General features: G+C 44.7%; 2 protein-coding genes and 2 long non-coding RNA genes across 18 annotated transcripts; 2 read left to right on the top strand and 2 right to left on the bottom strand.

The window, feature by feature from the left end:
- The first annotated feature begins 8,310 nt into the window (after nucleotides 1–8,310).
- On the top strand, nucleotides 8,311–17,962 carry LOC108351893 (uncharacterized). 2 transcript variants are annotated; one of them, XR_015629422.1, is made up of 4 exons: nucleotides 8,311–8,440; nucleotides 9,750–9,919; nucleotides 16,380–16,544; nucleotides 17,438–17,962. It is a non-coding gene; the product is annotated as an uncharacterized LOC108351893 (long non-coding RNA). The 2 variants fall into 2 exon arrangements; XR_015629423.1 differs by having other exon boundaries at nucleotides 8,350–8,440; nucleotides 17,441–17,962.
- Nucleotides 12,762–50,903, bottom strand: Cdc5l (cell division cycle 5-like). Of its 2 annotated transcripts, NM_053527.2 has the most exon segments (16): nucleotides 12,764–13,185; nucleotides 13,836–14,048; nucleotides 25,145–25,342; nucleotides 27,981–28,223; nucleotides 28,511–28,591; nucleotides 31,281–31,445; nucleotides 32,384–32,546; nucleotides 33,618–33,766; nucleotides 36,223–36,411; nucleotides 37,293–37,437; nucleotides 40,029–40,247; nucleotides 44,367–44,466; nucleotides 45,685–45,812; nucleotides 46,375–46,536; nucleotides 48,273–48,376; nucleotides 50,742–50,891. In NM_053527.2, coding segments are annotated over 16 exon segments (2,409 nt in total). In that variant the 5' UTR covers nucleotides 50,787–50,891; the 3' UTR covers nucleotides 12,764–13,080.
- A 271-nt stretch (nucleotides 50,904–51,174) lies between these two features.
- LOC148003628 (uncharacterized) lies at nucleotides 51,175–60,630 on the top strand. Of its 3 annotated transcripts, none has more exons than XR_015629419.1 (3): nucleotides 51,175–51,676; nucleotides 53,425–53,560; nucleotides 57,743–60,630. It is a non-coding gene; the product is annotated as an uncharacterized LOC148003628 (long non-coding RNA). The 3 variants fall into 3 exon arrangements; XR_015629420.1 differs by having other exon boundaries at nucleotides 53,425–53,877; XR_015629421.1 differs by lacking the exon at nucleotides 53,425–53,560.
- Nucleotides 53,555–92,713, bottom strand: Spats1 (spermatogenesis associated, serine-rich 1). 11 transcript variants are annotated; one of them, NM_181376.3, is given in 8 exon segments: nucleotides 53,555–53,896; nucleotides 65,950–66,065; nucleotides 69,181–69,243; nucleotides 70,439–70,559; nucleotides 72,712–72,873; nucleotides 75,760–75,938; nucleotides 79,717–79,867; nucleotides 88,502–88,583. In NM_181376.3, coding segments are annotated over 8 exon segments (846 nt in total). In that variant the 5' UTR covers nucleotides 88,518–88,583; the 3' UTR covers nucleotides 53,555–53,858.
- Between the last annotated feature and the right edge of the window lie 26,205 nt (nucleotides 92,714–118,918).

The following is a 118,918-nucleotide window of genomic DNA, read 5'->3' as shown; positions in this document are numbered from 1 at the left end:
AAAATTAGCTTGCTAATTTTTTTTTTCCGCCAATGGTTTCAGGACTTGTTTTTCATGTGAAGTCTTTAAAACAATTGGAATTTGTTATTGTGGAGGGTGTGACGTAGGAAGATACAGAGACAAAAAGGGGGTTTTAGAAGGCAAGATAACAGCAACTGAAAAGTATTTGAAAAGTGCAGTTATGAAAATGTGTGTGAGTGTGATAGTCTCACTGTGTTACCAGGCTAGCGGAAACTCCTGTTCCTCCTGCCTGTACCTCCTGAGTGCTGCAATTCCAGGCATGTTCCACCACCCCTGGGCCCGGCTGTTTCTTTCTCTTTCTAGTTGTCACTGCGCTGTGATAGTTGAAGACAAATAGCAAAGCTGGAAGATTCCCCTACCTGAGTCTGGGGCATGAACATCTCCCAGACCTGCATGACTTTGAAGAGGTATGAACTTACTGTCCAAATGGAGATGTGTGGCAAGTGTCAGAGACCAGCTATGTAACCAAGCCCTCTCCAAAATGACTTGTCCGTGCTTGGTGTGGCTGACAGAAAGAAGGGAGGAACGTGTTTCCCCCGTGGGTCAGAAATTATACTCAGGTTATTTGTGGACTGGGGTTTTGCTATTGTTGTTGTTTTATTTGTTTTTTGAGATTATGGTCTCCCACTCTAATTCAGAATTGCCTCAAACTCATGGTAATCCTCCTGTCTCAGTCTCCCCAACTAAGTGTGCCACTGTGCCTGGCTCACACAGCTTTCTTTAGATAGGCAGCACTATGGCTGTGAGTAGGCCAGGGACATGAGGGCCAGGAAGACAGGGGGCCTGACAAGACAGCACAAAGTGACAACAGCTGGAGCAGGCCTGGGGTGGAGGACCAGTGTTGCATCATCTGAAGGTGCTGCTGAGTATGCACTGTGGACATTTGGGCTCCTCCCTACCTTCACTAACAGGTACCATGTGGGTCGCCCTTCTTGTTCCTACATCTACAGACTGATACCTAGCGATGGAGTTCCTCAAAGAATGTCCCCAAGTGTTTCAGATAAACCCTGTGTTGGCAGGTTAGATGAGTCTGCTGCCCTGATTATGTTGTCTTAACTGTCAAATAACAACCCAGAGTCCTTTGCAGTTCAGTAATGTGGTTGGTTATTTGTATCCTGGTTGTATATCTGAAGAAATGGTAGAGGAGTCAAGTCCAGTGTGCTTACCCCCTGACAGTTTCAAAAGCACTGGAGAGCAAAGGAGGTCAACAAGTTCCCACCATGGGCTTCTGGACAAGCGAACAATCTCTTTCTCCCCTCCTCCCCACACGCCATGAGATTTGCTGATGTGTGCAGGTTCCATTTCCAGGGCTGGCTTACGATGGTGCAAGAAGATATATTAGTCATCTTCAAAAGGAAGAGAGCTGACGGATGAGTATGTGTATTAAACGGGAATTTATTAGACTGCCTTGCAGGATGTGGTCCCACTAGTCCAAAACTGGCTGCCTCCGCATGGGAAGGGGGAAAGCCAAGAATCCAGCAGTTGTTCCGCCCGTGAGGCTGGATCTCTTGGCAGTCCCAGTCTGCTGCTGTATCCTAGATGGTTCCTGGAGAGATAAGGCCATCTTCGTCAGTTAGAATCCTGAAGAAGCTGGACTTGATACCGACCACAGAAACATGACAGATGAACTTGCCACCAAGAGTAGGAGCAAGCAGGTACACACCAAACACTCCCTTCTTCCATATCCTTTTTTTTTTTTAAAGATTTTATTTATTTATTATATGTATGTATGTGAGTACACTGTAGCTGTCTTCAGACACCAGAAGAGGGCATCAGATCCCATTACAGATGGCTGTGAGCCACCATGTGGTTGCTGGGAATTGAACTCAGGACCTCTGGAAGAGCAGTCAGTGTTCTTAACCGCTGAGCCATGGCTCCAGCCCCTTCCATATCCTTTTAAGTGGCTGCCACCAGAAGATGACAGATTCAGAATGGGTCTTGATGCTTCACATACTCTGATAATCTGATGAAGAAAATCCCTCAAAGGAGTGCCCAACATCTTGGGGTTTAGTGGATTCCAGATGGGGCCAGGTCAACAACCAAGATTAGCCACCAAAAGAAGACACACACACACACACACACACACACACACACACACACACACACACACACAAAAACAAAACAAAAAAAAAAAAAAAACAAAAAAAAAAAACAAAACAAAAACCTGCATGTCCCCAGACTGTGACAATACTGAGAGCTTGTGGTGTCAGACACAGAGCTGATCTGAACTGTGGTTCTTCTAATCTCTTCCTCAACTGTAGATCTGATGGGCATCTCTCATGTCTCATCCCCGAGAAGTATGTCCCTGCTTTGGCACAGTAGCTACGGGGCGTGAGAGCCACTGAGGCTAAAGTACTCTGAAACCCACTTACAGAGACTAATGCAAAGAACATTGAGTCAGTGCCACTGTTACCTGCACACAGACAGTTGCAGCCTGCAGCACTGACAGTTGCAGCCTGCAGCACTGACAGTTGCATAAACAGATTACGGTCCTTTTCCTGTTAGGGAAGCTACTAGGAACATGAGAATTGACTTTCAGGCAGGTAACTATATTTTCTCTGTGTAAAACCTTTGTGTAACATGAGGGGCAGTATACACGTAGTTTTATGTCAACTTGAAACAAACTAAGTCATCGAAGAGGAGGGAACCTTAATTAAGAAAATGCCTCCATAAGATTGGGCTGTAGGCAAGACTGGAGGACATTTTCTTAAATGATTAATAATTTTCTTAATCTGATCAATAGAGATGGGCCAGTCCACTGTGGGTGGTGCCATTCCCTGGGCAGGTGGTCCTGGGTCCTATAAGAAAGCAGACTGAGGGGGCTGGAGAGATGACTCAGCGGTTAAGAGCACTGACTGCTCTTCCAGAGGTCCTGAGTTCAATTCCCAGCAACCACATGGTGGCTCACAACCATCTGTAATGGGATGCTCTCTTCTGAAGTGTCTGAAGAGAACTACAGTGTACTAACATATAAATAAAATAAATAAATCTTTAAAAAAAAAAAAAAAGCAGACTGAGCAAGCTGTGCTTGCAGGCCAGCAAGTAGCACTCCTTATGGCCTGCATCAACTCCTGCCTCCAGGTTCCGGGCTTGTCTGAGTTCCTGCTCGGACTTCCTTTGATGACGAACAGCAGAGTGGACATGTAAGCCAAGTAAACCCTTTGCTCCCCGACTTGCTAGTAACCCTAAGGTAAGTGTGCAAACACCTTTGTATTGAAGGTATCATTTTAAAGTGAGGAGGCAAGGTGGCTCAGAAGATAAAGATGCTTACTGATAAGCTGTCACATGAGTTTGATCCCTAAGACCCACAAGGAAGAAGGTGAAATCTGACTCCTGCAAGCTGTCCCAACCTTCCTATGTGTACCAGAGCATGCATGTACACAGACATACAAAACAGATGTATATTAAAATATGTATATGTATTAAAATATATTTTAATTTCAAAGATAAAAAATAGTAAAATACCATTTGCACAGCTACCAAACTTTGGCTTTGTTACGGAAAACAGCCTGCATGTGACTCCAAGGCAACTAAAACAAAATCTCAAAGACCCTAGGAATCTCATACCACCTCATGGTCTAATACCGGACAGAACAGCATTCTCTAAGACATGGAAACACACATATCGCCAGATGGGCACAGAGACCAGTGGGAATAGCTTGCTAGTGTTTTAGTTGCTGTTCTATTGTATTTAGTGAATGAGAATTCCTAAAGGTTTTCACCTGCTAGTCACTGACAGTGCCTGGTCCTAAAGAAACCAAGTGTCAAGGTAGGAGAGCTAGCTCGATTGGTAAAATGCTTGCTTTACAAGCATGAAGACCTGAGTTTGAACCTCAGAATTCACATTTGTGATGTGCGCTTGTCATCCAGTCCTGGAAGATGGGAACAGGTGGCCCCCTAGGGCCAGCCTACTTTGTGAGCTTCAGGTCAATGAGAGACGCCGTCTCAAGAATCAGGGTGGACAGTTTCTAAGGATTGACAACTGAGGCTGTCCTCCGAGTTCCGCACACATACAGACATGACTTTACACACACCGTCACAAGCCAGGGGAAAGCTAAGTGTGCTGCTGAGTATCCAGTGGCTCAAGGAGATAGAGACCAGCTCTGATGCCAGGGAACTCAGCACACACATGCACACATGCATGCATGTGCACATACGCGCGCACACACACACACACACTCACACACTCACACACATCACTCACACACAGAAGCATGCACACCCACACAAACATGTACAGAAGCATATGTGCATGCACATGGATCCATGTACATGCATGCGCGCACGCGCGCGCGTACACACACACACACACACACACACACACACACACACACGCATGCACACAAGCTCCCTGTCATGTCAATGGAGGTTGCAGGCAGGAGAGAGCAGCAGAGGGAAGAGGCACAGACTCCCGCTTGTGCTGAGGGAGCTTTCCCAGACTGCAAGGAGCCTCTCTGGGCATAGGCAGGGAAATTCTGACCCAAGAATAAACCATCACAATCCAGTAGCCAGTATCACAACCTGACATGAATATAATATTGAAAGTTTGGGCTCCAGATTAAAGGTACTATTTGAGTAAGTTCTAGAAACCTTGGGAAATGGGCCTAGCTAGAGGAAGCAGGCAACGGGGGTCATGTCCTCGGGAATTTTGTCTTTTTCTGGTCCCCTCTCTCTCCCTCCTTGTCCCACATTGCTTCTGTGACCTCCGTTACTCTGCCTCACCATGAGCCGATAAGCACAGAGCCAACGACTACAGACTCTAAAACCTTAGGGACTATGAACTGAAATAAATCCCTTCTCGCTTGAAATTATCCTCATTTTAAACTGTACTGTCCAATAGGAAAGTGGCTACCAAATGACTTCCTGGAGTAGCACAGCCCAAGAGAACGTTCTGTGATGGTGGAGAGGCGGCTAGGGTAATGGAGAAATAATGTTTGATTCTACTTAAACTTAGATGTCCTTTAGGCTGCATGTAGCTAGCAGCTATGGTGTGGGAGAGCAGTTTCCAAAGAGCCAGCAGCTTCTTGGACCTGTCTTTCCCACTGGCTCTCTACACACAATCGTGGGGACTGTGGACACAGCTCGTCTCCCACTTTCAGTCCTCTTCCACCCAACTTATCTAGAGTTTTCCAAGACCAAATATTATTTCTAATAACAGAGCTTTCTTGCTCCAGGTATAATTAACAGCCTCTCTGGGGAGAAGGTCTTACAGGCCAACAAATGGCCTATCCAAAGGTTTCAGAAATAATTTTTTAAAAATGCTTTGGAGTGGACGATGCAGGGAAATTAAATAAGTATCAGGTTGGTTTGAGTAAGTTATCACATCTGCCCATGAGCTTCAGGGCGTATTTGCAGACGGCTTTTTTCCTGGGTCTAAAGAATGGACAAATTGTTAATAGGTGTGTTGGAAGAAAGGCCAGAGCAGGAGCAGGAAGGCCACCACAGGGAACAGAATATTAATCAGGACTTCTCAAGAGTGCAGAGCAACCAAAACAAACCCAAACTGCCTTTTTACACACGCTCAGTTCCACGGTGAGGTCCAGTAGCATTCCCCAGATTTTAGTATGCATCTTGCATTTGCACACTCACGCAGGCTCCAGGGCTGGAGAACTGGCTGTGTGGTTAAGAACACTCGCTGTGTGGGTTGTGGTGGCGCACGCCGGTAGAATTTGCTGAAGGAGGCAGAGGCAGAAGGATCACGAGTTCGAGGCCAGCCTGGGCTACACATTTAAAACAAACAAACAAACAAAACAAAACCAAAAAACACTTGCTGCTCTTGCACAGGACCAGAGTTTGGTTCCCACCACCGCATCTGGCATCTCATAAGCACCATAATGCCAGCACATCTGACACACTCTTCCAGCCTTTAAGGACACCTGCGAGCATATGGGTAGACACTGAGGGGGGGCTGGAGCCACTAGTCTCAGCTGGGTTGGAGCAGGGCCTGGATGGAGGCCTTAGGAGGCCCTAAGTCCACAGGCAGAAGCCAATCAGAGCAGTCACACAGCAAGTGATGGCCTCCACACTGAATCTCAGATCCACCTCAGCACGTCGAGAGCTTGATTCCCTTGAAATGAGCATTTGGAAACCTGCATCCTTCAAGGTATTCACATTGCTTAACAAACTCTCCCACTGCAACTCGTAATCGGCAGACCTCCAGGAGGTGTCACAATCTACCCACACTTAACAAAAGATCTTCTGCCTTGGTCAGTGTTCTGCTGCTGTGAAGGGACACCATGACCAAGTAACTCTTAGAAAAGAAAGCATTTAATGGGAGCAGAGATTTATCAGCATGACAGAAAACACATGCAGGCTTACTGGAGATTCTTTCTCAAATAAAAGAATAAAGTAAAATAAATCTTTAAACAGAGGAGGATGAAAAGAAGGTTCTGTGGTTAAAAAGAACTTGCTGCTCTTCCGGAGGACCCACGTTCAATGCCCAGCACCCACACAGCAGTTCACAACCATCTCTAAGTGCAGGTGCAGAGGATCCAATGCCTCTTCTGACCTCCATATGCACTGTATGGACGTGGTGCACAGTACATACATGCAGGCAAAACACAAATACACGTAAAATGTAAACTAACGATTTGGGGGGGGTTGGTTTTTGCTCCGTTTTTTGTTTGAGACAGGGTTTCTCTGTAAACCCTTGTCTGTCCTGGAGCCCGCCCTGTAGACCAGGCTAGCCTTGAACTCGTAGAGCTGCCTGCCTCTGCCCCCTGAGCACTGGGATTAAAGGCGTGATGACTATTTTACTTTCTGCTACAGTAAGTCAATAGACGTGACTCCAGACACAGAAGTGAGTGAGTTCTCACCTTTTAACAGTTACTCTGTGAGTTCAAAGCCAGTCTGATCAACAAATCGAGTTTCAGGATCACCAAGGTACACAGAGACACTCTGTCTCAAAAAACCAAAAAGAAAACTAGCCAATACACACACACACACACACACACACACACACACACACACAATTTTTAAGGATTGAAATTATATAAAATCACATAAGAAATATTCTCAAACCATAAAGCAATCAGAAATCAGTAACAAAATATTAGAATAGCACAGCACAATAGATACAGAATGCAAGCCTGCAAACATTTTAAAATGTTCTACTATCCACAAAGGGAAAAGAAATCAGCGAGCCTGTTTATTCAGCCTGGCAAGGGCAAAGAATCTTTTTTCATGCCAAGTCTCTGACGGTTACCAGCGCACCCATAGGAAGCTGCAGCCCCTGGGGAAGTGCAACCCTACACAGCAAACTAATGCATAGTCAGCCATTGGAACAGCGCCGATTACTGAGTTGTCACTGTATCTTCCCTCAAAGGAGACACAACCTTACCTTATGACTTGACAGGACTTTGGAAACAGCCTCCTGACACAGTGCCGAGTCACCAGTGGATGCTGCTAGCCTGTTTTCAAACTCCATCTCCCAGTACTAGACAGCAAAACCCTGTTCTTCCAGCCACAGTTCCTACACTGGTCCATCACATGACGATGAGCACCTGCTGGCTACTCTGGTGTCCCGTGGTCTTCAGGCTACCGTCCGGGACCAGCCTCTGCCCGCCTTCCCTACACAGGCACTAAGGACATGCGGGACATGAGGCCTGGGCCCATGGCAGTGTATGCCGTTTATATCACATTTTGCTTATCCTTCATTAGAGTTCATGTCATGGAGTTAAGCTACAGCTGCTACCCGAAACTTTGGTTACTCCTTTTATACGGAGTGGAAAAGTTTTTTCAGAAAATATTGTATCACTGTCACAGAACTGGACTCAGTAAAATATGTACATGTTTCAGAGATTTTTAAAAAATGAACTTTGCCCTAGGAAGCGCAAGGCCCTGGGTTCGGTCCCCAGCTCCAAAAAAAAAAAAAAAAAAAAAAAAAAAAACCAAAAAAAAAAAAAAAAAATGAACTTTGCATCCTCCCTGGCCCCAAGCACTAGGGTCAAAGCTAGGATCACTCCCTTCCTCAGCCTTAGTGTACCCAAAGAAATAACAAAAGCAGATATCCTAATAAGTGATTCGAACACACGAGTCTGGGCAGACACAGAACCTTCAAATTCAAACCCAAAGACAAAATCCTAAGGGAATTAAAACCAATCCAGTTAACCGCCATGCTCATAAAACCTCCAATTCCACTTTCAAAGTAATGGTAGCCGGCAAGGGTCTCAATTATTTCTCCTGTGGCTATGACAATACTATGATGAAAGCCACTCAGGAAAGAAAGGTTTGACCTGGGCTCCCAGCCTAGGTTTCAGTCCATTGTGACAGGACAATCATAGCAGTAGCAGAAGCGGCAGCAGCAGTCAGGAAGCAAACAAACCAACTTATCATCGATCTTTGCTCCTTCTTACGAACTCCGGGATCCCAGTCTGGGGCTGGTGTCACCCACAGTGGCACTTCAATTAACCTAACCACGGTAAGATCTTCCGGTGACTGCACACCTCGCTAAGGGGACCACCACCACTAGGCGCACCCTTCCACAGGCAGCCTTTTGCTCTACTGGAACCACAACTCAAACACACTCTCCCTTTGCCAAAGATGTCTCTGATCCATGGGGCTGCAACAGCTACATGAAGCTGGACAATTTACAAAGAATCTTTATTTCTTAGTTCTGAAGGCCTGAAGTCCAAGGTCAAAGGGCTATACCTCCAGCAGGAACAGACCTTGCTGACCATCTCCTATCAGGAAATCAAAGGACCACAGAAGAGGGACAAACCCACTCTTCTGAACCTACTCCCTTGGTAACACAGCATGAATCTGTGCAGAAGACGGAGCTTAGGGGCCTATCCACACAGCTGCAACAGGAATTCCTCTCCGAATCGTAACTGAGATAACTAAAATAGAAGATAATCCTGATTAGGAAGCTGTTGTTGGAGTGAGATGTTCGGACAGCCCATCTCAGTCTTGGTGGACAAAGTTGGTAGAAGGAAAGTAAACCTGAAGGAGACAGACTCTCACCTCAAACCTCTACCCTAGAATCAAAATAAAAGCGCAACAGCGGCGTTTACGGGGAAATGGATGGGTGAGATGGCAGAGAGCCCATGTGCTGGGCAGGGTCCTGGTCAGCGGGAAGGTGCCTAAGCACATCTGACCTCCTTGACCAGAAGGGCTGGGTCCCCAATGGGTTAGAGGGAGGCAGAAAGCCAAAGATGGAGGGAGCGGGTCAGGGGATGGACTGAAATCAATCCTCAGAAGAAATACGCTGTGCAAGTTAAAAGTAAAAAGAAGACAATTAGGCAAGTCATCATAAACGTGAGAAACCCTGTAGTATTTGAAGCAAAATTCATAGCAAAAAGCAGAATCAAAATATAGAGTTCAGAATAGATAAACAGAAATAACAATAGACTGACTGTACAATCTTTCAAAAGTTAAATAACAAAATTTATTGTTTACCCATCACATGTAAACTAAATAACCCTTCACTTGAAGCATCCACAGGGGTCAGCACTTGCTGTCAAGCCTGAAGCCCTGAGTTCGATTCCCAGAACCCACATGGTAAAACGAAATTACTCTCACAAGTTGTCCTCTTACAGACTCTAAAGCCCCAGCAGGCAATCGCACTTTGGGAGACATGTATCCCAGGAAGGTACAGCAGTCCCAAGCCACATGCCTGCCATCCGGACACTGTGCTTACTGTCTTGTTAAGTACTAATGAGTTTTGAAGAAACGCATGCATGTTGGCACACTGGCTCATACACATTTAATTTCTGTCCCACATATACCAGATTTCTAAGAACCCCTACTACCACTTGACACATGCCTGCACTGAATGTCAGACCTGCTAAGAAGCCTCCATTTTGCCGGGATACTGAGGAAGGATGATGGCAGGCCTACTGACCAGTGAGCGTGGTTCTGCTACGACGAAGGCATGCTGGTGTTGAAGCTACAAGTCTTGGTGAGTCTTAGGCTGTGAGTACATCTGTCCACATTTTAGACAGTGAGTCTTTATTAAACAACTGTTTAGCCCATATACTTTAAAGTCTACATAAAACACAAATGAACTATAAGTCTCTCTGTTTTAAATGAATCTAACTGGGTCCAGGAGAGATGGTCTCAAAGTGAAGTCAACACCAGACCAGGTGAGAACACAGCAGAGCCTCAAGAGAGACGCCAACAGCTCCACACCTCCTTCCTAATTCACCCTTCTCTATATAAAACTCAGAGCCGAGGGAGAAAAGGTATTTCTAGAGAGTGTCTATGTCAAAAAGCCAACTTAAAAACACAGAAGAAATCCCCACTAAAACCAGAAATAGAACAAGACTGTCCTTATCATTTAACATAGTTCTAGATATGAGCCAACAACACATGCAATGAAATTAAAAAAAAAATCATTATACAAAGATAGTATCAAGTATTTCCTTAAAAACCCATGAGAACTTACCAGAAATGGCATGAAAGCTATGACTAGATACCAGAATAGGGACTTATGGTCCATTCCTGCAGAGGGAACTATTAAGATCCCCATGGGTGTGCATCCATGTTCTGACCCAGGCAGCTTCTTACAACTTTAATTTTTTCTATTCCTAATTTTAATGATAGTTCCTGAACACTTTAACCTCCCTTGTAGCCCACCACACAGCAGAGGTGGTGGAAAACAAAGGATACAGGAAAAGTGGACCTGTTTAGATTCTTTGGAGCAACTCCCATCTGTGTTGTCTGGAAATCAGCCATTCAGTTCACAGGTCAGCAGGAGGCGGCAGCTCGATCCACTCACAAACACTTCACAGATACACCAGCAGTCCAGTTCGGTCCAGTTAGCAACAGCATTGACACAACCTAGCAGAGATAGCCAGGCCTCAGCCTCAGCTCCAGTCAGCAAGAGGGACCAAGAGGAGCCCCAGAAGTTCTCGCTGTCCCTCTCGGGGAAGTGAAGATGAGTGAAGATGCACGATCCACTTGCTATGCTGTCTCCATCACTCCACGGAGTCCTAAATATACCCTCCAAACATCACACGTCCTCCATGTTCCTTGCCTCAGCACATGGGTCCAGTCAGCCCGAGTCCTTGGAAGCGGCAACAAACTGCAGTACACCACACTTTTTGGTTGTTTCGCTCTATGGAGTAGCGACAAACGCAGCTCAACTACACAGTGTAAGGCGGACCAACACATGTGTGTCCTCAGCAAAGAATCTTTCATTTAGCAAAGCATCCTCTCTCCTGTGTCTGCTTCAGCTAACCTTTCTTTCACAAGTTGGCCTTAGACTTTCATATCTGTGTCCACTTTAAGGAAACGTTACATCACATGTTTGCCCCAGCAAAACCATTCAACCATCAAAGAACCCTCAACTTTCCACTTCACAGGTTCCCCGGCATTGTCTGGATCACTGCATCAAGGCTCCTAGGGGAGTCACCACCCAGGTGAGACATTTCATAATATGGCCACAACAATGAATCTAAACCACAGATGACCTGTCATTCCTCTGCCTAAAGTATTCTCGTGGCTTCCACAATTTAAAATAAAGCCCAATTCCCTCCCACGTGGGTCCATGTATGTGGTCAGGCCCTGTGCTAAGGCACTCCTGACGAGGAAGCCACACTGTCCTCTTCTTGCTCCCCCAAACACACAGCAGCAGCAGCACGGGGCTGCAATCCATCCTGGCGAGATGGTCTTTCCTGGGTCTGACAAGGCCCTGGCTTTCTGAAGTGGCGACCAAGTATTAGCTCATGTTACATCTCTTCAAAGTGACCTCTTTAGCCTCGATGTCGCCCTCTTTAACTTCCTCACAGAATCTGAACTTCATGACGCTTCTTTCCCCTGTGCACGTGCAGTATACCCTAACTAATGTCATCAGCAAGGGCTCTGCTATAAGTAACATGCATCTCTGACACTTGATGTATTTGGATTCTCACCACACGTCATATAGAGACTCACACCTGTAATCCCAGCACTCAGGAGGTGAGGCAGGAGGATTACTTCACATTTCAAGCCAGTCAGGACTGTTAAGTTCTAGATCAGCCTGGAACACAGAGTTAGGCCTTGTCACAAAAAAGTAAAAAGATGTCTGTCATTCTCAAGAGACAGTCATGCTCAAGAAAGCAGAAACAGAGCCTATTTTATCTATTGTTCTAGCTCCAAGACTCTGGGACAGGGCATTTACTCAGCAATACCTGGTGAATGACTGCTTCCTCCTGCCTTTAGTCCCTCAGAGGCTATGGTTAGGCAAACATTTCTGCTAAGTCCAACTCACTGTTGGCCTACACTGTGGCTTTTGGTTGTTAGTTTGGCTGTTATTGTCGTTGAAGCCTCAGCCTCCCTCCCAAATGCTGTGGTCACAGGCCTGGACCAGCACACTCTGCTACTAAGTCACCGTATGAGTTATGATGGTCGCCCCACATCTACCCATCCTCAAATCCCCAAGTTAAGGAAGTATATTAAGGTAAATGCAAAGCTTTACAAAGTTTGACGGCCTTGTTAAATGAATCTTTAAAACTGAGTTTTAAAACCTTCATGTAAAATATTCAGAGTCAAAACAAGCAAGTCTTTTGAGTTATAATCCACATGCTGTCATGTAATAGCCAAAGGAAAAGAAACTTCTCTAAGGAAACACTGGAGGGGAAATGTCAGGTTTTAACGAGTCTATCCATCTTGCCAGTGGAGAGAAATGAGCGCTAAGGACTTACACTGAGTCGGGCTCTCTCTTACTACAGAGGTGCTCATTAAGTGTGGCACACATAAGCACAGTGGCAGGCTTGTGGGCACCCTAAGTATCTAATTACTTCACACAAAAGGCTACACTCGATTCTTCACATGTTCTTTTTATTCAAGGGTTTACTTGCAGGCAGTATTTAAAATCAGGCTTTTTAAATTAAAGGCCTAAACTACGAAATTTTGTAAATATGACACTGGCAAAGAATGAGCATCTGGATAATTTAAACCCTCATTATCCTGGAGTCCAAGTTTGTAACACAGAACACGCAAGATCAGTATCATTCAAAACAAGCAACCGAGAGCCCACAGGTGCTGGGTGACTTTGTCAATGAGGAGAAAGGTCAGTCTCGGCCTTGCTGAGTACGAAACCAGCAACTAGTTCTTCTGAAGCAGAGCGTCCTCTGTGCTTCAGAACTTTGCCTGTAAAGTCTCTTTCTCCATCAGCAAATCCGCATATCTTTGCTGAAGCTCTTTCTCTCTTTCCTGTTGCCGCTGCACATCTTCCTTTAGACACTGAAGAGAGAAAAATATTCCAGTTACTTCAATCCTAAGTCCACTTACGGCAGTCTACCTTACAAAACAGCTGTGTAAGCTCTCAGGTTCTCACAGTTCACAGAGAAACCAACAGCCAGTATCTTTGCTATCAAACTAGTACCGCAGCCACTCGTTGCTCTGGCTGTGACTGCCATCCTGTAAGAGCTCTGCAGTCTTCTCCACACCCACACACACTGCAAAGAGCCCTGACTGCCCTGAAGCTGGGCAGCGGCCACAGTGCACACCTAGAAGATAAATCTAAACCCAATTTGGCCAAAGGACCTGATGTTCTGTGATGTGCAGCATCTTCAATCATAAAACTAAAAGATGCGGGTTCCAAGAGCCACATATATATGACAAGCCACTAAGTTTCAAGAAAACTAGTCGCAAAATTGACTTACTCTCCCACACTGTCTATCCTTTAACACAAAAGAAAATGAGCAGAGTCTTCAGAGCGGCAACCGTTTGCTTGATACCCATCTGAGCATAGGCAGGGCTAGATCAGAAAGTCAGAACCCACTCCAGTCTAGATACCTAGATACCTTAGAGATACCTGCTAGAAGGAGGGGAAAGGAAGGACCGGGCAGCCCTTCACAGCTCCTGAGCGATTAGGCAGCCCATGCCGTTACCTCTAGCCTACGGGGAATAGCAGAGTCTTCGTGTTTCTTGAGTTCCTCAAAGGTGCGCAGCTCCAGGTGCGCCTGCTCGATTTGGTCCCACAGGTCGTTCAGCTGCTTCAGGAGCCCCATGGCGCGGGACTGGTAACCACCCAGCAAAATCTTCATCTTTTTTTCCATCTTTGCAGCTCTCTTGGCTTCTGTTGTCATGTGACCCCTGTTTATCTGGGGAATTGGGGAAGGAGCGGAAAATCACGTCAATATACATGAAAAAACAGATTACTATGTAACAGGGCTAAACTAAGTACCTAAAGCAAAACACACCAGAGTTCCTCCCACCTTCACTGATACAATGTGTAACACAAAATGGCCTCAACAAGGAATTACCTTATACCCAAATATTCCATAACTTCACCCAAAATTCACTCCAAAGAGGGCTTGAATTTTGGAGCATGGAAAAACTGCTCTCTACCTTGTGCAAATGATTTCTGTGACCATTCATCAGTCATTCTAGACTGCCACCTAGCCATCTTTTACATACCAAAATTCACTTCAGTAGCACATGTATTCCTCGTCTTACACCGACCAGTATTCCACCCGAGTGCAGCAGGCCACTTGAAATGGTACTGTACCCACCCACCTCCAGATTACTGCACTGCAAGGCTAAGTCAAGTGAGCTAACAGGGGTGGGGAAGGATACTGCATGTGTGCATGTTGGAATATGGGATGGAGCTAAAGCTACTTTAAATAAAGCTCCTTTAAAGCCATCGTTCTCTCAACATCTATACAGGCTAAGCTTTTATGCTTCTGCAATTGACTTAAACCCAAGTATACTGCTACTGTTCCTTATTTTCCCCTCATGGGCAGTAAATCAGTAAGTTCACAGCATAATACATCTGCCAAAGGAACCAACAACTACTGTCAGGCAGGCAGCTCAAACAGTGGGTAAGAAACAGTGGGACTACCCAGCTGTTCCAACGGAGCAGTTATCCAACCTCTGTGCCTCCATTTCACCAGCAGTAGTAAAACGGTGGTCACTGCTGACAGTTAGCTGTGAAACTTAAAGGAGATGATGTACACAAACCCCAGACATGCAGAACCTGGCAGAGAACAAGCAATCAACAGTTATGAGCTGATTACAGTGATGGCTTTATAGACAGGAAGAGGCCAACCTTTCATTCCTCTGTAATCAGTAAAGGACTGAGAAAAAGACTTGAAAATCTTTAAATTTCAACTTCAACAAAAGACCTGTTGTGGGGGAAGAGCAGAGAGCAGCTGTGCTTTCTTTTGGATGAGCAGTGTGCCTTCTGCAAATCACCATATCAAAGACAACACAGGACCTCTCTTTCACAATGCAATGATGTCAGAACATAAGCATATTGGTGCTCTTTGACTTGATGAGGAGATTTTTGTTTTAACCAGGAAGTTCAAATGAGGTGAAGGACCCCTGAGTATACTCAGTGCCAGCCATGTCCTTCCCAGCATATACTTAAGTGACGACATGCTATGGCAGAAGCATATATACCTTGTTCACAGCAACACGACTACAACCCCATCATATCCATGGTATATGGATAAACAAAACGAGCTGTTACCTACACAAGAGAACAGCACACAGCCATACAAAGCAGGAAAGTACTAACACGCTACTTGTGAACTTCCAGAACACAATGTTTAATAAAAGCTGCCAATCACAAAAGCCAACACGCAACATGACTTCACTTCCATGAAGTATCAGGAATGGGCAAATCTATGTGAAAAGGAACTAGTGCAGCCTTCAGCCCCACATTGAGAAGAGGAGGAAGTGATTGGTGTGGGTATAGGGGTTCTTCCTGGTGTGAAGAAAATGTCCTAAAGGTACAGTAACATCTATGCAGCTCTGTGAGTACAGAAGAAACACCTATCTCTTTACCCAAAAGCAGCAGTCTGAGCTGTGTGATTTACACCTCAGAGTCCAAACAATGGAAAGAGTACTTCTGAGAAACAATTCTTCTAGACATAAGAACTCTCCCCTGTCCTTGAGAGCATAAGCAGAACTTTCTGGATCTAGGTTCTAGAAAGATGGTATGGAGACCTACTACGCTAGAACAATAGTTCACAAAGGACACGAGTCAGGCAGCTCACAACCTCCTCTAAGTCCCAACTCCAGAGGACCCAATGCTCTGGCCCTCTTGGGCACCTGTACTTAAGTGCACATGCCCACACACTACACACACACAATTAAAAATAAATAAAAATACTTATTTTATTTTGCAAAATAAAATATTTTAATTTTGTCTCACAATGCAGCCAAGGAAAGAAGAGACTATTTTACATTTACTCTCTTCCATAGAAAACATTTTTGGAGCATGCCTTTTTTAACTAGTGAATAGACCATGACTAAACTTATAATTATTTGTGAAGCTCTTCAAAATGACCAGCCCCAGGGGTTGGGGATTTAGCTCAGTGGTAGAGCGCTTGCCTAGCAAGCACAAGGCCCTGGGTTCAGTCCCCAGCTCCGAAAAAAAGAAAAAAAAAAAAAATGACCAGCCCCAGTTTCTGATTCAATGATTTCAGAGCACTGTTTCCCAAGCCCCCAGTAAGTTCTAATGAGCAGCCAAGATGGAGAACGGATCCAGCTGAGATCAGCAGAGAACTGGTATCAACTGTCTTCTCAACCACGTCCACAACAGTCCTCCCGCCACAAGAGCCGAGCAGCAAATTCCACAGAGCTACATCAAGGTCTGTACTCAACACGATCTAATACCCATATTAGAGTTCACTCACATGTGGGTTTCAATACACATCCAAAAACTCTTAAAAGCATAGAATTTCAAGTTAATACGGTATGTCTTAAAAATTAGTTATACAAATTAACATTTTCATTGGTTAAGATATCTCAATTAGCTTTACATTGACCACAGTCCATAGATATTTGATTTCCAGCCTGGTTAACAGCTTAATGCCTATGTGCAGAAACAATTTAATTAGTCATCGTGGTACACTTAGCACTGAGTCCCCTGTCTCTGGGAATTACCTCACTCATATAGTTCAGCTGTTTATTATTCCCAAACCACCAGAGGTTTTAAAACTTCAAAGTTGTTAGTCTCTAGTTATTGCCAACAATTACATTTCATTCACCTCAAACTTCATAAAAATCTCCTGGCTCAACTACAGCTTTAGATAAAATAAGTTAAAATATAATAAAAATTAATTTCGCCAAGTAAATATATTGTGTCTATGTGTGTATATATATACACACAGACATCGGACACAAAAAATTAAAAAGCAGCTTTTATTATTAAGTTTTAGCTTTTGGATATCTGCTATCTAATTATTAAAATGGGAAAGAAAATATCAATAAGTGTTTAAAGTACAACCTACTACTGACTGCTGAGCACACTAGGAAAAAGCCTAGAACTGTAAGACCTGAGGTGCCAGAAAGTAAGAGCTGGTGTTTCAATGGTAAAACTCCGACAGGAATCAGCTGTTATCAAGTTCATATCCTAGTCCTTGAGAAAATAAGTGAGCAGAGGATGAGGAAGGGAAGCAGGAAAGTACACTGACATACATGTGTAGCTGTCAGAATGAAGCTCACTACTCTGGATGCTAACTTAATTTTTTTTTATTAACAGCAGCTGTCCCATTGAAACTTATTTTGGAAAAAACAAAACAGACAAACAAACCAACGGTTCTGACGCAAAGAAATGACACAGCCTCCTCCATCTGATCTACCAAATGCTCTTCTAAACACAAGGGGGTTGGGGAGGAGGGCTGCAGTGCCTTTCAAGCCACCACATCTTAAAGATCACTTACACAGCCAAATGTGCTGGCGCACAGAAGCAGACTGATCCTAGTGAGTTTAAGGCCAGCCAGGACAACACTTTACAAACAAACAAACAAACAATAAAACCACATACACCACCTACACTTACCAAAAACGTTCAAAAACTACTACTCAAGGGAGATGCTCACCAGTTACGAGCTCATGCTGCTGTTTCAGAACACCCGAGTTTGGCTCCTGCACCCACTTGGAGTCTCACATCTGTGACTCTTCCTGGCCTTATACACACACTCACGCACACACGCGCGCGCACACACAGACAAGCGGACACATACTTTTAAAAAAACAAAATAAATTCTTTTTTAATGCTATTCAATTATTTTTAAAGGATGAACATCTTCTATCTCAAAATATGAAATTTAAAATGTTCTAAAGTCTGAGCACTGGCAGGTACCCCAAGGGACAACTTTATATTTACCCTCATTTAACAGGCCTCAAAATTATCTAAAATGCCATATTGTAAAAGTTTAAAAAATAAAATCATTTTATTTTTCAGGCTATTTGCATAAGAAACAAGGAATTTCCATTCCAAGGCTTCTCACTAAGCATATGTAAAGCTCCACACTCTGCAACACCAAACATTAAGTTCCAAACATCTAGACTAGGGAGCTGGCCAGTGTGTAGCTGGGTGAGCAGCATTCCACTTTCGCCTCCCCTTTTAACCTCCTGCCCATCTCCACAACTGTCAGGTGAAGGTCATTTTCCTTCGTTACACTGAATTTGGTGGGAAGCTTTTCGGTCGCTGCCCAACCTGTCTGTTGTGTATGTCAGAAACTGCATGTGTACAAACTATTCAAGAAAAGCCCAAGAAAGTAATTATCTTTGTCCTTGAGATTTGCAGAACTAAAAGTATCTTGTATAGCCAATAAGGATCACGTGTAGGTAGTTGAGGCTTCTACCTGGGAGAATGTACCCACCGACCCCGAGCATCCACCTCTACACAAACTCAGGCTCGCTACCAAGATCAACGACCCGTTAGGGTCTCCAAGTGCAGGCCTGTGACTGTTCAGGAAGAGGATTTAAATCTAAAGTCAGCCTGGGTGACCCAGTGAGACCCTGTCTCAAAAAGTAAAAGGCAAGCTGGAGAAGTGTCTATAAGCGTGCATAGGTTTATTCAATTCCCAGTACCACCATACCAGCACAAGATGGGCTCTGAACGGAGTTGGGATTTAGCTCAGTGGTAGAGCGCTTACCTAGGAAGCGCAAGGCCCTGGGTTCGGTCCCCAGCTCCAAAAAAAAAAAAGATGGGCTCTGAACAACAGGTTAGCCTTTAGTCAGCCTGCTTCCTTGGCATTCCCACCACATAAGTAGCCTGGACTAGAGCACAATGCTTTAACAAAATGTCTTCCCAGGGCTGAAATGCAAACATCCCTGAAGAAATTCAAATAGGACAGGGAATTGAGTGGCTTGATGCTACCAGACAAATCCCTTTAAAGAAAAGAAAAAAACAAAAAACAAAAAAAAAAAAACATTCTAGACAAATAAACAAAACATGAACTTGTATGTCCCTGCATAACAAGAATTTCAACGCTTGAATGAAGCTATTAAGATTCTAATTGTGAGGCTGGAGAGATGGCTCAGTGGTTAAGAGTACTAGATGCTCTCTTCTAGAGGTCCTGAGTTCAATTCCCAGCAACCACATGGTGGCCCTCAACATCTATCTCAATGGGATCTGAGGCCCTCTTCTGATGTGTCTGAACATCACAGTGTACGCACATAAATAAATAAATCTCTTTTTAAAAAGATTTCTAACTGTTTATTCTAAAGCTACAAAACTATAGAAAATACACACCAGATGATTCACAGGATTAAAATGTGACATTTCACAACCTTGTAAGCAGTAGCACGCATAAACATAACTGGTACTTAACAGATTTTACAAAAGCTACACTTTCCTGTAGAGTTTAAACGGGAGTAAATGTTCTTTTTTCTTACACTACTATTTACACTACTATGCTATTAGATGGAAAACATGGTATACATTGTTTCAGTTCCGTTTTAAAAGTTCCCTTTCTTTACTCACTGAAAGGTTGTGAGTATAGACGGAGAGATGTTACTGCTTTTGCAGAGGACCTGGGTTTGGTTCCCAGCACCCACAGGGCAGCTCACGACCATCTACACCTCTAGTTCCAGAAGATCCAACACCCTCTTCTGACCCCTGCGGACTTCTCATGCACATGGTACACAGACGATGGGCACATTCACACTAGCACCCACCATAAAATTAAGTAGTTTTAAAAAACAAAAAAGGAAAAGAAGGGCTGGAGGAATGACTCGCTCAGTGGTTAAGAGTACTGTCTGCTCTTCTAGAGGACCTGGGTTCCATTTCCAGAATCCATATGAAAGCTCACAATCATCTGTAACTCCAGTTCCAGGATATCCAAGACCCTCCATGGCCACTAGGCACATACGTGACACACTTACATATAATCAAGCAGCACCCCCCCCACGCACCATAAAATTAAATAAGTAAAACCATTTAGATGTATACGTGTGTACACATGTGCGATCTGAGGTGACTGCATCTGCAGACTTAGCTTCTGAACAGTAAGCTTCTTTTCTTCTGTAGTTTTTCTATTTCTCTTACATTTTCTACAAAGCACAGGTATTATTTTTAGAAAAACGTCTAGAAATGTTATTTTTAAGTACATAGAAGAGAAACTGTCTAAAACAGACTGGCCAGAGACCAATGGAAAACTGACGGTCCCCAGGAGATGAATCAGTGGACCCGTAAGTGTTTCCTCGGGTCATTACAAAGGGAGCTGTATGGGACTTATAAAAGTGTAATTGTTACTTTCAAGCTCACTGAGTTTGTTAAGGTTACTAAGCTTAAGTAATTCCAAAATAAACACATTCTCCTTGGGTCTCCTGTACTGTCTGCAGTTTAAGCCCATTCCAGTGAGGTTCAGAAACATTCAGAGCATCCCTCACTGAAACTTGCTTAAGGGCCCAGAATATACCCTTATATAAAAAGAGGTTTAGGGACACCCAAAATAAACACACAGCAGACGGCAGCTCACTGCCCAGTCCATCACTCAGCTACACGATCCTGTCAAAGTAAGGATGGAGCGCAATCACCACAACACTCTCAGACAAGTCAGGAGTGCCTCTCGTTTCACTGCCATACTCCTTATTAATATGGAGTTTTTCCAGTGACCCTTCCCTCTACTGATGAGATGTAGGTTCAAGTGATTACAGTTGGCATCTATGAGACTTAGCGAGCATTCGACTGCATCCCAATGAAGCAAGATAACCAGCAAGGCAGCTGGCAGAGCACCACAGAGCATGTTCTGTTGCATCTTCAGATTAGGAGATAAAACACAAATCCAACTCATACAGGGGAGGACTGAGCAACACGGCTGTGCTTCTCAATCTCTGACCTGAGTGTCCAGCTCTATCTGAGTTCTTGCTGGAGACAACTAAGAAACCTGCCAGTGCCCTGAAGAGGAACGACAGATGCCAGGCAGCATAATGTGAAGAGTCCTCCTCTGTACCCCAGGCCACCTATTCCAGCCTCAGGAGATCAGATGAACAGCTGCAGAAGTGCTTCCAGCACGGACTTCTCTATCCAGCAATGCTGACCAACTTAATCCTTAGCCTAGGCTTTCACTCTAGAGGAACAAGTGCATCTTTTCCTGTGTTAAAATATCTGCCTTTATAATGAAAAGCACTGAAAAATGAGGTCCACAGTACAGCCAATTGTGCTGAAACGTAACTCTCAGAAGGCCAGGGTCCTTGGCAGAGCTTTAAAAAATATACCAAGGTGGGTTCGGTCCCCAGCTCCGAAAAAAAGAAGCAAAAAAAAAAAAAAAAAAAAAAAAAACATATACCAAGGCCTTTAAATTGCTACCTGTGTTCTTTAAGTCTCGTATTTCCAAGAAGTCAGCATTACATACTATTTCTTGACCACACTGACCATGCAAGTAACATGAAGAAGTGTCCACAGGGCCTAGTTCCTACCTCTGAGGAAAGCCTTTCCATTTTATAGCTAACATGACCAAACCCAATTTCCTGCCAAGCTTCTTCAACACAGCAGCATAGTTACAATTTCAAATATTATTCAACTTAATGGCAGGGCCTAAATTCTGGCTTTCATTTCACTTCTGCACCTAATGGAAACTGCTTCACACAAACTAATTATGTCTTCAGATGATTTCCTATTTCCACTCAAAGTGGAAACAACTTAGAACACTTCAGAATTTCTTTGCACTTCCCAAATACAGAAATGACTTGACGATACTAGCATCAACCAAAACTGAGGCCTCTGCTAGTGTTTTCCAGATAACCCAAGAGTGAAGCACTCGTCTGTCTTGTTCCCTGTTATATGTGTCCAGCTTAGAGCAGTGTCTGAAACAGAAGCTACTTGGCAATATTCCCTAAGTGTGTGAGTAAATAAGAGAAAAGCATTGTACTTTTAACAAATTTGGTGAAAGTTTTTCTACAATGAATTATGGCCATCCCTCATTTTCTAAGAGTCATGGCAAGGAACAGAAATTGAGGCTCTCTGTTACTCTAGGGGAAATCGCTAAAAACAAAAAAAGTCCTAACCTCCTACAGGAGCTTGTAACAGACCCAGAAATTATTCCAAGGCTTGGGACTTTCTGCTGCATGTTAAAATGCCTTCTGTAAGCCGTACTTGCACAACTTCCCTGAGCTCTTATTTCTGCTTGCCCCTCTACAAACAAATGTCTGACAAGGTTCCAGTTAATTCTGCCTTCAAAGCAAAACAGAATCCCTGAATTCAGTCACACTTCAGACCTCTTTCCCACTCATTCTGCTCTGTGACTAACATGCCTAACAGACTCAAGCACACAACACACCCAACCGTGCACTGCGTCTAATGAGCTGGCTCTATTAGCTTTAAGTCTCTCTTTTTTAATGATTATTTTTTTATTTTATGAGCATTGGTATTTGTCTGCATGTAAGTCTGTGTGAGGGTATTGATCCCCTGAAAATGGAGTTATATACAGACAGTTGTGAGCTGCCATGTGGGTGCTGGGAACTGAATCTGGGTCCTCTGTAAGAACAGCTGGTGCTCTTAACTGCTAAGTCCCAATTTTGAAGTATCTTAAGAATTTTTTTTAAAGAGTGACAAGTTACAAATATTAATCATGAGTGGTGGCTCAAAAAATTGACCTACAGTATAAACTTCAAAGGATTTTTTAAGTACACTTAGGAAACACCAACCATGACAACTCTGCATGTTTTCCTGCCTGATGGACTTGAGATAGAGCCACAATGTGGATTCACTATTCCAATGTGCATGGCAGCAAAAGACAAACAGTGGTAGCCACGGTGCACTGTGCTTGCCCAGAAAGCTCATCTCCCTGACCCTCCAGTGGTGGTTTAGCAGTTAGTTTACACCATTTAACTGCAGTTCCTTCCGACAACAAACTCTGGGTGATGTTTATAATTTAGCAATCAACTTAGATGATGAAAGAATCACCAGACAATTGAAATAAAGTATTTATATATTTCAAACCAGTAAACGGTGTCGTCTTCAGGAGCTCTGAGAAATCTAGCTGTGAATTACAGATGGATACACACTAGATGGAAGCTTTGTTATTTGGATCTTTGAATTGCTTCTCTTCTTCCTGAAGACTTAATAAATTTTCTTTTGGAATAAAAAGAGTTTACTAATTGAAAGATTTGATTAAGCATTCCTTAAAATTAACTTGCATGGTTAACAATAAGTCAAGTTACCCAGGAGTCAAAAAGAGAAAAAGTACTTTTCAAACTGCTTTATGAATATTCTTCCAACATCAGCAATCCTTCAACAAGAACAGCTCAGCAGAAGACTTCAGTCCCTGGTATGAACTGAACAAAGAGGGCCACATGTTTTTAATGACTGCTCACAACCCAAGTACATCTCCAACTCAGCAGAGCTCTCTGTGCTTTTCCCTTCAGAATTCTCAGGGCTGGTTCAACAGAGAAGCGTCACCGCACTCCACAGCAGCACTCACTTTGTGACATTCATTTGCTGTCATCAAAGCCAGTGCCTCAACAGAGTAAATGAGAGTCAGGGAAATTATCCTATTTATTTTAAACAGCATAAAATGTCCTTGCCATCTGTAGAAGAAAGAGTTTACCTACCTCAAACTGAGAAGATTTTCAAACTGAGAGATTGAAGTATTTATATATAGATGTTACAAGGAAGCATTCCAAGAAGGCTACCAATCAATTACAAAGTTGGCCTTAGATCTATAACTGTCATTTCTAAGAAACGAAGCCTGCACAACACAAAGTATAACCTACAATTTAACCGCTCATGTTCTGTCTCCAAGAGCTTTAATTATGAATCAAAACAGAGCAACAGTGCCACCTGCTGGAAGTCATAAAACTACAACACTCATGGCCTTGGCACTGCAAGAATTACTGTAGAAAGACAAATTTCCTAACTCAGCAGACACAAAGGCAAGACCATAGGTACCTTATACATGTGGTCATAAAGATTAAATTAGAATATTCATATTAGAAGACACTGTTTATTTCCTGTTCATTTCACTATCCCCACTACCTACAGTAACTCTAATATCTAGATTTAGCACTAACACTAACAATCATATGAAAGAGGAAGCGGAGGCCATTTTCTGCATACAGTGTCCTGAAGGATCTTTTTCCTTCCCTAGTCCATCTTGGCCTCAGACATATCCCTAAAGACCATTATTAAAAATTTAGAAAGCATGCTGGATGTGGTGGCTTACAACTCAAATCCCAACACTTGGGAGGCAGACAGAGGCAGGCAGATGTCTGAGTTTGAGACCAGCCTTATCTACACAGTAAGTTCCAGGGATAGGCATAGTGACACACCAAGACCCTGTCTCAAGAACAAAACAAACAAACAAACCAAAACAGAATCCACAAGGCAGCCTCGTGGTCTGTGAGCACAATTTGCATGCCACTGGCAAAATGTCTACAGAGATCCTGGAATTCAAACTGTGAACATTATATTAAGAAACCACATGCCAAGAACTGTTGTTGACAGATTTCAATGCTTCAGACAGGAAATCACAGAAGCCATTGTCTGCATAACAGCTCCACTCTAACTCAAACTTCTGAATACACAAAAATGTACTGAATTTCTTCTGTAAACCTCAGTGCTCTGTGAGCTATAGATCAAAACTTCCACTGCTGAGATCTCACTGACCCACCTTGATTTGAGCAACCAGCAACACTTTAGTAATTCCTTATTCTGATTGACAGATGGTTCCTCAAGAACTACGATGCGATCAGCTGTCCAGGCCTGGTTTGCTTAAGTCATCATTACAGGTATTAACTGGCTCACAATTTCGAATGAATTAGAATTTTAAAAGGATACCAAGGGCAGTGGAGCTGTCTCAGCAGGTAGACGTGCTTGCAGCACAACCCTGGCAACCAGAGCTCAATGCTCACCCCACTTAGGAGGAAATGAAAGAATTGGCTCAGCAAAGCTTACGTACACATCATACGCGCATTCACACAATAATAATAAAATTTTAATAAGCAAATGGATACCAACCTCAAGTCTCTTTTCAAGTGATTCAATTCTGTCCTTTTTGCTAGCAAGATTAGCCCGTGTGTAGCGGCTCTGAGCGGGAAGATAGAGGACTTGACTGTAGCATTCCTCCCACACCTGGTTGTAAGCTTCACTGGAGAGTTCTCCGTGGCTCATTCCTTGTTTTACCACTTCCATCTCTTGCACCAGAACATCCTGGGCCTGTTTACAGTAATAATTTAAACTGAAGCACACACTTTCCACCATCATAAATAAAGCATACGACTAGTTTATTTCCCTCCTTCCCTAAACCAACAGTAAGGTTTGGTTGGTTGTAGAAGGGGATGGACAATACCTGAGCTAACCAGATTAAGAAGCCTCTAATTCTAAGAAGGGCTAGGGAGATGGCTCAGTGGGTAAGAAGACCTACTTTGCAAACGCGAAGGTCTGAGTTGGAATCCCCACAACCCATTTAGAGAGAGAGAGAGACAGACAGACAGACAGAAACACCAAGACCCCAACAGACATAATCATGTGTCTGTAGCCTCAGCCAGCCAACTCAGCAAGAGCAAGCCTTTGGTTCAGCGAAGGACAACAGAGCATATACCCTATGTCTCAAGGACACAGCTGGAAGTGATGAAGACAACTTATGTCCTCTAGCACATACATGGGCATATACACATACAGCAAACACATATAATCACACACAGAGAGAAAGCTCTAAGGGTTCTAAGATGCAAACTGATTTTTGAAAGTCAAACATCCATGGTTCTCCAAGAGCATGAACATCGCTATGACTCATTACATAGCAACATCTCTCAACTATGCACCAGTCATTACAGGCCAGAAACTGGGTTCAAAAGTACAACTCTCATTACTTCCAAAAAGTTTAACCATGGCAGATGTAAAGCAGGTAGATCTCTAAGAGTCCAAAGCCAGCCTCATATACAGAGCAAGTTCCAGCCAGGGTGACATAGTAAGACCTTCTCTTAAAAAAAAAAAAAAATCTACCACCTTACAAACTAGCCAATACTGTCTTCATTTTAAAGCTAATGAAACTAATGGACACGCAGAGAAATTAAACAACTTGCCCAGAACCATACCAGTAGTAATCATATGAGGCAGAATCTAAGCCAAAGGCACCAATGCTGGCTTAGGTACTCCAGTCCACCTTCTTCTCATGATTTCAGAAGGTGAAAGGAATCCCAGGTATCTTTGACAAGCCTGCTCATTCCAAAGGGATACCACTGGTATCACGAGAGTAAGACTGAGGACCTAAGTAGATAGTAGAGCCTAAGCCAGTTTGAGTTCTCTACCAAAGAAGCAGTTTTAGGGGCAGCATGAGGGAAGGAACTGAGCAGGCCAGGTTCAGTCACAGCTTCCCTGTTTAAGTGGCTGCCTGCAATGCTTAACTCCTCTGAGCTCAATTCTCAAATGTAAAATGGTCTAATACTCTGGGTGACAGGACAGCTCAGCAGGTAAAGGCACTAACCACCAAACAGGACAACCTGAGTAAAATACTTTAATCCAACAGAGCGGAACAGGAGAAATGACTCATACCAAGTTCTCCTCTGACTTCTACACATGAACTGCCCTGCCCCCCCCCCGCGACACACACACAGACACACACACACACACACACACACACACACACACACAGAGACACACACACACACAATGTTTAAAAAAATTAATGTAGTTTTAAAAAACTGAATAAAAAATGTTTAACGAAGAATTTTCAGGGCTGAGAAGATGGCTCAGTGGTTGGGAGCACTCACTACTCTTGCAAAGGACCTGGGCTTGGTTCCCCACACACAGAGTGGCTCATAACCACTAGTTCCAGAGGATTCCATGCCCTCTTTTGGCCTCCACAGGCACTACACACATGTGGCATACAGACACACATTCAGACAAAACACTCATACAGATAAAAAGTAAATCTTACAAAAATAAACAAATGATCCAAGCAAACGGCTGCTTTAAACCATTTTTGAGACAAAGAAGAATGTAACAAATAAACCTCGGCACATCTGCTTCAATTCTCCCATCAAAATCTCACATCCGCTGAGGACCTTCTGACTGAATCGCAAAGAGCATCCCTCACAAAACAACAAGCCCACTCATGAGGACAGAGCCCTCTTGAGGGCCCACATCCTAATACTACTACAGTGGTAATTAATTTCAATACAAGTCCTAGAAGAGATAATCAAACCATTAGAGCTCACAACTAGAAAACACTTACTTAGTATAAAACCCACACCTTTTATAGAAGTCTAAGTAACACTTCACTACTAAAGGCATTCAAATGCAGACTTCAGCACAGGAAGACAGCAATCAACAAAACTTTCAACCATGCCAACAGCACCCACAAATTCAAACTACCTTACTACCAAAGCCTCTGTAACTGATAATACAGAGAATTAAAGACATATCCTGGAGGCTAAGAAAACATATCAGTGGTAAAAGTTCTTGCTCTGCAAGCATAAGGTCCTGAGTTTAGAACTCCAGCACTCACATTAAAAACTGGGTACAGTGGTGTGTGTACCCCTGTAACCCTAACATGAGATGGCAGGATGTGTAAGAGGACCCCTGCAGCTTGTACTTGCCATTCTAGCAAAATGACAAATGGCAAGCCCCAAATTTGGTAAAAGAGACACTCTCAAAAATACAGTAGACCACACACTACATACAAATTAAAAGAAAAGAACATATTCTTTGCATAGCACTTCACATGACATTCATCTCCTCGTTGTGCTTCCTTTGGTTCTGAGTAGCAATGTGGCCCCATAAGTTCTAACTCTGACACACAGCATCTAACAAGAGCTGAAATGTCACAATGGTGAGGTCCTGATCAACCCACCTTTTTTAGATCCTCTTTGGAGAACTTCTCATAAGGGCTATGCTCAAGATAGGTAATGTGCTCTGAATTGTTGGTAGCAAACCCGACGTTTTTCCCTTTCTTATTCCCAGACGGCTCGTAGGGGTGATGCAGCAGGTCATAATGAAGCATCGTAATCATCTCTTTTTTGATCAGTTCCTCACTTTTCTGCAAATCTGTTAGAGGTGGTTCTACATTTAAAGGTCTTAAAATAGTTTCATTTACCTAAAATTTTAAAACAAGCAAAATGATCAGACATATCCTCAATATACTGTGCCTACTTTCACAGAATAAACTAAATAGCACTTTCATATTTTCAAAAGCAATTTCTCCCGCTACTTCTAAATCCATAATGGTATTAGTGCAATATTTTCAAGAATGGATTTGAGTACTACTTTACTATGTTCAAGAAAGCAGAGGAAACTTTGTTATAGTCTTTATTAGATTTTTAAAAAATACACTAATAGCAGGTAAAGAAACAAACCTCGTAAGTCAGAAATGGCACCACTTACTTCAGACGGTCTGGGTAGATCCTTCTGAACAGCTTTGTGCATTCGTTTCATTTCCTTTACACGCTCAGCATCTCGTATGGCCTAAAAAGGGAATTGATAACCATTATTGTAGCTATATGCAGTTGACATTTCTGAGTAGCTATATTCAAAGGCTTAAAAACTATAGACATCTGTGTGGGGTGTAGAGGTAATTCTGGGACTCCAGGAATCGATCTATTCGCCCTCACTACACAGAAGATGTTAAGGACAACTCAAGTGTCCCAGCGAGTGCTCCAGACTCACACGCCTCTGCCCACCAGAGAGCCACCTTCTTGTCTAGATGGCAATCATAAACATAGAAGAGACTCCCAACACAACTCTTTGCTTTCACCCAAAGCTAAAGCCCGCCAATGTTACAATAGTGTGACGTTAAAACTCCATGCCACTTCTGAGAAAGTGGAATGGAGTGTAACTGGATGTATCTATCTGCAAGAACAAATCAACAAAACACAAAAAGTATCCACCTCTGCTCCCCACATTCACTTCTTTCCCTGCAAGGTGATTTATTTCCACGCTAAGTGACAGCAGCCTTCTCAGCTACAGCCCACAGGCACTGAGGCGGCTGGTGTATAGCCAGTGATGACATCATCAAAGTTTCAAAGAAAGAAATCACCACAAGAAGAAATAAAAAAAAAAAAAAAAAAAGTTGCTCTCTTCCTTTTAAGTGATGATATAAAAAGAAAAAAAAAAAAAAGATGACAGAAGCGGCTGGGGATTTAGCTCAGTGGTAGAGCGCTTACCTAGGAAGCGCAAGGCCCTGGGTTCAGTCCCCAGCTCCGAAAAAAAGAACCAAAAAAAAAAAAAAAAACAACAAAAAAACAAAAAAAAAAGATGACAGAAGCAATGAAGACCCTGGGGGATGGCATCTGTGATACTGTAGAGGACCCCTACCTCTCTTTTGCCCAGACTGCCAGCATACTCTGTATAATGCCATATGGAAACCAAGGAGTCTAATAAGAGACAAGTATTTTCTGTAGGCCTCTGAAAGTGCACTACTAAAGAGCCAGTTTAGACTACTTCTAAAGATGCCATGTACGGGAGTGTGTGCAGGCTGAGTAAACAGCTCTGGGTGCAAACCAGGAGGCAATGTAGCAATTTGCCTTGAAGGAAAATGTCAAGTGCCACGTTACCTTAAGGAAATTTCATTTCTCCAGTTTAGTTCATTGGAATGAATAGTACTGGATGTTCTTATTTGTTTTCCCTCCCCACTAGACCCTCCCAAGAACTGAAAGAGACACAGTATGTAAGCAGCCTAGCAATGGCTGCCATTAGACTAACAAAATAAATAATATGTTTGCTCAACATACACACTACAATTAATGTGAATGTAAGTGTAAACAGCTTAGAATAAAACAAAAGACAAACTAGCTTAATATCCTGGAAGTATTAGCCACTGGCCCGAGTCTGAGGTGTCAGTATTCTTCAGAGGGACAGTTGGCTACAGTTCCATGAAATGCCAGAGCACTCAGGCACCACCTGCCTTAACAATCTTACTTCTGACATAGCAGCACAGATAAAACTTTAAAAGCACTTTGTTTTGTAATGAATGTAACCCTCAAGGAATGCCAATTGTTTGGCTAACCATCCTATCAATTGATCTCAATGTCTCAATGTTTCTCTCACCTGCACAGAAACAGTTGTGGGCCCTAATGCACTCCACAAGTTCCATCACTGCATAGGGTAGGAGCCTGCCATTTACCACTCAGCAACACTAACAACAGTGTTAATCCATTTGTTGTGCCAGTTCCTTATTAAAACTTTGTCCAACAGTTTAGACCTCAAACTCTGCACCCTCACATCTGCCTAGTTGCAAGAAAAGGTGCAGCATGTTACAAAGAAAACAAATAAAGCATGATCTCCAGAGATTTTGTTCTTGCAAACAAACATCCTGATACAATATGGCAGAAAGGGGTCATGCAGGGGTTGGGGATTTAGCTCAGCGGTAGAGCGCTTGCCTAAGAAGCGCAAGGCCCTGGGTTCGGTCCCCAGCTCCGAAAAAAAGAACAAAAAAAAAAAAAAAAAAAAAAGAAAGGGGTCATGCAGTATCTGAGAAAAACTACCTCAAGCCCATTTGCTCCTTTCAAATGGAGCTAAGACCTATATATCACTGGACAATTACTGCATCGGTATAAGAGGCTGTTAATATTTCCCAAACTCCAAATCTAATTTTTATCCATCTGTACAGATCTAAGATTATTCAAAATTAATCCAATTTTTGCTTTTAATCCTTTCTTCACTAGATTAAAGCAATGTTTAAAAGGCCATTCCTGTGTTTTATTTAGAAAAGCACAGTAAATTTCAGTGTTTAAATACATACATATGCATACAAACATCTTAAAAACCCATTAAGATATTCTGAGTACATGATTATTGATTCATATGAGTATATTATTGTTAAATGACATAATTTGAGGAATTTTGTTAAAATATTAGAAAAATTCAAAGTAGCAACCTAGAAACACTGACAGCCATGCCTCCCTCTAAAGGTTCTCAGCCTTCCTAATGCTGTGACCCTTTAATACAGTTCTTCATGCTGTAGTGACCCCTCCCTCCCAGCCATAAAATTATTTCACAGCTATTTCATAACTGTAATTTTGCTACTGTTGTGAACTGCAATGTAAATATTTGATATACAGGATACCTGGTCTGTGACCTCAAAGGGGTTGAGACCACGGCTGTAAAGCCTACCAGCAGATGTGCGACTGCAGCGACGCCTCCCACCGACTCTCACCTGCTTGCGAGCATCCACATCAGCAGCATCCTCGATGTACGTGTCATCCATTTCACGTTCTTCCAGTTCCTTCTCCGCATTTTCTGGCAGAACAATTTCAAAATCATTCTTCGGTGCAGGGAGGCCTAACAACCCTAGACGGAGATGTTCACGAGATTCTCTTTCCTGGAGAAGAGAATCGGTCCTTGTCAATTCACACTGTCAGTACTAACAAATTCTCTAAGACGCCTGGAACAGCAGGGCGCAGTGACACATGCCTATAATCACAAAACTGAGGCAGGATTACCACAAACTCAGAACCAGCTTGGGCCTCAAGAACAAAACAAACAAGTTTCTGAAACAACTGGCTTGGGGCCAGTAAAACTGCTGGCCTCCAAGGCTGACCATTTAAGTCTGATTCCCAAGCTGTGCACAGCAGGACAAGAACCAGCTGCTTCAAGTGTGCTCCGACCCACACACGTACACTACGGTAAATGGGCACCCACATATGCCACATGAACATATACTAAGTAAGAAAATAAGTATAATGTAAATATTTAGATATGTAAAAATAAAACAATTAACTTAGTAGTGACTGCTATAAAGTGATCCTCAATTTTTTATCTTATCTCTTATCTTCCTTAATATCAAACAAAACCTTGACTTGTAATAAACCAGTGTTTTGTGGTCTTAAAAATGTCTCAAAACTATTTCTTCATGGACAGAGAAAAACGCTCATTAGGATCTGCACTTAATTTGGTATTATGAAAGAGGGAGGGGCAGACAGACAGACAGAGGGGGAGAAAGGGAGGGAGGGAGAGGGAGCGCATGAACGAGCTGGAGAGATGACTCACTGATTAAGAGCACTAGCAGCTGTTCCAGAGGACCTAGGTTCACTTCCCAACACCCACAAGGCAGCTCACAATTGTCTCTAACTTCAGCTCCAGGGGATCCAACACTCTCACAGACACACAGGCAAGCAAAACACCAAGCACATAAAAATAAAAACTTTAATTTAAAAATTTAGAGCTGGAGGTATCTCTCGGTGTAGAGCGCCTGCTTAGCAGGCTGAAGGTCCCTGGGTCCAATGCACTGATACATAACTATAAAGAGCTGACACTTACCATCTGCTTCACGTAAGAGGGGTCACTGTAGTCTGCCATTCCATCCTCTGGATTAATGTTTAATTTGTCTCTAAGTGGTGTTCTACCTGGGGTGGCGTTAGTGACTGGTTTCGGGGTTGTTCCACTCCGGGGAGTCAGCCCTTCAGCTCCATTAGAAGGAGTCCTATACAAACAGAAATCTAAGTCATGGTAATGCCTAAAGTAAGGAGTAAAGACACCAGAACCGCTCTCTCACTTTCACTGTGCTATCTAGATTAAGACTCAGGTCTGGTTTGCTGAACATAGTATTTATATGTACTGAACTGGCTTCCAACCCTGACGTCTGATGTTTCTGCCTTCCTGTATTAGGTCTACCAAACATCTTTTTGGACTTTTGACGTAGTGGGGTAACTAAGAACAAGCAATTGGCAGGGAGGCTTAGCTCCACACTCCTCGAAGGCCTCTGGTTTGAGCTCAGAGTGCTGATCCTTTATTGCCTCCCTTCTTAAGTCTTCAGCTTTCTGTCACACTCATTCCCATCAAAGGTGCACTTTCAATGGTTATGCCTTTATATTTTGTTTGGAAACCAAACACCACAGTTGCCGATTCACATCTAAGGATGAACAGGCTCTAAGTTTAGATTCTCAACAATAAAGTCCAGCAGCAACTTATACTTTAGTTATTCAAAGCCTTTCTGGTTTTGGTTGCTTACTTCCTGTATCTTGGCTGTGTTCCAGACTGATGGTACTGCCAGACATCTGTTCCCAACAGGTGCGGTGTTATCATTTAAGACATGGTCCCTGCCCCCAAGGAGCTTACAATCTATTTGAGAGACAAGATATACACAGGAAAATAGAGATTAGGCTCTCTTTAGCCTCACAGGAAGCACTAACTACTATACAAAGATTAGCTTCCAACAATTCTTGATTCTGCTGTCATCTACAAGTAGAATGGACTGTGGGGATTTCTAGCCTAAATAATCCAGAGGGCAGGGCTAACACCTAAAAGTAAATACCAGGGCTGGAGAGACAGAGGACTGGCTGCTCTTACAGAGGACCCAGGTTCAATCCCTACACCCACACTGCAGCTCACAACCTTAACTCCAGTCCAGGTAACCCAATTAGGAAACATCAAAAGGCAAACTGAAGTTGAACAGTTATTCCAATCTCTGTCAACATTACTCAAAAAAGCATGCTGCCCAGGTTATTAAATTCAAGTTTTTCTAAACTACAGAACATGCTGATGTTTACAATACCTGAAAGGGGTAGACAGAACCGTATTTGGAGTCTGCACAACCTGCCGCTGTGGCGTCACACCAGAGAAGTCACTCTCGTGCAGTGGGGTGTTAAGCCCACCTTTCAGTGGAGTGTCCACATTGGTCAAGGCCATGAGGTTCTGAGCTTCCTGGAGATAAAGAGAGTGCACAGCAGTCAGGCTAGTGGAACCCTGCCTCTGATCCTATTACACAAATCCTGACGCAGACAGGATTTATACACAATCTTTCATGGAAAACCAAGAGAGTGAATACTGCTCTGGAACAGGCCGGCGCTTTCAGTCCTTTGCCCACCTAACGCATCACATCAGGAGTTCTGAATAAAGTTTCCATGTCAAGATACGCTACCGTCACTGGTGTGAATGCAACATGCCTGCAACCCTGAGCACCTAGGGTGGAGAGACAGGGCGGTCAGCAGTCAGGGGTACCTTCAGTTACAGAGTAGTTTGAAGCCACCTGAGCCTCTGTGTTAAGGGGCAGGGGGAAACAGTGCTGTGGGCTTAGTATGAAACTGCCATTATCCAAGAGCTTCTCCCAGTATCCACGCCATCAAGTACTAAGAATCAAAGTTCCTGATATGAGCTGAGGGCAAATGTCACAACACCTAGGTTTCAGAATAGCTTCATCACTAATTCTTTATCTAATGTTCATAAGCAACTCTGAGTCTCTGCTGCTTCTGTTGGGAAGTTGAAACATACCTAAGCTGCCAATGCATGCCACAAAACTCATAGGATCAGACTGCTTTAAGAAGTCTCACCTAGACTCTGAAGACTTGGTCATGTCTCAGCCTTCTCAACCTTTTGGCTAAGACTGAAATGATCAGGCTCTTTTTAGTTCTCACCCTCCTGTAACTGTCTTTGCCTTATCATAGTTCCCAGCTCCATGTCTAAGGCAGACTTTACCTTTCAAAGTCAGGCACATACACATCTCTCTCATACTCGTCTGTGTCTTCAGTGTTCTTCTCCTCCCACTCCCTTTAAATGTAGGTGGGCTTGTGTTTCCCCTTGACAGAGAATACAGCAAGAGTAGCATGGCTTGATGTCCAAGGTTAGCTTAGAACCATGATGTAGCTTCTCTCCACACTCACACCTCTTATATCAGTCTGAGGTACCGGAGAGAAGTTCAATTGCCATGCTGAAGACGCATAAACCACATGCAGATGCAGACGTAAACTCATGCCATGCACCATGCTAAGTCACCAACCTATATCCAGCATCACTACCACACATGCAGGATGATACTCCATGTGTTCTAGCCACTACCTGTCAAGTCACCCTCAAATGCTGAGTCTTCTCAGCTGAGGTACTAGACATCTTAAGGCAGGGGGAAGTCACCTTTTGTGCCCTGTTTAAATCCCCAACCCACAGCAGTCACAAGTATAGTAAATTGTCTAAACTACTAAGAGGCAAAATGTAGACAACTAGAGCAAGACTTGCTCCATGATTCTGAGTATCTCTTCTCATGAAGAGTCTAGAATTTCATACTATCAAAAGTCCTGAGCATGCTTTGATATTCCAAATACAAAGTATCTCTTAGAAAGAGACAGACTTACAACTTCTACATAAGAGGAGAAAACAACACTACATCTAGAAGAGCAAAGGTAACATGACTCACTTTAGGTACCAGGATAATAAACACACAAAGGTAGAAAACACACTATCCTTAAAACCACCCTAAAACGGGGCTGGGGATTTAGCTCAGTGGTAGAGCACTTACCTAGGAAGCGCAAGGCCCTGGGTTCGGTCCCCAGCTCCGAAAAAAAGAATAAAAAAAAAAAAAAAAAAAAAAAACCACCCTAAAACAATATAACCAAATGACCCAGCAGAATACTGGCTCTTCTAGGAGCTGTCTCCTATTCTAGTCTGTCAACTTGATTATACTGAAAAATATATAATTATACTGAAATGTTCCCACAATCTCCCTCCCCTTTCTTTCCTCAAAAGCAAAATCAAAGTAAAAGGGTGCCACTAGGAGGCAGCAACTTGTGGGAGGCCCTTGCACATGCAGTGTCCTTCCTTGCACTGCTCTGCTCCATGCCCAGTGTTCTGAGGCAGCCGTGAGGACCTACAGCAGCAGGTCCACAATCTTTCAGGCACAGTGGCTACCAAGTACCAACAAATGGAAGGGAGGGATGGATAGATGGCTCAGAGGACAAAAGCACTGGCTGCTCTTAAAGACCCAGGCACAACTCCCAGCACATGTAATTGTCTGTAATTCAAGTTCCAAGAGCTCCAACACCCTCCTTTGACTATGCAGATTCGGCACACAAATAGTGCACATATATGTATGCAGAGAAACCATCCACACATACAAAACTTAAAAGCACAGAACTGCAAAATCTGTACTTCCCTGACAAGAACAATATGAAGGCAGAGGGGCAGGCCGGCACCAACATGCTGTGAATGAACAGACGGTCACCACTGAGCCTGCTAGTTCAGACCACTTAGCCTGCTAATTAGGTTTCTGTGCTATAAGAAATGCTCTGGGATCATGGCCATCAAACTGCTGGCCCAACCAATACACAACCAAACCATATGGTGTCCTCCACAGTGACACAAAGATGATCAAATCAACAGTGCCAGCATACCTGTAGAATCCTGTCTTGGGAGGCTGGAGTCCGTGGTGTTCTCAGAGCAATGCTGTTGTTTGTGACATTGTACTCAGACAGGAGAGTGCTAGAAGCAGAGTTTGTGATCCCAGACTCCTCCGCAGTCTGCCGTGCAACTTCACTGGCCTGGCCTACCTTGACAACTTCCTGGAGTTCAGCATCTGAAATCTAAAGGACAAGACCAGCCCTGTAATCCCTTTAACAGGAGCAGTGCAGCTTAAACATTCCATGTTTCAGAGAATGATTTGCTAAAGCTGGGTCAAGGGCAGAAAGACAAAGGCCTCTCTGTACCACTTAATTTCGCCTGGCTTTAAAATTTCCAAAATAAAATTTTAAGTCTTCCTTTTACTATGGGGGGAAAGTTCACATTATAAACAACTGGCTGCAATGGCTGTATTTCTGTATTTAAAATTGTTTTAGGATTTTTATTAATTCTTACAGAATTCCATACAATATTTACCGATATTTAACACCCCAAGTTCCTCCCAATATATTCCAACCTCCTCCCCACCCAGCTTTGTTTCCCCTTTGTAAATATAGAATGGATCATATATGTGCATGCCACCCTTACATGGGAGCCACACTAATCTTCATATCATCCCAATGGTGTGTACGCACTAGGCATAGTCAAAATGTTTTAAATCAATATATTGACAGATTTAATGCATCAAGAACATAAGTACTTGTACAAAACTATTAATGAGAAGATAATACTATTGAAAAATCAACTAAATATCACACAGTCCACTAAACCTCAAGATCTCTAGGAAAATCTAAAAGTGTACTTCTGTAATTTTACCAAAAGAAATATCCTTAGAAATATTAAAGAAAAATTCAATTAAGAACTACCAAGAACTGCCACCACTCAAAGCGGGAGCACATAACAGAACTGTGCTCATGCGCTCACCGATGGACTTTTCTCCACGTGGCTCTCCATTAAACTATGGTTTCTTGAGCATTAAGCACAGGCCTGAGACAGCAGCCCACCTCTATTTACTGAGTCTGATGTAAGCTTGTAAATCCACAGGATGATAGACTGTTCCAGTTACCTGAGGGGCAGGCAGCACAAGTTTGCTTCTCTTTTTAGTAAACTCAGAGACACCACTAGTTTGAAGGATAGCAGATGGTAAATCAGATTCTTTTTTCCTTTTTAAATGCTGTTTGTCTTTTTTTCTATCTCTTCCTTCTTTTTCACTGTAATGGATCAAGACAGAAAAGAAAATTACACACAGGCAATAATATCAAGAGCTATATAAACTATTAAACTTTAAGCAATTTCATTTCTAAGGAATTTTTATAAAAAACAAAAGTAGTATGTTAATCAATTCCTACATAATTAATCTAGTACATTTGAGAAAAATAAACTTGGAATAGTTACAGAATTATTAACAAAAAAGAAACACTAATTTAAGTTCTAAAATTTAAAGCCTAAAACTATAAAAATAGTAATATCAAAAATAATATATGCCAAAAAGTACAAGTTTACTATGTTTATATTCACATAGAAACATATGTGAGCATAATGATTTGTATGCAGAAAAAGATACATGAGACAGAATTAAAATATACCAAATGTTTAAGGACCCCATCATGATTTTTTTAATTCATACAAGAAATTTTTCACATTTATCTTTTATTTGGGGGGTTGGGAGTGCACCACCTGCAATGGTGTACACGTTACACTTAGAGACGACTGGTAGGAGCTTACTCTCTCCTTCCACCACGTGGGTTCCAGAGATCAAACTCAGATCATCAGGTTTGACAGTGGGTTTCTTTATCTGATGGGCCATCTTGCTGCCCAAGAAAGTAAAAAAAGTAAGGAAAAAGGGTATGTTCATCATAACGACACCAAAGGTTGTTAAGACGCTTAAACCAGCCTCAGGCAGTATGTTAAAGATCTGTTTCCTTCCCTACCACAGACAGGTCTACCCCTTCCAAACACCTAGCTTTCTTATTTAATCTATTTGAAGAGCCTACCTAAACAAACGCCTAAACACTCAAGAAAATTCTGTTGCATAGTGCTTGATAACTAAGTAAAAATTCCTATCAGTAGACTCACGGAACTCCTAGACATCTCTAAAATGAGCAGAGAGATAATTTAAACAACAGAAACATCTACCTATCTATATCAAATATAAAGATTTAAGAATACAGCAAACACTTTTATCTTTTCTTTGTAAGAAATAAAAGGCAAATATTTTTCACTTTAAAAATGTCTTGGGGCTGGAGAGATAGCTCAGCAGTTAAGAGCACTGACAGCTCTTCCAAAGGTCCTGAGTTCAATTCCCAGCAACCACATGGTGGCTCACAACCATCTGTAATGGGATCCGATGCCCTCTTCTGGTGTGTCTGAAGAGAGTGACAATGTGTTCACATATGTAGAATAAATAAACCTTTTTGTAAATAAATAAACAGGTTAAGCCAATGAGATGGCTCAACACACAAAGGCATTTGCTACATAAGCTCAGTGACAGGAACTGACTTCCAGAACTCTGAAACAGAGGTGGAAAGAGAACCAACTCCATCAGGGTGTCTTGGCTGTGACCTCCACAGTACCCAAGGGGAAAACACACACTCCAACTCTAGAGCTAGAAAAATGGAATCAGGCAAACTCTTGGAGCTCGTACACCAAAACTGGTGAGCTCCAGGCCAATGAAAAACTTCATCTCAACAAAGTGGGGAGAAATGGCAGAGCTCTTGCCTAACATCTGGAGTGGTAGTGGGGAGAATACAAGATGAACAGCTCCCAGGGAACAGCACTCAGAGTTGATCTCTCTTCTCCAAATACACAAGCACACACTCACAGACACCCACCAATATAAATACACCATAGGGAACACATACAAGCAAATGATAAAATAAGCCAGAATTGATTTTGGTAAGATTTCTTCAAGTCATCAGCAAAAGATCTAACTATTTACAAATTGTACAAAAATATAAAGATGTCATTGGTTAAAAAAAAAATAGTAAGTTAAATATAGTGGTGTTTAATCCAACACTAGGAAAGCAGAGGCAAGTGGATCTCTGTAAGTTTGAGAACAGCCTGATCTACATAGTGAGTTCCAGGACAACTAGAGCTACATAATGAAATGCTGTCTTAAAAAAAAAAAAAAAAAGTAATATATAAACAAACAAACAAAAAATATGTCATTAGTAATAGCAACTGGACTACTAAGATGGCTCAGTGATTAGTAACTGGGTGGCTGCTCTTCCAGAAGAAGTTTGATTTCCAGTACCCATACAGTAGCTCATAACCATCTGTAACTCTAGTTCAGGGAATTCAATGTCTTCTTTCTGCCCTCCGTGAGTATCAGGCACATATGAGGTACGCATACATACAGGCAAAACACTCAAACAGGCTCAAAAAAGGAAAGCTGTCGTCAGCGAGTAAACAGCCTACGAAACACAAGCACTAAGTAAGGAGCACACATCAGGTCAGTGAGATGCTTAGCAGGTAAAGGCACCCGACTCCCAAACCTGACAACCCCATGACCTGCATGGTAGGAGAGAAACCACCTGTTGTCTCACATCCATATGGGTGCTGTAACATACATGCCACACAAGTACACACAAAATACTTACACACTTACACACTAAGTAGATAAAATGCTTCTAGTATACTAATAACAATACTGCCCAGGTTCATTGACTTTCTCACGGAGGTAACCTCATTAAACTCGTCAAAGCATAAAGAGGCTCCATCACCCTAAACCCTAAGAAGCTGGCACATAGTCAAGGCTTGCCAGAGTCCTACTGCACCTATTTCCAAACTCAGAGGGACTCACGATCTTAGCTCCCCGTCAAGATCCTGCTGTCGTAATTTCCTGAAATCAGCATCAAGGGCCTGGTAATTCTCCTCAGAAGTATCATAAAAACCAAGAGCAGGCTTTTTTTCAAATGGGATTTCAGCATTATAATCAACTCCTCTCTTCTTTTTCCTTTTCTTCTGAATCTCTATGCCAGCTGCTCGAAGTTCCCGTCTTTTCTGGAGGGCAGCAAGGCGCCTGGAGAAAAAGAATACAAAGTCACCTTGAAAATTAACACTGCCAGGCAGAGACAGGTTAATCTAACATCACTAAGAAAACTATCTGGTTATCTGGAAAAGAAGTATTTACTCAAGCTCTTACCCCACCCGGTTTGTCAAATTCCAATTCTGATTTTAAAATACAGTAAAGCAAAAGGGAAAGTAGAGAAAGTGTAAGTAAATGTGTGCCTTTTCTCTCTAAGTAAGAATAGACCTGTGGGGCACAGTGAGAGGTTACAGTTTCCACAACAAGATGGGTTTCTTTTGTTGTTGGTGGTGGTGGTGGTGGTTTTGGTTTGGGGAGGCTTTTGTTTTTGTTTTGGGGGCAGTTGCAAGGGTGGAAGGTGGATATAAAGGGACCGGGAGATGAGTGGGATTGGGGTGCATGATGTAAACTTACAAAGCATCAATAAAATTTTTTTTAAAAATAAAGTATAGTCACTAGCCAGGAAGTGATGGTGTAGACTTTAATCACAGCACTCAGGAGTTCAAGGCCAGCCTGGTCTACTAAGTGAGTTCCAGGACAGCCAGGGCTACACAGAGAAACCCCATCTTACAAACAAACAAACAATATTAGAATATAGTTACTAATAAGTAGCAAAAAAAAAAAAAAAAGAATGTTGAGATTTAAATTTTTTGCAGCATAAATTGCAGCAAAAAAGTATAAAACAAAATAAAAACATATTTGATACTAATCAAAAAAGGTTAAATACATTTTATGTACCAAGTGGACCTGAGAGGAGTCAGAGGTATGATCAAAATATATATGAAATTGTCAAAGAAATAATAAAATACTATTTTTTAAAGTTTATGTAAGCTCTTTATTTATGTTTATGTATGTCTATGTGAGTGAACTCCACATGCATACAGTGCCTAAGGCGATCAGGAAAGAGCACTGGCATTCTTGGCGCTGAAGTCATAGGTGGTTATGAGCTAGAACATAACTATGGTCTCTTCAGGAGCACTTAACCACTAAGCCATCTCTCCAGCCCTCTAAGTAGAATTTAAAACTCTAATGTGGATAGAAAAAGAAAAGAGTAAACAGAAATAATGCAAGTTTTACTTAACTAGCAATCACAAATTAGCATGCACTATTTCCAAATATCTAGTTACTATCATTTTGAACTTTATTTTAATGGCAAAAGTGTAAAAAATAAGGCTGAGCATAGTGGTGCATACCTTTGATCCCAGCGCATGGGACACAACAGGAGGAAACTGGATCTCTGAGAGTTTGAGGCCAGAGCCAAAACTACCCATCTCAAAAGAAGGTATAGAAGCAGACCATCTCCAGCAAAGGTAATGGAAAAACCAACTGGATGACTTTCTCAAAACAAACTTAGGAACACACACTAAAAACCTACCAATTCATATCAAAGCCACCAATTCATTTCTCTGAATTCAACTAAAAATAAATAAATAATCCAACATAAACAAGAATTTAATCAGACTGTTTTGCTGAACACTGGTCACAATCTAATTCACCAATAAGAATTTACTGAATGAATTTACAAAAGATATAAAACAAGGTATTGTACAGGCTCTATGTAACTTCTGAAATATGCAACTTCTACACAATCCTGAGGAAAACTAGAAATCCGCTCTTACACAGACAAAGGCCTAAGGTAGAGCGGAGTCAATGTTACTCAACAGATAGACAAGTACATGAACGTTATGTGCACATCTCAGCCAGAGTCAGTATTTAACTGTGACAATCAGCAGAGGGTAAAAGTCCATTTAATTCCATTTCTGCTTTGTATTTACTAATGATGCTTTAATTTTAGTGAGTTAATGAGAAAAGTTATTCACAGTATTAAAGACAGAAAAACAAATCACATACCAGTATACACGAGAGTGACAGCCAGTATGAAAGTTCAAGAAACAAGAAACAGTCCCCAGAAAACATGAAAAAGGAAGGGCGTGGCGAACGTATAAAAATTCAAGAAAATCTAGCTAACCTCGGTAAGAAAGACAAGCAGATAACAGCTGCAGGACCCTCTCCCTTCTACCTACCAGCTCCTAGAGGAAACTCCACACAAGTACAGCCAAGAACACGAGCTCCCTCTCCCTGCCAGCTAGCAGTCAGAGGCTTTCAGTCCAGGGGAGCCAGACATCAGTACTTCTTACCCTGCCACCAGACACCCAGCTACACAGGCTCCCTTCTTCCACCCAAACAGTGGTTCTCCCCTGGGCATACTGACACTGGGAATGAAGTCCTGAAAGCTCTTTCTGCCCCAGCTTCTGGATTGAAGGCTCTACCTTGGGAGAGATTTGAAGACTGCCCACCACACCTGCTCCCCAGCACCCTGGGCTCTTTAACCAAGAGTGTCTATCAGAAATGCAGTCAAGGACCCCTAGAGAAAAAAAGCAAGACCTAAAAGCCCTGACTCCCATCAACAACAGGAGCTCAATCCAGCCAAAGGGCACTTTCAAAAGCAATCAAAGTTGTGGTCAACAGCAAGTGGGAAAAGAGAAGAGGTTCGGTGGAAACAAGGCAGTCTGTGAGCCGACTAGCTTGACAGAGACCAAAAGACTGGGTCAGAGTAAGTCTCCTGGAATCAGAGTAAATCTCAAAAGCCAATCTCAGAACCATCTCTTCAAAGGAACTCAAACTGGATCAAATCTGACTACACAGCAATTTATAACCCCAGAACACTGCTGAAATCACTACAACAAACAACTGGATACAATCAGGAAAAAGATATCAACAAGAACCCTGCCCCAACCATGCCATCCCACAATGACTGTGGTATCCAAGACTCCTACTCTCTGAGCAACATCATCAGAGGACAGCAATAGAACAAACTTCACTAAAGTAGTAAGATCAAAACAAACAATTAAACTAGATGAGGACAGGGATACAGTACCCACAACTATTATGTTACCATATACAAAACATGCAATTTTCAAGGAAAAAAAAGAGACTTGTGAAGAAATCAGTCAGTTACAAGGGAACCTCAGAAAGATTAACAAATAACTGTGTAAGATGTGACTACAGAGTGATCCAATTAGGTCTCTATGGTAACGAGTTTACAGACACATAAACAAACATCTACAATGAAAGAGAAGTCTTGAAGGATGTGTTCCAAAAGTAAATTTCATTCTTTAAAATAAGAGGAACCAAGACTAACACATTAGAGAACACTCCCTTCTTCATGCTAAGTGACTCTAACTAAAGCATATGCTAGTGTATCAGTCACGTCCTAAAACATTACTTAACCCTCAAGAGTATACAGAACAGAAAAGTAGCTGGATATGAAGAAAACATAGCACCTTCTCTTAGATAGGATAGTTCTCTATGTGTATCACTCTGACTACTCCTACACTAATGAATGGCCAGCTACTATGCCAAAAGCATCCTCCATCCCAGGATCCAGCACTGGGAATACCAACACAGTGCTAGCTACCCACTAGGTCAAAAAGCAAGTTCTAGACAGCACAGGAGCCAAAAAAGGCTCTAGGTAGACTGTGGGGTAGGGAGTTTATCAATACCTGAATCCCACCAACTGCCACACAGTTCAGATGGTATCTTTACCAACTTTATCTTAGCTTCTGGGCATCAGAATGATATAAATTCAACCAAAAGGAAGCAAGGAGAAGGTGGGGGAAGGCCTAAGCAAAGAACAATGCCTAATACAGTTCGCTCGCTTTTTAAGTGACGATTTCTCCGACAGCCTAGACTTTGGCTCAAGGCTCATTAACTTTAAGTCCCTCTAGGATCAGCTGGGAGTCCTGCCCAACACTGACCAAGAGGATGAGGAGCTGGAAACTGACAATCATGTGAAAGCCACCTGAAGCCACAATGCTACAAGAGATCAAACACAGCATGCTGGGTCAAGTATTTGCCCGTAATTTCTGCCATGCTTTGTAAACTTTTTAAGTGTATTTTTCCTATAACTATTCTGAAATGGTTAGGGAGAAAATACAGAAGTTGTTTTTGTTTGTTCCAGATGTTCCAGAACAATAAAGGCACTAAGGAGTAACAGCAAAATGGGAATTGATCAGTTCAGACTAGTTACCAACTAGAGCAGATAACCATACAGTTGCCTGAACCTAAGGACGCATAACCAATTACTGTACATAGAATGAAAAGAAAACATGCCTTGCTTCTTCCAACTGCTTTTCTCTTGCTTTCCTCTTAGCCTTCTTTCCTTGAGTATTGGCCAAACGGGCTCGAGCCTCAGAAAGCATCTCAAGTTCATCTGCGAAAATAAAGACAAGAAAAATAAGTTCCTCTCCAACAACAGCAGTCAGGCATATCCCAGTGCTTACAATGACAAAAGCATAAATATACTCACTACTGGTACAGGGCACAGAAAACTTGTCAAGTCAGAGAAAGGTTACAAATCATCCCATCATTAACTTGCTCGTTATGTAGGCCTCGTGCCATATTTACCTCTGTGAAAATGTTTCCCATTAAAATCAGAATAAGAATGTCTACTTCAGAGATGCTAAGAGCTAAGAAAAATGAAGTATATCAAGCAAGGATCAAGTATTTGCTCACAGAAAGCTCTACTACAATAGCATCCGTAACACCAACAAAATGACACTTCACCAGCAGAGAAATAATGCAGCAACTAATCATGGGGAACTGATAACCTTCAGACATTTTTCCCCTCAGAATTGTTTTTTCTCCAAGACATTTTCTACAGCTCTCCCCAACAAAACAACAAAAGCAGTCTCATAATGATGGACAAGACTTAAGACTCCACTCAGATCATAGTCCTCTCTCTTCCCTCAGTAAGAATTACCAACTCAGTTTCCTCAGGGGAGGACCTGGTGCCTACAGCTTTAAAAGTTCCCCAAGTGGAAAGGATGTAACAGCCTCATAGTCACATACTCGTCACTCTTGGGAGCCACTGCATTCAGGTTTTAAATCTTTTCATCTTTAAACTACCACGTACCCAAAAAAAGGTAAAGGAGGTATTATTCTCAAGTTCAAAGAGCCTACATGACTTAGCTAAGGTCAAACAGCTAGTAAATAGCAGAGATGGACCCAAAGGCCAATCCCGGACTCTTGACTCGATGTGTTACAGAATCACTGTCAGTCTCCAGCATAGCTCTTGAAGACCAGTCCTTTCCTAGAGAGTAAATCACCCTAAAGTCAAAAAAACAGCAAAGTCCAATATGCTAGCTTGTTGTCTCTCCTTCTAGAAAAGGAACGAGAGACAGGATCCTGCGAGCCTCATCACCCACTTCTGGCACATCTGACTACTACACTGATCAATTCATTAAATGAAATGAAGAAAGAGAAAATAAAGGGTATCATCAAAAAACCAGACACATTTGGGGAGATACCTAGAATAACCACTGACAGAACTGGGATTCTAAACATCAGGAGTTCAGGAGAAACTAAGAAGAGTGTGAGGAAGGCCTGAGTCACATGTTGTGAGCAGAAATTCTTCCCAGCATCCACTCACCCTCATCCATGTCAATTGGATCAGGCCGGGCTGGTTTGGTTTCTGGATTTGGATCTATCTCTCCAGGCTTAAGTTTTCGGGGGTCATCTGTTGTTTCCTCTTCATTGTCCCTTTGGGCAGTTTTGTCCCTTGGAGGGAAAAAAACAAACCCCAGATGAGTCAGTCACAGCATCACCCCATTTAGTATGAGAATTACCAAGGTTCTGGCTCTGGCACTCCTTTCTTTCCCAAAATAACCAACAGATGAGTGTTATGGAAAACAGCATCTTTACAACTGCTTCATGAGAATAAAAGGGACATTACAATTCTCTAATTTCAGTATTTCCACTCATGAGGAAACAAGCAGCCATTCCTCACAAATACAGAACATCCAGACAAATACACTCCTGGAACAGAACGACAAAGTCCTAATAAGCTCTCAGCAGCGCTGCGTTGGTGATGGGGCCTCATGCACCCACTCACACTCACACTCACACTTTCCTGAGTGTGACTAGCACATTTTGTAAACTACCCTTCTACAGGAGAGGCGGAAAACATCATTTTGCTCAACCATTCGACATCTGGAATACAGAATTCAGTGACTTTGGTTTCTCTGGCTTTAGTCACAGGCACAACTAAGCTGGAAATGCTCTAAGCTTGTTCAGCAGGTTAACATAACACAGCCTTCAGGACACTCTGAGGCCCACTCACAGGAGGAATTCATAGTGCTCCAAGCACTGGGCTGCTGTCCTTCCTATGATTGGAGCAATGGTCCTCCACTGCGTTGGCATCAGCTTGGCCAAGTGCAAGAGCTTTTCTTCCTCTTCTCTGGACCATTCAGTTTTCTTAATACTTGGGTCCAGCCATTCGTACCTGTTAAAGACAACATATCAAACATTAGTACTCCATGTACCGACTCTAAGACCACATGCTCTCATCCTTCAATCACTAACACTATGCTGACAAGAGAACTCACTGTGAAGCTGAACTAACTCATCTGCCCCTCTTCACATTACAATGTATGTTCAGTATATAAGACTAGTGAGACTAGTGAGACTTGGGCTGGAGAGATGGCTCAGTGGTTAAGAGCACCCGACTACTCTTCCAGAGGTCCTGAGTTCAATTCCCAGCAACCACATGGTGGCTCACAACCATCTGTAAAGAGATCTGATGCCCTCTTCTGGTGTATCTGAAAACAGCTACAGTGTACTTATATATAATAAATGAATAAATCTTTAAAAAAAAAAAAAAAAAAAGACTAGTGAGACTTAAAACTCTAACAAACTAAAGTCCAAGATGCAATCATGGAACTTCTTTTTTTTTAACTAGTACTTATTTTTATTTGTTTAACCGTCTTTTGTTTTATGTCTATTTGGTTTGTTTTTTGTGGTAATTGTGTTGTTTTGTTTTGGGTTTTCTGGTTTTTTGAGATAGGGTTTCTCTGTGTACCATTGTCTGTCCTAGAACTCCATCTGTAGACCAGGCTGGCCTAGCATTCAGACATCTGCCTGCCTCTGCATTCCATGATGGGATTACAGATGTGCATCACCATACCCAGCACTTGTTCTTAGATTTTCTGAACTGCTAAAAGTACCTGGAAAAAATAGCACCTTGTATTATTTATATTACAATTTCACTGTACATCCTTATGTTTGAGTCCCACAGCATCTTCACTTACTTCTCTAAACGTCCACTTAAACCCACTGTTTAATGTTCCAGAGCTGTGTGCTTCCATGTGCTGTACTTTTAAGTTTAAAGTAGAAGACACTGTCCGTCTTCTAACGTCTCAGTCTGCCTTGTCCATGAGGTGGTTAGCTGGGTGAGAACCTGTCCACATGTCTAAGTCCTCACTGCCACTGGTGCTCCAGCTAGGCTGAAGCTTAAGGCTTACAGTCACTAAGAGAAAGTGAATCAAACTACTGCAGCCTGAGAGCCCCCTTCCTTCTGCTCTGCATCTGACCCTTCCCACCATCAGAATCTGGGTCACTTCACACAATCCAAATCCTGCTCCTCATAGCATATGGGCTGCAGCCGAGATGGTTCATCCAAGTCCAGGACACTGCTCATGACCACCACTCTGTGACTTAACAAGGTAACACATAAGTAGAATGTTGCATTTTAGTATAGCAAATATGCAATATTGCTGCCCTATTAAAAGGAAGCTAACCACTGTGACCTGGCCTTTAAAAAAAAAAAAAAAGCACTGTTTAGCATTTATTTCTTTGGGAAAGTAAGTCCTAAAATAACCAATTTATAAACTTTTAGACCACAACTTATTCAATGAACTGAGGCCCAGCTACCTAAGATTTTGTATTGTGTCTCACAAGGCACTCTCAAATAAATACATTAACTCACTTGGACAAGGATTCACAACTGATCAATTAGTGCTAAGTTGTGAGAAAACAGGCAGGGTAAAGAGGAGGAAAAATGGTTTGCTCAAGACACAGGAAGCAAGTGGTAAGTACATCTAAAGGCCCCTCTTTCCATACTTCCCTCCATATCACAGTTCATGCTTTAGGGGAATAGAGGGGGTCAAAGAGCCAGCTCCCTCATCACAGTGGGGATCCGGATCACACTGCTTTCCCCTGGACTGACTGGTACATACATACCATCTGGCTTTGCACTGCTTTGCCGATTTCCTATGCAGCAATGAGGCAATCCTAGACCACTGGTTTTTCCCATATTTCATTACCGCTGCTTTAAGAATTTCATCCTAGAGAGTTACCAAAGAGAATGCATTCAGTCACAAGCCTCTAAATGAGAAAAGACAAAACTTAAGTTAGTCCCCGCAGAGGTCCTGTAGAGAGAGGCACACGATCGTTAAAAAAATAAAAAAGGCATGGAAACTTTATTATTCAGTGGTTAAGAACATGTACTGCTCTTTGCAGAAAATGTGAGTTCAATTCCCAGCACCCTTATCAGGCATCCTGCCTATAACTCCAGCTACAAGGGGATTCAAAGTCTCTAGCCACTGAAGGCACCTGTACTCATGCACAGACACATAATTTTTAAAGTAAAATATATCTTTAAAAAAAAAGAGAGAAAGGACATCTTACCTGCCCCTCAACAAACTGGAGGTGGGAAAAGTCAATGCTGAAAACACTACTTTATGACAGACAAAATTATTCACCCATATGTACCTGCCATTCTCTTCAAAGATAGAGTTCATATTTATATTTACTCAAAACAAAAATAACAACTGCAACAAAAACAAAAACAAAAAAAGCAAAGCTTCCTGAATATCTACCTTGAACCAGGTCTCATTATATACTCCAGGAAAGAGAATCAAAGAAGCAACTTGAGACTCTGGTTCAACACATTTCCTCTCCATCATCCTACTAACCACAACAGCTCAGGATCCACATTTCCCTCTACCTCATCAGTCAGCACCATCTACTCCAATCTCCAAAAACTACTTCACCGGGGTACCCATAGCATAACCCAATCCCCAGACAACCTGCCAAGCAAACTCACAAACATGAAAGTCGTAGATCTTTCTTGAGCACTTTACTTTTAGGCTTTTTCCACAATGAACTTGCATTGCCTGCCTTATACTTAAGCCCCTCCACTCCATCTTCTCTCCCATTACTAATTGGTAGAGTCCCCACCTAGTATACATGAAGTCCTGGGTTAGATTCCCATAAGACTTTGCATGGCAGTACACACCTGTAATCCCAGCCCTGGAGAGGTAGAGGCAGGAGGGTCACAAATTACCAGTCACTCTCATCTACATAAGAAGCTCAAAGCCAATCTGAGCTACATGAGACCCTATCTCAAACACACACACACACCCCTCTGCAGGGTTTTGACCACTGCTGTAACTTAAATTTTTGTGATTCTACTTCTTCCTCAGAAATCACCTCTTCCAAGTTTAAATAGCCTGGGTGCATGCAAGACCCTTTTTAGTACCTCCATTTGTAAAGTTTTTCAGCACATCTTCAACCAAATACATGTGGCAGGTCCCTATCCTACAAGATTCATTCCCAAACACCACCAAGCAGCCTGCTTCATACTAGCAGACCAAAGCCTGGTCCTTCTGCACTGCTGTCTGATGAGGACAACAGCAATTCAACTTTACTGAAAGCCTACTAATGTGCCCAGCTGTGTTTGAAATATTCCAAACTGCCAACTCATTTCAAGAGCTCAAACACTATTATGTGTCTTATAAAAATGAGTAAACTGAGGCTCTGAGAAGTTAAACTCCGCCAGAACCACACAGAAGTGCCTGCGACAACAAAATGAGCTGTAGCGAATGAAAAATAGGTGCCACAAACCCACTAAACAACCAACTCTCAACGGGACGGCTTATGGGCAAGGACTCCAAGAAGTGTTCTCAGCTAAGTTTGGAGGAGACTCAGAAAGATGCCAAGCAATAAGAAGCTATCTCAAGAAGGTACGAGACGTAAAGGTACTCCTACATTCAGCGCATCCGATTAAATACACGTTCATTTCATTTCTTTTATTTCCTTTCTTCTCCCGTTCCGCTCACCGTGACATTATCTACTACATTTCTGGAAGCAAACACCACCCTATACTGGCTTCTATCCCAGCAAGGGTGGCGTGACTGGAAGGTAAGAGAAAGGACCTTGGGAATCTGCAGAACGGACAGACTATGCCCGGGGACCAGATAAGCAGAGAGGTGCAGACGTAAACGCGCCGCCTGCCCCCGCTAAGTAAGTCACTGAAAAACAAAGTTGCGGTCACAGCGCTTCGCTCTGCTAGAACTGACAAAGGAAGGAGCTGGAGAAAAACTAGGCTTCCGCGGGGGTCCCGTCGGAGCCGCCACAGGGTTGCAGGGGAGAGGAGGGGGCGCGTCCCTAACTGAACAAATAAGTGTTCAAGGGCCTAGCAGATGCCAGGCGGGGAGCGCCGACCGACAAGTCGTGACCTCGTTCCCGAGGTTGAGCCAGGTGACCCGCATCCGCACCCACGCATGGCAAGGGTCTCCCGGGTCCGCAGAGTCGCGGCCCCCCACGCAGACCCCCGCGGGACAGCCAAGGCTCCCGGAGCTGTCCGCGCGTGCGCACTCGCTACCGGACCCGGCGGAGGGCTGCGGACGGCGGGAAAAGCTGCCTCACCTCCGTATTCCTCCACACGCCCCCTTTGATCATAATCCGGGGCATCTTGGCGGCGGAGTGTCCCGGCAAGCGGCCGAGTGGAGCTTCGAGAAAGTAGTAACGGCGCTTCGGTCACGGGACGCAAAGAGGCCACTTCCTCCAAGAGCGACCTTCTGCTTTGATGAGATCTGCGCAGGCGCGGCGTGAGCAGCCCCCGGTAAATCTCGCGAGATCTTAGAGGCCGAAGGCGAAAGACGCGGCCTATTTTGGAACCTTAACACTGACGGAAAATTATCAAACCGTAGAGGCCAAAGCGCCCGACGTCGCGCGCAGGTCCCAGACAGGTTGGAGGAAAACAAAACTCTCGCGAGATGCCAGAGGTGGAACTTGGCCGGCAACGCGTGAAGGGATTGGTCCCGAAGTCACGGGGGGGCGGTACAGGGGGAGGGGGGGTAGGGAAGTCAGGGGTGTGGCGTTCCGCACCACGCTAGATCGGATGGGAGCTTTGTTAGTTTATTTAACGGAGCGCCCCGCTGGCATCTAAGCGACAAGAACTTCGCGGAGGCCTCAGGGAGATGCAATAGGGTGAGTCTGTTCTCTTCTGGGAACTACAACCCGCAGTGCCAAGTGCCGAGGATGCTGAACAGATTCAAGGTCCTAACTGTACCCTGAGAGACGCGACTGCTCTCCCGAAGTGTTCTTTATCCTTCCTAGAAGAGCCGCGCAAACTTCACCTCAGCCCCCGAGGAGTTCACGAAGGTGCGCCCTAGGAGCCCTCAAAGTGTCGCGCTCGCGGGTTTCACTCATACCTCACTGGTGGGTCTCTGTGGAACAAACTCGGCGGGTTGAGGGAGACTTGCCCCTGGGATCCTGCGGCGGCGTCATCTGAAGAGTGGAACTAAGGGCGAACTCTTGTTCATAAAATCGGAGGACAGCTGCGACTTCATAAACACTCGGTGAGGTGGAACCTGTCAAACTCTCCGCTATCTCCTCTCCCTCTCTCCCACGCAGACTATTCACTATTCCAGAGCAATTACTTGGTGCCACCCCAGGTCCCTAGGGAAAGATTTTATTCCATGCATAGCGGCTCTGCAGTGGTTCATTGCCATTGTCTGTGCTTCTCTTTGCCTCTTCTCGAAGACATGACGAATTTTCCGATTCGATTTTTGTTATTATTTTTCTCTTGAAATAGGAAATTGCACCAAAATATCACGGCTTTCAGTAGAGAGGAGGGAGGTGATGTAGTATTATGAAAAACACTTGGGTTTAGTGACCTACAATCTCACTTCACTTTTTTTTTAAAGGTTTATTTATTCTATATAAGTATACTGTCACTGTCTTCAGACACACCAGAAGAGGGCATCAGATCTCATTACAGATGGTTGTGAGCCACCATGTGGTTACTGGGAATTGAACTCAGGACCTCTGGAAGAGCAGTCAGTGCACTTAACCACTGAGCCATCTCTCCAGCTGCAACTGTGGGTTTATCAGGACTCTTGATTAAAATAATGGAAAGCTAACTCCAATCCAAAGGGGAATATGGAAGTAGCTATGACCTGGGAATGTTCTGGATCCAAGGATCTGAACGGAGCAACAGTGTACTTGCATACATAAAAGGCTTTAAATAAATCCACAGTTGAACCAGTCCTCTCCCAGAGCCCTTTCACATAGGCTATTCCAAAGGTTTATGGCAATGGCTTCTTCCACTCAGGACTGCCCCTAGACTTTCGGTCATATTTATGCTAACTTTAAAAGGGTGTCTCTTCCTTAAGACATGTTAATGTCACCTGTTAGAAAATTGTTACAAAGGATTGGTATTTGGAGAACAGAACACACTTCAGCAACCTATTGAGATCTACCATGTCTGTGGTGTGGATTTTAGTCAGATGGACCAACATTGCCCCTTTTATTATGTGAATTAGTCCTCCAAGTGCCATGCAGGCCCCTCTGCACAGCAGCCCTGACAACTGTCCTTCAACACCTTTGAGCATAGATGGTGTACCCTCAGCATGCAATAGATGGAAGTCTGGAACCTCTGAGATCAGAGCCCCACATCCAGAAACAAAAAGATAGGTTCCACATCTTCCTCACTTACCCAACGTACATTTTCCCAAGTGTCCCTCAGAAAATCAGTCACATGGGAAACTCCGTAAATACATGCTTCATGATTATTTCAAACAAACAAACGACCCCACATTTCCCAACCTCCACTTTACCAAAATGAAAGCCAATAAGAACTTGTAAGATGAGGAAATCTCTTTTTCCCTGTTTTGAGTTGAAATGTATCTCCACAACTAGATATATTCACATCCTAACCCTTGGTACCTAGACATGTGAACTCATTTGGAAATATTGTAGAGTCTTCACAGATGTGATGGAGTTAAGGTGAGACCAAACTAGTATGAAGATAACTCTCCAGCCAGCGATCAGTGTCCTCAAATTATCACCCATTCACCACACTTCCTCTTATTGCACTGATTTTATCTCCTGTTTTAATTATTAGACTAAAAGTTCATGCCTGGTTTCCTGTATATTTGACTGATCTGTGGCATAGGGGATCTGCTTTAAACCAAGTTGGTTATGCTCCAGGACAAACACATACAAAAGGATTCATTGGAATGATTTTTGTAGCTATCACAGCTGCCACAGTTATCCTATTCAAAATAAACACTTGAAAATGATGTTTGATAACTCCCTTCTGTAGTTTTCAGGACTGTGATTGCTATTCTTCATTGTCAACTTGACTATATCTGGAGTCAACTACAACCCAGAAATGGAGAACACACCTGTATGACATTGTTTGCTTAAAGTGGATGAATCCACTGGTCCAGACCTTTGAGGTAGGAAGACACAACTTTAATCCGAATCTTGAGGTGGGAAGACAGACCTTTCATTTGAATCTTGAGGTGGAAGACAGTCTTTGATCCAAATCTTGAGTCAGGAAAAACATACCTTTAATATGAGCCACACCTTCAGCTGGACGTCTATATAAGAAGAAGGAAGCTTTTGTTCTTTGTTTGCCTTCACCTTGCTAGCACATCCATTCCTTCTGACTTTAGAGCCCACTTCTGGATTGCAGCATATACTGAAGACCAGATGAAACATGCAGCCTTGTGGGACTGAACAACTACTAGATTTCTAGACTTTCTGATCACAGGTAGTTATTGTTCGATTAGCTGGACGGGGGGGAAGGAGAGAGAGATTCATTCCATAAGTTCTGTGACTGTAGAGAACCCGACTAATACCCTAATTTTGGTACCAGAAGTGGTTCTAGAGAAAGAAGTATAAGGATGAATCTTCTAAGTATCTGGAATAGGTATTTCAATTCACCAGCGCCTTCAGCTACTGAAGCCACTCTAGTCACCCCCTCTCCTGGGAGCTCAGAGAGTACCGAAAGCCCTTGGTGTGAACTATACTACAAACTTAGAGAGATAAATGACTTTGATTATCCCAACTTACCAATTGTGAGCACTGATGGATTAGGTGACCTTGTATATGAAACTTTTGACAGGTTGGGGGAAAATAAGGGAAATACTGCTGCTGGTTGGTTGCTTTTAATATCTCTTGATAAACTGATAAAGGATAGGAATGAGCTCCAGATTAAAATTAACCAACTTCAGAACATGGTAAAGGACAACAAAGAACTTAATGATAAAATTGACCACCTTCAGATGCTCATAAACAATCTAAAGGTTTCCAAGTGTGCCCTGGAAGAGAATCTTATCTCCAGCAGCCACAAAGCTCGAGTTATGGAAAATCAAACTAAAGCTCTCATTATAAGGTTAGCTGAATTACAGGGAAAATTCAAGTCCCAGCCTCAGAGAGTGTCAGCAGGTAAAGTAAGGGCATTAATTGGTAAAGAATGGGATCCTATAACTTGGGATGGGGATGTGTGGGAGGACCCTGTTGAAGCTGAGAACTTAGAATTCTCAGATTCTCAAGGGTTTACCTCATCTGAGGAAATGGTACCCTCAGCCCCACCCCTTGAAATACTGCCATTTGTACCTTTCACTGAGGAACTTAATCCTTCGTTGTCTATTAAACCAGCAGTGATTAGCTCTCAAAGAAATGCCAGACAAGATAATACTGATGTCCCTCAGAGCCCCAAAATAGTTGCCTCTAGACCTATAACAAGACTTAAGGCAAAGCAGGTTCCTAGAAGGGTGGTAGAAAGTGTGGTCCATGAGGAAGTGTACTATACTACTAAGGAGCTTAATGAGTTTGCTAAGTCATTCAAGCAGAAGTCTGGGGAATATGTATGGGAATGGATTTTAAGGGTGTGGGATAATGGTGGAAGGAACATAAAACTAGATCAGGCTGAGTTTATTGACATGGGCCCTCTGAGTAGAGATTCTAGGTTTAATATGGAAGCTCGCACAGTTCAACAAGGTGTCAGAACTTTGTTTGAATGGCTGGCTGAAGCATTTATTAAAAGATGGCCTACTGAAAAGGAGTTGGAGATGCCTGATATCCCTTGGCTTAGTGTTGATGAAGGGATTTTAAGGCTCAGGGAAATTGCAATGCTAGAGTGGATACACTATCCTAATCCTCCACAATGGAAAGACCCAGAAGATATGCCCTTCACGAATCCTATAAGACGCAAACTGGTGAGAGGGGCACCAGCACATTTGAAGAGTTTTGTTCTCTCCCTTTTGCTTGTGCCAAACCTTAGGGTTGGAGACGCTGCTGCTCAATTGGATGAATTAAATGCAATGGACCTAATTGGGCCCTGGGGTAGCAGCAACCAGGTGGTAGCATTGAATCACCAGAGACAAGATGATCATAACTATTGTACAGGCAGCACAGATAACACAATGTTCATAATGGCATGACGCATTCTGACCTTTGCTACTGGCTCATCAGTCATGGTGTTTCCAGGCATGAAATAGATAGGAAGCCTACTGAATATCTGATCCGCGTAAACAGAACAATTCACAAACAAATAAAAGAAAGGCTATGTTGGATCATGGCAAAAAGGCAGTCACTGCCAGTGAATCAATTTCCAGACTTGAGCCAGTTTGCAGACCCAGACCCCATTGAATGAAGGAATGATAGGTGCCCTGAGGAAAGACCTTGATAAATCACCTTAAAGTTTTACTGTTCTAGAGTCCTTCCCTAGAAGGACATATAGCCTTTTACAAGGGCTTTTACACTGGGGGAAAGGAAACAGACTTTCCAGGGTCTGTCTATTAGATACTAGTTCTGAATTGACACTGATTCTGAGAAATCCCAAGAAACATAAGTAGGGGCTTATGGAGGCTAGGTGATTAATGGAGCTTTGGCTGACTCATAGTAGGTCCCTGAACTGTTCCTGTGATTATTTGCCCAGTCCCAGAGTGTATAATTGGGATAGATATATTTAGAAGTTGGCAGGATCCTCACATTGATTCTCTGACCTGTGGAGTGGGGGCTATTATAGTTGGAAAGGCTAAGTGGAAGCCTTTAGAGTTACCTTTGCCAAAGAAAATAGTGAATCAAAAACAGTATCACATACCTGGTGGAACTGCAGAAATTCGTGCCACCACCAAATTCTTCAAAGATGCAAGGGTGGTGGTTTCTACTACATCTCCCTTAAACTCTGCTATCTGGCCAGTTAAATGACAGTTGACTATCAAAAACTCAATCAAGTCTTAACTCCAGTTGCAGCTTCTGTACCAGATGTAGTGTCCTTACTGGAGCAAATTAACATATCTTCTGGTACATAGTATTCAGCTACTGATCAAGCAAATGCCTTTTTCTTAGAATCTGTTCATAAGGATCACCAGATGCAATTCTCTTTCAGATGGCAAAGCCAGCAGTATACCTTTACAGTTTTACCTCAAGGATATATAGACTTTCCTGCTCTGTGTTATAACTTAGTTAGAAAGGATCTTGATTTTCTGTCTCTTCCACAAAATATCACATTGCTGTACTATATAAATGACATACTGACTGGACCAAGTGAGGACCAAGGAGGTAGCAACCACTTTTGACTCATTGGTAACCCATATATGTATCAGAGGATAGGAAATAAGTCCAACCAGAATTCAAGGACCTCAGTGAAATCCTTAGGAGTCCAGTGGTGTGGAGAATGCAGAGATATCCCTTGGAAGGTAAAGAATAAATAATTGCTGTCCTCCCCCTCCCCCTAAGAAAGAAGCGTAACGCTAGTGGGCCTATTTGGATTCTGGAAGCGTTACAATTTTCACATGGGTGTGTTACTCCAGGCCATACACTAAGAGACTAGGAAAGCTGTTAGCTTTGTGTAGAGCCTGGGACAGGAAGTCTCAACAGATCCAGGCTACTGTGCAGGCTGCTCTACCACTTGGAGCATATGATCCAGCAGACCCAATGGTACTTGAAGTGTCAGTGACAGACAAGGATGCTGTTTGGAGCTTTGACATACCTAAGGTGGATCACAGAAGAGACCTTTGGGATCCTACCATCATCTGCAGACAACTGTTCTCCCTTTAAAAGATAATTCTTGACTTGCTATTGGACCTCAATGAAAACTGAACATTTGACAGTGAGCCACCAAGTTACCATGTGACCTGAGCTGCCTATCATGAGCTGAGTATTATTGGACCCACCAAATCATGAAGTAGGACATACACAGTAGCAATCCATTATCAAATGGAAGTGGTATAGGGCTGGAAAGATGGCTCTGTGGTTAAGAGCATTGGCTACTCTTCCAGAGGTCCTGAGTTCAATTCCCAGCAACCACATGGTGGCTCACAACTAACTGCAGTGAGATCCGATGCCCTCTTCTGCTGTGTCTGCAGATAGCAGTATACTTATATACATTAAATAAATATTTTTCCGAAAATGGAAGTGGTATATACATGATTGCACCTGAGCAGGTCCTGATGGCACAAGCAAGTCATATGCAGAAGTTGCCCAAATGCTTGTGGTTTCTGCTCTTGTTACAGTTCAGTCTTGCTGCCAAGCATGTGCCTATAGCCTCATGGGGTGTTCCTACAATCAGCTTACTGAGGAAGAGACAACTAGGGCCTGGTTTACTGATGGTTGTGCACTTTATACAGGCACCACCCAGAAGTGGACAGCTGCAGCATTACAAACCCTTTTTAGTACAACTCTGAAAGATGCTGACAAAAGGAAATCTTCACAGTGGGCCGAACTTGGCCAAATGAACGATTGTTCACTGCTTTGTATGCTGTTAAATGGATTGGCTGGATGGTCATGGACATAGAAAGATTATGATTGGAAAATTGGTGAGAAAAGCATCTGGGGAAGAAGTATGTGAATAGACCTTGGCAAATGTGCAAAGGATGTGAAGATATTTGTGTCCCATGTAATGCTCATCAAAAGGTGACTTCAGCCAAGGAGTTCAGTAATCAAGATGGGATGCCCTATTCTGTGCACACTCAGCTTCTTTCCCTTAGCTATTCCTGTCATTGCCCGATGTCCACATGAACAAAGTGGCCATGGCGACATAGATGGGGATTATGGGTGGACTCAACAATATGGACTTTCACTAACCAAGATTGACCTGGCTACAGCTGCTTCTGAATGCCAAATCAGCTAACATTGAGACCCAGATAAACACCATTCCCTGAGGTGATCATCTAGCAACCTGGTGAGAGGCTGACTACATTGGACGACTTCCTCCGTGGAAAGAACAGTGCTTTGCCTTTACTGAAGTAGATACTTATTCTGGTTAGAGACTTGCATTTCTTGCACATAATGCTTCTGCCAAAACCACAATTTATGAACTTACAGAGTGCCTTATCCATCATCATAGTATTCCACAAAGTATTGCTTCTAACCAAGGTACTCACTTCACAGCCAGAGAAGTGTGACAGTGGACCCACGATCATAGAATGCACTGGTCTTACCGTGTTCCCCACCATCCTGAAGCAGCTGGTCTGATAGAAATATGAAATGGCCTTTTAAAGACACAGTTACAGCGTCAGTTAGGTAGCAGCAGTCTGGAGGGTTGAGGCAAGGTTCTTCAGAAGACAGTATATGCTTTGAGTCAACATCCAATGTAAGGTACAATTTCTCCCATAGCCAGGATCCATGGGTCCAGGAATCAAGGCCTGAAAAGGGGAATCACTAACAGCCCTAATAACACACTAGGGGGAAAAAGTGATTTCTGTTCCTACACCCTAGGTTCTTTGGATCCAGAGAGAGAAGTGTTCCTGCTAGAAACTACAACAAAAATTCCATTGGACTAGAAGCAAAGACTTTCCCCTGGCATCTTTGGGCTTCTAATGTCCTTAAACCTACAGGCTAAGGAAAGAATAACAGTGTTAGGAGGGAACCAGATTACCATGGGGAAGTTGGATTGCTTCTTCACACAGAGGTAAGAAAGATTATGTCTGGAGCGTAGAAGATTTTTTAGGGTATCTCTTAGGACTATCTTAACATGTAATTAAAGTCAATGGGAAACTATAACAACCTAATCCAGACAGGATGACAAAGGGCATGAGCCTTCAGGAATGAAGGTATGGGTCACTTCTCCAGGAAAAGAGCCAAAACCTGCCGAAGTACCTGCCGGGTGGAGGAAATGCAGAATGGGTAGAAGAAGAAGAAGGTAGTTACAAATACCAGCTAAGGCCACATGACTAGTTGCAAAAAAAATGAGGATTATAGTTGACATGACAACACCTGTTGTATTTTCTCAAGAATGCATTTGTTCAGATTTGTGTTTTCCTTCGATTTTTAATCCTATGTTGTAACATCAATTAAAAGAATATCAATTATCATATTTAAGTTTGAGATACTAAAAGGATGTCCCCTAAAAAACATTGCCACCTATTCTAAATTTATAATTTGTTAGCAGTTGTACAACTGTTGTATGGGTTATATCATGTTAGGCATAATTATGACCTGGTTAAATAGATAATGCATCTGTGATTGTACATGGGATGGTTATGTTTAGGCATTATCATGACCTGATAATTGTTTTCATTTGGAGATTAATTATGACTTAAGCTGTGATTGTGTGTCAAGTTGAAAAGAGGCTGCGATGGCTATTCTCGGCTGTCAGCTTGACTATCTCTGCAGTGGACTGCAGTCCAGGAATGGAGACCACGTCTGTGAGTGTTTATCTGCTTCATTTGAAGTGGGTGAATCTACTTCTAGTCTAGACCTTTGAGGTAGAAGGCACACATCTTTTATCCGAATCTTAAGGTAGGAAGACATGGGCATTTAATTCAGATCTTGAGGTAGTAAGACTCAAATCCCTTTAATCCGGGACATACCTTCAACTGGACATCTATGTAAGGGCGTAGAAGAAGGAAGCTTTTGCTCTTTGTCTATTTGCCCTCACCTTGCTAGCACATCCATTCCTTCACTGGCTTTAGAGCCTATGTCTGGATTGGAGCATATACTGAAGACCAGCTGCAACATGCAGCCTTGTGGGACAGAACAACTACTAGATTCTCGGACTTTCTGGTCATGGCTAGCCATTGTTGGATCAGCTGGACTGCAGCCTGTAAGTCATTCCAGTGAATCTTCTTGGGAGGGGAAGGTTGGAGAAGATGAATTCATTCTTTAAGTTAGTACAGGGAATAAATCTTAAGTGTGATCTTCTACAGGTAATGCATTCTGTTTTCCTTCTCAAGTCCTGTTATGCCTTTGCCAACTTTTCAGAAGGATCACCTAGAATGAAGTGGTGCATTCAGGCTATCCCTACAGTACCATGCTTGATCAGTTCTTAGTTCTTCACCAGTGACCCCCTCCACCCACATGGTTTTTTTAATAAAACAAAAAGGAGGAACTGTGGCAATGCATTGTGATAAAAATATCTTACATCCTAAGAGACTGGAATTTTTGCTAGCACAGTCTGAGTTAATAATACACCTTGAGGTCACTTAAGACTGCCATGTACTATGTATGTACTTTGCCTGTTTGTTTAATCTGCCTATAAGAGAACAATATTAAAATCAACTTTACTTGCCTTGGACTTCCCATGTGATCAACTTTTGGGATTGTTTTGTTAGTTTTTTTGTTTGCTTGGGGGTTGTTGGGGTTGTTATTGTTGAGACTGGGTCTTTCTAGTCCTGGCTGTCCTAGAACTTGCTATGTAGACCATACTGGCCTCCAACTCACAGAAATCCCCCTCCCTCTGTCTCACAAGTGTGGGATCAAAAGTGTGTACCACCATGCCCAGCCCAGCTCATATGATCAGCTTTTCCAGATTAGGCACATACACAGCTATAATCTTGAGTTATCTTCTCTTCCATGTTCCTGACCCAAGAGTCATGCATGAGTGCTTGTACATAAGTTATAATCATTTGATGGAAACAGCTAATAGTCTGAAAGCAATCTTATAAAACAAATATTTATAAAAGATAGCATTCATATATTGCTTTAAATGACAAAGTGAAGTGACAATGGATATGCAGTGTGAATGGTATGTGCAGAATGAGGCACAGTAGGGGTGATGGTTTGCAGACGAGGAGCACCTAGTTTTGCCAGCAAATTCTAGGCTGTGGTTCTCAGCCTTCTAATGCTGCAACCCTTTAATACATTTCCTCAGGTTGTGACCCCAACCATATAATTATTTCATTGCTACTTTGTAACTGTAATTTTGCTGTTAATGAAACTATAATATAAATATTTGTGTTTTCCAATGGTCATAGGTGACCCCTGTGAAAGGGTCATTTAACAACCCTAAAGGGGTTGTGACCCACAAGTCGAGAACTGCTGTGCTAGACGGTACTCCTCCCCTGAACCTTCAAGGACCCAACCCTGGGAACAACTTATCCTCAGGCTCCCGCTTCCACAGTCGGAAGAGAATCCACTTCTCTCTTTTCTTCAAAGATTTTGTTTTTCTTTAATGTGTATGGGTGTTTTGCCTGCATATATGTCTGCACATTTGTGCAGAATCTAAGTAGGCCAGGTGACAGCTTCAGATCCCTTGAACTGAAGTGACATGCAGTTGTGAGCCACCATGTAGGTGCTGGGAGCCGAACCTGGATCCTCTAGCTCTACCAGTGCTTGTACTGGCTGCCTACCTCTCCAACCCACAACTCACTGCTATTGTCTTATGCCAGAGCAGCTCTAGAAGTTAATACACTTTTCTTTTCCTTCATATATGTTTTGATGCATCTGAGTGTCTTGCCTACATGTATATTGGATACCCTGGAACTGGAATTACGGGTGGTTGGGAGCCACCAGATGGGAGCCGGGAGCCAGGCCCATTCTCTACTGGATGAGCCATCTCTTAAGTACTGAGCCATCTCCCCCGCCCTTCCTTTTTTGTTTGTTTGTTTGTTTGTTTTGTTTTAAAGAATTTCCAAACTGGGGGGAGTGAGTTGGAGAGATGGCTCAGTGGTAATGAGCACTGCCTGTCCCTTGAGAGGTTCTGAGTCCAATTCCCAGTCCCCACATAGCAGCCATCTATTAAGGGATCTGATGCCCTCTTCTGGTGTGCAGACATCCATGCAGACAATGCCCTAAAATATATAAGTAAATATCTGTTTTTAAAAATTCCAAACTGGGGGTTAGGGATTTAGCTCAGTGGTAGAGCACTTGCCTAGCAAGCACAAGGCCCTGGGTTCGGTCCCCAGCTATGAAAAAAAGGAAAAGAAAAAAATTCCAAACTGATTTGACATAGAAACCCTTTTTCGCATAAAAGCTATTCACTTGCAAGAAACACACCCCAGCTCCAGAAGAACAGTAGCTGTCTATCAAGCTTACAAAGGGAACTTCAGGCAGCGCCATTCTCCATTTTGCTGCCATAAGCACCTGGAACTGGATCTGACTGAGTTGACATTTACTACTTACCTGAGGAAAATACTTAATATCAACTTCTAGCTCACTTGTTTTGTTTTTGTACCATTTACATTTTTTATTACTGGAGAGGGGGTGCTGAAAGCCACAGCATACACAAGGAGGTCAGAAGACAGCTTTCAGGAGTCAGTTCTCTCCTTCCACAGAGGCTGCAGAGATCAAACCCACGTCATCAGGCTTGCTCAGTAAGTGCTTTTACCTGGTGAGCCATGTTGCCAGCCCTCACCTGTCTTTTAACACAAGAGACTACACAGAAAAATCTTAATCCCCTAAGATTAGGAATGTAAGTCAACAGCAACATCAAGACATGGGTGGGAAGAATATTAGTCACTCCTTATAATCTCCCCCAAATAAATGTACGCAATTAAAGACAAGCCCCTAGCTCCACACCCAACACCCAGACTAGCTTCCCTAGACCCTTCCTCTCATTTGCACATTAGCCAGCACTGAGAGAACCGGTGACCTAGCATCATTACTACAAAATGAATCGCATGCACCCTACCACAGTAAGTAATACCATATTACAAAAAAGGTTTTTAATGTTTTTTATTTATATGTAATGTGCGTGCATGTGTACGCAACACGTGTGAGGATGTCCGATGAGGCAGGAAAAGGGTTTGAGACCCCATGATGCTGGAGCTACAGGGGGTTGTGAGCTTCCCTTGGGTGCTGAGAACTGAACTTGTTCCTTCTGGAAGAGCAGCAAGCACCTTTAACCGTGGAGCCATCTCCCCAGTCCCTGCAAAACAGTCTTAGTCACCTAATGTGGCTTGAGTTTCAACTACCAGCACTTTGTGGTGGATTCAATTGTGGATTTTAATCTTTTTTCCTCAGGAGTTCATCTTTGTGGGTCTCGTTTCTAGAGTCTTCTGTGCCCTGAGATGGGACAGTGTTCCCAAAGAGAATCTGCTTTTCCTCAGGCCCTAGGGATTCAAGAGTCATCTGAGTTCATTGTTCTGTTTGCAACTAGTATCCCCCGGCCCTGAATGCACAGGTTTCATGTTCATGTCTCAGAGAGGTTTTCTTTTGTCACATGCATATATTTATACCCCAGACGTTTATGCCAACAACATTCATCAACGCCTATCACGTGCATCTCAAAATCAGCTTGCCCAGTACTGAGCTTCTGGAAAGCCTGTAGCCATGTGAATGTCCTATTCAGCAAATAGAACCAATTGACCTGTATGGGTGTATAGGGACTTTACTGAACAATAGGCAAATAGGGGTTGAAATCTGTCTTATGACAAACAGCTCAGTTAAGGTGGAAGTGTTTATATGTTCAAATACACTGTCTTGATTGTCAGACCAAGCAAGAAAAGCCTCACAGACCTGCTACATGACCTTGAGAGCAAAACTGGAAAATACTTTGCCTTGTCAAACAGTGCCACCACTGAGCTAAATTTTGGAAGTCAGTTGCTCAAGATCAAAAGGAAACAGTCCAACCAAACAATCCCTCAGAGTAAAACTGTAGGAGGTGCTGTAGGGTGCTACAGAATGCTCGTAAGTCTTTTATAGGATTTGTTAAGTTTCATAGTGCTATAGTTTGGATATGGCTTGGTCCCTGTGGTGATTGGCCTTCATTGTTATCTTGACTAGATTTAGAGAAAACATGCTCTCTGAGGGTGTTTTCCTCAGAGACATGTAATGGAGGAGGAAAGACGCACCCTGAATATGGGCAGTATCTTCCCATGGGTCACAGATGAAATAAAAATGAGAAATCCAGCTGAGCACCAGCATTCACCCCTCTCTGCTCCCAATTGTAGATACAGTGTGGCCAGTGTTTCATGTTGCTACTGCTGTGCCTTCCCTGTGTCCCCTAAAACTGTAAGCCAAAATAACCCTTAAGTTGCTTCTCACCTGATACAGCAATGAGAAATGAAATTAATACTGTCCCCAATACAGTGAGTGACATTGAAAACTGATAGGACTGGCTGGCGGAGCACGCCTCTAATCCCAGCACTTGGGAGGTAGAAGCAGGCAGATCAAGGTCAGCCTGGTCTACAGAGTGAATTCTGGGACAGCTAGGGCTACACAAAGAAACCCTGTAGGAGAGTAGGAGAAAACGAAGAAAATGGATAGGATCTTGATTAGGTAGAGCCTAATAAGAGGTGTCCGCTGTCCGGGTGAAAGGTAATGCTGGTTTCCAGGGGTCTTCCGGGAGTGGATTAGACTTTCCTTTAGGAAAGAGCCTCAGGGTAGGAGGTGGGTCACTGGGAGCAGGCCTTGTAGCTCTGTAGCCTGATACTTCTTCCTGTTCATAATTGGACTATGGATACAGTGTGAGCAGCCAGCCTCCTACTCCTACCATGATGCCTTCCCTGCCTGCTGCCATGTCTTCTCCACTGTGGTTGACTGCATCCCTCTGGTACTGGGAGCCAAAATAAACCTTTTCTTCTTTAAGTTGCCTTTGTTAGAGTATTTGTCACAGCAATACACATACACACCACAAACACAACCCCCATCTCGAAAAAAGAAAGACCTTAGAGATCCAACTTTGCCCCTCCCGCCCCCATATGAGGGCAGAGCAGGAAGGCAGTGCCTCACCAGATGCCAAATTGGCTAGCATCTTGGGCTTGGAATTTCCAGGCTCTAGAACTATGAGAAGGAAATTTCTTGTGTTTATAAGCTACCCCGTCTCTAATATTCTGTAATAGCAGTCTGAGGAAACAGAAACACTTCCATAATGCCTGCCTGACCATTAATCTGTAGGCATCTTGTATCTGAGTAAAACCAAACATGAGCTGTATATTAGTTTCAATGCTAAATACCAAGCTTGCGTTGGAAATTTGCATATGGTGGTTAGAAAATCTCCCCCACTTCAAGAACACATGCTTAAGGTAGGTCTGAAGGTATAAAGGATTCTGATGTATGTCACTGGCTGTCAAGTGGCTCAGCAAAACAGAGCGAGAGGGAGAGGAAGAAACACTGGCATACATGCTGTCCATGGGAGTCTAGATGAGGGTGCCCAGGTGTCTGCTTTATGCTTAGTGCAACTTTTCTACACATCTTGAAAGTTTTCACAGCTGAGTGTTAAACAAGGCAAAACAGTGATTCCTCATTAGAGTCAAACAAATGGTTTAGGACAGAGACAATGTCAAAAGCAAAGAATAAAAAAACCCAGCAATGGCAAAGGCTGGCTGGGAGGGCAGTCAGCGCATGCTTGGGGGCTCATGTCTCTGCTCAGGGTTGTCTTGGAAAGTTGGAAGCACCTGTGGATAGAGGCACAGCATTAAAGAGTGTGTTCCCTCACAAGCCAACAGCTCTCAAGCGAGACATTCAATCCTTAGAGCACAGTGAGGACCTCTGCCAAGAGGACCTCCTGGAGGCAGAAGGCACTGACATCTCTGAGCTCCACATGCAGCCTCCCAAAGGACTGCTCTTCTGAACTCCTCCAGTTTCTGTAGTTTGGGGTTTTTTTTTTTGTCTGTTTGTTTGTTTGTTTTCGTTTTTGTTTTGTTTTGTTTTGTTTGAAATTTCTTGAACCTACCAGTGGAGAGAAAACCGTGGAGGAAGGGCATCGGCGCCTGCCAGTTGTCAAGATCCTCAACTTCTTTTATCTCGTTCTTCAAATTATTGGCTTTTTCCTTCTCCCAGAAAGGCAGACTGCAGGAAGAACACAACCGCACTGAGTTTGAATGTATGCCATGTTAAATTTATAAACACCATCTATGAGAAAGGCACTGTGTGACCACGTGACCATAAAGGGACCTAGGCCTCCACAGCAAGGAGCTGTGGAGAGAGCCAGTGAGTAAAGTGATTGTAGTGTAGCCACAAGGACCTGTGTTCACACCTCAGAACCCACAGAACGAGGCAGGGTGTGGCCAGCACCTAAGGTTGACCTCTGACCTCGACATGCACACGTTCAAACACACACAATAAGTAAATGTAAAAATAACAATGTAGATTTAAAAAGACAGACCTAAACACAGAGTGATGCAAAAGCAGTAGGATGACCTGTGGTATATTAGCTAAATGCAAATGGATAGAACGAGTTGTAATCTTTTTTTTGAAGTTTTATAACTGTATGGGTGTTTCCTATGCATCTGCACCATGTGCCATGTGGTGCCCAGAGACCAGAAGATGGAGGAGCACCGGAAACTAGAATTGCTGATGGGCGTGAGTGGCCCTGCGGGCACTGAGGCTTGAACCTGGGTCCTCTGGAAGAACGTCCAGTGCTCTTAACCACTGAACCTTCTCTCCAGCCCCAGAGAGTTCTTAATAGTAAAGTAATATAATATTAATGAATAACAAATATTAAAATGTATAGATATGGATAATGAGAGCAAAGCAATTGTATAAAGCCTACCCATCCAATAACATGGGAATTAAAGGCCTCCTGCAAATATGGCTTCATAATTGAGGAATCAGGCAATAAGAGCAGACAGAGCACAGTGTTCTCAACAAGTCTGAAGAGCCAGAGATCCGTCATTAGGAAACCTTAGACACACGGAAACAGCAGGGCAAAGCTTGGGGGTGGGGGCTACACAGAAAATGAACTTCCGAAATTTGTATACCGGTTCCCTTGAGGATCGCTGAATGTTATGAAGTATTATAAGGTGAGGTGCCACAGGACAATAAAATAGTCTATTGTGTGCTGTGTTGGATAGTTTTATGTCAACTTGACACAAGCTTGGAACAGGGAACCTTGATTAAGAAAATGCCTCCGTAAGATGGGGGTTGTGTGCAGGCCTGTAAGACATTTTCTTAATTGGTACTGATGTGGGAGGGCCTAGCCCATTTTGGGTAGCACCATCCCTAGGCTGGTGATCCTGGGTTCTATAAGCTGAGCAAGCTGTGAGGAGCAAGCCAGTAAGCAGCATCCTCCATGGCCTCTGCATCAGCTCCTATCTCCAGGTCTCCGGGTTCCTGCCATTTGAATTCTTGAGAGCTTGTTTGGAGGTTCTAGCAGGGGAGCACAGCTACTCGTATACCCTTGACCGAAGACCGGTCCTCCTCTATTCAGGGAAGGTCATCCTCTTCGACCGAGCGCGCAGCTTCGGAAGGGACGCACATGGAGCGGTGAGGGAGGAAGGGGACACCCGCCTAGCCAGCCAGATCAGCCGAATCAACCCTGGCAATCAATGGGGTGACAGATGTCGCAGCCAGATCGCCCTCACATCCGCCATTTGAATTCTTATCCTGACTTCCTTTGATGTTGGACTGTAATACAGAAGTATACACTAAATAAGCCCAAAGATATGAGCGTCATTGTTCCCAGCTTCCATGGAAAACTGAAAAATTATTCTAGATCCCACAAACGGAGCTGGAAAGTCTTCATTGATTACTGCAAGCATTTGGTAAAGACTTTAATGGAGTAGTTAGCTACTCTAAACTAACCTTAGAGAGGTCCTGAAAACAGTCAAAACACACTCAAAAGCATCAATCTTCAAAAACTAAAGATCAAGCTAGGCAGTGATAGTACACGCTTTTAATCCCAGCAATCAGGAGACAGAGTTCAAGGCCAGCCAGGGCTACACAGAGAAACCTTGTCTCAAAAAAAAAAAATGTGTGTGTGTGTTTGTGTGTGTGTGTGTGTGTGTGTGTGTGTGTGTGTGTACACATATGTAACTATAATATAACACAATAGAAAAACCACCCTACTTAGTATTTTTATGATTTATACATACAAATATATTTTTATATATTCATAAGAGGCAATTTACAAAAACTAAAATAATTGGGTAGGATGGTAAGGCAGTGGCTGATAGGTTGAGTATTCTAGAATAGTGTTTATTAAAAAAGGAAGTACAGACATGAGAAGCTTAATTATGTGTTGGAAGGACTAATGAAGCATAACAAAGGCATTAGAGGTGCCAAGCTTAGAATAAAAGGCTTTTCTTCCCACCCAGCACTGAATCCTGCTGTGTGAGACTCGGGAGCACACGTGCCAACCTCACCACATTACATGAGACTATTTCTATTCAGAAATAGGGAGAGGGAAGAGGTAAATACATAAATTCATGGTCAGAGCAAAAGTTTGAAATCGGGGCTGGAGATAGGGCTTGGTCATAGTTAGGAGCATTGGCTGCCCTTCCAGAAGACCCTGTTTTGATTCCTGGCCAGCACCGAAACTATAGCTTGAAACCATTTGTAAATTCAGTTTCAGGGAATCTAAAACCTTCTTCTGGATCTCTGGGCCCCAGACACACACATGGTACACAGGCATACATATGAGTAAAACACTTCTACACATAATTTTTCATTTAAAATATATTCGAGTCTATAAGCATGGAATTAGGGCCACTGAGATGGCTCCATGGATATTGGTGCTTGCTGCCAGTGTAATGACATGAGTTCAAGCCTTGAGACCCACATAGTGCAAAGAGAACCAACTCCCTAACACGTGGCACATGTGCCTCTATACATGCATACCTTTTTATATATGTAGAAAAACATAGGACTAGTATTTCCCTCAAGTACAGGGATGTTCTGTGATATTCTAGTATTCTGGAAAATGGAGTATCAGTCATTTTATCCATGTAAACTCCCTTCCCATGCATACCCAAGCACAACACGGCATGAGGCAGTTGGCCAGTGTCATCTGTAAAATTTGTCCCCCTCCCATTGCCAGATGCCACAGACCCTTGACCTCTGTGGGTCTTTCCAACTGTCCACCATACTGCACTGACCCTCCTGATGTAACACAAAAGGTCCCTGTGGTTTGACTGACTGTGGGCTCCACAGAGATGGGATCATAGAAAACCTGGGGAAAACTCACTTGGGAATTTGTGGAAGTGGCTCAAGTGGGATAAAGGTGTCGAATTTTTTCTCATAAGGTCCCCTGGGGAAAAAAAAACAGTAAAAACAACTGTAAAATTGCTATGACCTCTTTAAGTATGGAGAGCAACACATTATGTTCGAAACACGCTCTACCTTCTGGGATCAGTCCCAAAAAGAAGCTTCAGGGCCATACAGAGAACAATGTTTCATTTTTTATTAGGTTTCATCAAGATCACTGACTCCCACATAACTGGCTTTCTAGATAGTTTCAATAAAATACAACTGCTGTTTGTTCCTTCAGTTGAATGGCTCTCTTCTCTCTGACCATATTGTCCTAAGTTCACTTCCACCTTTAAAGTCAACCCACAGACTGGTCACTAACAGTCAGACTTAGTGCAAAAGCTCCTTTATCTACAAGTGTGTGGTAATAGACATCAGACAAAAAGAACAACTACTATTTCTGACTTTATCAGGTTTTAAAAGTATGATGTAATGGGTTCCTCGACATTTCCATATGAGTGTATCCTTGGAGTTAATTCATATTCATCCTTCCACTACCCTCTCTTACACCCTCCCCAGTGACGTGTGTGTGTGTGTGTGTGTGTGTGTGTGTGTGTGTGTTTGTATGCTTTTTTAAAGTCTGGTGCCATTTTTGTGGTACTGGGGATTGATATTAAGGCTTTGCACATCTAAGCAAGTTCACCACCAATGAATTATATCCTCAGGCCTTCTTGTCTCTTGTAGGCACAAATTAAGTAAATAAGAACTCTTTAAGGAATTTTCACTCCATCATATCTCACTGCTATATCTCCCACTTTAAAAAACAATTCCTATACAGGGTCTAGGGGAGAGGTTCAGTAGTAATGAGACTTGCTCTGAAAGCAACAGGATCTGGGTTCCAAATTCCCAGCACCTACATAAAAACCAGGCACCATGGGGTATGCTTGTGACCCCAGCGATAGGGGCAGAGACAGGCAGATCCTAGAGGTTCACTGTTCAGCTGGCTAGGCCAAATGTCAAGCTTTCGGTTCAGAGAGATCCAGACCAAAAACATAAGTGCAGAAAGCCATAGAGAAAACACTCCGTGTCCTCCTCTGGCCTCCCCATGCACATGCGTTGAGTATACACCCCTGCATACATAGGTGCTTATAACACACACAGACACACCAAGATATTAGACAAGTGACTAATTAAGTACTGTTAATTTACACTCAGCGGAGACAGGTAATAAAACCGTGGCATGCACGTGGACTCACAGTGAGAAGTTCACTGGCGGCAGAGTTGCCCCAGCTTTGAAGAACTCTTTACTCTGTTCTGGGAACATGTATGGATTATCTCCTGGTGTCAATTTGGGGATTCCATTTCTGGGATCAATATCTGTGGGAAACGTCAGAAAAGTCACATGTAAGGCTGAAGCCGATGCCGTCTTCTGTGAGCAGCCGCCCGACGGTGAACAATCAAGTCCCTTCATATTTATCGTGAGATAAATTCGTTAGCCCACCTTGGAAATTCAAGTTCACAGGACCTTTTTCCCCTATGCTGTGTTCTCCGATATGACTACTTAAAACCATGGAGGCTGCAGAAGAGCGGGTGTGGAGAGCCAGCCCCTGAGTGAGGCATGGCTCTTGTGCACGTACGCACACAGCAGCTGGGCAAGGTTTACAGGAGATCAAGCCAATTACATTTTTCAGAATAGACTGGGGATAGCGTCTGAGGCCCCGAGGATCTGTTGGCAGTTGATACCTTCAAGGAGAGGGACAGTGGCTTTTATTTAAGAGTATGGCCACAGGTAGTGTCCCAACACCCACAGACCACCTCATACTGTGGACAGCCCCAGTTGAAGGTTAAAAGTTCACTAAGTAAACATTTTTAGGGGTTGGGGATTTAGCTCAGTGGTAGAGCGCTTGCCTAGCAAGCGCAAGGCCCTGGGTTCAGTCCCCAGCTCTGAAAAAAAGAAAAAAAGAAAAAAAATTTTTTAAAGCAAAGATTGAGGTTGAGAAGAAGATGGGGGTGACAGTTCCAAGAGGATCAGAGGTGAGGAGCAACGTGCAGATATGATCAAAGTACACTGGGTGCATTATAAATTTTCAAATAATAAAAATTTAAATTGAAAAACATGGCCAAGTGGTGGTGGTGCACCTTTAATCCCACCAACAGGAGGCAGAGGCAGGCCAGCAGATCTCTGTTCAAGGCCAGCCTGGCCTACAGAGTGAGTCCAGGACACCCAGGGCTACACAGAGAAACCCTGTCTCAAAAAACAAAACAAGGGCTGGAGAGATGGCTCAGGGGTTAAGAGCACTGACTGCTCTTCCAGAGATCCTGAGTTCAATTCCCAGCAACCACATGGTGGCTCACAACCATCTGTAATGGGATCTGATGCCCTCTTCTGGTGTGCATGAAGACAGCTACATTGTACACATAAAATAAACCTTTAAAAAAAAAAGCCAAAAAACATGGAGGAATATAGCTCACCTGGCTACCATATATAATCCCTTGGGTCAATGTCAAGCTATATATATATGTATATGTATTTGTATGTATATGTATATGTGTATGTATATATATTCTATCACTATAGATTATAAAACGTACACATTTGTTTGCTTGGCCCTTTGAGGGGTTTAGGTTTTGGGGGGTTTTGCTTGTTTTTTATTTTGGACAAGCAAGATATGTCGCTTTTATTTTGATATTCCACTATCTTATTGTATTTTATTATTTTGTGTGTCCGAGTGTTTTGCCAGCATGTCTGTTTCGCACCCATCAAGTCCTCTGAGACTAGAGCTACAGACTGCTGTGAGCCACTGTGTGGTGCTGAGGAGCAAGCCCGGGTGTTCTGGGAGAGCAACCAGTGAGCTTAACCACTGAGCCATCTCTCCAGCCCCTTTCATTGTTACAATGTTTTTTATTCATTCTTTAAGAATCTCAAAAGATTTGTTTTAATCATATTCTTTCCCTTCCCCCAACTTCTTCCAGAGTCTCCCAACCCTCCCTACCCACCAAACTTCATATTGTTATTCCCTCTTTAAACACATGCGCACACACCACCACCAACAAACATGAAATCTAATTATTTTGGCCAACTACTCCGGTGCCTGTGTCATACCCAGCGTCATGCCACTGGAGAGAAAAAAAACCTGATTCCCCCTCTCCCAGAAGATATCAGTTTCCAACCGCTTCTTGGCTAAGGGTGGGACTTGTGCCCACTTCCCCTCTATGTCAGGATCTTGTCTGGCTTGAGTTTGTGCTGTCAAGGCTCTGTGAGTACATATGCCCATTGGACCTGCCATGTCAAGAAAAACGCTGCCTTTTTGAAGTCATCCACCATGTCTGACTCTTACATGTTTTCTGCCCCATCCCCTGCCTCTGTCACTGAGCCTTAAAGGGAGGAGTGAGATACAGACATCCCATTTCAGCCTGAACACTCCAAGTGTCTGTCTGTCTCTCTCTCTCTCTCTCTCTCTCTCTCTCTCTCTCTCTCTCCCCTCTCTCTCTCTCTCCACTTTGATAGAGGATAGAGGAGACACATTACCGTATTTCTTCTTCCCAAGGCTCTTGTCCACTGTCCTCTCTGCCACAGACTTCCTGTTGCCCCGGAAGACCCCATTGAAGAAACACTGCTTTCCAACATGGTAGGTGTGGATGTTGCTGCTGAACCTTGGATAAAATGTCCACTCAGGACGCTGCCCATCTGCTGCAAGACATCGGAAACCCTTCCATTAGTACCACTCTGGGCCCTCGAGACAACTAGATGACAAGATGTTACAACCCTCCCCTCCGCAGGCTCTTCTTGACCTGCAGACTTCTCACGTATACATGGTTTTTTCTTTTTTTAGATTAATTTTATTTATTTTATGTATATGAGTACAGTGCCACTCTCTTCAGACGCACCAGAAGAGGGCATCAGATCCCATTACAGATGGTTGTGAGCCACCACGTGGTTGCTAGGATTTGAACTCAGGACCTCTGGAAGAGCAGTCAGTGCTCTTAACCACTGAACCATCTCTCCAGCCCCCTCATCTTATTTTTTAGGCAGGATCTCCCACTGGACCAAGAGCTCATTGGTTTGACTTGATCGCTGGGATCTTCTTACCCATCACTTCAATAGGACTAAAGGCACGTGCTCTCACACCTACCTTTTTTTACATGGGTACTGGAATCTATACTGAGACACTCATGCATGTGTGGTAAGCACTTTGTCTACTGAGCCATCTTCCCATCCCCCAGCCTTGGTCTCTTCATCTTCACCCTCCCAACTGTGGAGACCACAGGTGTGTGCCACCACACCCAGCTAAACTGTGGAGCCTTCCTCAGTGCATGTGAGCCCTTGGTTCTGCATCAGGGGTGGCATCAGACTCTGGGAAACTAGGCACGGGAGGAAGAGGAGGAGGAGGAGGAGGAGGAAGGGTACTCAAGAAGCTGCTCGATTGTTTCTGTTTTCTCTTGTCTTTCAAAACTCACACAAGCTTCATGTTCACACATTCTACAGAGGCTGGGAAGGGTCATAACAGCCTACAAGTACCTGTGATCAGCCTTCTCTCTGATGGCTGGAGAGAGAGAGAGAGAGAGAGAGAGAGAGAGAGAGAGAGAGCGCTCAACATAGACCAGCCATGACATCCTATCTGTGTGTAGCATGGTGTTGGCCCCACATATGTGCACCTCAGTGGACACACACCCAGCAAAGAAGGGAAAGCACAGTGCCACTTTAAGCTAGACACAGGCCCTTTCGGTGCCTACCTCATTTGAAGCTGTCCTTATAAAACTAATTCTAGTGACAAAGCAACAAAAGAATCCCATTGTTCTAGAGCTGCTGGAGAAGCCCCTGGTGAGGGGCAGCAAAGGACAGAGGTTGGACAGGAGGCCTGGGGAGCTGGGGTTCTGCTCCCTATGCTCCACTTCCTAACTACACGCGCTTGCGTGGAGGATCGAGTCTCTCTGTAACTCCATTTCCTTCTCTGAAAATGGAAAAGATCTCTTATCAGTCCACGACCACCTGTAACTCCAGATCGGGGGGGAGCTGATGCAAATAAACACTCATACATGAAATAAAAAAAGTGAATCTTTGAGGAGGAGAGAAATAGCGAATGCAGAGTCACCCAGACCTAAAGCATTGTCACAGGGGAGGGTCCAGGACCGATGCGGCCAGAGGGAAATGCTCTGCATACCGCAGCTCAGCCGTTCTAGTGTGTGTCACTTGATGGCTGGAGAAATGCGTCAGTGGCTCGCTTCACTCTTCTCTGAATGGCTCAGTGCACTGACACAGACCTACAGAGAGGTCAGGGTGGTAGCACTGGTCTCAACTGAGGGGATCTGGAGTCACCTAGGACACATCTCTGAGCACACCAGTGAGGGTTTCTAGACTGGGTTAACTGAGGTAGAAAGGCTGGGATGTAGACTGAATCCTGGGTTGAATAAAGAGAAGCAAGCTGAGCATTAGCCATCTGTCTGTCTGTCGGTCTGTTTGTCTCTGTCTGTCTACCTACCCATCTGCCTATCTGGTGCTTTCTCTCTGTCTCCTCTGTGTCTGTCAGTCTGTCTCTGTGTCTCCCCTGTCTCTGTCTCTCTGTATGTCTCTCTGGCTGTCCCTCTGTCTCTGTGTGTCTCTGTCTCTGTGTGTGTCTCTGTGTCTGTCTGCCTCTCTGTTCTTCTGTCTGTCTCTGTCTCTCTCTTTCTGTCTCTCTCTATCTCTGTCTCTCTCTATCTCTGTGGACACAGTGTGAGTTGTCTCCATGTCTTCCCATCTGCTGTGTGGACGGCTGAGTCAGAATAAACCCTTCCTTTTTAAGTTGCTTCTTCACAGGTGTGAAAAGTAATTAGTAATTAGTCCTTAGCACATGTATGAGGGAACAGGATAGCCACGCACATTGTCCTGTGGTTAACTTTATGTTCTGTGCACACACATGTGTGTTCTGGGGATCAAAACTACAGGTGGTCAGACTTAGCCACAAAGACCTTGGCCCACTGGGGCCACTGGGGCCTTGCCCAGACCCTTAACTTCTTGTACTAAGTAGAAAGAGTACGATTTATAATGATGGTGTAGTGTAGGGTACTAAATATCTGAACCAGTAGTGTAGTAATTTATTGTTATCAGATATGATGTGTGCACTATGCCACAGACACAAGTCACGTGTGTGTTATGATATTAGGAAACCTATGACATCACTCGGCAATAAAAGCTCTCAGCTGCATCATCGTATTTTGGTGGAAACTTCATATCTGCAGGTCACTGTTGGCCAAAGCTACATGATAGAGCATATGACGGCTTTTGTATGTGTATATGCGTGTATACACAAATCACATATACATTTCAAACTTCCGTTCTTCACAGTTGTTGGGCAGGATATTGTTGGAGAATATTGAAGAAGAGGGTTTACATTCTATACACTTGTATGTTGCCTTAGAACCTTTCATGGCTCTCACCTGAAGGCATTTCACTTTTGAAAACTGTATGACCACACCTCCCGCACGGCTGTCAGAGGACGGGAGAAGAAACATGCTAAATGCCTAGCGCTGGGCGGGGGAGGGCTTCCGTGACTCCTCCCACATCAGGTCCCGGGAGCAGAGGCCCGGGGCCACTCACTTGTCTGTGACTTGAGCAGGCTGAATTCCTCGGGATATTTTTCCTTCTGGATTTCAGGCAGTGAGACTTTCAAGGACCGATTAGCCTGGGCAGAGGACGAGGAGGAGGGAGAGGAGGAGGAGGATGAAGAGGAGGAGGATGAAGTGGAGGAGGTCTTCTGACCCAGCCCCGAAGCAGTGCTGGAAGGCAAGCGGCAGGGTTAGAATCGTCTTTTTTTTTTTTTTTTTTTTTTCCCAGAGCTGGGGACCGAACCCAGGGCCTTGCGCCTGCTAGGCAAGCGCTCTAGCACTGAGCTAAATCCCCAACCCCAGAATCATCTCATCTTACATTCCCACTACATGAGTCCTCGACAACAGGACTGGCTTTGCTTCTCAATAAAGTCCCTGAGTGTGGTTTACTGACTCACAGCTTGAAGGTATTGAAACCTATTCAAAAGATGTGCACTTTAGAACAATCAGTGTTTGCTGCACAGCCGGAGAACCTGCGTAGAACCTGCGTTTGATCCCAGGTAACCGGTGTGGCCAAAGGAGAGAACCAACTCCTGTTATTATCCTGTGGCAGGCGCACACTCTGTCACACGATGGATGGATGCATGGACACGTGGGTGGATGGGTGGGTGGATAGACGGACGGACGGACGGACAGACGGACGAATGGATGGAATTTAATTCTTGTTTGTTTGCTTGCTTTCATTTTGTTTTGTTTTGTTTTTGAGACAGTGCTTCTCTGTATAGCCCTGGCTGTTCTAGAACTCACTCTGTAGACCGGGCTAGCCTCAAATTCACAGAGATCCACTCCTACTTCTGCTTCCCAAGTGCTGGGAATAAAGTTGTGGACCACCACCACCTCCCAGCTTATAAAATACAGTTCTTAAAAACAGGCTGCAGAGGGGTTGGAGAGATGGCTCAGTGGTTAAGAACACTGGCTGCTCTTCCAGAGGTCCTGAGTTCAATTCCCAGCAACCACATGGTGGCTTGCAACCATCTGTAATGGGATCCGATGCCCTCTTCTGACCTGCTGGTGTACATGCAGACAGAGCCCTCATACATAAAATAAACAAATACATCTTTTTAAAAAAACAAGCTGGAAAGATAGATAATCAGTTAGGAGCACTTGCTATTCTTGCAGAGGACCTGGGTTCAATTCCCAGCGCCCACATGATGGCTCACAACCACCTCTAACTCCGGTTCTAAGGAATCTGATGCCCTCTTCTGGCCTCCACAAACACCAGACATGCGTGTGGTATTGAAATACACGTGTATTTGAACAAATAAAAAGGGGGGGGGGACAGCCAAGACACTAGATCCTCAGAAAGTAAATCACAGAACTGCTACGTAATCCAGCAATTCTACCGCTAGGTATATACCTGAAAGGACAGAAAACAGAAGTTCAGGCAGACGCTTGTATATGGATGTGCATTACAGAGAAGTAAGAAATCTGAGTATCCAACAGGTAGGTAAATGGATGGAGCTCAACGTATATCTACACAGAGAAGTATAACTCAGCCTACAAAGGGGCGCAGTTCTACAACACGCAACAGTACGGGAAAGCCTTGAAACAATTCTTTGAAATAAAAATTAGCCAACCGTAAGAGGACATATCAGTATGACTCCATTAACAGGAGAGCGGAGGGCAGAGGAGAGGTTTCCCAGAGCTGGGGAGGGAAGAGTACTGCTCTGCTTGATGGATACAGAGTTTGCATTTGGGGTGACGCATCGGTTTGAAAACAGGCAGCCATGGTGGTCCTAAGGCACCAGGAAGGTACTTAAGGCCATCTCATTGTACACCTAGGATAACGTGCCTTTGTTGTATTATATGGGTTTTAAAGATGTATTTATTTCGGGAGGTGGGGTGGGAGAGTTTGCCTGCAGTGTGAGTGTATCATGTACATGCAATGCCCATGGAAGCCAAAATCCCCCAGAACTGGAGTTATAGGTGGCTGTGGGTGCTGAGAACAAAACCCAGGTCCTCTAGAATGGCGGCCAGCACTTGGCTTTCTAACCACTGAGCCATCTCTCCAGCTTTATTGCGCTGAAATTCTTGACTCTCGGCTGGTCAGAGACTTGAGCCGGTGTGCAGGTGAGGGCCTTGTTTCCTCCCTTGCTGGCTTAGCTCCTCTAACTTTCTCCTGCCTTCCAGTGCTGCCCCAGCCTGAAGAGTGGGAGGGAAGAGAAATTGGAAGGTCTGTGGTCTTCATAAGAGCACGTGGTGCCTCTTTATAATTCTGACTTTTAGCCCAGGGCCTTGGCAATGTGGCAAGCAAGTGTTCTGCACTAAGCTATATCCCTAGCCCTAAGAAGATGTTTAAGGGGCTGGAGAGATGGCTCAGCGGTTAAGAGCACTGACTGCTATTCCAGAGGTTCTGAGTTCAATTTCCAGCAGCCACATGGTGGCTCACAACCATCTGTAATGAGATCTGATGTGTGTCTAAGACAGCTACAGTGTATTCATATACACTAAATAAATAAATAAATTTTTTTTAAAAAAAGAAGATGTTTAAGGGCTGGAGAGATGGCTCAGCGGTTAAGACCACTGACTGCTCTTCCAGAGGTCCTGAGTTCAATTCCCAGCAACCACATGGTGGTTCACAACCATCTGTCATGGGATCCAATGCCCTCTTCTGGTGTCTAAAGACAGTGACAATGTACTCACATACATGAAATAAATAAATCTTTATTTTAAAAAAAGAATTTCAAATAATCCTTTTAAAAAAAGAAGATGTTTAAATTAGATCTTACAGGAGAGTGAGATACCTCAAATAGAAAGGTATCTATGTGTGTGAGAAAGGACTTTTATCAGGACTGGACGTGTTACATCAGGACCAGGTTGAGGCTCTTGTATATGGTGTTCTGGGCTTGATCTGCCCTCACAGCAAAACCAACCAACCAAAACAAAATCTAACAACTAAATGTTAACATATTTTTCTCTATAGTATGAAATTGTGACTTCTCTTTGTAGTAAAAGTGATTTTGTAATTTTTCATTTTTCTATAATAAACTTGCATTGTAACAAAAAAATTGGAAAAGGGTTTTTTTTTCTTTTTTTCAGAGCTGGGAACCACTGAGCTAAATCCCCAACCCCAAGGGTTTTTTGTTTTTGTTTTGTTTTGTTTTGTTTTGTTTTTTTGTATTGCTAACAGAAATACAAATGGAGAAAAGTACCCGAAACATAAACACAGTTTCATAAATACTTATAAGTTCAGTGCCAGGCCAGCCGGATGGCTTATTGGGTGAAGGAGCTTGCTGCCAAGCCTGAGGACCTGAGTTCAATTCCTGGGATTGAGGAAAGAGAAAACTGACTCCCAAAAGTTATCCTCTGACCTCCACAGGCTGCTGTGCCATGCACACTCACAGAAGAAGTAACTAAATAAGCCAATGCTACAAAGTCATGGGTTTTTTTTTTTTAATTAGTAAATCTCCAGGTCAACAGACAAAACAATACCAGCTCTTCTTTCTCCTCTCAGTGCCCAGGCGCCATCTGTGGGCCTCTCACCCAGAAAGATAATCATACGCTGACTGTATTTCTTAGATGGTCTCTCTTTACTTTCCTTCCCTTTCTCTTTCTGGTGTGTGTGCCTTCTTCCTTCCTTCCTTCCCTCCTTTCTTCATTCTTTTATTCTTTCGTGTGTGTGTGTGTGTGTGTGTGTGTGTGTGTGTGTGTTTCTCTCAAGTTCTCCTTTTAACCTCCACATGTTCACAACAACATGCATGAAGACACGGGGGTGGGGGGTAATAAATAAATAAATGTTTAAAAACAAAACAGAACACCAGACCAGAGTCTCAGGGAAGTGATGCAATTTGCTTGAATTCACGCAGTTTGTCAGTGGGAGACTTGGGATTTGAACCTGTGTAGCCTGGCTCTAATGTTCTTGCCTCGCAGGTCACACTGACCTCAGACTACCAGCTTCTGGCTCACAGTTCAGCCCCCAACACCCCGACACCCCGACACGCACACTTACTCAGAGGGAGTCATCACCCTGGGGAGGCCTGGGGCATCAGTGACCCTCAGACCGGTTCCATCAGAAGAGAGGCTGGCCCTTCTGTTTTGATGAGAGGACGTCCTACTGGCCAAGCAACCTTTAGATTCTAGAACATCACTGTGCTGGGCATCTGCAACACAGATATCACCATTTAAGTATATTGCTGAGATATCTGACAGCCTGTCTTGTTTCCTATGCTGTATTTGAAAAACGGGGAAGGCAGGGATCTGGTGAGATGGCTCAGTGGGTAAAGGGGGTTTGCTACCGAGCCTGACAATCTGAGTTCAATCCCCAGATCTCAGAAGGTGGCAAGGGAGAACTGACTCCTGAGTTCGTCCTCTAATCTCTCCATGGCACCTTGGCACAAGCGTGCCTGTACTCACACACCCAATAAATAAATTTATAAAACAGCTAGCATTCAGTATTTATGGTGTCTCAGGGATCCTAACCCTCACAAACAATATCCCATCTAGCTCTCATAAGTTCATGACTGTGTGTGTGTGCGTGCGTGCGTGCGTGTATGTGTGTGTGTGCGTGTGTGTGCATGTGTGTGTGCATGTGTGTGTGCACACGTGTGTGTGCGTGTATGTGTGTGTGCGTGCATGCGTGTGTGTGCATGTGTGTGTGCACACGTGTGTGCGCGTGTATGTGTGTGCGTGCATGCGTGTGTGCATGTGTGTGTGCACGCATGTGTATGTGAGACAGAGACAGAGACAGAGAGACAGAGAGAGAGCGCAATGAGAAAACAGATTCAGAAGGTTTCAGAGAGAACAAAAACATCTAGCTCCAAGTTTAGCAACGAGACTCGTGATGCGAGAGCCTGGAATCCCAGCCACCACAGCAGATTGCTTGTGCCTCCGCACAGCTCACCTACTCCGAACTGAGTGGAGGAGAGCACCTGGGTGTCACCGTACACTGTGTGGACACCTTGGTACAACTCTCCAGAGCGCTTGCTCGTGTCGGAATGAATGAACACAGCCGGTGGGCAGGACCTGAAGAAGTGCCTTCAGAAATGTCTACAGGTCACCTCCCATTATCAAGCCACTCGTTCACAAACATAACTTTGCCAGCAATGGCATCTACAGCAGTTCCTGGCGTGCCTCTGGCCTTTCAGCAGTGTTTGAGCGAATAAATGAATAGAATTCTCTGGGCTGGATGGAGGGTGGAGGTCGTCGGTAACTCGCTTGCCTGATGTGCAGGAAGCCCAGGGTTCCATTCTCAGCACTGCATACAGTGGACATGGTGGCCCTTGCCAATGATCCCAGCACTTGGGAGACAGGGACAGGAAAATCAGAAGTTCAAGGTCACCCTCAGCTATACATAAAGTGTTCAAGGTCAGCCATTGTATCAAGAGGAGGAGGAGGAAAAGAAAAAGGAACACACACCACCCCACCCCACCCCCAGCCACCCTTAATGACAAAGGAGTCCCTTAAGTCTGAGAGTATCACATGGAGAGATGAATCGGTGTTTTGTTTGTTTATTTGGTTGTTTTGGTTGTTTTGGTTTTTTGCTGTATGATTTATATTCTGTAAAAGTAGATCTGTTCTTTACCATTTTCAACAGTGCATCCTGTTCAGTTACTTTTTACAAAAGATTTATTTATTTTATGTAAGTACACTGTAGTTGTCTTCAGACACACCAGTAGAGGGCATCAGATCTCATTACAGATGGTTGTGAGTCACCATGTAGTTGCTGGGATTTGAACTCAGGACCTCTGGAAGAGCAGTCAGTGCTCTCAACCATTGAGCCATCTCTCCAGCCCATCCAGTTACTTTTTTAAGAATTGTGTTTATTATTATGTGTATGTGTGCATGCCTGCATGCCTGTATGTGCACCACATGTGTCAGGCGTCAGGCCCCCTGGAGCTAGAGTTACAGATGGTTGAGCCACCTGATGTGGGTGCTGGGAACCAAACTCCCAATTCTCTACAACAGCAGCAAGTGCTCTCATTGGCTGAGCCACCTCTCCACCCCTCCAAGTACTCCTCTGTTTTTAAGTCCAACCGAGTAGATACTGTATTTCTTTGTGAATAACTTCACAGAGCACAAAAGCTCACTAGACACAACATAATTGCTTGTGGTAAGAAAATTGCACAAATCAAGAGTCCTCTCAGAGCCTAGAGTCCAATCTTAGACTGTGCCCTAGTCTTCCTGCAAAGGACCACTCTGTACACTGGTCCTCCATGAATCCCCACAGTCTGTCAACAGGACTACAGAGCAGATGACTTCTTCATCACCTCTTAAATTCATATAACCAGGGAATTCTACGCTTCCACTCTGGTCACCTAACTCTTCATGTCTGCCAGACATGGTAGCATGCACCTACAGTTCTACTTGGATAGAAACTGAGGCAAAAAGGGCCCTGAGTTCAAGATCAGCCTGGGCAGCATAGTGATACCCAGAAAGGAGGGAGGAGGGAAGTAAGAATGGGTGAGGCATGGGCTGGAGAGATGGCTCAGTGGTTAAGAGCACTGACTGCTCTTCCAGAGGTCCTGAGTTCAAATCCCAGCAACCACATGGTGGCTCACAACCATCTGTAATGAGATCTGATGCCCTCTTCTGGCGTGTCTGAAGACAGCTACAGTGTGCTTATATATAATAAATAAACAAATCTTAAATAAAAAAAAAGAAAGAAAGAATAGGGGAGGGAAAGAGGAGGAAAGAAGAAAATAGGAAAAGAAAAAAGAGATGAGGAAGAGAAAGGGGAATGGGGAGGAGGAGAGGGAGGGAGGGAAGAGAGGGGAGGGAGAGTGAAAGAAGAGGTACACACACATCACACCCTTCACAGGATTGTGCTTGTGGTTACAAATTTCAAAGGTCGGCCTGTCTTCAAATTCCCCCACTCCACTTTCAGGTTTTCTGGAGTATGGCACAAGACCTGTGACCTTGGCAGACTCCCAAAGCCTTGGGAGCCAGAACCCAGGGCAGCCTAAGGTGCGGTGAGGCCAAGTGGTTGTCAGAGATAAAGTCAAAGCCACAAAGGAACCAAAGAAGAGCATAGACTGCACTCAGCACGACGCAATTAGAAATCAATAAACAAGACAGCCCAAGCCAAAACCTCACCATAAGCTTGGGAGCTCAAACCACACTGCTGAATAATTCACCAAAAAGAGATCATGATGGAAATCACACTAACACTCAAACCTTTGGGATTCAACTGAACAGTAATTAGAAATTTGCATTCTTCAGTGCAATTCACCAAGTAGAAGACACTATCAGTTTTTTTTTCTTTTTTTTTTTTTTCCTTTTTTTTTTTTTTTTCCGGAGCTGGGGACCGAACCCAGGGCCTACTATCAGTTTTAATAACATTGTTTTATGCACCACAAAGAACAAAAGTTCTCAATTGATGACATGATAACTTCATGACCTGGAATTCTTTTTCATTTTGATTTATTTCATGTGTATGTGTGTGTGTGTGTGGTGGAGTGCATGTATATGTGCCATGTAAGTGCAGTTCCTGAGGAGGCCAGAAGAGGGCATCAGATCCCCCAAACAGGGCTTACAGGTGGTTGCTAGTTACCCAGTGTTGTGATCTAATTCAGGTCCTCTTCAAGAGCAGGAAACTCTCTTGACCACTGAGTTATCTCTCCACTCCAGATGACCTGGAATTTTTACTTTAGGCCGGCTGAGGCATTCTTTTAGACCTGGATATAGGTTTTAATCATACTGTGACACGTGCACATCCAGAGAATAATTTGGGCTGGATGGTGATGGTACATGCCTTTAATCCCAGCACTCCAGAAGCAGGGGCAGGTGGATCTCTGTGAGTTTGAGGACAACCTGGACTCGAGAGTGAATTCCAGAATGGCCAGGGCTACACAGAGAAACTCTGTCTCAATAATAATAATAATAATGATAATAATAATAATAATAACAACTATTATTATTTAAAATACAAGCCTGGTGGTGACTCACCTTTAATCCCATCACTTGGAGGCAGAGGCAGGTGAATATCTGTGAATTTGAACCAGCCTGATCTACAGAGCAAGGTCCAGGACAGACAGGGCTACAAAGAAAAAAAGGGGTGGGGGATGGACAATCGGATAAGGTATTCTTACACCTTATTTATGTTCAAAAATCTGGCTACTAAGTCATTTTCCAGCTCAGTCACTGATTTCCACAATTTCTACCAATAGAGACCTCAGTGCACTGAAAACACAAACCTTCTCCTGTCTCTGGAATGTTCCTCCAAGCCAAGGAGGCTCACACAGAGCTCGCACAGGAAAGACACGACTGTGGCGCTCCTCCACACACCAGCCCTAACTTCAGAAACGCCATTGCAAGGTGGTTCAGCGGGGGATGAGCACTTGTCCCTTAAGCCTAGTGACCAGAGCTCCATCCCCCCAGAGCCTGTGTAAGCTTGGAAGGAAAGAACTGAGACCACCAACTTGTCATCTGACCTCCCCATATGCATGGGGAAGCACGAGCCTACACACACAAATACATGCACAATAATTCTACAGTTATATACTTCCAGGCCACATGTAGGGGCTTGTACATTTGTAATTCGTTCAGTCAGATGGAAGGTAGAGGCAGGAGAATTGCCATGAGTTCACAGGCCAGCTTAGTCCGGAGGACAAAGAAACAAGAGAGACCCTGGAAGAAGGATCAACTTCTGAAGGTTGTTCTCCGACCTCCACATGTGTGCAGTGGAGGACACACACACACACACACACACACACACACACACACACACACACACACCAGTTGACCCCTATGGATAGTATTAGAGGATCTTACAACACAGAGTTACAGCTAAGGTTAGCATATTTCCTAGCTTTCTTAGTAAGTTTCACAATACCAGCACTGTAATAAAATAGTGACCCAGAGCTTCTGCGGTGGGAAAGCCTGTCTGATGCAAGGGCAGTCAGAGCCATCTCTTAGCTAAATGTCACACACACACACACACACTTACCTGTCTCAAGCTGAGTACAGGATCTCCCTAGGAGTATCCTAGTCTCAATCGAGGGCTGAGCGCATTAAACATGGCCTCCCCCTGCCCGGGCAGAGGAAGAATGCCTTCTGATGGTAGTGTTGGCCATGCTCTAGGGAAGCCAATTACCTCCTACTCCTAGCTCCAGCCATCTTTTGCCACATGTAACTCCAGCTCCAAGGGATCCAGCGCCCTCTTCTGGCCTCCATGGCTGACTGCACTCGTGTATACATAACCCACACAGAGAACATTAATTTTGTTTTTTCTGTTTGTTTTTCAAGACAGGGTCTCACTGTGTAACCTTGGCTGACCTGGAATTTGCTCTGTGAACCAGGCTGGCCTCCAAGTCAGAGATCCACCTGCCTCTGCCACTCAAGTGCTGGGATTAAAGGCGTGCGCCACCGCTGCCTTACCGTATTAATTTTTTAATAAACATTTTTAAAGACCAATGGAAGATTCTAGAGACCAGAAAGGAATTCATGAGGGAAAGGGAATTTGGAAGAAAATCTGTGTCTTTGGTGCCATCTGTGAAACTCAAGAAGAGCTGCACGTCTTTGGGCGGAAGCAACACCTTACATACCGGAAGTACCTTCTCACACTTGTCTCATCAGCTAACTCGGAACCCTCTGTCTGGCAGGGAGAAAAATAATGCCAGCAACAAACCATGTTGGCTTAATATGGAGTGTTTTTAGTTTTTAAAAAAGGAAAAAAAAAAAACCACCTCAGTTACTCACTTCCTGCTTTATCTGCCTGACAAGCAAGCTAAAGATCTAGGGTGAGTGACCATTAAAACACATCAGTCCCCCAGCGCAACTTGAGACCCATCCAGTGGGTCTCTGGCACTATTAATGATATTCTGTTATGTTTGAAGATGGGAGCCTAGCATGGCTGTCCTCTGAGAGGCTCCACCAGCAGCTGACTCAGATTCAGAGGCCCACAGCCAGACAGTAGATGGAGCTTGGGAACTCTTTTGGAAGACTAGGAGGAAGGATTGTGACCCCCTAGGGAGATAGAAACTCCACAGGAAGACCAACAGAGTCAACTAACCCAGACCCTTGGGGCTCTCAGAGTCTGAAGCACCAACCAAAGAATGTTCACTAATCAAAGAACATACATGGGCACACATGTAGCAGATGTGCAGCTTGGTCTTCAGATGGGTCCTGAACAACTGGAGCAGAGGCTATCCCAAAAGCTGTTGCCTGTCTGTGGGATATGTTCTAGCTGCTCAGAGGAGAAGGGGAGAGGGGATAGGATGCGGAAGGGGGTGATATGGAGTGGGCAATGAGCAGGATGTAAAGTGAATAAGTAAAAACCAATAATAAATTTGAACTTAAGAAAAGACACATCAGGACTGGAGATATGGCTCAGCGGTTAAGAGCACCCGACTACTCTTCCAGAGGTCCTGAGTTCAATTCCCAGCAACCACATGGTGGCTCACAACCATCTGTAAAGAGATCTGATGCCCTCTTCTGGTGTATCTGAAGACAGCTACAGTGTACTTATATATAATAAATGAATAAATCTTTTTTAAAAAAAGAAAAGACACATCAACACTACAGCAGTAAGAAAAATAATGGGCCCTTCCTGCTAAGAAAAGGCACATATGCCCACACACTGTACAAGGAGCTAGCTTGTGGGGCTCCTCAGTTCCCCAGGACCTAGACTCCCTGTTAAATTGAACCTTCGATGTGTCTCCTGAAAGGAACCCCCAATTACAAAGTCTGGATCCCCACTAGCTTAAAGTGGTCTCCTCTCTCACTCCAAACCAGATCGGAGAAACAGGAAGTTCTGAAGTTTAAAGTTAGGTTCCCAGGGACTGGAAGTGTAGCTCAGTTGGCTACATGTTCTGGTTACTATGAACCACATGACACGAGGGAAGAGGAAGGAAATGGTGGCCGAGAGAAGCTGGGATCCCAGAGTCCTTTTCTCCATGCTATCTTAGCCAGGATAAGCAGTTAATGGGCAGAGGTTCTCCAGTTCCTTCCGGCCCAGTTTATAGCCGAGGATGGGAACAGCTCCCGCATCTAAGTTACTAAGGGAAGTCAGACATGAAGACCTGGGACCTAGGAGACTGGGGACAAGGCTGAGATCTCTCCAGCCCCTTTCGGCAGCACTGGTTACTGACCTACAGCCATGACAGCCTGAGCCTGGATTCACCCCGAACGGTTTTGGGGAACTGTACTGTCCTCTGGACTCTGTGCCCTCAAGAGAAACATGCTTCCATTCTTCCTCCTCTACCTTAAGAGCCAATTGTGAAGTGAGAGCGCTCACCTACTTTTAAACCCTGGAGTGCTCACGATTTCCACCTCAAGTGCTCCATCCATTAAGCAATACCGCATTTCTACTAATATGTGAGCAAGAAAAAAAATGGATGTGGACAGACTCTAGGGCAAAGCCCAGCCTCTGAGTTTATTAAACAAAGCACCAGGCAGCTCGAGCCTCTGGCTCCCTCTACTCATTCATGACATACTTCCCAGCTGTTAAAAGTTCCAGGCAACAAGACATTCAGATCTCAGCCTTGTCTTATTGGGAAAGGGTCTCGTGCAGACTAGACTGGCCTCAAAGTTGCTCTATAACTGAGGATGACCTTGAACACTGCAATCCTCGTGCCTCTCCCCCGGGGGGTGCTAGCATTGAGATGTGAGCGTGCCAGCTTGGCTCCTCCTTCCGATGGAGTCTCTTCCTGGTCAGATCTCGAATGTAGACGTGAGCTCATTGTGTCTCCCCTAACTAGTTGCTTTAGCTTGAATCTGCATTTAGCTCCCAGCCTGTCACACTGTTGGGAGATGGTGGGACTTTTTGGAAAGTCAGAGGTCATGGAGGTGGAAAGAGTTAGAACCCTCGTTGCTCTTGCAGAGGGCTGGATTTCTATTCTCAGCACCCACATGGTGGTCCATAACTCCAGTTCCAGGGAATCCAATGCCCTCTCCTAACTTCTGCACAAACACAGTACACATACGCACACAGGCAGGCAAAATATGCATATATCTAAAATAAAGACAATTTTTAAAAAAATTAAGAGGTCTTGAGTCATTGGGGGTGCCTCTGAGTGAAAAAGCAGGACAACAGCCCCCCCTTTTTCTCTTCATTATTTCTTAACTAAGAGGGAGATGCTTTGATCTGACACATGATTGCCAATATGATATGCCAATATGATATGCCACCAGAGGGACCATGAACATGAGCCACACGTGGAATGACAGGGGCCTGTGATCCCGGTATTTGGCAGGGTGTGGAGAATTCCAGGCTACTCTGGGCAACATATGGAGTAGCAGTGCTCAACCTTAAAAAAAAAAAAAGAAAAAAGAAAAAGAAAACCACAAAACCTATAAACCTATGAGTCCAATAAACCTTTTCTCTCCATAAGCTTATAACGCCCACCCAACACTTTTGATTCCTCAATTGTATTTCTTTTCCACCTTGGCCATGCCCAAATCGCTTTTCTCTGGACACTTCAGCAGCTCTCCAGTACAGGCCGCTCTTGAGAGACAGAGGGAGGTTGGCCATAGGGATTGCCATTTCAAGTACCCATGGGCTCACCGGTGCACACGGTGATTTTAACCGTGAAAAGCAATCGGACCCAAGACGTGCTTGTTAAAAAGGCTACCATTCAAAACCAGCATACCCCACAAGTCATTGAAATTGAAGAGGCAGAGCAAGGGGGAACCCTAAATCTCGCTGGTCCCCCTAGAGGTCTTCATGGTTTGAATGCCAAGCCCACTCCCCCTCCTCCGGACTCAGGCTCCAGAGAGTACTCGCTCCGCCCCACCCTTGAGTCTCCTTTCCACCTCTGAGTGCCACCCTACTTCCCTGGGGGAAACCTTTCATCTACCCTTGGAGGACTCCATTGCGGATACGGCCCAGATCAACGCACCAACGGGCAGCGGAACTGCCGAATGCCGGGAGGCAAAGCGAAAGCAAGGGCCGCTACTACCGCCTGCAAGGCTCGGTCCAGGGTTGCCAGGACAACGCGCCACTTCCCGCGAGCTGGCGCGCTACTCTGGACGCACCAATCTTCCAGCATCCGGAGCTCTGGCCCGGGTTGAGGATGGGGGTCTCAGACCTAAGAGCTGCAGAGCCTCAGGATTTTGTTACAGTTTGTGTCTCTTTTCCAACAACTGTCGTTGCTACTTCTGTAAACCTCGGGTGGCCATGAGCGATGCACCCTCTATAAAGCTTGCAGATATCGGTGTAGAATTGGCATCCTGATGAGGCAGGACTCACCCACCACTTACAGCGCCTTTTTCTGGGCCAGGCGCCCTGCTGGATGCTGTCTTCCCTCAACAGCCAGCTGCATTTTTCAAAATAGAAAACTGACTTGGAGCAAAGACTCGTTCAAGGTCATCCAGAGAACGGATTCACTCCCAAGTTCCACCTTACAAAGCTAGCATTCTTTCCATGGTATAGATTGAAATTTATCTTTCTAACCCTCTCCCTAATAAATCGCGCATAGAAACGCCCCCCAGCGTCCCCCCCCCCGAAGTTTAGTCTCTAAATTTATGTTATCTAGTTTCTCCTATGGTTAAGTAGAAAAAAAAATACAGATCTTTAATTAATTTAAATACTCATATTTATTTGTGTGCTGTATGCACGTGCGTGCACACGTGTTGGGAGGGTGAGGTTGTGGCAGCCAGAATTCAATGTCAGGTGTCTTCCTCCATTGCTCTCTGCCTTATTCTTTTGAAATAAGGTTCTCGATGAACACGGAGTTCACTGCTACAGCTGCACTGGCAAGGAGTCCCAGGATATCTACCTATCTCTGCCCCACCCGCTTATAAACATATCACGTGACTTTTAGTGGGTTCCAGGGCTCGAACTCAGGTCCCCGAGCTTGTGCAGCAAGCGCTTTACCCACTGAACCCTCTCGCAGAGTGGTTCTGTTTTTAATAATTTCATTGATTGTAAAAGAAACAGCAGAAAGGCTGTAAAGATCTCGAAACTGAGCTAGCCAAACATTGCACAGAGGAGGTGCTCCCCAGGCCACGCCCCTTACTGAGGAGTTATCCAATAGTAGACAGCCACTGGGGTTATAAACAGACGCCAGAGCTGGAGCATTCACTTTTGTTCTTTTTTTTTTTTTTTTTTTCTTCTTTCGGAGCTGGGGACTGAACCCAGGGCCTTGTGCTTGCTAGGCAAGCGTTCTACCACTGAGCTAAATCCCCAACCCCAGGAGCATTCACTTTTAATGCCAGCACACTCTGGAGGCAAAGGCAGGTGGGTCTGTGAGCTTAAAGCCAGCCTGGTCTACAGAGCGAGTCCTACGACAGCCAGAACTACACGGAGAAACTGTGTCTCAGAAAGAAAGAGAAGATGGTAATGGCAGAATGGCCATTCACGGGATCAAACAGTTGAATATTGTCAGTTTCTCTGGATTAATTTTAATTGTAAAATAGTAGCACTTCTATCAGGGACCACAACAAGGTCAAAGGCACTGACAGATTAGAAGGCCCCATCTCTCTCTGGGGCAGGAACAAAGCTTGATTAAAGTACTGTTAATTACAGCTGAAGTGTCTTTTCATTAATGACAAATCTTGTTGTAAGCATCCCTCTTAATGCCCTTTTTTTTCTTTATAAAAGCTAGGATGTTGGGGCCAGAGTGGCTTGACTTTTATTTTACTGAGACAGAGTCTCTCTGCGTAGCCACAGCCAGCCTGGAACTCTCTATGTAGACCACACTGGTCTCGAACACACAGATTTGCCTGCCCCTGCCTCTGCATCCTGAGTGCTGAGATGAAGTGTTTTGACTCTTCAGTTGACAGGCATTACAGCTTCCCCAGGAACCCTGACTGCCATCATAGGGCTGTCGTCCAGTCAGGCGGACTGCCCTTATGCTGGTGGCAGCCACTGGGACACTCCAAGGAAGTAACACAGCCACCCAACAACTACAGCTGCTTGCTGCCCAAGCTCTCTGGCTCTTGGAGGTGCAGCCCCACCTAGGACCGCTTCGGACAGCTTGCATGGACCTCATTGTCATCAAAAACTCTGGTAAACTCTAAATGGTCTTGCCTCTAACCGCAAGAGGAACACTTTCCTGGCAGCCCGGCAGAAAGCCTGCAGCTAGTACAAACACAGTCCTTCATTCGCAGAAGAGTCCACTGTGATTGGTGCAAGCATCCCTGGATATAGAAGCGCAGTTCACAGAGCTCCCTTTGTATACAGTAGGTAGGAGACCGTCTTCTGTGCACCCTCTTGGGATTAGAGAGGTTGGTAGTGTCAATAGAAAATGATCTTTTCATACTCCGAGTGTGTGTGTGTGTGTGTGTGTGTGTGTGTGTGTGTGTGCGCGCGCGCGCGTGCCCGCATATGTGTGGTCTATGGCGAGCATTTTCCCCAGTCACTCTCCACCTTTTTTTTGAATAGTTAACCTATTCGGCTACACTTTCTGGCCAGCAGACCCCAGGGAGCCGTTCCTCTCTGCCTCCCTGGTGCTGGAGTCAAAGGTACATTTCTCCTAGCTTTTAAAGATAGGTTCTTGAAGATCAAACCCAGGCTCAAATGCTCTTTACCGACTGAGCCGGCTGCCCGGGCCTTCTTGCCTACTCCCTTAGTAGAGTGGACTCAGCTAGTAACAGAAAGAGAGACTGCAATGGTGGAGCAAACAGCACTGGAGATTACAGCAATAGACCTGAGAGCTGCCAAGCCGTAAGGGCCAAGGTTTCAGGGAACTGTAACAGAACCCAGCCGTGGAGAACAAAGATCCCAACTTCCCAAACAGCACCCATGGCGTTGGTTGCTGCACACGGAAGGGGCCCAATACCTGAGGCCTGTACAAGAACTGTAGCCCTAGAAGGTCCGAGCCGTCTACTGCTTCTTGCTCTGATAGGCCACCACTGCAGCCAGAGCCCCTGATGCTAGAGGTAAGCCTTCAACCCAAGAGCCATGAGTCTCTGCCTTCTAAAGGCTTAGAACTCTAAGCCCCTGAGGCTTCTCCACTCAGTTTGCCAGTACTAGAAGATCTTGGCCTCGATATTCAGCGAAGCCTACAGAGCTCCTCCCTCTGGGGTTTTGGAGAGCGTGACACTACAGGGACAGATGGACAGATACGCACAACTGACATCAGTCAGCTGATGTTTTCTCTGTTTTCCCACACCTCCTGCAACCCCACCCTTGAGAGAAGCTGAGGCAGAAATAAGAATTAGGTGCGTGGGGATAAGAGAAAAAGCAGACAGCAGAGGAGAAAGATATCAGATAAACTGTCCCTCTTCTCTCATGGGTCTTGGCAAAGCAGGCTGAGATGCTGTGAGAAGAGAGTTGAGCCAGGCATTATCTGAGGAGTGGCATACACGAGTAAAAAGGCCGTGTGCTTGTTAACACACCCAAGAGATGCAAGGTAAATTGGGGGTTGGAGGCCTAGCAGCTCAGCCAAAAACCCCTACAGGGAAGCAAGTTTTCTTCAATGTCAGAAAAAGGTCACCCACTACGATTCATCGTTGAGCCTGTGTATACCATGAGTGTCCACCAGAGGGCAGTGTAAACCCGTGCATTGGGGAAAAGATGCCCGGTCCTCTGTCACAACCTGAAGGCCGAGGCCTCCTGGTGGGGGGTCTCTCAATTGGAGGGAGCTGAATGGCACAGTCTGCTGAACCTTCAGTGGGGTGAGAAAATTTGAGTGACCCCAGATCCAGCTAACACTGCCAGCCCCCAGGTCGACAACGAACCTTACTGTCAGCGTAGGTCAGGATCCATAATTAGATATCTCTGTGTTCCAAGAAGAATGCTCAGTGAAGACTCAAAGGTGAATCAAAAGCAGTCTTGGGAGCCCGCAAGATGGAGGAAGTAAAATGCCGCCTGTTCTCTAATCATAAGGACCTGAGTTCACTTCCCCGTACCCACATGAAAGAATCAGGCCAGCGGCGTTTATCTTCTGGCTTCAGGAGATAGAGTCTTCCTGGCTCTTGCTTTCCTAGTGAGCCTGGGTACTCACCACAAGCCCATAGGCCCAGGCCCTCATGCGAGCGCTCTCCGCAATGACGGCTGCGTTCGTCATCTCATTACCTCCTCCCGGCTGCCTGTGGACAGTAGTCTCCTGCTGCTGCCTGTGGATGAAGAGAGTTCTCTCAGATCCTTCTTCAGCGCCATGCCCGCCTGCACGCCGCCATGTTGATCCCCGTTCCCTCATGATGATAATGGACTAAACCTCTGAACCGTCAGCCAGCCCCAGTGAAATGTTGTCCTTTATAAGAGTTGCCCTGGTCCTGGTGTCTCGTATCAGCAATAGAAACCCTAAGAACTCTAGGGAGTTTGAGAAACTGCAAAGCCGGTAGAAACATCGCTAAGAGGAGAGGGGACCAGAAGGGACTTGCCGGATATGAGAAAACAGCCATAGGCAACAAAGACAACATCTAGACCTGTGATTGGGGAAACATCTTTAAAATGGATATAATGGAACATTAATCTCTGGACAAGGTAGAAAGGGCAGAGGTCACAGGGGTCATGAGGGCGGATTCAAGCAGGATTAAGAGTTGACATCACATATTAATGGGAAATAAAGGGGGAGACTTTTCTGTTGCCTGGAATTGGTACCTGACCTTCCAAACTGGAACAGAAGCATTACATAATCCATATTATTTTATTACTGTTCTTGCTCTGAGTTTGTTTTGGTTCTGGGACTGTGTAGTGCAAGCTAACCTCAAACTTGAGTTCTTCCTGCCTCAGATCCCCAAGTCCTGGGGTGACAGATGCGCTGAAGTGATCCACGTCTTTAAAGAGAACATCCAGTGCCTTTAGTCCCAGCATTCAGGAGGCAGAGGTGGGTGGATCTCTGAGCTTCAGACGAGCCTGGTCTACAGAGTGAGTTCTGGGACAGCCAAGGCTACAAGGAGACACCCTGTTTCGAAAAACATGAGAGACAGAAAGAGGGAGAGGGAGAGGGCGAGGAAGGGGGAGGGGGAGAGGGAGGGAGAGAGGGAGGGAGAGAGGGAGGGAGAGAGACAGAGAGACAGAGAGACAGAGAGACAGAGAGAGACAGAGACAGAGAGTGACAGAGTGACGAGTGATAGAGAGACAGAGAGAGAATTGGCCAGCAGAGGGCAGACTCTTTCTGGAGCCTATTAAAATACTACAAACAGTTAAACAGTGCAAAACTGTATCCCTTTTCTAAAAAATAAAGTATAGGGCTGGAGAGATGGCTCAGCAGCATTGACAACTGTTTCAGATGTCCTGAGTTCAATTCCCAGCAACCCCATGGTGGCTCACAACCATCTGTAACGGGATCCAATACTCTCTTCTGGTGTGTCTGAAGACAGCTACAGTGTACTCATAAAATACACACACACACACGTACACATACACACACACACACGCACACACAAGAAAAAAGAAAGTATAAATAAATGTTATCAGGGCTTTCAAACCAGTCAGTACTTTGAAAATCAACGTGACAGCATGGAAACCATGGAAACCAAGATGCTGACTCAGGAAAAACCTTCCATGAGCCTGGCCCTTTATTCGTGAGGCGGAATACGAGCAGAGCCAACACCTGAGGTTGTGTGAGGTGAGGTCGTGTGAGGTGAGGTCGTGTGAGGTGAGGTCGTGTGAGGTGAGGTCGTGTGAGGTGAGGTCGTGTGAGGTGAGGTCGTGTGAGGTGAGGTCGTGTGAGGTGAGGTCGTGTGAGGTGAGGTCGTGTGAGGTGAGGTCGTGTGAGGGTTCACAAGCCCAGGCTATCTGCTAACCCTGCTCAGCAGGCATTCTGTGAGGAGGGATGCTAGACCCTGGTGGAAGCTATAGAACCATCAGCGTACACCCTACGCCCACCCCATACCCACCCCGTTTCCATGTCCTCAGTAAACACAGGTGTTTGAACAGTTGGTGTCCAAGTAGACACGCTGTTTGAGGGAAATTATGGAACATTTAGAAGGTAGGGTCTCACTGGAGGAACTGGGCCACGGAGGGTGAGGCTTAAAGTTTCATGGCCTCCTCCTGACCCCTCTACTCTCGGACTCAGAAGTAAGGTGACTAACTCCCTCACCCCCCTGCTGGAACAGGAAGCCCACCAGAGAACACAACACAGAAAGCCAATGAGAGTCTTTAACTCAGCCAGCTGGGACTACACTCAGGTATTTAGGACCCAAGTGTAGTCCCGTGTGTTTAGCATAAGGTTTTTTTTGGGGGGGTTGTTTTGTTTTGTTTTGTTTTTTAAGGCAAAATTCACATCCTGGTGTCTCGTTCAGTAGCTGCAGGGGGAGGTTTGCACAAGCAGGCAGTTTAACAGAAGCCAGGATAAGTTAGCTGAGGCATCTTGACCTCAGGCTCCTAGAACAGGGTTGGGTAATTTTCCACAGGGCTTCCCATCGAGAGAAGAGCCAGCCTGCCTTTATCTTAGGCTTAAGAGCCGCTTACAGTACAGACACACTAGGTTCATTTCTTTTACGATTAAGCCTGTTTTTCCAAGGATTGGGCTGTACCCCACCTGTAGCTGTAACTACAAAGGGCACTGCTCTGCCTGTTTCAAGAATGGTAATCATGTCTTTGTTTCGAAAACTTGTTTATAGCCATCTTTGCAGCCCCACCTTTGTTTCAAAAGGGTCGTTTTGGCTACCTTGTTATAACTACCTGTTGGTCTACTGTGTTGTAATGTGATCTAATATGTCGGTCCACATCCTGAAACCAAGCTCCTCAGAGCACCCCCATGGCACCTTCAGTGACTCAGCATGAACAGCCTGCCGTCACTAACGGCCAATGGAATGTGTTTCCACCATTGCCACCCTCATGGTAGCTCCCTTATATGCATGCTCTATAGCCCACCTATTCACCTATAAAGCCCGCTATCTTGGCCTGGCCTGCCAGTCTCCATCCTCACTCGGAGGCAGCCATTTTGTACCCTCTTGTCTCAGTAAAACTGTTGTGTGAGGCTGTTGCTTTGTGGTGTTCCTAGACTGATGATCACCAAGATGTCCTTTACCCTACAAAACCCTCCTCTACCTGCTGTTACGACCCCCTCGCCTTTGTTTCCGGAAGTTGCTATGACAGACTTGTGGTGCTTATAGGCCATCCTGTAACCCCGCCTATTTCCCTTCCAGGTCCCCCATTTGGAAATCCCCTACCTCTGAGCTATAAAAATTTTATCTTCTTCACATCCAATGCTGCGGTCTCAAAACCCATGTATACGAATTTTAAAACTTACTATATAGTTAATTGTTTGCTTTAATTAATTTGGCCACAATGATTTGGGTCAGTAGTCTTTCTTTTCCCGTCTAATTAACGTGGGACAACACGAGGAGATCAAATTCTAGTTAAACCTAAAACGGCCTCTGAAAGAGCAAGATGGAGGAAGCTCTGTGTTGTCTTGCCCCCTCACACTCATAGCAGGCCTTCCCCTGCCTCAGTGGGTGACAGCCCTTCAACCAGACTCTAAAACGAACTTCCTGTCTCTTCCTGCCAGATATTTGGTAACAGCAAAGAGAAAAGTCACAGGTAGGAACATTCGGGGTGGGCAAAGGTCGTTGGCTGAAGGTTTAGGGTACAGAAATGTCTCGTTAGCGTACGGAAGCATTTCAGCGATCTCAGGTGCTTGCTGAACCGGTTCTTACCGGGACAAAGAAAACTGAACCTATAATCTTAACCAAGGCTACACGACATTCCTCAGGTAGAGGCGTGGGAGGGCAGATTGAACTCCCTACAGAAGGTCATCGAAGAAGCCCTGCTGGTGAAAAGAGTCCTCCATGTTGCACAGAGCTCAGAAGGCTGTCCCAACGACGATGGTAGACTTCTACCTTAATTAGCAAGGCAGCAGTTTGCCTCTCTGCTGACCTTGGAACCAGAACCGACAACAAAAAGCCCCCCAGAAGAGTTGATTTTAGGAAAGAGATGGAAAAGATTCCTTCTTGGAACAGTTTTCTCCACACAAACTAAAACTGCAAAGCTGGTTGGGCAAGGACCTCGCCAGTATGGGATAGCTTCACCCAGTGTGTAAATCTGAACCAGAACTGAGGAGGAAAAGCAGCGTGTTAGTGGAAAGGTATTGTCCAGTTAAAAATGCTCCTCCAGCTCATGTGTGCAGGGGAGTAGTCACCCGGCCACCCGACAGAGTGATGGTGGCAGCATGGAATGGCCTGCTGAGCCCTGCTGTCTGCTCCCCCAGGGCCTGCCCACCTTTCCCTACAACAAGCGGAAGTATTTTCAGATTTCCCTGAGGAAAAAAAGAAAAGGGAAGGCCAGCAGGTTGGCTGCCGGGAGCTGAGGAAACAAAATGAGGGACACTGATTTCAGCCAATGAGAGTTCAGACTATGGAGCAGTCAATTAGATCAGATTTCTGCTTTTGCTAAATATCCAGGCAGAGAAAAACATAGTATCTCTTTCTGGTTTTATTTGAGGGTTTGCTTTGTTTTTTGTTTTTGTTTTTTGTTTTTTTGTTTTTGTTTTTGAGACAGAGTTTCTCTGTAATAGAGCCCCGGCTGTCCTGGATCTCATTCTGTAGACCAGGCTGACCTCAAACTCAGGTAGATCGGCCTGCCTTTGCCTCCCAAGTGCTGGGATTAAAAGTGTGTGCCACCACATCCAGCTCTTTCTGTTCTTTTTAAGGAGAAATCTGGACCATCAAAGGAATCAAACTTCCACTCTTTGGAAACCTCTCAGACATTGGCAATACTGGTCAAAGACACCAGACAGGCAGGGTTCACAAATGACACCGTGTGTGTGTGTGTGTGTGTGTGTGTGTGTGTGTGTGTGTGTGTGTATTAGTTAGTGTTTTACTGCTGTGAACAGACACCATGACCAAGGCAACTCTTACATGGACAACATTTAATTGGGGCTGCCTTACAGGTTCAGAGGTTCAGTCCATTATCATCAAAGCAGGAACATGGCAGCATCCAGGCACGCACAGTGCAGGAGGAGCTGAGAGTTCTACATCTTCACCTGAAGATCACTAGAAGATGACTGGCTTCCAGGACGCTAGGACAAAAGTCTTAAAGCCCACACCCACAGTGACACGCCTACTCCAAAGAAGCCATACCTCCAAATAGTGCCATTTCCTGTGCCAAATATATTCAAACCACCACAGCGTGTGTGTGTGTGTGTGTGTGTATGTGTGTGTTTGTCTGTGTGTCTGTGTGTCTGTGTGTGATGTGTGTATCTGTATGTCTATATGTGTGTCTGTATCTGTGTATTTGTATGTCTCTGTGTGTGTATGCCTGTGTCTATGTGTCTGTGTGTCAGTGTGTTTATGTGTATGTGTGTCTGTGTATGTCTGTGTTTGTATGTCTGTCTATGTGTCTATGGGGGTGAGAGGTTCCTTTCCCAGCTGTTCCTACAGCCTGATAGTGAACTGCACCATCACCCGCCGCTTGCTGTTTGCGTCTCGCACCAGCATCTCCTCCCCTTATCCTTTTACTTTTGGCTTCTTGTCATTTGTTCTGTGTATTAGTCAGCTCTGGCCATAATAATGCTGCATAACAAACAGCCCCCTGAACTCAGCTGCCTACAACAGCACACACGAGGTGTTCTTGTTCTCTCGTTCATGAGTCTGGATGAGTCAGTGACTACCAATCAGCTTCAGGCTGAAGGGGGCCTGGATGCTGGATGCAACTTGGGTTAAAGTGTGGTGCCCAGATTTGTTCCGTTCTCCTGAAAACAGCAAGGGTGGGTGGGTGTTCTCATGTCAGATGGCAAAGGCAGGAGGTGAGTGAGAACAGCACGCCTAGTGATTCAACTTTCTGAAAATGTCACATTGTCACACCCTCTGTGCTGTTGTTACTCAGAGTCACATGGGAAAAGCCCAAACTGGGGAGTTGAGAACACACGTCCCATCTGAGGCAGGGCAGAAAGGGAGAGGAAAGGAGTCTGGCTGGGGCCTCTCACAAGCTGAGAAGCAACTCCAATATAATAAGCATTCACTGTGAAGGTCGCTGACACACAGACTGTATTTCATCATGATTGCCATGATTGATTTATTATGTGTGCACACACATGTGAGTGTCTGCACCCACGGTAATCAGAAGAAGATACCAGAGCCTCTGGGACTGGAGTTACAGGCAGTTGTGAGCCATCCCTTAATGCCCCCGCCCCCATCCCCACATGGATGCTGGGAATAGAACTCCTGTCCTCCAGAAGCACAGCTAGCGCTCATAACCACTGAGGCAGTCATAGAGAAGTATTTCTTTTAAGGATGTAAGGGTTGGGGATTTAGCTCAGTGGTAGTGCGCTTGCCTAGCAAGCACAAGGCCCTGGGTTTGATCCTCAGCTCCGAGGGGGTGGGGGGTACCGGAAAGGGCTTTTTCAGCAATTTCCTTTTAAGAATGTAGGAGTAATAATGTGCCGGGAATTAAACCCCGAGTGTACACCATCTCACACATGGCCTCCTCCTCCCACCCCACCCCACCCCGCAGATGCTCTCTGTATAGCTCACAAACAAGGCTATCTTCACCTTTGGACCAGAGTGAAAATATCTTCATTTCCTGCATCTCTGTCTAGGGTGTCCCCGTACCCATCACACTCCTAACAGGAACCATCCTATGTGCACACATTTCTAGGAAATCCTCTGGGAATGCTAACTTCCGAATTCGCCAGAACTGTATATATTGTTATTGTGAAGGCTGTGGACACCCGCCCCCACCACTCAGGCACGCCCCCTCCTCCCCAAGGGCCTCTTCCTATTAAGCCCTGTGTTTACATGTGTTTTCAGATGTCTCTTAATAAAGTCCAACCCTGAGTCAGATTGGCTCACCTTGAAATTCTTTCTGCAAAGGATCAAGCTGTACCTCAGTGGATCTCTAAAGGATAAAGGAACTCTTCGGGATACTGGGGGCAACAATTTGGATCGGCATCTCTGGGAAATTGTGGCATCGTGGGGAGCCACGGCTGTGACAGATCCACACAAACAGGAGAAAATAGAGACCACGTGGGGCGGGGAGCAGCTGTTCAGCTCTAACAGTGCTGAGTTTCCAGCAACGACAACCCAGTGTCTCCAAGAAGGAGCTTGTGCAGCCCATTCATGGATGCGGATGGCCCCTCTACTGCCTTTGGGGCCAAAAAAAAAAAAAAAAAAAAAAAAAAAAAAAAAAAAAACAGAAGGTCTCCAAGATTCCTGTGCCCTGGAATAGACAGGAACATATTCTCTTAACACACTTCAGTCCTCTTGGGGTTTACTCTGCTTCTTCGTTTTTCCAGAAAAGCCCAAAAGCAGATGTGCCTTTCTCCAGGCGGTGAAATGACCTTGTAAACAGACCAGGGATTCATCCTGACCAGCAGAACATGCTTCAGGTTTCCCATAAAGGTGATGATCTGGCATCCTCTTCTGGCTTAAATACATAACACACACCACACACATATACATACACCACACACATAATTACACACACACATACTCACACACACACACACACACACACACACACACACACACACACACACACACTGGATGGCATCCACTTACTCCTGTGACAGCAGAAAGTTAGCTAGAAGTTGGCAGTTCCTCATACCTATGCTAGGTCCCGTAAGAGTCATCCGCTGGATAGCAGCTCGCCCCAGTGGGGACAGTTAAAAGGAAAATCCACAGGGACAATCCTACAGGCGTCATGGCTGGCTGTGCATGGCCAGCCGTCACACAGTGAACACTAATATATAAAGAAACCAGATGACTGTCACACCGTGCTCAGTCTGCTCCACATCAAGTGTCCACACTGGAAGGGCCACAGTCACAGAGGCAGGAAGTGCGTTAGCAGGGACTGGAGGGTGGTTGGAGGACACAGCACTTCAGTATGGAAATGGATAGTGGTAACAGTGGCACAGTAACGTGAGTGGACATTTTAAAGCCATTGAAACAAAGGCTGCGAGGATGGCTCAGCCGTGAAGAGTGCCAACTCCTCTCATAGAGAACTGCATTTGGTTCCCAGCACCTAAGCAGGGTAGCTCACAACTGTAGCTACTGCTTCTAACTCCAGTCTTGGGGATCAGACACCTTCTTCTGGCTTCTTTGAGCCCCAGCACTCCTGTGTGCATACACACAGACACATAAACACACAGTTAAGAAGGATTTTTTTTTTTTTGGTTCTTTTTTTTTTTTTTTTCGGAGCTGGGGACCGAACCCAGGGCCTTGCGCTTGCTAGGCAAGTGCTCTACCGCTGAGCTAAATCCCCAACCCCTAAGAAGGATTTTAAGTAGTTAAAATGGGGGTTTCAGATGTGGCTCCGTTGGTAGGGCTTGGCTAATGCACACGGAGCCACAGTGCTGCATGAATGAGACACGGTGTTAATCTACAATCCCAGCACTCAGAGGTGGACACAGGATATTCAGAAGTTCAATGTCGGGGGGTTGGGGATTTAGCTCAGTGGTAGAGCGCTTGCCTAGGAAGCCCAAGCCCCTGGGTTCGGTCCCCAGCTCCGAAAAAAAAGAACCAAAAAAAAAAAAAAAAGTTCAATGTCACTCAGCTTTAGCTGCATAGGAAGTTTGAGGTCAGCTTGGCCTATTTGAGACCCTGCCTTAAAATAACAGTCTCAAAATGTGTTGTTGTTGTTGTTGTTGGTGGTGGTGGTGGTGACAATGATGATGTCGTGGGTGATGGCATATGTTTGTAATCCCAGCACTCAAAAGGCAGAAGCAGGAGGATCAGTAAAGTTCAAGGCCAGCCTAGTCTGTGTAGATGTCAGTTCTAGGCCAGCCAAAGCTACACAAGGTCCTGGCTCAGAAAAAGAAAGTTAAAATAGTAAATAGTACATGTTCTGTGGTACAGATTTTTTTTGTAAAATTACATAATTGTATACATAATTTTCCTTTTTTTTTTTTTTTTTTTTTTTTTTGGTTCTGTTTTTCGGAGCTGGGGACCGAACCCAGGGCCTTGTGCTTCCTAGGTAAGCGCTCTACCACTGAGCTAAATCCCCAGCCCCCATAATTTTCCTTTTAATAGTTGGGAAATCCACCCAAGAGTTCATCCAGGCATCTTTCCTATAACATTATACTGTGGTGGGTAAGGGTGCCATGGGTATGGAGAAGCCACAGGACTATGGCTGCCCTCCGCTGTCAATTTCTGCCTTATTCCTCTGAGACATGGTCTCTCGCAGACATAGCCATCACTCAACATGTGTATGTGTCCGCGAGCACGTGTGCATTTGCGCCCGAGCATGCGCACTTGCGCACTCGCGCCGGAGCATGCACACATGTGCAGGAGGTGGCGTGTTATTATTTGTGTGCTGCGTGTGGAGGCCTGATTGATGTTGCACGCCTTCCCACCGCTCTCATTTTATTGACAGAGCCTTTTGCAGACCCTGTTTGTCTTGCTAGCCAGCTTGTCCCACTGCCTGACTTTTAAGTGGGTTCTGAAGATCTGAACTCTGGACCTCATACATTCCGGCAAGTGATTTATCCAGTGACCTGGGCCCCGCCATTTTCTTATTCCAGCTAGGTCGTCCAGTCTGCTCCAGCTCTCCAGCCAGCAGTAAGTCACAGGCGCACATAGCCATGCTCTGGTTTCTATGTGGGCACTGGACATAGCTTGGCACCCTTAGGGCTGGGTGGACTATGTTATAGATTTAATTGTCCTAGCAACATCGGGAGGCCATTTTATATTTTGTGTGTGTGTGTGTGTGTGTGAGAAAAAGTAGATAAAAGTTCAAGTGCTGGGTAAAATATACTAAATATTGATAGTTCCGTATACTCACCTTATGCCAAAAAGGGTCAATGTCAATTCAGTGGGGGGTAAAATGGAGTATTTCCATGCATAGAAGTTAAATTTTATTTTGGCCATATTCGAGGGTTTGCATCTCAGCATATAACTTACTGTGTTGTAGTATAAATTTTTAAATCTGCTCACCAAGTTTTGCGTAAGAAATAACTCTGATAAGTCTCTTTATTCAGAGTCAGATTAGGGCCTGCAAGATGGCACAGTGGGTGAAGACCACTGCCACCCAGCCAGAGGACTTGCGTCCCATCCCAACACTTACGGTAGAAAGAAAGAATTGACTGCTTCGAGTTGTCTTCTGACCGCCACAAATTCCATGTACACACATAAATAAAAAATAAACAAACAAATAAATGTTTTAAGGTGTAAAAATAAATGAAGTCAAATAAAGGTCTGGGGACATTGGCATAAGAGTGCTTCCTTAGCAACTCAAAGTTCAGGTTCGGTCCTTGGCAACGAGAAATAAAACAGATGAATGTGTTCAGGCATGTGTGTATGTATCTTGGTGTGTGCATACATATGTACACGCATATGTGTGTGCCTGTCCATATGTATTTACATTAATTTATATGAAAGCAGTTTTCCTGAAAATAAAATTATAGACAATTTTTTTTTAAGCTCATGACCATCTGCTGCTGGATTTTGACTTTGACTTGGGGCCCAGCCCAAATCAGCCCAAGTCTTGTCTCTGAAGACTAGAGAGTCCAGAGAAGCCAGCTTTGGGGAACAACGCTCTCAGGGCTGAGCCCGCTACTGCTTCTTGCCTTTCTGTCGGTCTCATCTCCCTCTCCATAGCTGCCATCATCCAAATGTCCTGAGTTCAGTGTCTGAAGTGGAAGAAAAGCCAAGTGTCTTCCAGGCATCGATATTTCTGCAAAGTAAATTCATTTCTTTCTTCTCAGCTTCTCAAGTGCCATTTAATACCTTCAATTTATCACTCCCTAGCTTCCCTGCTTGTGGAAGGTCGACGTCATCATCCAGAGCTGACAGCCAGGGTCTTTAACTTGGTGTCTGTCTGCCTGTCGCTGCAGGCAAGGCTGTCTGGGAATGCTCTCTCCACCCCCGAGCCCCCGCTGCCCCCTCTGCTCTTACCCCTTCCAAAGGGTAAAGGAGAAACTGGATATGAGGACACATGCTATAAACCCAGCACTTAAGAAGAGGTGGAGGCAGGAAGGATCAGGAGTTGAAAGTCACTGGGCATGGTGGCACACGCCTTCAATCCCAGCCCTAGGGAGACAGACACAAGCACAGCTTTATAGTCCACCCTGGTCTACAGAGCTAGTTTCAGGACAGCCTAGGCTACAGAGAGAAACCTTGTCCCCTCCCCCCCCAAAAAAAGTAGAATATCCTTCTGACACCAGACAACAGCTAGAGGTAACATGTTCTGCTGATTTACATTCCAAGGTCCTCATGGACACTGTAAATACCTACCTCCAGGTGGGAGGACCTTGGAAGAAAAGGGAAATGGGAAACTCAGAATGTAAGTTCCTGGGATCGCATATATTTCTTTAGGCAGAGAAGCCCTCTGGGACCTACCTCATCTGTAGATCTGAGACCTCTCCATCTATAGCCTTTGTTTAAGGAAACTCCATATCATCTAGCAAAGAAGTTCCCTGGAATCCAGCACAGGATTCACTTAGAGTGTGTCCTTCAAAACAGTGTCTAATGTAGTCCAGCCTGGCCAGAACTCACATGTAGTTAACATACCCGAGAATAACTTTGAACTTCTGATCCTCCTACCTCTGGATTACAGGCCTGTACCATCACGTCTGTTTAGTGGCATTCGAGGGATTTAAGCCAGGGTGCTTTGGGTGCTAGGTGAGCACTCTAGCAGCTGAACCCTGCACCCCAATCCAGTTACACTCTATGTTCCCCAACAACTAGCCCCTCCTCGTCTCCACACATCCTACAACCACAGTAAGGGCCTGACTTGGCTACACAGAAAGTTTGCCGGGCATGAGTACAGCCATCTTGCACCACAACACTGACCCCAGCCTGTTTCTCCACCCATTTCCCAGCACTACAGACAGACAGACAGACAGACAGACAGACAGACAGACAGAACCATGGGGGTCATTATGCAGAGCTCAGGGAGCGGATGCTGGTACTCTCAGAGCCAAGAATATGTCTGACATCATCTTTGATGTGAGCTTGACACATACCAGATACATTGTAGCCAAGAAGAGAGTCACATCTGTCCTGACCACTGTAGGACTCAAAAGACCCAGCTGTCCTGCTGCTACCCTTGACCATGCTCCTGCCAGCTGGTCCCTAAGAAATTGTTCTTTGCAATCCTGGATCTGTCGTTTCTTCAGCTTCTTAGCATCTTTGGAGACAGTTGTTGGCTCCGTGTTTTCCTGCAACGCCCTCCCCGCCTCAGAGAGTTTCCTGCAGACAAGGGGCTGCATCAACCTCCCTCACTGGGCACAAGGTAGTCACTCCCCACAAGTGCAGAACATCAACCAAATAATATGACCTCTCCTTTCTCTGGACCGTTGAGGAATTTCCCAACGACCTTTCTGAGTCATCAAAGTGCTCCCACTGATCTTCAGGGCTCCTCCATGTGCTCCTGCACTTACTCCATAACACGCTTTCAATATTTCCTTGGCTTGCCACCAAAGTGTCGCAAACGTATCACATACATCATAATCCATCTTGTCCCACGCATCAGCTTTTTATTTTCTTCCATCAGCTTGCAAATCTGGCTACTCATCTTACAGCCCTCCGTGATACAAAGTAAGTTACTCTTCTTGCCTGTAACAATGCAGACGGAGTTCCCGGGTGACTGTAAGGCCAGAGACGAGGGTCTTTCCATTCTCTTTCTCTGTCCTGGCCAGATGTGGGCCTTCCCATCAACCCCAGCTGTAAGTCTATGTCTCAGCCTCCGAAGGTAGAGTTTGTACACCATGGTGCACATTGCTTCTGCCCCCATCCATGGAGAGTTCTGAGCTCCCTGCCTGTGCCTATCAGTAAGAAGCTTTCACAGTTAAGTCTTCCCTGTGGTGAATGGGCTATCTAGTGACCCTGTACCCTAATTTACTGGGAATTAGGATCGCAGATTCATGGACTTCCAGAATTGTGTGTACTAAACATACACATAGGGCTGGAGACTTGGCTCAGCGGTTAAGAGCTCTTCCAGAGGTCCTGAGTTCAATTCCCAGCAACCACATGGTGACTCACAACCTGTGTGGAAGCCTTCTGTTTCCTCGGCCCCAGAATGCCCTCTTTAATCTTATCCTTGACTAATCTCCCTAGAAAGACGATTCTGGAAGGCTGGGGCTTCATGAGTTCCAGATCCTATGGAAAAAGGTCAAGAAATGGACGGCAAATGACCCTTCAAGAACGAGCCAGGAGGGACTGGAGAGATGGCTTAGTGGTTAAGAGCACTAACTGCTCTTCCAAAGGCCCTGAGTTCAAATCCCAGCAACCATATGGTGGCTCACAACCATCTGTAATGGGATCCGATGCCCTCTTCTGGTGTGTCTGAAGACAGCTGCAGTGTAATCATGTACATAATATAAACAGATCTTTTTTTATAATCTTTAAACACACACACATACACTAAGGTAACAGCGTTGACTATGCAGGCAGGCTGTCTGGTTCAAATTCCTGCTCTACTGATTACTGCCTGCCTGTTGGTAAACATACCAGTGAAACACTCTCAGACTCCTCATGTGTAAAGTAAGGCTCATAACAGCTTAATGTGAAAACTAAGTGTTACTACATATAAAGCACGTTACAGACCCTGGGTATGGAGGGTCGGTGCTGGAGAGCTTACCTAGTATGCAGAAATAAGGTTGGAACCTTAGCACAGAGGGGAAGAAAACCACAGCACCTGACACGCACAAGGTGCTCAGTACCAGGTAGCTGCTTTTAGGAGCATAAGTACTCTGCTAAGTCCCAGGTCCTGAGTGAGGGTGGCAGACAGCCTCATGGACTTTGGCTCCCTGGCCTCTGGCAGCACCTATCATTGCTTGGAGGCCCTTTTCCCTCCAGTCTTTTTTCTGCTCTGGGTTATGTCTCAGTGGCTTAAAGCCACTGGAAGCTGAAGGGCAGGCAGGAGTGGGGGGTGGGGATGGAGTGTGTGGGGGAGTGTCGCCATCAATTACAATCAACTTGTATTTTGATAGGCCCCATCTCCCTCACATCCTGAATGCATTTTTAATGGCATCTCGAAGGGTAATGGGTAAGCTGATAGCAAGTGAAAACAGCACTAATGGTAGATCTTCAGTTCTGTGTTTACATCTCTGCTCTCCAGACATCCTGACAGACAGACAGAGGCCCCATTTCAAGATAGGATAATGGAACTCTGTGTTCTGATTTATTGTTATTAGTGTGTGTGTGTGTGTGTGTGTGTGTGTGTGTGTCTGAGAGAGCTTTCTAAATCAGAGCCAGCGTGGTGGCCTCCACCCCTGACAGCTAAGTAACAAGAAAGCTCTGGGGACAACAGATACCTAGATAAAAGCCCATCTGAGTGTCAAGAGCCACAGCCACCCCATGATACCTTCCACTATAGCGTGTTTTCTGGGAGGTAACTCCCTTCATGTTCCCCAAACCGCGCCTTTGGGGAAGGGGCACAGCCGAATATCTTTGTAAACGGAAGGGTTTGATGATAAATTCCCCTTCAAGATAAACAAATGTTGCTTCAGAGCCTGCTCTTGTGCTTCATCTAATTTGGAACAAGAAAGCAATGAACTAGTTTACAATCTCAAAAAAAAAAAATGGAAGGAAGGAGAAAAGGAAGAAAGGAAGGAAGAAAAACGACAAAAATGGGAGAAATGGTTCAGCTTGCAAAATGTTTTCCATGCAAGGCCCAGAGTTCGTTTTCAAAAACAAACAAACAACAAAAACACCAGTGCTGCAGCACTGGGGTGGGAAGACAAGGATCCTGGGGCCCTCTGGACAACCAGTGTAGTCCAACTGTCCAACTCCAGGTTCAGTGAGAGGAACCGTCTACAAAACACGGTGGAAAAGCAGCCAAGAAAGACATAGTTGCCACCCTCTGGCCTCCACTTCACGTATACCCACATACATACGCACAGACACACACACAGACAACCCCAACTCAGGGGAAAAAAAACTATGAAAAAGCATCCAGGGGAAGCCTCCACAAACCCCACCCATTTAGCCCCGCCCCACTCTTTGTCCAAAGTCATCTACCCCTCCATGGCTACAGATACAAGTATACTACAGATACACAGTGGCAGCACCCGGCCACACCCTTCTGCGTTCGTGCTTTCCTTTAACCTTTTTCCAAGTCTGTTCATAACACTCCAACAGAATTACTTCATTCCGGACTCACCCCCCCCCCCAGGAAGATGAAAACACTACCCAGGACCCCGCACTTTGATTAGTTCTAGTGAACGAATTCCCAATTGTGCAGCTCTTAAAGATCTTCGTGCCGCTGTCAGTGGCTGTATACACTTCCAGGCTGGGAGCTGGGCTTCAAAGCAGGCCTTTGCCCTATGAACCCCAGCCCACCAGTGCAAAGTGGTACAAGCCACACTCGCCCCATACTTAGAGCTGCTCAAACTGCCGAGGACTGGTTCCTGTGGTTGTTCATAGTATGATACTATTACGCACCTCAAGCTGCCCTAAGCAGCCTTGGATTGGCTGGACCTCCCTACCTAGATCAGGTCTCAAGCTTGTGGTGATCCTCCTGCCTCAGCCTCTCCAGTACCACCATGCCTGTTTTCATTGTCAGCTTATTAAACACATACACACACACACACACACACACACACACACACACACACACACACACATCTGTGCTACAATGTGGGATGTAGCTCAGTGGAGTACTTCCCAGGTGTGCCCTGGTTTCCTTTGCTGCTTTTGCCAAAGGAGAAAGGAGGAGGAACAGGAGGGAGGAACAGGAGGAGGAGGAACAGGAGGAGGAGGAACAGGAGGAGGAACAGGAGGGAGGAACAGGAGAAGGAGGAACAGGAGGAGGAACAGGAGGGAGGAACAGGAGAAGGAGGAACAGGAGGGAGGAACAGGAGGGAGGAACAGGAAGAGAAGGAAGGAAGAGAAAACAAGGAAAGAGGAGAGATGAAGGTTTTTTTTAATCAGTTAATAACAGAGATTTTTTTCCATTAACTTGTGTACAGAAACTTTCTGGAGTTCTTTTCATTTATTTTTAATTAACAATATATATATATAGATATATATTTGATAGTGTAATATAAATGCATATTAAACAATAAAAGCAAGTAGATTAACCTGTCAATCACTTCACATACTCATTACTTTTTTTTTTGAACATTTAAAATCCCTTCTTAAGCTAGGTGCGGTGACACATGCCTCCAATCTGAGCACAGATGAGGCTGAGGCAGGAGAGTCATGAGTTTGAGGCTAGCCTGGGCTACACAGCAAAATGTTATCTCAGAAGATCAAAAGTGCTCAATGGCACTTGCCTAGCATGCCCAGGGGCCCTGGGTTCAACCCTCAGTACCACATACGCACACATAAACACACACACACCCCATACAGACACACACACACCCCATACATACATACATACATACACACACACACAAACACATACACCCCCCATACAGACACACACACACACAAACACACACATACCCCCATACAGACACACACACACAAACACGCACACCCCATACATGCACAGACACACCATACATATACAAAAAAAACACACACCCCTTACATACACATACCCTACATACACAAACATACACACACACCCCATACATACACAAATACACATACATACCATACATACATAAACACACACACCCCTTACATACACACACCCCTTACATACACACACACCATACATACACAAACATACACACGCACCCCATACATACACAAATACAAGTTGAGGCCATCCTCTGAGCTTGACCTCCTAAGCACTAAGTAGGATTAGGGGCGTATCACTATGTCCAGTTTAGATTATAGTTTCCATATAGCATTTGAACCTGGGGCTTTTAGACATGGCTGATTCCAAGACTAAGGCAAGAAACACAGCATACTCAGGCACCGTGACTCACTCCTGTGGTCCTAGGACTTGGAAAGCAGAAGTGTGAGCATCAGGAGTTCTCCAGCCTCAGCTACACAGTCACCTGGAGGCCACCCTGAGCATCCAGGGACCCATCTCAAAAGATAAAAAAGGTAAACAACACAACAAAACACCACACACAAGCTAGCAGAAACTCATAAGTATGACTGAAATAAAAAAACAATAAGCTATTCCTAACTGAAACTAACAGTAATAATAGTCTGACTAGACTACTAATCATTCATAAGGTTGGGGAAATGTCCCAATGGATAAAGCCCTTGCCACATGAGTGTGGGATTGGCACTCAGCCCCCGAGAACCCCCGTTCAGCCAGAAGCAGTTGATCACATCTGTAATCCCAATACTCTCACACGGGGATGGGAGACAGGGGCATCCCCTGAAATTTGGTGGCATGAGTGGTAATAGACAAAAGCCCCTGCTGCACTACAGTGGATGGTGAGATCCAACACGTGACGCTGTCTTCTGACCTCCCAAGAAGGGAAATGAAACATTTGCCCTTTCTTCACCGACTGTGCTACTCGATAACCAACAGGTCAGGGGATATGTCTCCTCACAGCAAAACTCCAAGTAAACACTGAAAGTGAGAAGACAGAATTAGAATGTGTCCTGTATTTTCTAGTGAATTAATAGACACCAGCATGATGCCATCAACGTTGGTCAGGGGACAGAAAGACAGATCCCAGAATGTGAATGTCCTGTTTGGGATAAGAGCATCTGCAGGGGACTGGGGAGATGACTCGGCTGGTAAAGTGCATACTGAGCAAGTAGGAGGACGAGAGTTGAAACTCCAGTGCCCATATAAATCTGAGGCAGGGGTAGTCACCCATCTGAAATCCTGCTACTCGGAGAGTAGAGTTCCCCACAGCAAGTTGGCTAGCTTAACTAACCATGTCAGTGAGCCCTGGGTTCCATAAGAAACCCTGCCTCAGAGCATAGGGTGGAAGACATTAGAGAAAGACTCAAGGTCAGCCTCAAGCCCCCACCTAGGAGTATACACAAGGTTAACCCACACACATACACAAACAAAAGAGCAGCAGTCATTTTCCCAAAGGGACACACAACCTGTAGTCCAACCAATTTAGGCTTATCCCCAATTAGCTTACAAATGAGACCCAGACTAAGGTTATTGTATTGGGCTTCGAAACTTACTGGGGGTCACCCCTAATCTACTCATCTAACTGCTGGCCTGGCTACTTCCCCAGCAGTGTACCCCAGGTTCTTGCTATTTCTCCTGGCCATGTGCTCATAATCCATCTCCCCTCATGGGGGCTTCCTCCTCTCCCCTCCTTTTTCCTCCTTCCCCTGGTCTCTCCTCCTCCAACCAGGTCACTCCAAATTCACCTACCTCTAATCCCTCCAGTAATTGGCTATAGCCAATTTTATTTAACTAATAGCTTTAAATCAAGGAACAAGGTCTGTACAACATAAGCTTATAAACATGAGAAGTCACTCACTTCTGGGCCTAGACCTTCAGGTATAGAGTTTAGCACTACTACACACTACAACGCATAGGGATAGACCAAACCTCAACCCCAGCCCTGTGCCCAGAGGGCTCTACAGCCAGCGGCTAACTGGCGGCTGAATGTTGAATGAGTGGTCAGTGAACACACAGACTTTGAGAAACATTTTAGGTCAAATGCTCCACCGTGGGCGTACTGGAAGGAAAAGGGTGGAGCAGAACCCCCTGGATAGAAAGATGCGGCACAAACCAAGTCATCAGGCCGGCTGTGGTAATGCAGGTCTACAATCCAATAGCACCAGACAGCTGAGCTGAGAGAACCGCTTCAGTGTAAGAGTTCGAGGTCTGGGACTGGAGAGGTAACTCAGTGGTTAGGAGTGCTCATTGGTCTCACAGAGGACCCAAGTTTGGTTCCCCCCGGCCCCTACCTGGTGGGCAAGACCAGGTCCAGAAGACCCAAAAACCTCTTCTGACCTCCACAGGCCAGGTATGTGCAAGGTGGTGAATATTTATTATTTTGTCTTTTTTTTTTTTTTTCCGGACCTGAGAACCAAACCCAGGGCCTTGCGCTTGCTAGGCAAGCGCTCTACCACTGAGCTAAATCCCCAACCCCAATATTTATATATAATTAAAATGACAAGAATTTGAGACCAGCTTGGGCATAACTGAGACCCTGTCTAGAAATATTGGGATACTATAAGAGTTAAAAACACAGGGCTGGAGAGATGGCTCAGCGGTTAAGAGCACTGACTGCTCTTCCAGAGGTCCTGAGTTCAAATCCCAGCAACCATGTGGTGGCTCACAACCATCTGTAATGGGATCCGATGCCCTCTTCTGGTGTGTCTGAAGACAGCTACAGTGTACTCATATACATAAAATAAACAAAATCTTAAAAAAAAAAAGAAAAAGAAAAAAAAGAGTTAAAAACACATACTTGGCTGGTAAAAGAAAAGCAAACCAGGGCCGGAGTCATAACTCCTTTGGTAAAGTACTTGCCTAGCATGCACAAGGGCCCAGTTCCACCCCCAGCCTCACATAAACCAGGCACTCAGAAGACAAGAAGGTCAAAGTTGTACCCAGTCACGAAGTGGAAACTTCTTTGGAAAGTCAGTTGTGTCGAATGGGGTTTTGCTGGAAAGAACATGTGAAGGAGTGTCTTCCTGAAGCGGACACAGGTGAAAGGAAGCCAGCACATGAAAGGGCGTGTGATGAAGGAGTCTTTGATAATGACACCCATGTACTGGTCTGCCTTACATGCACTGTTGAGCCCCACTTGTCATGACTCCATAGAGAGAAATGTACCAAGAAGGCGTCTCAGAGGCTCCTACAGCTTCCTACAGATTCTGTGGACTCAGGTCAATGAGCAGAGTAATGAGCTGACTTATAGAGATTCCCATGGAGTTTTGCTAAGACAGACTCACGCGCTGAGGCAAGACACATGGTAAGGAGAGACCTGTGGAGGACACGTGATGTTTGGAGAGAGTATGACTGGGACTCAACAGACAGTGACAGAGGCTTGGCTTGGCTTTGCAATATTTTCTGGTCTCACGCCCTCGCTGATCTTCACTTTGTCGAGAGTGGCACAGTTGAGAACCTCTCCTGGCATCGCTGGTGGTCCAATTCCTCCTGCTGACTCCAATTCAGCTGAAGCCTGGCTGTCTCTGCTAGGTCGGGCCACCACTGCTGGCTCGTGTTTGCTGTCCCAACTCTACCAAAATGAGCTGCTGGTGTATACGTGAAGTATTTGTGAGTTGATCAAGCTGCTGAATCCCGAGAACTGAACTGCTGATTTCCTAATAACTCAGATAACTGGTGAAGGAGTGTCTTCCTGAAGTGAAAGGAAGATTCCAAAGAACAATTTCTAAACAGTTCCACTTCCCCCATATCCTAATAACCTCTCTTCTCCACTACCACTGTTTGGTGATGGGCTAGAAGGGAGGTTAAAGCATTCAAGAACCATCATTCAACGTAGGTTTTGAAAAAAGTAAAGCTTTCAGTTAAATAGCAAATTGGGGGCAAGTCTACACTACCTGAAACCTTGTGTCAAAAAATGCAAATTGAGTGTGAATATTATTAAGGCCCGTTATTTACATGTATAAAAGTATCCTAGTGAAGTACAATGTTTTGGACAATTAATATATGCTAATAAGGGGCCAAGAAATAAAAGGTGGTGGGTGCCTCTGGGAAGACAAAAGTGGGTCGGGTTAAGACAGAAGCCATAGGGGGGTTGGGGATTTGGCTCAGTGGTAGAGCGCTTGCCTAGGAAGTGCAAGGTCCTGGGTTCAATCCCCAGCCCCGAAAAAAAGAAAAAAAAAAAAAAAAAGACAGAAGCCATAGAAGGCCCCCAGGGTAACTGCCGAGTTCTCTCCCACATCCAACATAGTAGGGAGAAATAGTTTGTTTGCATGCTGAAGAGTCAAACCCAAGGCTTCATACATACTGGGCAAGTGCTCTCCCTATGTGCTATATCCCAGCCCAAGATACTGGCTTTCTAACTATTACGTTACACATTTGTTTTGTTTGAGTTTCTGCATTTGTTTTTTTTATTACAATAAGTAAATAATTTTGTTTGGTTAGTTTGGTTTGGTTTGGTTTTGTGTTTGAGACAGGGTCTTCATATGTAGTCCTAACCTGGAACTCATTTTGTAGACCAGGCTGGCCTAGAACTTACAGATACCCTTCTGCTCTCTAGTGCCAGAAACTTTTTAAAAGGACCCGGTTTTACAGGCCAAGTGGTGTAAAACCAAAGAAATAATACAGGCAATTATATGACCATTTAAAATATAACACCTGGGGTTGGGGATTTAGCTCAGTGGTAGAGCGCTTGCCTATGAAGCGCAAGGCCCTGGGTTCAGTCCCCAGCTCCGAAAAAAAGAACCAAAAAAATAAAAAATAAAATATAACACCTTTTCTTTAACACTAAGGATATGTTTGTAAGATTAGTTCCTTGGCATTTGGGTGTCCACTACTCCTTGAATTCCCAATTCCTGGCAGCTCCCACCTAGCCATCTGCACTGTGTCCCACCCCTGAGTGCACTTTCTCCCTCCTCTACTGGGCTGCAAGCAACATCTTTCTGTCTCTAAGCAACAGGAGAAAAGGTGTTAGCAGATAGGCACAAGCACAGGACCAGCTCTGCACTCCACCCAGCTTCTCGGAGAAAGCATGAAAAAGAGGAGAACCTAGGTATGTCCAGACATTAGACCCTGTGTAGGCCTGTGTCTAGACTCAAGCCCTCTACTTTATCTTGGCCATTGAAAGTACAATCTAGACGACTAGCAACAGCTTCCCTGGAAACCTGCTTAGGAATGAGAGATCCTGAGCTGGTGAGATGGTTAGGTGGGGAAGGATGCTTGCCGCCCAGCCTGGCACTCTGATCCCTGGAGCCCACATAGCGGAAGAAGTGGACTGACTCCTGCAGGTTGACCATTGACTTCTAAACACACTCTGTGGAGACAGCAGACAGACAGACAGATGATAGATGGACATTTAGCAAAGAAAAACAAAACAAAACAAAACAAAACAAAACAAAAAAAAAAACAAAGGCAGGATCCTGCTAGAACCAGACAGCAATGACTTTGCTTCCCTCTGGGACCCCATCCCAGATCTATCTAACTAGCTAATGTCAACATCTGTGTTTGTGTATGTGCGTGTACACAGGCATGTGCATCTGTCTGGAAGCCAGAGGTCAACATTGGATGTTATTTCTCAGGAAACGTTCACTTTTTAGACTCTCAGACCTAGAGATCACCCAAATAGACCAGTCTGACTGGCCAAGCAAACCAGGGGGGGTCTCCTGCCCCGTCTCCCAGCACTGGGATAACAGGTACAGGTACTTTATCACTGGGGCCCGATCTTTATGAGGCGGCTGGGGATCAAACCCAGGTCCTCAGGTTCACATGCCAAGCTTTACTGACTGAGATAAACCCTCAGCCCCCAGTATTGCACCTTTAACCAGAGCCTAGGAGACCAATTTTTCATAGCCCAGGTGAGATAACCCCATAATAAGTACATCCCCCAAGCGGCCTCTTAGAGACTGAACTTTCAATGTTTAAGCTACAGCCTTGCTAAGAGGAAGTCACAGAGCTAGGCTCCCTACACTGTGAGAGTGAAAAGTCCCTCTCTGGCTCTGTCCATCAGTCCAGGATGGAATATATTAATCTTGAGTTCCTGCTCTCAAAGCAAAGGGGAAACCAGAAAGAACTCTTTCCACTGCGATAAGGGTGTCACTTCTTTTAAACTAAAGTGAAACAGAAAGTAAAGGTGTCAAGACTGCTCTGTACCTTCCAAGATAAGTAGGTCAGGTGTCACAGAAGTCCCTAGAGAAGAGAAAGCCCCACTCCTCATCCTCCATGCAGGCAGCCCCACGGTCATGCTCACCGAACCCCTGCTGAGGAATAACCAGAAAACAGTCGGCATTTGCATTTTCAACCACACAGTGAAATTCCTCCAAATACCGGGGCAGTAGAGCAGTTCTCCCGAGAGACATTCCCAGGTTGGTAACTTCCTGTCTGACAAGCTCCCCACACCTCCAGCTATCTTGGGAAGGTGCAGACCTTGGGGTTACCATCTTCATCAGGTGACAGCGGCACATCAAAACAATCGCATTCCCAGCCCCAGACCAAACCTCTTTGCTTCATGTAGAACTCCACATTCAAAGAAAATGACTAGTTTTCACCAGCAAGGGCGAAACAGTGAGAGGGGAAACCTTACTTCAAATAGAAACGACTAAAAAAAGAAAAATACATGTCTAATACATGTTCCCCAGGTTCAGTTTCAAACAACTCAGGACAAGCTGCTGAGGAACCTAGTTAACCAATCAGTGGACCAAGCCTCCAGGTCTTTTCTTAGCATCTCTCAGTCCCTACCTGTTACAGGGTATGGCTGGCATACCCCGCCCTCTCCAGCCCACAGATGCTCTTCCCTATAGAATCTAGACATTTTGGTTAGCCGCCCCTTTTGTACCTTTGGCTTCCTGGCTGCTGTACTTGGTTCCCCCTCCCTCTCTTCCATTCCCTGTCTCCCCACATGGTTCAGAGTCAGAACCACTCTGGACTCTCCCAGATGTGTCTGCCTCTGGCTGTGCTCTCCCGCATATCTACAATAATCTTTCTCCTCCATCATCCCTAGGAGCACCATGGCCTTTCCTTCTCTTTTTTATCGCCCATGGATGAATCCTCAAAATATTACATGAGAGGGGCCAGCTGCAGGGGTCGAGAGACAGCTCGGCAATTAGGAACGTGTATTAAATCTGAGGACTGAGAAGAGAAAGACCAGTTCCACAATGATCTGATTAAAGCAACCTTTATTAAACACTGGCCAGGAAGATGGACACTGGCTGTTTCTGTATCCGGGATTCCCAAAGAAATAGTGCTGAATTAGGTCAGTCAGGTGCCTATAAAGATAGGAACCCCCAAGCCTTTGGTACTTCCTGCTTTCATCCAATCAGGGGCAAGCACACATTCTGATGTACTTCCTGCCTAGGTTGCTCCTGTCTACCTCGTAATCAAGCTCTACCTCGAAGCTGAGGCAACCGATGTGTTTAATGAAGTGAAAATGTAGCTTGTTACCTTACATGATCAACAGGCCTAGCATTCTAGGAAGCTATCTCTCCTTGGGAAAGTGGGCTTGCAGGTTAACTTTAGCCTTTACACATGCGTCTTCCAGAAGACCAGAATTCTGTTGCCAGCACCCACATCACGGGGCTCATGACTGCCTGTAGCTCCTCCAGGTCCTGGGGAATTCAACACCTCTGACCTCTCCAAGCACCTGCACAAACACACACACACACTCACTCTCTCTCTCTCTCTCTCTCTCTCTCTCTCTCTCTCTCTCTCTCTCACACACACACACACACACACACACACACACACACACACACACATGTGCACCTGCAACCTGCAATTTTTAAAATAAGAAAGAAGCCATCCGGGGGTTGGGGATTTAGCTCAGTGGTAGAGCGCTTGCCTAGAAAGCGCAAGGCCCTGGGTTCGGTCCCCAGCTCCGAAAAAAAAGAACCAAAAAAAAAAAAAAAAAAAAAAGCCATCCATTAAAGGTCACATATAATTGAAGCTATTAGTAGAAATTCCACCATAGGCAAATCTAAATACAAAGAAAAACTGACCAATGGTTCCCTGAGGCTAGGAGGGACCAAAGGACTGGGGAGTAAGGATCAAAGAACGCAAGATTGGTTTCTAAGGTAGTCCCGGTGTTCTCCAGGTGATCTTAGAACTGGCCGTGAACATGCTAAAAGCTTTGTTCACTTCCTGTGGGTGAACTGTGATGTGTGGCTTTTCCTGTGTATGTGATGAATACACAGGAACCAGTGTGGAGGTGTGAGGACAACCTAGGGCGTTGGTCCTCACCTCTCACTTCTGATGCAATAGATTTGCTGGTCATCACAACTACTGCAATACCACAGTCGTCACTCTGGCTGGCCCTTGGGCTCTTTCCAGGAATGCATGCATCTGCTTCTCATCTCAATGCAGGAACCCTGAAAAGCTATACAGGCCCAACTGGGGAATTGAACTCAGATCTTCAAAGTTGCAGGACCAGCACTTTGCCAACTACACTGTCACCCTAGCCTTTTAACTTTTATTTCAACAAAATCATTTTTCGTTGGCTTCTAGAAAGAGGATAGTTCTCCCTGGCTGGCCTTGAGCTAAACAGATTTAGCTGAAGGTGACCTTGTACTTCCCATTCTCCTGCATCCTCGTCTAGAGGGCAGGGGTTACAGGCGCTTGTCACAAAGACCAGTTTATGTAGTGCTGACGGATGAACCAGGGCCTCATAGATGCCAGGCAAGGCCCAGCTGTTAGCTCTCAGAGCCAGGACAAAGAGCTAACTAGCTAAGGAGCCCAGTTAACATATCAAAGTGGACCTGACCACCAGGTTCTCCCAGCATCACTAAGTCCCTTACCTGTTACAGAATATGGCTAGCATACCCTGCCCTCTAACCTAAACTTCTCCAGCCCAGTAACTGGGCTGCCCTTCCCCCAACTGCCCTCCCCTATATAATCCAGCCATTTCCATTACCCAGTCCTTTTGTCTGCCTTTTACCCTCCTGGCCTCTCCCCTCTCCACTCCCATCCCTCCTCACACGGCTGGGCCTAGGGTCATGTTCACCCTGGACTTTCCCAAATGCGGCTGCCTCTGGCCGTGCTTTCCTTCAAATCTGTAATAAAGCCCCACCATACATAGGAGGAGTCATGGCCTCCTTCTGATTTTTTTTTTATATTAACCAATAAAGCTACAGTTTTTGAGACAGGGTCTCTCTGTGTGGCCCTGGCTGTCCTGCCCCCATCACAGAGACACCCTCTGCCTCTGCTTCCCAAGTGCTGGGATTAAATGTGAAAGCTACTGTGCAACTCGTGGTGCACATTCAGGTTAGTCTAAAGTACGGGTTCACTACTACAATACGAGGGCTGTGGGTAAAGTCAGTGCGGACTGAGGATCTCCTCTCTCTGGGAAAACGGTCTCATCACAGTCAACAAATCTCACAATATTTTCTCAAGGTCACCAATCTCAGAAATCCCCATCTGGCTTCAGGTTTCTGTTCCGAAAACACTGGAGGAAGGCAAAATGGGCAGAACAACACCTTTAACCTACTTGGAAAAAGAGAACAGAGGATCATGGGAGAGATTACAGGCTCGTCAGAATTCACTATTGCTATAGAAACTCCAGTCCAAAATAGACTATGTGTTCCCTGAAAAGAAGCCGTGCTTCAAAAGACCCAAATAACACACAAAGACGGATGGCCAAGAGCCCCCGGGGTGGCCAAGGCTGTCTTTCCGACCCCAGTGACCTCTAGTGCAATGGTTCTCAACCTTCCTACTGCCTCAGCCCTTTAATACAGTTCCTCGTGTTGTGGTGAGCCCTAACCATAGAATTATTTTCATTGCTACCTCATAACTGCAATTTTGCTACTGTTACGAATCGTGATGTAAATAACTGATGTCCCAGGTCACAACCCACAGGTTGAGAACCACTGCTCTACTGGGTCTTTAACTTGGTAAATCCCTTTCTCTCCCCAGATCTGCTAAATTTCCCAGACTAAAGGTCAAGCAAGGTCATCATGAGAAGCCCCTAAGCTGTCTAGCTGTACCCACAAGGTCTGCGGGCTTCTTGGTTACT

This window comes from Rattus norvegicus, chromosome 9 (assembly GCF_021556685.1).
Source record: "Rattus norvegicus strain SHRSP/BbbUtx chromosome 9, alternate assembly SHRSP_T2T, whole genome shotgun sequence".
Lineage (NCBI taxonomy): Eukaryota > Metazoa > Chordata > Mammalia > Rodentia > Muridae > Rattus > Rattus norvegicus.
The sequence above is the reverse complement of the archived record's forward strand: the minus strand, read 5'-3'. Positions and strand labels throughout refer to the sequence as shown.

What these genes read in the sequence shown, in the direction of transcription:
- Cdc5l (XM_087567904.1), bottom strand. Translation starts at nt 50,786, where the DNA reads ATGCCCCGGATTATGATCAAAGGGGGCGTGTGGAGGAATACGGAG. An exon ending in GAGCACTATGAATTCCTCCT is followed by an intron (nt 45,813 to 46,374) that starts GTGAGTGGGCCT and finishes TTTCCCTCCAAG; the next exon opens with GGACAAAACTGCCCAAAGGG. An exon ending in ATGTGGATGCTCGCAAGCAG is followed by an intron (nt 28,592 to 31,280) that starts GTGAGAGTCGGT and finishes TTCCCTTTTTAG; the next exon opens with GCCATACGAGATGCTGAGCG.
- Spats1 (XM_087565101.1), bottom strand. An exon ending in CCTGCTCAAGTCACAGACAA is followed by an intron (nt 72,874 to 75,759) that starts GTGAGTGGCCCC and finishes GATGTCTTGCAG; the next exon opens with CAGATGGGCAGCGTCCTGAG. An exon ending in CCACTTCCACAAATTCCCAA is followed by an intron (nt 66,066 to 69,180) that starts GTGAGTTTTCCC and finishes TTCTTCCTGCAG; the next exon opens with TCTGCCTTTCTGGGAGAAGG.